A 141,459-nucleotide genomic window follows, 5' to 3' on the forward strand; every position below is an offset into this window, starting at 1 on the left:
AAACAACACAAACATCATTTCTTTTTCACGAGCTATATCAAGACTATATTTTCAGCAACTAAATGAAAATATGTTGTCAATTTCTTTTGTTTTCCTATAATCTCTTTTTTGTTTATTTTCTGTTTCTCAAGACAGGGTTTCTCTGTGTAGCCTTGGCTGTCCTGGACCTGCTTGGTAGACCAGGCTGGCCTCGTACCCACAGGGATGGCCTGCCTCTGCCTCCCAGAGTGCTGAGATTATAGGTGTGCGCCATCACGCCCCGCTGTGTTTTTCTATAATTTTATTATCATCAAGTTAACAAAATTGACCACAATGACGAGAGGACGTAGAACAAATCTGTCTCTCATAGGGAAGCAGGCCGTAGTCAAAAAGACTCTTATAACTGTTACCAAAATCAGGGCCGGTGAGATGGCTCAGTGGATTATACAGGTGTTTGCAGCCAAGCCCAGGTATGATCCTCAGACCCACATGGTGGAAAAAAGAACCTCCAAGGCACATGTAGCCCTCCCACACACAATAACACATAATCAATAAATAACCAATAAATCAACACATAAATAATAAATAGTAATACATAAATCAATAAACATAATTTTTTAAAATTAGGTTTAGGCACTTTTTTTCACATCGTAGGCAAATGTTCTGCGACTGAGTTTTATCCCCCCAGCCCTAACACTGTGTATAAAATCATTATGGTTATGTCAACCTGCACAATTGAATTGAATGTAAGGAAGGTACCAGGTATTGTTTGCTCTAGATTTTTGAGACAGGGCATCTCTACACAGCCCTGATTGTCCTGGAATTCACTGTGTAGGCCAGGGTGGCCCAGAACTCACAGAGATTCATCTGCCTCTGCTTCCCAAGTTTGAGTTCATCGAGTTTCATTTTCCTTTACAATTAGGAGTCATCGGTCGTTTGTGATGTAGGCGTGTTTTACCTAAGTTAAGGCTCTGTTCTATAGGAAATGTAGGCTTGTTATTCCGTGGCAGTGATCCGAACTGTTTTGCTATTTTCATGACTTTGTTATAGCATGCAAGACGACAGCATAGAAGCGTCGACTTCCATCTCTCAGCTTCTGAGAGAAAGCTATCTCGCTGAAACCAGACATCGCGGGGACAACGAGCGGAGTCGAGCAGAGCCCTCCTCCAACCCTTTCCATTTCGGCGGTCCTGGGGCTGCAGAAGGGGGAGGCCCCGAGGACCTTCCGGATCTTTCCGCCTTTCTGAGCCAAGAGGAGTTGGATGAAAGCGTCAACCTGGCAAGGCTGGCCATCAACCACGACCCTTTGGAGAGAGTGGATGAAGCTCAAGCTAGGAAACGTCTGTCTTCCGACCAGACGAAGCATTCGCCCAAACCAAGTTTCGAACCCACCTTCTGCCAGGACAGCCCGCGAGGCCCTAGCAGCTCTAAAGACAGCTCCACGGAGCCCAAGAGGCCACAGTACAGCTCTGAAGCCCAGTCCAAGAAGGTGTTCCTAAACAAGGCTGCCGACTTCATCGAAGAGCTGTCCTCCCTCTTCAAGGCTCACAGCTCCAAGAGGATCAGGCCTCGGGCCTGCAAAACCCACAAGGGCAAGCCGGAATCTCAAAACCAAGCCCTGCAGGAGAACCGCCCCACTTTCTCAGATCTGACGGAAAGGCGAGAAAGGGCGTCGGTCCCCATCCCCATCCCCGCAGACAGCAGGGACAACGAGCTGAACCACGCGATTGAACAGCGGGAGGCCAAGAGGCGGGAAGCCGAGCTGGCTGCGGGCGACGCGGCCACCGGAGACAGCACCCCAGGGTCTTCGCCTTCCTCCCTGTACTACGAAGAGCCTCTGGGGCAGCCTCCCCGCTTCACGCAAAAGTTACGGAGCAGGGAAGTCCCGGAAGGAAGCCGAGTCCAGTTGGACTGCGTAGTGGTAGGAATTCCACCGCCCCAAGTAAGGTAAAAGCAGTGTTCAGCGATGCTGTCTGTCTGCCGTGGTTGTCGCTCCAGAAAATCCACACCTCCTTTGAGAAAAGGAGCTAGGGTGAAAGGCAGGAACGTTAACACTAGGACGTGTGTAACTCGAATCGTGCTAGGGTGGAGGCTGTACCGGTTAGAGCGCTTGCCCTGCGTGCACGCGTGAGGGCCTGAGTTCAGCCCCTCAGCACTGCAGTAAATAACATTCCTAGGGCTGGTAGAGTGTTGGTCGGGCTGGCACACCGCAAGTCCTAGATTTCCCTCAGCAACACAGAAAACCAAATATGGTGGCGCCAGGCTGTACTCTAGCACTCCGGAAGCAGAGGCAAGCGGATCGGAAGTTCAAGGTCATCTTTGGCAAATGGAGTTCAAGGCAGTCTGGGCTATGTAAGACCCTGTCTCAAATATGTTTTTTTTTTTCTAAAAGACGTATATTTTTAACATTTAAAAAATTATGTGTGTGCATTCGGGTAAGGAGGCTGGTGGTGGCCAAATTGAAGTTCTAGGTCGTTCTTAGTTATCTAGTGAGCTCAGGGCAGCTTGGACCTTGGCTTAAATAACTTAAAACAAATGGGGCGGCAAGTAATAAGATAATGGCTGATAGCTTTTAAAACAGAATAACACACACCTGTAATCTCAGGACCTGGGGAGGCAGAGGCTGGCAGATCTCTGTGAGTTCAAGGCCAGCCTGGTCTACAAAGCTACAAAGCCAAGGCTACACAAGAGAAGCCCTGTCTTTCCAAAAAAAAAAAAAAAAAAAGAATAACGCTGTGGGTAAGGTCAGTTTTTTGTTTGTTTGTTTGTTGCAAATTCATTCTATGTATATAAAACACTAATCTCCCTAATTCCCAAATCTCTCCCTAATATATCTGATGAGTAGAGGGGATGTTTTGTGAGTGAGTGCCTGTGTGTGTGTGTATGTGTGTGCGCATGTGCTAATATTCATAGTATAAAGCAATTGTATTAATATGAATAATTGTATTTCATATATGCATTCTAATTGAAGGTATTCCAGCCCAAAGACATATTCATATATCACATTCTGCTTTCAAGGGCTGGGTGGTGGTGGTGCACGCCTTTAATCCTAGCCCTAAAAAGGCAGAGGCAGATGGATCTCTGTGAGTTCAAGGACAGCCTAGTCTATAGAGCAAGTTCCAGGACAGCCGGGGCTACACAGAGAAACCCTGTTCGAAAGACCCACCTCCAAAAATATATATATATATATATATATTTATAAATTTTTATAATATATTATATTATAATATAATATATATATATTTTTTCTTTCAAGGGTAACATAAAGCATGCTCACTATTATTTTCACAATGGTGTAGACAGTTTCCTGTCAGGTGACCCAGGCGACCTTCACAGCCCTGCTGGTCACTCAGGACTGTTGAATGATTCAATGACTAAATAAGGGGTGGGGATGACTGTGCCCTCGGGGACATTCACAGTTAGTTCCTGGAGAAGTCCCTTGGATTATGGGGAGCCCCGAGAACCATGAGGGGGAAATGCAGACTGAAGCCGGCTCCTAGTGTGGCTTTTCTGCACCTGTCATGTACAATTGATACTGTTCCTGTCATTTGGGCGAGTGAGGCAGAGGACACCACTGAGTGCTAAAAACAAACAAAGGGAAGCAGGAAAGCGAGAGATTGACCTTACGTTTAAATCGTGAGTTAGACGGTTGGCCGAAGATGTGGGAAAGGGTGAGAACGGCGGTGTCTGACCTTCTCCTTTAAATATGACTGATGACACTGCCTGGGCCTCTGCTCAGTAAAGCCTGTGAGGTGTCACCCCAGCAGCATGACCCATGCCTCTCCATGGCTTCTGCTCAGTCTATGGAAGTTGTGAGCCCTCAGATTACAGCGTACACACGCCTGAAAGTGTCCAGTCCAGCTCACTGGCTTCTGGACACAGACTTTTTATTTTATTTTTTTAAGTAAAAAAACAATCACTCAAAGATTCATTCTTCCTTTGTCTCAGTGATGACAGTCTCAGCTATAAGAACCAATTCAGTACCCCACCAAAACAAAACAAAACAAAACAAAACAAAACAAAAAAACCCCACCCAACCACAATTATAAAGTCCCATTTCCCCAATCAAAATAACCCAATAGCCACCCAAAACTGGTTAATCAGCCAGGCAAAATAAATAAAAAATGAATGAATGAATGAATGAATGAATGAATGAATAAATAAATAAATAAATAAATGTACAAATGTATAGATTTTCAAGCTAGAGAGATGGATCAGTGGATTAAAGTGCAAATATAAGGACCAGGTATGCTGACTAGGTAGCTGGGCGGAATGGGCTCGCAGTTCAGAAGAGACCTTGCCTTGGTAAATAACACAGAGAGCAATCAAGGAAGACCCCTGATGTGACCTCAGCCCCCTCACCCCAATGCATGAATATGAACATACACAAACTACATACATACATGGTCACACACAAAAAATGTATATACACACACACAGTGAAAGTACATCCACACACAGTGAAAATCATGGATGCCACTTCTATGCAGCAGTGCTAATTTTACCTGAGAAGAATTGCTCTGCTGATAAAGTTCATGTTGATATCAACAGTTGGTCTGAGACCAGGGTTTATTACATTCATTTCTGAATGAACTTGTACTGAGTTTCCTGACTACAATTGTATGAAGAAAACTATAATTTTTCCATTTGGCTATCAACTGTCACTGTTTTCCTAAGCACAAAGCTTTTACAAGTCTACTCAGAAAGCAATATTTGTTTGGTTTTCAATTTGCTCAGCACCACTGTCAATGCAACTGCACAAATAATATAAATATTTCTTTCTTTCTGTCTTTCACAGAGTTTTTCTGAGTAGACCAGGCTAGCCTATATCTTACAGAGATCTGCCTGTCTCTGCCTCCCTGGGATTAGAGGTGTGTACCACTATGCCTGGCTTCATCCTAATTTTTATAGTAATACCCATGTGCGCTCAGGCTGAGAAGGAGGAAGATAGAAGGAGGCTGAGGAGATGTAGAGGCATTCTAATTGAACCCGGAAGCCTAAACAGGAGCTAGTTATAAATGGACTCATCTGTTATTCAACAAACACCTATTGAGCCACTAATGCTGTTCAGAGCAAGAGTTGAAAGGAGCTATTCGAGGTCTGTGACCTTGTTTTAAAACCACATCTAAACCTTTCTGAGAGGGCAACTCATACTCTGGCACAGAAATCAGATGTGTAATCAGAATGCTGCAGTATTGTATAATGAAGGGTGTACAAGGAATGGGGCTGGGGATGCCTGTGTTTGGTCCTCAACTCCACATAAAACCAGGCATGGTGACACAAGCCTATAAACAGCACTTGAACGGTAGAGGTAGGAGGGTCAGAAGTTCAAAGTCATCCTTAGCTGCATAGCAAATTTGAGGCTAAACTAGGCTCTATGAGACCCACTGGACCTGGGAGTGGGAACAGGGTAGACCAAAGGTCCGGAGGCAGCTGCTCTCAAAGAGTCACAAGTCCCTGTCTCCTGGAGAACAGAACAGAAGGCAGAAGGCACTAATGAAGAGGTGGGCGGAAACAATGGCTCCTGTCCAGCCAAGGAGTCCTCCTTACAGACTGCCACAGAGCTGTGCACTGTAATGGAGCTTATGTGACAGAGAAGAAGCTCATCTACCCAGAAAGGAGAGTGGGGCCAAAGGCTTTTTTGTTTTTTGCTTGTTTGTTTTTGTTTTTTAGTTTTTTTCTTTTCTTTTTTGAGACAGGGTTTCTCTGTGTAGCCTTGACCGTCCTGGATTCGCTTCAAAGACCAGGCTGGCCTTGAACTCACAGATCTGCCTTTCTGATGCTTTTGAATAGTAAAGTCTAGAACAATCTGAAAACTGTCTAAGGTTGTGTAAGCAAGGTGAAATGAAACATTTTGGGAGCGTGCTTCTGGAAGGAATGGGTTAGATCAGAAAAGGACGAAGTGCGGAGGCTTCTGGGGAAGGTGTCCTCGGCATCAGAGAGTCCAGTAGGGTGGGATGCATGCCCTGAGGAAGAGAAGGAAGCGACTGGGTAGGAAGAGGGATTTAAGACACTGCTCCCTGTGGAAAGGCTGAGCATCCTGCTGGGGAGGCAGTGAGCAGATCCTTGGGGCTCGCTGGTTCCAGGGCGGGGAAAGACCCTGGTGGATACTAGGGTGCTTATGCTCCAGTAAACGGCCCTGCACACAGAAAGGCAGCACTGATTGGACCGCGGAGGGATGTGAAAATTAGAAGGGGGATGTGGCGGAGAGGGTGGTCTGGAAGGAGTTTGATGGGGAATGGAGGGCTTGATCTGATCAAAACACATTGTATACATGTGTGACATTCTTAAAGAATGAATTGCTGGGGGGTAGGGCGGGGCTGGAGAGATGGCTCAGAGGTTAAGAGCACTGTGAGGTCCTGAGTTCAACTCCCAGCAACCACATAGTGGCTCACAATCATCTGTACTGGGATCTGGTGCCCTTTTCTGGTGTGCAGGTGTACATGCGGCTAGAGCACTCATATACATAAAATAAATAAATAAATATTAAAAAAAATGAATTGGAAAAAAGAGATAGACAGTAACTGAGGAATGACACCTGATGTCAACCTCTGGCCAGCTCAAGCATGTGTATGCACACACGCGCGCGCACACACACACACACACACACACACACAATTATTCCACAAATTCGAAGTTGGGTACCAGGTGGTTGGGGGAGGGTGGAAAAGGCATCATGGGCCAGGAGTGGCCAAATGGAGGATGCGTATGAGCTTTGAGGCTGAGGGTCTGGAAAGATTACAATTCTCAGTCAGAAATACAGCCAGAACCAGGAGTTGTGGTGAACCCCTATTTAAGTACTCCAAAGGTGGAGACAGAAGGATCAAGACTTCAAAGTTACTTTGAAGCCAACCTGAGACCCTGTCTCAAAGGAATTAGGACATCGGAAGAGTTAGCCTGGACACCGGGAAGAGCCTGCCTCAGTGTCCTTATATAAAGCTGAGTTGATCTAAAAGGGCAGAGGGAGTGTTTATGTTTCCCTGGTGTTTACAAACAGACTGGCCACACAGAGGACAGTGAAGAGAAACTTCTGACTCAGTCCAGTGCTAGAATGGAAAATATTTTCCAACTTTTCTCAGTAACTCTCCCAGAAAAAAAAAAAAATACCCCCCAACACACTTTGAAGATATGCTCAGGCTTAAAGGAGCTGCGGCAGAGAGAGCCGGAAACCTTGTCAGACAGCAAAGCTCCCAGAACGTCATGTAGGACCCAGCAACACAGTTTTCTGATCCATAAGATTCTTCTAACAGTCAAAGCTGAGCGAGCTAGGGCTGAAATCAGCTGGTTCAATCCTTGCCTAGCATTCGTGAGTCCCCAGGTTCAATCCATAGCAAAGCATAAATCAGGCATGGTGGTGCAGACCTGTAATCCTAGAACTTTAGCGGTGGAGGCAAGAAGGATCAAACGTTCATCATTCTGGTCAAAGTAATGAGTTCCAGAGCCACCTGAGATTTTGTCTCAAAAAAACAAAACACAAACAAACAAACAATAGTAAAACAATGAGTCATTTCAGCTTGTCATTAGAAGTATCATGGTCAAGAAGAAAATGAAGTTTTCTACTTCTAAGAAACTCTAAGTGAGTTAGGCAGCTGTCTCAGGGCTCCTGTATGTCACTGATATTTTACCCGTGTTCATTTAACTTCAGTTTAACTGAGAATACATTTGTGCTTATACTCTTGGTTAATTGTGTTGCAATCTCTCAGTAGACGTGAGATTCTAGCTCACTGATATTAGCATTTCTGAAAGCTGGTTAAGCTCGGGCAGAGTTTCATTTTCGAGTCTTAGAAAATGATATCCACTGGTGCGGTAGCGACAGATGAAAGAGTCTGTAGGAATCCACAGCAAATGGCCCTGATCCCTTTCTGGGTCCCGACTCCAAATTCTTTGCTCAGGAATGTGCAGCTGGGTCACTGTGTTTGCTTGTACACAGACTTCTAAGGCAGAGCAAGTTTACCTTTTTATAGTATCAGTGCCTGTTATGGTTGTTATGTTTCCTTATTGCTACTTTCTGGACATTTGCTTCAAAGTATCATGCCAAGGAAATAAAAGGGAAATGTGATCGTTGCTTTAAAAGCAGAAGAGAGGGTATCGTGGGGCCATGGTGGCTCATGCATTTAATCCCTGCATTTGGGAGGTAGAGCTAGGAGGGTTAGAAGTTTGAGGTCCTTCTTGGCTACTTAGCAAGTCAGAGGCTATCCTGGGCTGCATGAGACTTGGTCTAAAAATAGAATAAAGAAAGGCTACATCAACCCAGGTGGTGTGGTGGTGCATACCCTTAATCCTGGCACTTGGGAGGCAGAGACAGGCATATATCTGAGTTCCAGGCCCTCCTAGTCTACAGAGCAAGTTCTAGGACAGTCAGGTCTACTTAGCAAGACCCATTAGTGGTGAGAGTGTGGGGGGGAGGGCAGAGGAAAAGGAAGGAAGGAAAGAAATCTTAAATATTACAGAAGCAATTCCTATTTTGTTATTTCAGGGCTTTTTCTTTTACCTTTTGGGTAACTCCACATCCACTCATTTATCCAATGAGTATTTAACACATTTATATGTCTTGTATCTAAGGTTAAAACATCAAGCAAGACTCACAAATTCTGTCTTCAGAATGCTTAGAGCAGTGGTTCTTAACTTTCCTAATGCTACACTCCATAAAATTATTTTCGCTGCTACTTCATTACTGTAATTTTGTTATGAATCATAATGTAAATATCTGACATGGAAGACATCTGATGTGTGACTCCCGGGAAAGGGTGGTTCGTAATGCAAAGGGGTCACTATCCATGGACTGAGAAACAATGGCTTGGAGACTATCAGGGAATCAGATAATTAAAATTCTACAAATTTTAATAGTGGTGGACTTTATAAAAAAGGGAACACACAGTAGGGGACAAACCTAATGACTGGTTGGGAATTTTTTCTCTAAAAAGTGGTACTAGAGTCAATGCCTGAAGGATGACTGGGAGTAGCCTACCCACGTAGAGGGTGGGGAAAGTATTGCAAGGTGAAGGAACAGAAAACGTAAAGCCCTCGGGGCAAACAGCAAGGCAATTGCTGAGTATAAAGAACTGAAAGAACTGATGTTCCCAGACCATGAGGCTTGAGGAAGAGACGGTTTCCAAGTAAGAGAGGGCAGCTCCAGAAAGCTTCCAAAGCAGGCAGAGTGGCTTGCTGGCCTGGCAGCATGAGGGACCTAAAGAGGCTGGCAACTTCACAGGCCATGCCCAGGAGCCCCTGCATCAGAGTCCCAGCCATGTCCCGATCCCTCATTCCCTCCCAGTCCCTCCCTCCCTCCCTCCCTCATCTCCACCATGCCCCTTTCCAAGTCCACTGATAGGGGGGACCTCCTCCCCATTCATCATCAGAGTCTTAAGATGAGGCCAGACACTGTGTTTCAACAGGCGGCTGGCAACTTGTTGCTTACAGATGGCCCGTAACAATGTGTGTGTCTCTACTTTGTCTATAATTTAAAAGTTAAAAAAAAAAAAAAAAGAATTTCGCAGCCAGCAAGTTGGCTTGGCAGGTTGAAGATGCTTGCCCGCAAGGCTGACAAGCAGAATCTGACCTGCAGGGCCCACGTGGTGGAGGGGGAGAGCTGACTCCTGCAGGCTGTCTCCAACCTCCACATGTGCGCCGTGGCAGGTGCACCCCGCCCCCAACACACGTGTATGTGGATTAGTAAGTCTGTCATGTACAAACGTCAGGTGAGCGGAAGGAGAATGCCTGTGCTCTTGTGCTATGCGACTCGGCTTCCTGAAGTAGACATCACGCTATTCACCCATTTTCATTGCTGTGTGGTGTATTACCATGCGGCTGAAGTGTTGCATGACCCGTGTATGATCTGCTTCAGTGTTTTGTTTTTTCCCCAAGTGTATGATGGTATGAACTTCCAATATATCCTGGATATATTCAATATATCCAATATATACGTGTTTTGTTAATTTGGATAGGTGTTGGAAGGACCCTGCGTTTGAGGTTGCTGTCCCGGGAGCCATTCTGAGCTAAGGTGCAGGACTCCCTCCCCCAGCGGGGCCTCCTGCTCTCTGCCTGACTTCACCTGGAGAGCGTCTCTAGACATAGATGCCCCTAACCACATTTGACACATGGCCTCTGACACAGCTCCCTGCTGGCTCTCCCTCCGCGCACCTATAGGAAGGATGATTAAGTACTGCGCTCCCAGTCATATAGTAGCTTGCTCTTTAATGCAAATCAAGCACCCTTGAAGTGCCTAGTTCCAACGATTATGCACACTTATCCTTGACGCTCCCACCGACTCTCCAAGGGAAGACAGCCTTTGTTCTGGAATTAAAGTTAAACTAGCTCCCTGAAGTGGTTCCCAGAGATCTCCATCGTGCTCACTGGCCTTTCAAGCTCTGCATTTCTGTCTTCTGCCCTTCCTGGGCTGGTGGGAAACAGCCCCTCAGGCAGGAGGAGAACCACAGATAAGAGTGGAATTGTAGGCATCACATGTGTAATTTCAACCTCATGATTGTGGCAAATTGTTTTCCCAAAAATTGTTCTAATTTATGTTCTCACCAAAATGGTGAACGGTTTTGGTTATTCTGCATTGTTGCCAATATCAAAATCACCAGTTTAACCAATATAATGGGTATGGAGTACTGTCTCATAGTATTTAGTGCTTTGTTTTAAACTTTTACTTATTGTTTATTTATTTATTTTACACACGTGCCATGGTGTGAACATGGAGGTCGGAGAGAAACTTGCAGGAGTCAATTCTCTTTCTCCTTCCACCATGTGGGCTCCTGGGATAAAACTTGAGCCATCAGGCTTGGCAGCAAGCGCTTTTATCCCTGAGCCATCTTGCTGGCCCTGCTTGGTCCTAGTTTTCTATTGAATTACTTGTTTGTTTCTTTCTTTCTTTTCTGTTTGTAAGACTTTTAAAATAGTCTGAACAGTAGCTGAGCTTGGTGGAACAGACCTGTAATCCCAGCTACATGGGGGGAGTGAAGCAGAAGGGTCATGAGTTCAAGACCCACCTGAGCTACAGAGTAATTCAAGGTCAGCCTGGGCTATTTAGTTAAACCTTTCATCAAAAAAAGGGGGCTTTAATATTCACAAACAGGGTTATCATTCCATTTCCTTAGGTATCCTTTAACAAATTTGTTTTGTTTAGTTATGGCTTTATGTTTTAGAAACAGGGTTTTGTAGTTCCTACTAGCCCAGAACTGCCAGGCTGGCCTTCCTCCTTTGACCCTCCACCCAGTCTCTTGACTGGGTTGTAATCTTCTGTGATCTCTTGCTGGGATTACAGGAGAGCCGTGCTGCTGGGACTGGAATCTAAGCCTTATATAAGGCAGTTGCTCTTATATAAGCTGCCTCTCAGGTCGGTTTAGTTACCTCATTAAAGATTTAAAAATCATTTCTTTAGCTTTTACCAAATTGTTGTTTTATTCATAGGTATTTCATTTTTTTATGCAACTATAAATGGTATCTTTTTTAGAAACGGCATGCTGTGTTTACCATATGTAGAAATATAATTGACTTTCACAACCTTGCTGAATTCACAAATCATTCTCATTTGAGATTTTTTTCCTCATTCCACACTGAGGACTTGATGAAAGTTTACTTGCAGATTTTGTTTGTATCGTCTCCCTTTCTTACTATTGATCAGAAGCGGCGGCCCTTTGTGCTCCAGTCTTATTTCTGACCTTAGCAACCCTTTAACGCTTTGTGAGATTTTTGTCCTCTTCTCTAGGAAGTTTGATATTTTAAACAGGCAGCCAGGTGTCATGGCACCTGCCTTTAATCCCTGTGCTTGGGAGATAACGGTCAGCACTGGGAATAAGAGAGCCTATATTTAAAAGGGAGAAAAAAATATTAATTTGTGTGCATGCGTAAGAGAGAGCTGTGTGTGTGTGCGTGTCTCAGAATGTATATGGAGGTCAGAGGACAAATGACAGGAGTAGATTCGGTCCTTTCTTCATGAGGTTGCTAGAGAACTAGACTCTGTTTCTCCAACTTTCATGGAAAGCATTTCATCCACTGAGTCATCTTCCAAGGCTATATTAAAAAAAATACATAGAATTTACAAACACATTTTTTTCTTCTATGAAGATCATCAATTTTGCCTATCACCCTGTTAATATATTAAAGAATATTAGCTTTAGACTGTTAAAATGAACTCCATTTTTAAAGATAAACACAACTTTGTCATAATCTATTATCTTTTTGCTTTTTTTTTTTTTGTCTAAGCATAAAATCAATATCAGTTTCCCCTCCCCTACTTCTGTCACAAAAGAATTGCCCCAAGACTTGGCAAAAGTGGCACACACCTTTAATCCCAGCACTCGGGAGGCAAAGGCAGGCAGAGCTCTGTGAGTTTGAGGCCAGCCTGGTCTACAGAGTGAGTTTCAGAACAGTCAGGACTACACAAAGAAACCCTGTCTTGAAAAGCCAAAATAAATAAGTAAATAAATAAAATAAAGTAAATAGTTCAAAAGAATTGCCCCAAACCCTGAGGATGGTGTGTAATCCAAGCCACTGGAGTCATTTGAAACCCTCCGTGGGTGGCCTCTTTATGACTGGTAGGGGCCTCCAATCTAAGTCAGCCGCTGTCTTCATCAGTGTTGTTATTGTATCACTCCTGTCTACTCAATGTTGTAAAGAAACGCCCAAATAAAAACTAAAAACTTTGGGTCAATAAGGAAACTGGCCCCTCAAAGAGGATGCTGGGAAGGTGCATCTCAAATGGTAACACAAAAACAGGGACAAATATGAAAAAGAAGAGGTGCCCTAAGAAGGAGCAGGTAGAGCTGGGCATGTCACTCTGGAGTCCGAGACAGGAAGATTTAGAGTTAGAAGGCAGCTTGGGCTACACAGACTCTGTCTCAAAATTGGTAAATAAAGCCCTTTTGTAAAGGAAGGAATATATTGTGAAATATACTGAGTGCCAATTCTAGGTAAACAAGATGAAAACCGAAGTTACCTAAGTTAAGTTAAATATAAAGTATCTAACTTAATAGTGTTGTGACCTCGGCGGTATTTAAGGGTAGTGGACACAGCAGGCACGTTAGAAGTGGAGGGGGGGTCATACTAAAATGGCAGGCTGAGCACATCTGCCTGTCTCTTCTTCAATCCCCACCCTGACCCAACTGAAAAACCGTACAGACTGCCATCTGTGTATCTGAGACAGGAAACCCTGTATCTCAAGACAGCCTCAAACTTAGCTGAAGATGAGCTTCTGTTCCTGCTGCCTCCACCTCCAGAGTTTGGGGCTACAACTGTGGACCTTTTAATCTGGTTTCTTTGGTGCTGGGGAGGACCAAAGAATGCATGCTAGGCAGGACTTTACCAATCACACTACATCACCAGCCTCAAACCTGAGACTTTCAGACGTCTACCCTAAGAGGTAGACATCCCGTAGAGAAGACAGATGCCAGCTGTGTGAGTCTTGATGCATGTACAAACTGGAGGCATCCTCTTTAAGATAAATAATGCAATAGTAATGTCTACCAACCGAATTTACAATAAAGGCCTTGGAAGGGTCCTGTAAACCTAGAGATTCACTGACATCTTAAACAGCGTGAACCCTGATTGAAGAGGAAACCCTAAATCCCAATAATATCCCAGAAAAGATGGAGTAGGTGCTGGGAACTCTTCTGGACATGCTCCAGACTCAGAGGGGAAAAGCCAATGGCCAGGAGAGGCCCCTGGCAGTCAGTGTGATCAATCTGGGGACTGCACTTAGACCAGCTGCGTGGGTCAGGGCTTCCCACTTTCTTTGCTTGGGCTGAGCACAAAGCACAGTCCTGACTGCAGGAGCCAATGCAGCAAGTGTGTTCTGGAGGGGCCGGGCAGTGGCCCAGATAGCTAACAATAGCCAGGAGGGTTGAGGCCCTTCTGGTACACAGTGTCCGCCTATCTGAAATCACGGCTGCCTCTCCCCAGCAAACACCAGAAACCATTGTCTCCTGTAATCAGAGCCGAAGGTCCCAAAAAGGCCTGGGTTTCAAACAGCTCAGGAAAAGCAACACTGAGACAGCTCCCAGCGGAGCTAACCGAAGAGCTTGTTCTAGAAGATGTAACTTAGCAGGGGGTGGCTCATTTGGTAAAATGCTTGTCGCACAAGCCTGAGTTTGGCTCCTCAGCATTGACGTGATGACATAGGCGTGGCAGCATGCTGTGGCCCCAGGGCTGGGGATGTGCGACACAGGGTGCCGCGCTGGTGCATGCTAGCCACCGAGAGCACCCAAATCAAACTGTGTGCTTCAGGCCAATGGGAAACCCTGTCCTGTGAATAAATAAAGACCTAGGTAGCAGTATCCAAATGTGCTCCCTGGTAAGGGGAACAGGGACTATTTCTGACAGGAACTCAATGGCGGACTCTTTGACCTCCCCCACTCCCCACCCCCAAGGGAGGAGTAGTCCTGCTAGGCCACAGAGGAGGACTTTGCAGCCAGTCCTGAAGATACCTGATAAACCAGGGTCAGATGGAAGGGGAGGAGAACCTCCCCTATCAGTGGACTTGGAAAGGGGCAGGGAGGAGATGAGGGAGGGAGGTTGGGATTGGGAGGGAATGAGGGAGCGGGATACAGCTGGGATACAGAGTTAACAAAATGTAACTAATAATAAAAATAAATAAATTAAAAAATGGAAAAAAAAAAGACCTAGGTAGGTGGCGGGTAACTGAGGAAGACACCAATATTGACCTCTGGCCTTCACCTGTGCAAGCACATAAGTGCCCACACACGCACCCTCCCCAACTTAGTGGACAAAATGAAGGAATAAGTTATACTTTTAAACACAGTACATCAAATTGATGTCAATGAAGCCTGAAACCCTGTCTGCTCATTCAGTAACAACTCAAGTCACTTGCTGGGTATTAGGAATCTTTAGGGACACAGGAGTCCTGTAAGGAAAGTGAAGTTCCCTGAAATACTTCATTCTGGGAAGCAGAACAGACAATAAAGGATAACTTTAATAAATAAGCAAATTGTGTAGTAATTTAAACATCAAATGCAACACTTTGAAAGAAAAAGTTTCTAGGAAAACTCAAAGTCTTGGACATGTAAGCCTTGACCAAAGGAACTTAGTCTTTAAAACATATTATAGGGGATGAAATTCAGCTGTAGGCACAAAGGCCTGGTTTGATCCCCAATAACAGAAGAATTCAAGAGGACGGTCAGAAGTTCAAGATCATCCTCAGCTACAGAGTCTTTGAGGCCAGCCTGAGATAAAAAAAAAAAAAAAAATCTTGTCTCAAAAAAGAAAGAAAGAAAGAAAGAAAGGAAAGAAAGAAAGAAAGAAAGAAAGAAAGAAAGAAAGAAAGAAAGAAAGAAAGAAAGAATGCTGGGAGCTAGCTGTGGTGGGTTCATAATGCCAGCACCTGGGAGGAAAAAGGGGAATCATGAGGCCAAGGTCAGCCCAGGCATAGGAATTCCTTTCCTCTTCTTTCTTATTCCATCACCTTTGCTCTCCATGAATTTGGCTGAGTGGTAAGGGGTGTGTGGTCTCAGTGCCATCAGATGAGACAGCTGCTTACCTGTGCTTCTCTTAGGTTACCAACTAGCTCTCAACAGAAAGAACTCACACATTTCCCCCTTTGTTTTTTTGAGACAAGATCTCTCTGTATAGCCCTACCTGTCCTGGAACTCACTCTGAAGACCTGGCTGGCCTAAAACTCAGAGATCCACCTGCCTCTGCCTCCCAATTGCTAGCATCAAATGTGCGTGCCACCACTGCCCAGCACACATATATATCTCTAAGAGGAGAGTGTAAGTTGTTTTAAAATACAACATAGCTTTGAGTCCTTGATGGCTCTTGTGGTTTTCACAACCAGTTAGGGAAAGAGACATTAAACACCCGAACCTACAAATAATACAGCATCTGTAGGTTCTAGGAAGGAAAGGGGGCAGGAGGCTGACAGAATAATAGAGATGCCTTGGGGACTTTGGAAGGACTGGGCGAGGTTAAAAGAGGGCTCTGAGTAATCGCTCTCTTAAAGAGCACTATTACTGGTGAGTCAGAACAGCACATTCAAATTATACTTAGAACCTGGCTAACGTGCTAAAATGCCAAGTCACAATATTTACCCAAGTCATGTTTTAGATGTGCTAGTAATCTAACAGTAGAATGGTAATGACAGGCAGCCAAAAAGGAAAAAAAAAAAAAAAAAAGACCAGTTAAATCTGGAAAACATATTTCTTGAGTGTCTTCCTTCCATGGCTTGATAGCTGGCCAAGCCAGCAGGCTTGGAGGGTGACTCCAGCATGTAGAAGGTAGATTTGGATCTGCCCTGTTTCCCCAACCCAGTGACTCATTTCTTCTGAGCCCTTAATCATGCTGGGCACCTCCTGCCATTGTACGAGTGTCACAGGGATGGGCATTCTGGAAACCTGGAATGAGTGAGGTCATCTCCATGAAACCACTCCCTGACAGAGGTAGCTCTGTGGTCACATGTCCCTCTCCGATCCTCAGATGTCTTCGGGGTGGCTGGCGAGGTTTAGCAGCCTTTCAAAAGGCAGCCTGAGCACTCCGGTTTCTGAATGGATGGCAATTTCAAAGTCAGAGATAAAGGGGCTGTGCCTCAGCCTAGCTGAAGCCACAGTGATCCGCTGAGTAAGGGTGAAAATACCGCTGACAAAGGGCTCAGGCATGAGAATCCACCCCACAGAGTTCCCTCTGGCTACGATTACGGGGGATGATTGCTCTTTTATTGGTCAGGAGGAGCAATCTTAACTATAATATTTCTATAAAGGAAGGCCTTTATTTGTTTAATGACAACTATTTATATTTGTTTTGGGAAAAAAACAAAACAAAACAATACATTGCTTAAAAATTCAAATGCAGCCGCTGGAGAGAAGGCTAAATGGCTAAGAGCACCACAGAATTACTCCTCTAGAAGACCCTCGCTAAATTCCCACAAAGCAGCTCACAACCCTGTAGAACCCCAGCTCCACCCTCTGTGAATACCAGGCACACATACCTACACAGACATACATGCAACGAAAACACCAATACACACAAAACTTAAACAGGAAAGTGAAAGTGCTGATCAGGGTGTGGTGGCAATACTCCAGAGGCGGGAGGTTTTCTGTGAGTCCGAGGCCAGCCTGGTTTACAAATTGAGTTCCCTGCTAGCCAGGGCCACAGAGTGAGGAACTATAAAGAAAGAAAGAAAAGCAGCAAATATAGCACAGACTACTTTCAGTTCCCCTCATAGCTTCCTGTTTGTTTTCCTCTGGGTCTCTCACAGTACACCACTGCTTCTCAATTTTTTTTTAGTTACCCTTTTGCTTTGTTTTTGGGTTTTTTTGTTTTGTTTTTTGTTGTTGTTTTTGAGACAGGGTTTCTCTGTGTAGCACTGGCTGTCCTGGAGCTCTCTTTGTAGACCAGGCTGGACTTGAACTCACAGAGATCTGCCTGCTTCTGCCTCCAGAGTGCTAGGCTCAAAGGCATGAGCCAGCACCTCCAGCCCCCTTTACAATCTTAAAGACCACTGAGGTCTTTAAGGTCCCCTTCCTTTCTCTCCTTCCTCCCCCTCCCCTTTTCCACCTTCCCTCCCCCTTCCTGGGAAGGAACTGAGCTCCTGTTATCAAACACTAACTAAACAAGCACTCTGTCACCGAGCCTCTTCTCCTGCCTAGCAATTTTGTTTACATGTGTTATAATTACAGATTGTGTTAGACATGAAAACTGCAGAATGTTCCAAATATTCATTCATTTAAAAAATAATAAAACATGTCACTAAATAATCTGATGAAGATTATTTTCTGATTCAAAAAAGTTTAGCCAGAAGAATGGCATTGCTTTAGTGTTTGTATGTATGATATGTGTGTGTGATCTATGTGTATGTGCATGTGTGTGAGAGCTTGAGCATGGAGGCCAGAGGTTGACACCTGTTATCTTCCTCACTGGATTCTCCACTTTATTTCCTGAGACAGGCTCCCTCAGTGAAACTGGAGCTCACACCCTGGCTGGCTAGTGAGCTCCAGGGATCCACTTCCATAATTCCCCTTGGGGGGCTGTTGCAGGCGCACCCCCAAACCCTCATGTTTGCACAATAGGCACTTTAACAACCAGGACGACTACCCAGCCATGTTGCACATGTTTTTTGCAGTTCTCTTCGCTGTCTCGCTTAAAGGAAGACAGCTGGCTCTTTTGTCTGCTTCTGCGCTCAGCTTATCATAACGCGCTGTTAGGGCTGAAGTCATAGTGTTCCGTGCACACTGGCTTGGGTCTCAGTATCGACAGAGGCTTGGAAACAGAAGGCCTTTTCTGTGTTCAAGGCCTTTTCGGATCACATCTTCTTAAAAGTTAGCTGCAGCGGGGAACCTGAACCCTACCAAAGAACCTTTGTCCTCTGTTGTGCTAAAACCCATTTTTTGAACTCTGCACAAACAGCACTTCCATCTGTCACTTGGAAAATGAATAACACAGATCTTGCAAAAGTAACACATTTCTTCTATGAAATAATAATAATAATTTTAAAACCCATCATTTGTTAAATCATTGATTTCATTAAAAAAAAAAAAAAAAACCAAACCACCAAAACTTTAAGATAGTAATAAACCTAAACCCACTGTGGGAGACACAAAAGTTTCCTAATTTCACCTGGAAAAAATTTACTTACTACTTACTTACTTACTTATTTGTTTGTTTTTGTTTTTTGAGACAGGGTTTCAATAGTTCTGGCAGTCAATAGTCCTGGACTCGCTTTGTAGACCAGGCTGGCCTTGAACTTATGGCAATCTGCCTGCCTGTGCCTCCCTGAGTGCTGGGATGACGCCAGCATGCCTGGCTAGAAAAGACATTTTTTAATCCATCAGCAACAAATGCTCTCTCTCTCTCTCTCTTTTTTTTTTTTTTTTTTTTTTTTTTACTTGAGAGGACAAGTTGCTTCCGTGGGTCTGTGAGAAACCAGTCGGCCTTTCAGGTTAAAAATACGTCATGCATTACGCAGTCAGTTTAGCCTTCAGTTCGAGCATGGCACAAGGACGCTCCCACAGGAGGCAGAAATGCCTTACACCACACCCCTCTGCACCACCCAGAATATTGGAAAACGTAGACTCAAGGCTAAGATCCACGTAAAAGTTACTGGATGTATGCACCGTTCATTCCAGCACCTGGGAGGCAGAGGGCAACCTGGTCGACATAGGCCAGCCCAGGCTACATAGTGAGACCCTGCCTCCAAAGGGAGGAAAAACATTGGGAGAAACTAATGATTTTTGTTGCTTTGTCAAAGCCTGCTCGTTGTGGGTGTGGTGGGCTTGGTACCACCGCCAGCTCTGAGACAGGCTTCAGTCCATGTGGCCGAAGCTCACCAGGCCTCTTTACCTACCACGGCTTTGGCCCCCTCAGTGTAAATGGGAACACAAAGGGCAAATAATCTTGCTTTTGTTCTCACAGAGACGTTAGTTCAGCAAGATGCTTCTTCGTATGCTAGCGTAGGCTATTTTCTGTTGACCTCCGTCTGTTGGTGGCAGCTCAGCGTCCCTACGTTAAACTAGCACCCTGATTTTTTTTCTTATTATGTTGCCTCAATACATTGTCACGTTTTAATATCGAAAAGTATTTAGTCTCAACGAAACAAAACAAAACAAAAAATTTATCCCTGGAGCTCCTCATGATGAAAAGACCCAACTCCCCCCAGATTGTCTCCTGACCTCCACACATGCTAGGGGTCCCACACACAAATAAATAGATGTATAAAAAGCTGAATATGTAAATAAGGAAATCCTTACTGTAATAAATGCTATACTAATAGTTGTTATTGGTGTTGTTGGGAAAACTTTAGCCCCGAAATTCTGTGCCTCTCAATGCAGCTCCGGCACCCCCCACTGCTTCCTGCAGTGCTCAGGTGTGTAAACTGCAGCTGCTGAAAGACAGACGTTCTGATCATTTTGACCTAATTTATTGTTGACTTGGCTCTTGCTGGTGGTTTCTTTTTGCGAGGGGTGGGGTTTAACACAGGGTTTCCTCTGTGTAGCCTTGCCTGTCCCAGAACTCACTTTGTAGACCAGGCTGGCCTCAAACTCACAGAGATCCGCCTGCCTCTGCCTCCCAAGTGCTGGGATTACAGGCATGAGCCGCCACTGCCAGGCTATTGGTGGTGTTTTCTTTGTATTTGGATGTGAAACAATCAATTTTACCATCCGTTTGTGAAACTTCAGGATGGCCTGGCCTGTGAGGTTAAGGCCTTCAGAGAGCTCCCTCCTGAAGGCCTTCTTTCCCTTGCTCCGTCTGAGACGGCTGTTGTTCAGCCTTCCTGGGACAATGACTGCTCAGCTGAGGGGCAATGACCTGGGTTGGACTCTCGTTTCACAAACTTGTAACCTTTCCCCCCGTTTTCTACTCCACGTCCTCTCCCCTGCTGTCAGCAATCTCACGTCTCCAGGTCCCAGATTTCTGGGATTTGGCCGTATCAGTGAATCTTTGACTGACAGCCCTGAGGAAATACTTGATTTGCAACTCCCCTCTGTCCTGCTCTATGTCCATCTTCCCACCGCGCCTGAAGGCTAGCGTCTGCTCTCAAGTTCCTTCTCATTCTTTGAGTTTTTGTGGCTTTGTGCTTTAAAGAGTTTTTATTATTATTATTATTATTATTATTATTATTAATATTCTGTAATCTCGGCATTCAGGATGTGAGGTCAGAAGGATGGGAAATTCAGGATCATCCTTGTCCACTCAACCAGTTTTAAAACCTGTCTTGGCTACAAGAGACTCTATTGCAACACCCTCATGCAGGAACAACAACAACAAAAAATCTTTTCAATTTATGGGTATTTCAAGTGGAAAGTAATGACGACGAATGTGCTCAATGCACAGCGTTTAGTTGAAAGCCCAGTGGTTACACCTGTTCAGGCTCTTTCACAGCTGTGTGCTCTGGGAGAACCTGTCTTGGCAGCCGCAGGTCCTGTGTCTGCAGTTCAGAGACAGGCAGTGAATCTGATGAGGCAAATAAACACAAACATTAACTATGAATGTTTCCCGTCGCTTGGTCATTCATCAAGTCCATCAACACTTTTTTCTGAGTACCTACTATGAACCAGGGCACTGCTGTAGGTGATGGGGTTGTGGTGAAGTCGCTCGTGAGCCTTCTAATGAGGGGGGCAAACAGTGACAAAGTAAGCTTATAGAACTTCAAATAGTAAGGATGCCGAGAGGGTGACAAATGAAGGTTCTGTGGTTTGGATACAAATGTCCCCATGTGACCATTCAGTGCATAAATGGTCATCTGGCTCCTGATGCCAAGGTTGGAAGATTGGATTAGGGAGTAGGCCCAGTCGGAGGGGGTAGGTCATTGGGAATGGCTTTGAAGGCGACTCACTACCTTGCTCTCTCTGCATCCTGTCCACATAAAGTGAAAGGCCTCTTCTTCTTCTTTTCTTTTTTCTTTTTTCGAGACAAGGTTTCTCTGTGTAGACTTGGCTGTCCTGGACTCACTTTGTAGACCAGGCTGGCCTTGAACTCACAGAGATCTCCCTGCCTCTGCCTTCCTGAGTTCTGAGATCATAAGCATTCACCACCAGGCCCAACTTAACTTAATTTATTCACTTTACATCACAATCATAGTCCCTTCCCTCCTTTCTTCCTGTCACACCCTTCCTTCTTCTTCCTGAAAGGCCTGTTCTTATTTTATAATAATAATGATAATTATTATTAATTTTAGATAGGGTTTCTCTGTGTAACAGCCCTGGTTGCCCTGGAGCTAGGCTGGCTTCAAACTCACAGAGATCCACCTGCCTCTGCCTCCTCAGTGCTGGCATTAAAGATGTGCACCACCACCACCACCCAGCTAAAAGGCCTCTTCTTTTTTTAAAAAAAGATTTATTTATTTATTATAGATACAGTGTTTCATCAGCATGTGTGCCTACAGGCCAGAAGAAGGCACCAGATCTTATTACAGATGGCTGTGAGCCACCATGTGGTTGAACTCAGGACCTCTGAAAGAATAGCCAGTGCCCTTAACCTCTGAGCCATCTCTCCAGCCCAAAAGGCCTCTTCTTAATAGTGTTCTTGTTTCCACGGGTTCTGCCCAAGTGCATTGGGTCAAATAACCAAGGACTAAACTCCCTGAAACTGTGAGCTAAGAAAAATCTTCCTCCATTATGTTCTTATCTAAGGTGTTTTGGTCATGCCAGGGAAAAGTAGCCAATGTCTGGGTTAGCATGATAGAATGAATATAAAGTGGCCTTACCTGAGTAGGTGAGCTGGGGTGTCTGGGTAAGGGGGTGCCTCCCCTATTCTGAGAAATAGGGGAGAGGGGATGCAGGAGGGAGGGTGGAACTGGAAGCAGAGAAGGGAAGGGCTTATGACCGAGATGTAAATTAAATTAATTAATTAAAAAAGAGGCTATACTGGGAAAAAGGTCTGTGAAGCCTCTCCCAGAAAGTGATACGTGATCAGCAGGCTCACTTAGCAAGACTTACCTTTATGATGATCTGGGCAGATGATTTTAGGGATCACAAAAATACCACAGTGGATGCCAGGTGTGGGCATGCATATCTGTAATCCCAGCACTCAGAGGGTGGAGGTAGGAGCAAATGTGCAAGGTCAGCCTGGCCTACAAAACAACTTTCAGGCCAATCTGGGAGGCCGTAACCAGGCTTTTGAGATCTGGCTCAGAAAGTACTGTATTTCTCAGCCAATGTACTGACATTTTGAGTTCTGAGGCTTCCAGCAATTTCCTTGTCAATGGCCAAATTTGCCGCAATTTGGTAAATTGCACAGGGCATTCTGATATCTGAGACCTTCAGCTAGCTATAGCTTGTCCTATGATATTGGTTGGTATGATGCCGTGAGAGCCACTATCAGTCATGTCCACTTATCTGTTGGCACTGCTGGTGCCTGTAATGGTCTAACAACTCTCTTACATTCAGTATTCGTATGCTCAAATGCAAGGGTCGCTGTCAACCATTGCCTCTCGTCAGGGTCTGATACAGCTCTGTTCACAGCTGAGACCATTCTTTGCAAGAAATCTGTGAAGGCTTCTCTAGAGCCTTGTACAATCTTAGGAAAAGAGGTGGACCTTTTCCTGGGCTCCTCAACTTTGTTTCAAGCTCTTTTTTTTTTTTTTTTTTTGTCTTTCTGTTTGTTTGTTTTTTGAGACAGGGTTGCTCTGAGTAGCCCTGGCTGTCCTTGACTCCCTTTGTAGATCAGGCTGGCCTTGAACTCACAGAGAACCACCTGCCTCTGCCTTCCCTAGTGCTGGGATTACAGCAGCCTCTTTAGAATGCCTTAGAGTCATCGTTTCTATAGGATGACACATTATCTCATCATGATCGTGATCAGCACGTAAGAGACTCAGTGAAGGTCACATACAATCAAAACTTCCGTGACACCGGGTGAAGTTAGAAAACATACTAACCATTGGCGGCAAGTGCAGCCTTGTGTGGGAGGTGACAGCGAGCCACAGTCGGTGGATGAGTTATGTTAATAGTTGCAGAAAAGCAGACGGAGAGAGAACCTGGGCAGAGGCTTGAACACCGGGGTGACTGTGATGTGTTTGTGGAAGAGTAGAGAGCAGCTTGCTGCAGAAAGTAGGTAAACAGGTGTGGTTTCTAGAGTGTGCCTCAGAATCCGGCTTTACCATGTGGTGGGGGAGGGGGAGTTAAGCCAGGCGGGCTTAAGTATACCTCAGGAACCCATCTGTGTCGATACTCTGTCAATACATCTGTGTCTGTGCTCCTTCTCACCTTTATCGTGGAGCTGCCGTGTTCTGGCTGAACCTTGGCTTGGAAACAGTGACCTTATGATGGACAGTTAGCTTGTTTCCAATCACTTGCTATATTCTGGGAGAAACCTGTATGTTTCTCATCTTGTATGTTTGTCAAATCTCTCTGTACACAGATTCCAATGCGATAGTTGGTTCTAAAAATAAAGTCTGTCTATAATTTTAACATCACCGCCACAGTTCTTTCACAGGAATGATACTATTTTTTTTTCCTTTAGTTTCTTTGGGGGTGGCTGTTTATTTTTTATTTTTCAAGGAAGAATTTCTCTGCATAGTCTTGGCTGTCCTGGAAATTACTCTGTAGACCAGGCTGTCCTCGAACTCAGGAATTCACCGGCCCCTGCCTCCCAAGTGCTGGGATTAATGGCGTGCACCACCACTACCCAGCTTGAGTGATAAACTATTTTTCATTGTCATTAAAATATATGAGAGCAATCAAAAGATTTTTCCAGAACTGTTATGTGAGAAATTGTATCTGTTTAATTTCAATGTTCATTTTTCTTATCATGCACTTCCACATTTTGTTTTTTCTCTTTTAAAAGATACATGTTTGTTTTTTTTTTTTAATTATGTGTATGTGTCTCTGCATGAGAATGCAGGTGCTCATGGATGCCAGAAAGGGTGTTGGATCCCCTGAGTTGGGGTAGTGAGAAGCAGATATGGACCACCTGAAATGGATGCTGGGCTCTATCTGCAGTCCTGGGCAAGATATGCATTCTTAACCACTGAGCCATCTCTCCAGCCCATATATTATTTTGTATAAGCTTTTGGCCAGCAAAAAGACTCCGATATGTTATATATAGTAAAAGGTTCTAATTAAATATATAGAATTAAAATAAAAGACCAATCAGGCGTGTAGCCCACACCTTTGATCCTAGTACTTGGGAGGCAGAGGCAGGTAGATCTCTGAGTCTGAAGCCAACCTGGTCTTAGGGAGTTCCAGGCCATGCAGGCCTACACAGTGAGACCCTGTCTCAAACAAACAAACAAACAAACAAACAAACAATCCATAGAAACATTTAGGATGAGCTATTTACTAGAGCTAGGTCAGTCCTGGGAGAAGTAGTAACAGAATAAATTAATTTTCTCATAGGATCAGACAGAACATAAGTGCATCCAATATCATAGACACTTATTGCCTCTTTGATGCTATTTGGATGAGATAAACAGCACTTGGTGCATGCTACAAAAAACTGGAAAGAAATGAACATCCGTACCACAGACCCAGCTTTGTGAATGGTAGTGTTTGCTTCCTCAACATCTCTCAGTTGTATGATTCTTTAAAAAAAAAAAAATGTGTGTATATGTGTGAGTTTGTATGCAGGCATGCAGTGCCTGTGGAGGCCAGAAGAGCATCAGATCCCCTGGAGCCTGGATCCCAGGTGGTTGTGAGCTCCCTGACCAGCATGCTTGGACCCAAACCCAGGCATCCCCGCAGGCAGTGATAACTCGAACCCCGAGCCAGCTTGCCAGTGTGATTTTCAGTAGGAGTCGCGTAGGGGTGTTTAATTGGTTCCTTATATCTATCACCCTTCTCCACCCCAATCCCTTCTAACCCCTCAACACCGGGTAGGTGAGAAAGGAGGTTGGAGGGGAAATGGGGTGAAGACATCTTTAGACTACTTCCTGCTGAAGGGACATCGGGTTCCTTGGGACAAGTTTGACCTTTGCGGCCATGATAGTCAATTTCTTCTCTGCGGGTGACTACTTGACAAACTGCAACCATTTGCAACAAACTGCAACCGGCCAACATAGCAACAGCAAAAACAGCCACAGCAATAGAGGGGGCAGCACTCTTCTGAGCACCTTGGCTCCTCTTGGGGCTCTGGCATTCATGCCCTCGCCAGACGGTGCTCTTAACTGTTGAGCCATCTCTCCAGCCCTTATAACTAAGTTTTTAAAGAAACCAAAAGTTCCCATCACAGAATCACTTTTCGAGTTTCACGGTAAAATATTAGTGCGGTTTGAATATTGCCAACCCTTCCCACTGTTACAATGAAAGAATACCATAACAACGGATGCCTTAATGTTCTGATTCTAAATTGGTCAGTTTCCTTCTCAGGGAATATCTGGAGCCATCTCTGCTGTTGAGCCTTTGATATCACTTAGCTGTGTTCCTTTGTGTTGGTTTGGTGTTTGCTGCAGATGTTTTGAGGCATGGTCTCCCATAGCTCAAGCTGATCTCTAGTTCACTATGTAGCCTAGGATGACCTCGAACCTCTGACTCTGCTGACACCACCTCCAGAGTGTTGGGATTTCAGGTAAACTCTAGCATACCTGACAACTCTCCTGTTTTCCTTGTATCTGATGGCGATATTCTCGTCCTTGCAGGTGGTATTGTGAAGGCAAAGAGCTTGAAAATTCTCCAGATATCCACATTGTACAGGCGGGAAACCTGCACTCGCTGACCATTGCCGAAGCCTTTGAGGAGGACACAGGACGGTACTCATGCTTTGCTTCCAACATCTATGGGACAGACTCAACTTCTGCTGAGATTTACATAGAAGGTAAAGCTAAATATTTTTGGAGCATGGCATGTACTATCAAAATATAATTATCTGTAATTAAAAACATTCACCTGTTGTACTCATCTGGACACTGGGGATAGATAATAGCTATGAACAAGTAGACAAAAGTCTTCAGTTGACATGAAATTACGTTATAGTGGGAGAAACCACAACTGAATGAGATAAACGATGATAAATACACAACATTATAGAAGAAATAGAAAAGAATGAAAAGGAATTGTGTGTGTTGGCTGTAATTTAAATTAGGCGACTGATACAGACCTCACTAGTCCGATGGCATTTGAGGGAAGGCCTGAAAGAAATAAAGTGGTGGTCACAGGAAAGTCAAGGGAAAGCCACCTTGGCAGAGAGATCAGAACGTGAAGGATCCCAGCCGTGAGAGAGCACCAGTCTTGTGGTGGAAATGAGCCAGTAGTAGTCCACAAGATGCCAGGTGAATAAAAGCCTGGTTTACCCCTGGTTCCCATAGTGAAGGAGAGAATCAGTTCCAAAAAGTTGTCATCCGACCTCTATGTATGCCTATACACACACACACACACACACACACACACACCACAAGTAATAATAATAATAAACAAAAACAATTTAAATAAAATAGGAAGAGTTAAACCAATATGGTCAGAATGGATCGGGCAAGGATGAAGGCTTCAGAAAATGAAGCCTGAAGTTCAAGGTGGAGGGAGGCAGGTGAGCAGAACCAAGTCCTTCTCAGTCATTGCGAGACTTTGCTTCTGGAAGGTTCTGAGGACAGATGTGGTATGACATGAATTTCCTGAGCTGCTGGTTGAGGTACACACTGTGAGGGGCCAGGCGTAGAAGTTTGGTGACCACTTGAGGCATTCCAAACAGGAATCGTTTTAAAGGAGAAATCAATTTGTTGTCCTTGGGTATCTGTTAGGCATTTGTTCCTATTTGCTTCATCCCCTGTGTTTCAGCTGGGACACTGTTCTCTAGTACTTTTTCCTGCCTGTACAACACCTTAGTATATGCCTTGCCTCGGGCACTTACATGATATATGATCATGGAGTAAACTCTCATTTGCCAAGAAGATTGCAAGACCAAAGTGGTCACATTCCTCTTTATTTCCCTCTGTCGGTGATTTCCACAGGACTAAGCACATATTGAATATTTGACGGACGTTCAGTTGGCAAGCACATGGGTGGGAATGTGTTCCGTGTTTTCAGCCTCAAGTGTTTGGAGCACAGTAAATACCTCCTGGTTTAGCTCTACTGTGCATTCCTGGAGTGTAGAAGTAAATCTAGGACCAGGCATCCGGTAGGAGAACTGAGATTGTGTTCCTGTTTGTCCATTCTGGCATCTGGACATCGAATGCTCCCACTCCCAACAAGAAGGACCATTTGCTAATATTAGGACAGGACGGAAGAGCCCCCGCCTACACCTGCAATGTTTGGAGTCCAGAATAATACCCTTTCACCCACTCGGTGGGAATTTATGAACGCCAGGGAATGCCTGCAAAGACTGTTAGTCCACTGACCTTAGCAGGTGCTTGACACTCTGGAATTGAGACCATGGCCTGGTTCGTTTGCCCTACACCACTCACTGGTATGTGCCCTTGATGGGATCCTTCACTTCTTAGGGTCCCTTCCTCCTTTGCCAGATTGTTCACGTGAGGAACCACTAGGTTGTTCCTAAGTCTGAGACTCCTTTTTAGGTCTTCAGATGCTTAAGAGTTTGTTTAATAAATGATCGTTTAAAAAAAATCCCATCTCTTGTTTTCATTTCTCCAGGAGTCTCTTCCTCTGACTCAGAAGGCGACCCTAACAAAGAAGAGATGAATCGGTAATCCTGATAGTTAAATATCCTCAGACTGCAAGAGAACCCTAACTAATGTCTAGCACTTGAAGGAGGTGGTTTCATGGTAGAGCGTTCCATTTCAAGAAAACGTGTGTGTGTGTGTGTGTGTGTGTGTGTGTGTGTGTGTGTGTGTATGTGTGTGCATGTGTGCTGTCTAGTTGTTATGTTTTACAGCCCTCTACTATGGCCCCAAGACTGCACTAGTCAGTGGAAACCAAGCAACGTCACAGGCTTCCTGGATATATAAGATTTAAGGTCTTGTAGAGAGACATGTACAAGAATTAGGGTAAGAAATGTACAAGAAAGCCAGACCCCTATAATCCCAGCATCCAGGAAGGATTTTGCAGGCAGCCCTCTATGAGTGAGAGGTCAGTTTAGTCTACAAAGCAAGTCTGGGACAGCCAGAGCTACACAGAGAAAACCTGTCTCAAAAAAAAAAAAAAAAAAAATGGACAAGAGTAATAAAGTGCAGTGGAACAGGACCATGTATAGGCTGAACGAGAAGGATCTCGGTCTCTCCATAGACCAAGAGAGAGGTCAGGAAGCTCAGGAAGGGAAGAAATCACACTTTATTCCTCACACTTCCTATGTATCTACCTTTGCAGTAGCTTGCTCTTAGCTTTTGTATGCACTAGTAAATCTAGGATTTCTCTTTCACTGCTTCCTGCCATCATTGGCAAGACCATTGTCCCATTCATTCCTCTGTCTGTATCTGTACGCCATCGCCTCCATCAAGGTCTTCCTCCCTACCCAGCCCTCTGCTCTTCTGAAGACTTTGAGGAGTACCAGCTGCTCTCAGACAGACCATTCTGGTCTCGTCACTTTCCTGACCTAGAAGAGATTATCTGTAGAAAACCAAAACCAAACATAAAACGAGTAACATTGAAAAAGAATCTTCAAGTGCCCTCCACGCAAAGCCCTGTTCAGGGGACTGTCAATCAGGCTGCTCTCGTCTCCGCTGCCTCAGGCGCTCTGGGCGGCTGGCCTCTCACTCAAGCAGCACAGAGCCGTTTCCAGCTTTTCCCTCATCCTGTGCCCCTTGTGGAATTTCCTGTTGTGAAAACTCTTACTCATTGTTCACACCCAGTCTAAACGTCCTCTCTCTGGGTTCCCCAATAGACTCCTGCTCAGCTACACACTTACCAGGCCTCTCTCCGGGCCCCGAGATCCTGCTGCAAAGGCTAATGGGTATGAGTTTTGGCCTACACGTTTCAATAAGTGAGAGAGCTCTTACCTTAAATCTTGCCTTAAATTTACTTGTTACAGCAAAGATTTTTAGCTTCAGCTGTATATAGCAGAGACCAAACTAACTGAGACTTAAACAATGGAGATGTCTATTTCTCATTTACATACAAATCAGCATTTGCGTGGTAAACAGGATTCTCAGTCTATTAGGTACCAGCATGGGACACTGTGGGTCACTGGTAGCCAGATCTAGCTTTCTGCTCACCTCATGCTAACACGTGGCCCCCATCTCTTTAGTGTGAGAGGAAGAAATGAAGGTCGCACCAACCCTGCTTTTGAGCCATCTCACTGAAGCTGCATGCATCATTCTCCCTCATGACTCACATCCAGAAAGTCATCACAGGGGCACACCCCGCTCTGTGAAGGTTAGGAAACAGTCTTTCTGTGGAGAAGCCATGAGAAAAAATAAATGATTGTCCTAGTGTAGAGGGAAACAAGTGCTACGAAGTCAAAGATAGGTCGTGTAATTTGGCTTTTTAGGACACATGCTGCCTGTCTGGGAGAAAAAGTAATTCTGTGTCCTTACGTCCTTCTTGGTTGTACAGAGATCCCGCAAGCATCCATACTGACTGTGGTGAAAGTGGGGATTTGCTAAGCATCTGATGGGAGTCGTCTCTTTTAACCCTTCTAAAAGCCTTGTGGGCTGTGCATGATTATTGACCCATTTTAGAGATGAAGAGGCTGAGAGGCAACATTCCGACCAAAGAAAGGGTAGTCCACTGTTGGTGGTCAGGGGTCATATGCCCCCATGGGACATAGGTGAGAGGCCCATGTTCAAGATCATGAGGACCCTGAGAGCCCAGTGTTTCCTGTTTCCCAGAATCTTTCACCCAGAGGGCAGCCTTCCACTCTGCCTTAGGCTCTTTCTCTTGTGGGTTCTCTGGCCAGATCCACAGACCTCTATCTTTCTCACAAAACTCATTTTCCTTCTGCGTTCTTCTCAAGAGTACTTCCTGGTTCAAATCTCTTTAAGTTAAACTGTATAACTTTAAAGAACTTATCGGCTTTAGGATATTTCTATTTTCTTTTGCCAGGGCAAATTGCAGAGATAAAGCTTTTTAAAGCCTAGCCTCTTTTTTGAATTTTTTTCTTTTCTTGCTTGAGATGGGAAGAGAAGGAGCCATTGATGAGGTACTTGCCAAGTGTGCACAAAGCCCTGAATTTGATTCCCATATAGAACAGGTGTGCCTATAAACTGAGTACTCAGAAAGTAAAGGTAGAAGGATCAGAAGTTCAAGGTCCCCTCAGCAACAAAGCCAGTTCAAGGCCAGCAGAAAGAAAGACAGAACAAGAGAGAAACAGACACAGAGAGACAGACACAGAGATAGAGAAGCCAAATTTAGTGGTGTAGACCTTTAATCCCAGCACTTGAGAGGCAGAGGCAAATGGATCTATCTCTGTGGCTTCAAGGCCAACCTGGCCTACACAGTGAAAACCTGTCTTTAAAAAAGAAAAAGAAAAGGAAAAAAGAAAGAATGAAGAGAGAGAAGGGAAAGATTTAAAAAAGAAAGAAAAAAGACAGGAGGTGTAAAATAGACAGTGACAGCAAAACAGATCTTTAGGAATGACCTCCAGCCCGTGCTCCAGCCTGTCAGGTGTGAATCTCAGACGACTGTTGATGTATCTGACTTCCCGGCTGTACCCCAAGCAAGGAATCCAAGGCTAAGGATATTGTCTTCACGTGTGTATTGCCCAACAGAGTGTACCGCAATGAAATGTTGGTGAATCCTTACTTGTGGAATATTGCCAAAGACTTAACTATACCCAACTCTAAGCAGTGCTGACATTACTTTTTGTAAGCAGTTATCTGTTTATAATCTCTATTTCAATAATTTCTCAGAATCCAGAAGCCAAATGAGGTGTCCTCACCTCCCACTACCTCTGCAGCCATTCCTCCAGCAGCACAAGCCCAGCCTTCAGCGACCCAGCCCAGGGTGTCCACCATCCAGCAGGTACACCTTGAGGGCAGGGCCAAGCTCCCCTGCCGTAATCACTGCGATAATCATTTTGTCTGCATGAGCTCATTGCTTCCGAAGGCTTTGGGAACCAACGCCTCGGGAAAACATCATAGGAGAAGTTAGTTTCCGGCACCCCCCGTTTTATGAAGAGTTTTATAGAAAGTGCCAATCGCATGTGAACCGATGGGTGTGCATCCTAACTGTATTTCATGGTACTTGGAATGATTTCTACTTACTAAGACAAGCAAGAGGTCGGCGGCTTCGATGTTGTTGTTTTAGAAAAATAATGAAGACTCAAATTTTTCACGTTGATGATAATGTTTATTATAAAGCATCCAATGTACAGAAGCATATTAAGTAAAAAAACTCGAATAGGAGCCGGAGAGGTGACTCAGTGGTTAAGGCCAAGGGTTGCTCTTGCGGAGGGCCTGACTTCAATCCCTGGCATTTGCGTTGGGTGGCTCACAACCAAACATAATCCTGGGGAATCCAGCTGCCTCTTCTGGCTTCCGTGGACACCTGCAGGCACGTGCACAAACAGAGTACATGCCTTACACATAAATAAACCTAAAATAAAATCTTAAAACAAAACCCACCAACATTAGTCAAGGTTCAAGCTCTACATCCCTATCCCTCAGACAAATCTCCAGCCAATAGTCATAATTGCTAGGAGGGACCTCCAGACATTTTCTATTCATATATAGAAAATATTTGCGTAGGCATGCGCTTTAAAACATAAATGATGCTTTCCAAATGTATGTGCTGCATGTTAATGATGATCTAAATAAATATTTTTTAATGTACTGATCTAGAACTTCAAAAATTATTCAGGATCACTTATCTAACCTTTTCAGTAATGGGGAAGGTCAACTTTGACTCCAAATACGTTGGTCTTTAAACTGTGATTTGTGTAATCGCTGCACAATGATGAGCCCTTTTCAGCCTAGGACTAGTTACCTGGACCCAAGTGGGGTTGGAGAAGTTTGTTTTACAGCCAGTCTGACCTAGGAAGAAATGCAATCGATTCAATCTACAAGCTCAAGTCTGTGAGTCATGAATTTAGAAATCACTAGGGTTTTGACTTGAGATTAATTTTATACAACAAAGTCTGTAGATCTGTTATCTTTAGGTCTATCTGTGCGGTAGCCATGGTGACGATGGACCTGTTGTTGATTCCTCCTCACAGTGTCAGAGTCCTACCAACTACTTGCAAGGACTGGATGGAAAGCCTATCATTGCCGCTCCAGTGTTTACAAAGGTAACCAAATACGACTTCTTTCTTTCTGCCTGGGCTTTAAACACCGTGGAACCCAAAGGACCTCCGATCCCATGAGCTTATCTCCGGATTTGTCCTTTGGAAGTAAATGTAGGAAGTACAGTGTAAGGGGGTTTTGTGTGTTTTGGTAGTTTCTATGGTATCACATCTAGTCCTAGGCTTATTTACTTTATTTTACTTTTTTGAGATAAAATCTCATATATCCCAGGCTGACCTTGAACTTGCTGTGTAGTTTAAGATAACCTTGGACTTCTGATCCTTTTTACCTGGGACTCTTTAGTTCTAGGATTACAGATGAAGACTGCTACACCAATTTATTCATTGCTAAGAACTGAACCTTGTGTGTGCTAGGCAAGCACTGTGTCAGTTAAGCTATATTCCCATTTCCAAGGCTCACATCTTTCCTGCCTTATCTTCTTTCTTCTCCTTCTTCTTTTTCTTCTTTTACTAAAACAGCTGACAATTTTATTTTCACATTTCACAGTACAAAAAAACTGCACTTTTTTGTTTGTTTTTGTTTTTTCAAGATAGTGTTCCTCTGTTGTAGCCTCAGATGTCCTGGATGAGCTTTGTAGATAAGGCTGGCCTCAAACTCACAAAGATCCACCTGCCTTTGCTGGGATTACAGGGGTGTGCCACTGAGCCCGGCTAAACGCGATTTTTAAAATCCTACTTCTCCTCTCCAAAAGTCTTCCTTGTGGTGCAGGTAGAAAACACTCGGGCTCTGCCTGGTGATCTCCTGGAGAAACAGAGCAAGAAAAACAAAACTGATAAAGAGCCTTCTGCTCTTTCCTGTCTGGTGGAGTGGGCACCATCACAGGGTGAGCCTCCCATGGGTGGCTGCATTCCAGGAACAGGCTCCATGGGCATCATCCCAGGAAGAGAAGGGCTCCCCCCTGGCATCATGGGAGGGTGCAGGCGTCATACCAGGTCAAGGAGGAGACTGGGAAGGGGGAGGGGATCGTGGCCCCTACAGGAGGAGGATGAGCAGAGAATGGAGCTGGGGGTGTCTTCCCTTGTTGAAATGCAGCCGTTGTTTTGTCAGTCAGGCTCTGGACCTGGTAATATTCTTTCACATTCTCTCTGCGTTTCCTACCCTCGCAGTCTCACAGACTGAGAATCATCGGGAAGATGCCTGTCACAGCAGGGACACTAAAACGTAGGCATGCTGCTCATCAGGCCGTAGGCCACCAAGCTTTGTGGCCTCAAGTCTCAGATTTCTAATGACACTTTTTGTCAGGAGGGAAATGGACTCACTGCTAACCGTACTGACCTTTATGCCGTTCTAGAGGCTGTTAATCAGTCACTGCTGGACATCAGGTGACAGGACTCTGGCCACTTGTCGTTCTAGAGATGGATCCTGACTTTCAGGAGAATCCAGTTGAGGGGCTTGCCTTTGGTGCTCCGGGAAACAGAGCTCAGTGAGCGTCTTAGGAGGCTTAACATAAAGCCTAGATAGGACAGGTCGCTCACTCCTCTGCTCTGTGGCATTCGTGGCTGTGGAATCATCGAATTCCAAGTCACTGTCTTTGTATTCTGAACTTGGGAATTCAGTCAGAGGTTTTCATTTACAAAGGGAAAAACCAAGGGAGGGTCGGAGGGACTAACCTAAAATTCCACCTGTGTCGAAGAGCTGGCTAACGGTGGGGTTAGGAGTAGGAACAAGTTTTCCCACTTTGAAGACTGAGATCCTTTCCATATGCAGCATGCACTGTGGCCCAAGGCAACAAGTTCAAAGGCAAACAAATAAATCACATTGGATTTTTGTTTTTATTTTTCGAGAAAAGGTTTCTCTGTGTAGCCCTGGCTGCCTTGAAACTCACTCTGTAGACCAGTCCGGCCTTGAACTCAGAGGTCTGCCTGCCTCTGCCTCCTGAGTGCTGAAATTAAAGGCGTGCACCACCATGCCCGGCTCACATTGGATTTTTTTAATATTATGAAACCCAAATGTGTCTTCATGATATTCTTCTTACTATGAACAGCACATGAAGACTCAAAGAGATTTTTACTGTAAAAGAAATGTGGCTTGAGCCATGGATATTAATGGGGGTCAATTTTGTTCTACCAGGGATCGGTGGATAATGCCTGGAAACACTTTTGGGTTGTATTGAGAGGGCTGTGCTGGTGGCATGGGGAGATATGGTTAAGCACGGGGTGCCAGCTCCTCCCCCCAGTAAAGAATTATCTAGCCCCAAACCTCTACAGTGCCCAAAATGAAGAACCCTGGTTTCAAGAGAGATGGCAACTGTGGTCTTTTCTAGCACTCTTGCTAGATCCACAGCTGGCCCAGGAGGGGAGTTCCACCATACTGCAGGAGATCACCTAAGGTGGCTTCCCGAAGCCAATCATGGAGTCTAGAGTGATCCCTGCCTACCATTTCCGTGTCAGTCAGACACATTTCCTCATGTGAGTGAGAGAGCTCTTTATTTTTTAGATTCATTTAATAATCTAAGTTATATGATCTAATATAATTTATTAAAATTAGATTGCTTATAATAATATTCATAGTAATAATAATAAATGATGTTTCAGCCCCACTATCATGAAATATCGTTATGATTTAGTAGATATCTGTTTTTGTCTCTTGTTGGCACTGCTAAGTCATCTAGTCTTAAGATGTAACATAAAAGTGACATAGAAAGAAGGCAGTTTGTCGTGTCTGCTTGTCACAGGTGAGAGACAGCGCCGACTCTCCAGAAGTAGCTAGCCCCCCAAATACTCAGCATCTGGTCCCAATAAAGTCTCCGTCTCTCCATTCTCAGCACCTACCACCCCTCCGTCAAAGCTGGGGTGTGCTGGGGTTCAGATCTCCTAGAGTGCACAGCTGGTACATTCAGCACACACAGATAAAGCTGTTTCCGTTTTAGCTTTTCTCCCAATCACCCTGAAAACTATGCAGATACAAGTTTACAAAGGTGCAGTCTGGCACATGGATGCTTGCCTATAATCCTAGCAGTCAGGATGCTGAGACAGAGAGGGGATGTTCAAGGTCCAGCCTCGTTTACACAGAAAGACCCTCTCTCAGAAAAACCAGTAAGTTCAAAAAGCTTTTTTGTTTTGTTTTGTTTTCTTTAAAAATATCTGGGTTCCTTGCGTAGTTCAGTGGTTAGGTACTTAGCAAGCACAGAGCCCTGGGTTTAATCCTCAGAGAGAGAGACAGAGAGAGAAAGAGAGTGAGAGAGAGAGAGAAAATGAATCAGGACCTTTTAATATTAATTCTTCATAGTTAATTTCCAAGGTCAACCAGAGCATCCATTTTTAGCTGTTTTTACTGAGGTGGCACTCTTCCTCATTAGGTGTTCTGGTTGGCAGACACAAATGCCTTTGACAAATAAAAATGGAGAAGTAAATTAGATACAGTGAAGTCTATAAAAATATTAGCTTGCTGGTGGGAAATCAGCTCTTGGTACACAGACTCAAGCTCTGAGGCGGCTTCTCCTACCCACTGTATTTGGGCTTTGGCCTCCATAAATGGGATCAGAATTGACCAGGGACATGGGACACTAGGATAGGCTGGGGTTCAAATTCCAGAGAGACTTATCAGCTGCAGTGTGCTTGCGTTAGTCAGTGAGGACAGGACTGAGGTCACAGTCACTGCCGGTGTCATTGGCGAACTCCTGAGTCACAGCCACCAAGGACTGTATTACGCCACCAAGCCACGGCAGCAGCTGATTTGCATGCGTCTGTCCGGGTTATTCAGTCTCTCTTATCTCTTCAGGGACTTCTGGCAGCTCAGCTCATGTGACTCACTTTCTATACAGCCCGACAGAGCATTTCTTTGCCAGTTATGGCAAGACGTCATTTTGTTTTTAAAGCACTGATTAGAGGGTGGAGTTTTCTTTAACTGTTCTTTCCTCCTTTGATGATGGAAAATGCTTATCTTCATTGTTTTCATTTTCTTTTGTTTCTTTTTTTTGGGGGGGGAGAGCGGGGGCTTCAAAGCCGGGTAGACCTGGCTGTCCTAGAACTTGCTGTGTACACTAGGCTGGCCTCCACACACCTCTGCCTCCCGAGTGCTGGGATTAGTGATGTGGACCACTACCATCCGGCTCGTACGGTCCCTTCATAGGAGGCTTAAGTGAAAAGAAGTGCCTGGCTGAACAGAGGCAGAGTTAGTAGTAAACTGGCTTCGGTAGGTGTTTACTCACAGAGAGCGCCTGGGCTTGACACGTTCTTATGAACGCTAGGCAAGTGCCTGCCACCGAGCTACAACCCCAGCCCAGCCTCACGCAGCCCAGACTGACCTCAGATTCTCTAAGTAGCAGTGGAGGATTTCTAACTCGTCCTCTTGCCTGCGACTCCCGAGGGCCAAGGGTTACAATGTATTGTTTGTGATTATGCTTGCTTTACTTGGTGCTGGGAAGCAGACCCAGGGTTTCGGGACTGCAAGGCAATCTGTCTACCAACTGTCTACCTCCTCAGCTCACGTCATGTGCTTTGTTTCTTTTAATTTTACAGGTATCCGTTTATTTGGGGTGGGGTGGGCACAAGGCATGCATAAGAGTAGAGGCACCATGCATGGGTCAGTTCTGTCCCTCCACCGTGTGTGTTCCAGGGATGGAACTTGGGGTTGTCAGTCTTGGTGACAAGTGTCGTCCCTTTGAGCCATCTCGCCACCCTGCCTGTGTTTTTAAACACTCCGAGCACGGAGCTAGACCACCCTTCCTCCCCTTTGCAGCATCAAAAACACTTTGCTCTGCTTAAGAAGAGAACAGCACTCAGACTTCTTGAGCAGGGAGGGAGATGACCAAATTAGAATCTTGCTCCTGTCGCCTCCCACTCAGCGGCAGCTGCCCTGGCGGGCTCTCAGGGCTGCAGCAGCCCTGGCGCTGGCTGCTTCAGTGGTAATTTGAAGAGCGTAAGGGGGCAGGGGAAGCGAGAATTTGAAGAGCACTACATTATGTAACAGCAGAGGCAGGAAACCCTGAAATAACTGGGCCAGTGGCCAGATCCAGATTTCTGAAGACTTCCCAACCCACCAATTCCAGAGACTTTTCTGCATCAACTTTTGTCTGGGGCACCTGTGACAACCAAACAGTAAAGGAAAATTCTGCCTGTATTTTTGTAGCTGTTAACATTTTTTTTCTGTGTGTGTGTGTGTGTGTGTGTGTCTTGCATGACCACATGTCAAAGTCCAAGTGTGGAGGTCAGAGGACAACTTGTAGGAATCTGTTTTCTCCTTCTACTAGTAGGTCCTGGGATCAAACTCACATCCTCAGGCTTGATGGCAAGCACCTTTACCCCCTGAGCCATCTCATCAGCTCCTATTGGTCTATGTCAGTAAACCTTTTCGGGCCAACTCTGCACATTCACTTGCTTCATGCCCAAAAGTGCTGAAACATCTGGATTTAAAAAGAAATAACAAGCTGGGTGTGATGGCTCATGCCTTTAATCCCGGCCCTCTGAGAGGCTGAGGCAGGCTGATCTCTATGAGTTTGAAGCCAGCCTGGTATACACAAAGAGTTCCAAGACAGCCAGGGCTACACAGAGAAATCCTGTCTCAAAGAAGAGAGAGAGAGAGATAACAAAATAGACCGTGAGCTAGTCTTAAAAATATTCATTTGTTTATTTTTATGTAGATAAGTGTTTTGCCTGCATATATGTATATGTACCCTGTGAATGCCCTGTGTCCAGGGAGACCAAAAAAGACCCCAGACCCCCTAGAACTGGAGTACAGACAGTTGTGAGCCACCATGTGGATACTAGAAATCAAACTTTGGTCCTCTGCAAGAACAAGTGCTCTTAACTGATATATATTTTTTTCAAGACAGGATTTTTGGCTGGTCTGGACTTGCTTTGCAGACCAGGCTGACCTTGAACTCACAGAGACCCACCTGTCTCTGCCTCCCCGATTGCTGGGATTACAGGCGTGTTTCTGGTTGTTGTTTTTGTTGGTTTGGTTTGGTGTGGTGTGGTGTGGTTTGGTTTGGTTTGGTTTGGTTTGGTGGTGGTGGTGGTGGTGGTGGTGGTGGTGGTAGTGGTGGTGGTAGTGGTAATAGTAGTTTTTTTTTTTGAGACCAGGTCTCACTATGTACTAGTACTATGTACTAGAACTCACTATGTAGACCAGGCTGGCTTCAAACTCACAGAGATCCACCTGCCTCTGCTTCCAGAGTGCCGGGATTGAGGGTGTGTGCCACTGTGCCCGGCTGAGATGCTGTTTCTGAAGGTATCCTTGCACTGTGTCTGCCAGCCGAGGCCCACTAAGCAGTAACCCACATCTATGGCACCTGGCACTTAGGGTGGGGACAAGCCAGGTTCGTGGTCACCTTTATTCTGTAGTAATACTTCTATTTCTGGATCTTCAGGAAAAGTGGAAACAATGGGTGCAGGGCTGACTGGTCATGGAGTCTTTCCAGACTGTGTCAGGTCTGCAGTGAAAGAACTCGAACATGATCTCGGTGACGACAAATGAGGCCAATGTGTACTTTGGCTACTGTTTACCTCAGGAGGCTGTGGACTTTTGACTATTGTGACTTTCGTTCAGATCCATAATTTTAGTAAAGATTAACTCAGTCTTAGTTGAGGACTGTCCAGTTTATCCTGTTCACCCTTAGTGAAGGTAGGAGAATGTGAAAGTCTGTCCACCTTATGTGCACTTGCTGTGTTTGGTTACTGTGATGAAATACCAAAGACTGGGTCCTTTATTCGGGAGAGAGGGTTACGTACCTTACAGTTTTGGAGTTTTAAGGGTGTAACAATGGTATTGGCTTAGCTCTGTTCAAGATCTCATGGAGGATGTGACACAATGGTGGGAAAGAGAGAGAAGGGATAGGTTCAGGCAGTGAGACAGGAAGCAGGATTAAAAAGAAAGAAAGAAGGGGCTGGAGAGATAGCTTGGTGGTTAAGAGCACTGGCTGCTCTTCCGGAGGACCTGGATTCAATTCCCAGCTCCCACATGGCAGCTCACAATCATTCATAGCTCCAGTTCCAGGAGATCCAGAACGCCTCTGGCCTTCCTGAGCTTTGGGCATATACAGGTGGGTCTCCAGACATCCAGGCAGGCAAACACCATTCATAAAAACTGTTCTGAAAAAGAAATAAAGAGTACCTGGCATGGTGGCGCACGCCTTTAATCCCAGCAGAGGCAGGTAGATCTCTGTGAGTTCAAGGCCAGCCTGGTCTACAAAGAGAGCTCTAGGACAGCCAGGGCTGTTACACAGAGAAACCCTGTCTAGAGAAACCAAACAAAAAAGAAAGGAAAGAAATAAATTAGAACTAAGGAGCCAGTAACAACTCCTCACCAGACTTTGCCTCTCGGAGGCCCTGCTGCCTCTTAGCACAGCCGCACTGGATTGCAAGCTTCTAACGGGGAACCTTTAGGGAGACACATTTTAATCTGAATCAGCCCCACCCCGTGAGAAGACACCCAAGGTCGACCACTGTGGCAGATGCCACCTGCACCGTGTCCTCGGGGCTTGACTAATTTGTATGCCTGTGTAGCCACAAGCGCCGTTCCCCTATGAGACGTTGGCCACAGATTCTCCAGGCCTAGCCGTGCAGGCCTCTAATTCCAGCCCTCAGTAGATGGAAGCAGGAGCATCCAGAGCTCAAGGCTGACCTTAGCTACATAACAAGTCTCAGGCCCCTTTATCTAAAAAAACAAAAACAGCTCTAGCAAGATGGCACAGTTGTGGAATTAAAGGAAAGCCGAGGCATTAAAGAGTGTGTGCGGCTCTTCCGAGGACCTGAGTTCAGAGGATTATTTCAGGTACCCCACTACAGCGTGTGAGGGGCTCTGGTACCTCTTTATTTTTTTTTTTTTGGCCTCAGGAGCCACTTCTACCCACATACACATAATGTGAGGCCCTTGTGACCCCATTTCTGAAAAAGAAACTCTGTCTTGAGGGTAAACGACCTGGGCTTGAACTCCAGTTTCAAAAAAGGAGAAAAACCCACAAAAATGTGCTTTGACCACTCACCCCTGGTAGTGATCAGCCGTCACCCCTGGCAACGGCTGATCAGTGAAGACCTGGAGTTTACCCAGGTCTTCTTTACAGTTTGGCCCTCCAGACAAACAATTTCCTTCGGACACCTGATGTTTGTACATGTCAACCAATCAAATAACTGCTAAGCTGCAAGTTCCCAAACCTTGCTGAAACCCTAAATAAAAACCCTCTCTCCCTGAGCTCGGAGCTCTACACTTGAGAACCACTGTGTAGGTGACTTTGTGGGCCTGAGTTCGAGTTTGTAATAAAGACCCTACTGTGTTTGCATTGGACTCGACTCCTTGGTGGTCTTTGGGGTCCGAGAGACTTGGGCATAACAATATACACGTAATTAAAAAGAAAAAATAATGCCAGGTGATGAGGTACATTCCTTCAATCCTACTACTCGGGAGGCAGAGGCAGGTAGATCTCTGAGTTCAAGGCCATCCTTGTCTACAGAGGGAGTTCCAGGATGGCCAGGGCTACACAGAGAAACCCTGACCTGAAAAAAACCAAAATAATTAAATTCAATTTAAAAAAGAAATGGAGAGATGCCTCATCAGGTAAAGGCACTGTCTCCAAGCCTGATGACCTATGTATGCATGATCCTTAGGTCCAACGTGATAAAAGGAGAGATCCAACACCTCCAAGGGTTCCTCTGACATCCACATATGTGCCATCACACTCATGAGCCTCTAAACACACAATAAATAAAAATGCAATAAACTTTAAGGAAAAAAGAAAACCCACAGTTTGTGACAGTGATGGCTTTGAGTCTCAGCACCTTTTTCTAAGTGGCTGGTAAGAGCACCCTTGAACTCTTCTCTGCTGAGTACTGACTCCAACTGAGGTGAACTTCCGTCTCCTCCCTGCACACTAGCAAGTCTGCCCTGTGCACAGCAGCTGTGCAGGGACTCAGCTGACCTCTCAACAGAACACACTTCTCCACTGTTACTGTCAAGCGAGACAGTGCGTTCTTGAGGCTGTGACACACCTCTCAGAAGGGTCCCTGTGCGTGAGGGCACCGCAGACCCCCTGCTGAGAGCTAGCTTAGCGATCAAACTGAGCCACGAGCCACCTTAGAACATGTATGTTGACCTCCTCCTCTTATAGCGTTTACACAATCTCTTCTGTCGCTACCATTTTTATCGAGACTGGGATTTTTCTAGCGTGTTTACTTCAGAAGTAATGAAAATTTCATTACATATTAATTTAGTGACAGATCTTTGACTGCCACTACAGGTTACAGTAGGCCCCAATGTTGACCTTTTAGCAGATTTTCCCCCACCCAGAGGTCAAGGAAGAACATACCACATAACAGTGCGTGGGTGTTACCTGTTTTCTAGCTTGTCATTATGTGTTGGGGAAAATGAGGGATGACTAGATTTTTCAATCCAATAGCGGTTTTTTGTTTTTTTTTTTTTTTTTTTTTTTTTTTTTTTAGCCACTCTGTGTTATTCAGGCCATGAATGGTTTCAGTAAACTAATTTGGGACTACACAAAGAACTGAGCAGTGACATTGAACTGCAGTACCCCCTGGCTGTCACGACGCCAATTCACAGACACGTCTGAATTAAAAGTCAACTGCTGTGGGCATTCAGGCCAAAGTTCAACCTTGTGGCACTGGGACAAGACAATGTCATCTACAACACTTGTACTGGAAAACTGTGCAGTTGACCAAAACTACCCCACTGTATAATATTTTTAAGTAGGTTTATGGCTTCTTTGTTAGGCATTGCTCACAGCTGCTGGAGGGGCGTGTGTGTGGTGTGTGTGTGTGTGTGTGTGTGTGTGTCTGTGCAACCCACATCACTAGACAAGGGTTATAAATGTGTCAAGGCAATGCACAAAATACAGTAAGTTTTGTTTAGACAAGAACTATTAAAAAGATCATAAATAATAAGAGTGAATGACAAAAGAAAAAAAGAAAGAAAACTAACAAATAAAAACAAGAATTACTAAAAAATGATCTCCGTTTACTCAAAATAGCTTACCTAATATTGAATAAATGTGGTCAGCACTGAAATGGAGGTAAAGGCAAGAACTATTGAGGAAAGAGCCTTGGAAGGGTTGGATGGCGCTATCTTCAAAACTGGACTCGGCGTTCGCCCACTGGATTGAGGCTGCCGGAGACGTAGGAGATTTGGAGAGAGTCCAGGGTGGAGACGGTGTCCCTAAATCCAGGAGTATGGTCCCCAAGTGGATAGGTTATAACGTGCTTCTCTTGTCCCAGATGCTACAGAACTTGTCCGCCTCTGAGGGCCAGCTGGTTGTCTTTGAGTGCAGAGTGAAAGGCGCCCCATCCCCGAAAGTCGAGTGGTACAGAGAAGGGACTCTAATAGAAGACTCTCCAGACTTCCGGATCTTACAGAAAAGTGAGTCCATGCTTCTCCCATAACACTTACTTTTTAAAGAAAGTGTTTCATCTAGGTTTGTTTTTACGTCTTTAACAAATCAAATATACAGTGAAAAGCTAACATAATGGGGCTAAAGAGATGGCTCAGCAGTTAAGAGCAGGGCTGCTACTCCCGAGGACCGAGGTTCAATTCCAGCTCCCACCTGGAGAGCCACAGCTGTCTGTAACTCCCGTTCCAGGAGATCTGATCCCCCCTCTGTTTCTGTGGGCACTGTGCAGACATTGTACACAGACACAGACAGACAGAAACACCCATACATGTAGAAGATCTTTTCAAATTTTTTTTTTTAACTACCATAAAAATGACTTGTAAGAATGTCTCCTAAGGCTGGGTAGTGGCACACTCCTTTAATCCCTGCACTCAGGAGGCAGAGGCAGGTGAATCTCTGAATTTGAGGCCTATAAAGTAAGTTACAGGACAACCAGGGCTACACAGAGAAACCAGTTCTCAAAAATAAAACCAAAGAATGTCTCCTAAGAATTAATTGTATTACTATTTTAGCAGGTGTTCTCTCTCCACAATTTCTCCATACGTCTTTTTTTGAATTGCTTCTTTTTTCTTATTTTATTTTTAATTTTTTTTTTTACTTATTGTATGTACATTAGTGTTTGACTGCGTGTATGTCTGTGTGAGCCTGTCAGATCCCCTCCAACAAGAGTTACAGACAGTTGTGAGCTGCCGTGTGGGTGCTGGGAAGACAGGATCTCACTGTGTAGCTCTGGAATTATGTTGACCAGGCTGGGCTTGAACTTACAGCGATTTCCCTGAGTCTCCCTCCCAAGTATTGGGACTAAAAGCATGTTCCACAATACCCACATATAATTGATTTTTTTTTACACAAAATTTCATAGACATCTTCCCATTTTAACATGGCTTTCTTCGTGATTTAAGTTATTAGTTGCATTCGTTTGTCATATATGTGTCTGTATGTGTGGATACATGCTCCACAGCGCACCTGTGAGGTCAGAGGACAGCTGGCAGAAGTAGGCTTTCCACCTTCACCTGTGGGTCCTGCAGATTAAAGTCAGGTGATCAGCCTTGCTGACAAGTGCCTTTACCCACTGAGCCATTTTGCCAGCCATAATTATAGTTTTGTTTTTTTTTTCTGTCTTGTAGTACTAGGGGTTGAACTCAGGCAAGCACTCTAAGCTGCTTACAAGTTTCGTTGCTTTTAAAACTAGTATAAGTCATGGGCCAGCCAGGTGGCTCAGTGGGCACGTCCTATATCCCCAGACTCATGTACACTGCATGAAGAATGCCCTGAAGGTTAGTCTTCTGACCTCCACATGCATGGCAGCAGCCACAGCAATAATTCTAATGCTGTTTAACCGAGAAAGAAAAATCAGTACAAGTTTTGTATTGTGTAGAAGATAGGCAGGAGACAGCAACTCACTGAATGCCTGCAATTAGACAAATGCATGTGGAACACCTATATTTTGAGGTAGGTACTCTGAAGAAAACCAAACAATTTTGAGATAATGAACCTGCCTTCAAGGAATCTTTTGCATGTCCTGAACCTCTTAAGCTTACAAACTTACAGAAGGAGGAAGCTACATTGCATAGACATTAAGAGTCCAGAGCTGAGAAATATTTCTCAAACATCACACACTTTCTTCCAGGTAAAGCAAGTCATGGCCCAGTGAAATGGCTCAGCAGGTACAGGCACTTGCCTTCAAGCCCTAAGACCTGAGTTTGATTCCGGACAGCGGTAGCACACACCTTTAATTCCAGCACTCAGGAGACAGAGTCAGAATCTCTGTGAGTTCAAGACCATCCTGGTCTACAGAGTAAATTCCAGGACAGCCAAAGATACACAGAGAAATCCTGTCTCAGGAAAAAAAAAAAAAAAGACCTGAGTTTGGTCCAGGATCCACATGAGTGCTGTGGAGTTTACACGATAGATAGATAGATAGATAGATAGATAGATAGATAGATAGATAGATAGATAGATGGATAGATAGATAGACAGACAGACAGATAGATAGACAGATAGATAGATGGATGATAGATAGATGATAGATGGATAGATGGATTGATGATTGGTAGTTAGATATAGATAGATGGATATAGATGATGATAGATGGGCAGACAGACAGATGATTATAAATGATAGATGATACATAGATAAATAATTTAGAGATCGATGTTGAGATAGATAGAAGATAATAAGTGAAATATACATAGATAAATGACAGATGATAGACAATATAGATAAATGATTTCTAGACAGATGACAGAGATAGATGATAATGATATATAATGATTGCTAGATGATAGATTAGACAGACAGATAGACAGATAGGTAGACAGACAGACAGACAGGCAGGTAGACAGATAGGTAGACAGACAGGCAGACAGACAGACAGATAGATTGATAGATAAATAGATAGATAGACAGGGCTAGTCCTTCTGACTCCCAGCTCCCTCTGGCATTCTTCCTTGCCTGGGGGCCTGTAGCTTGTGTTCACTGTGTGAACCTAGGTATGCTTCATGATAAAGCACTGTTTAGCTACTCTCCAGCTGCCCCTCTGTTGCCTTCTTGGGCTCATTGGTACCTGGGTCATTACTTGACCTTGGCAGATTGTCCTTTTCACTTCACCCCCAAGAAAGCAAGGCCTCGGATCCTACAGGGAGCTTCAGGAAGTGCAGATTCTCAGTCAAGTAAATGCTCACAACCTTTTGTTTCTTTCTTCTCCTAGAACCTCGCTCCATGGCAGAACCAGGTAAAGATCACCTCGGCTTTAACTTATTAATAAGTGTGAGTGGTTTGAGATACATGCCCATGGAAATATGTTGCAATTACTCCAGAGTGAAAAAAAAATTTTTCTAGAAAGATCAAAACAAATGGCAGCTGTTATTGTAGAAGAGGGAAGGAGGGGGCATGTTCGAATTTTCGTATCAATTCAACACCTGATATGATTATAGTTTTTTTTTACGTTTTCCTGGGGATCTTTTTCCTCTGACCATTACTTCCACTCATTTCATGCCCTCCTCAAAACTGGGCTTGGAATTTCCTTGATGCCAGGTCAAGTCCCATCCCACAGCCTTTGTGTCTCAACCTTAATGAATGAAGCTGGCACTGTCGAGAAGTGAGAACACTTGGCTAGCTTACCCAAAGCCATGGGCTTGATCCCCAGTACCGGTCCAGAGAAAATAAAGAGACAATTCATAGATCAGACTCAGAAACTTACAGAGGCTGAGTAAAGTGTGTATGCTGTTCCTTGATTTGGTTTTGGAGCATACTGAAATAGAAGTGAGGGCCAGGAAGCATTCGCCAGGAAGCATTCGCCTGTGGGCAATGTGAGCCTTTTACAAATCAGAGCACTCAGGCTGCCTCTGTAACCGCATCTGTGAGGAGATTGCTGGCAGTTCCATTACAATTCTCTTCTCACAACAAAGGCATTCCAGAAGTAAGCTCGGAACAGATCTACTGCAGACCTACACTAGACCGCAGGGCATATAAGACAAGGATTCTTTCTCCCAAGGAGTACCCAGTGTTGTCTGCCGTAAGCTCCTGGGAAATTCTTCCAGATCAGTGGTTTTCAGCCTTCCTCGTGCTTGGACTCTTTAATACAGTTCCTCACGTTGTGTTGACCCGCCCCAACAACATAAAACTATTTTTCTTGCTACTTTATAACTGTAGTTCTGCTACTGTTATGAATTGTAATAAAAATATCTGATCTGCAGGATCTGGTATGTGACCCCGTGAAAGGGTCATTAGACCCCCAAAGGGGTCGTGACCACAGGTTTAGAACCACGTTCTAGAGGGATCAGTCATCACAGAGTCCTGAGAAGCCAAGCTTCCCCGACTGCCACTGCTTCTGTGATTTCGTCCTACTGACCCTGCTCCTCTTTAGTTGTCAAAGAATATCTGCCTGTACTGATTTTAGGCTCCAGTCATGTGTGAGGACTCCCTGGACTGCGTGTTATGGCTCCACAGGAGTGACTTTGGCTTACAAAGGGAGGCGCCCTTAGCTCTCTCACCTGGGATTTCTGTTCTCCATCAGCCAACTGCTACTACTTAAACAAAGCATTTATTGACAATCAATAGCGATCCAATTTTTGTGCTGCTGGGAATCAAACCCAGCACCTCCCGCATGTTAGGTACGAACTCTTCCACTGAGATATACCCCAGCGCTTCTGCCCAATTTTAAAGTTTGGCCTGTGTTTAAGATTATCTCCCGGTGAAATTTCCCCACGAAAATAATGAGAGACTGGGGTTTGGAAAACTGTCTCATGAGTTTTCCCATTTCACACACACTTCCTTTCCCTTCGATCTTGCTTCCCCCTGGCTGGCCAAGGTTGTGGTGGGTAAGGTAAGGAGAGCAGGGCAAGCCCGAGCTGGACCTTTTGGGGATGTAGCTCAGTCGCTAGAGGGCCGCCTGAGTGTGCTGTGTGACCCATTATCACAAACCCTTCCTGTCCTGCCGGCAGAGGAGATCTGCACCCTGGTCATCGCCGAGGTGTTTTCCGAAGACTCCGGGTGCTTCACGTGCACCGCGAGCAACAAGTACGGCACGGTGTCCAGCATCGCACGGCTGGACGTGAGAGGTGAGTGCTCCTTGGCACTGAGTGCTCCTTGGCACTGAGTGCTCCCCAGCGAGGAGCCCGACAGTGTGAACTTCAGCCACCTTTCCTTCCCGCTTCACCCGTGAAGCATAAAGATTTAAATCAGGCCCTAGAGAAATGACTCGGCCATTAAGAGTCCTGGCTACTCTCCCAGAGGACCAACATCCAACACTCACAAGGCGGCCTCACCACCGTCTGTGACCACCGAGCCTGCGGTGCACACCTTTAACTCCACCACTCGGGTGGCAGAGGCAGGTGGATCTCTGTGAGTTCAAGGCCAGCCAGGGCTGGTGAGAAAATGGATAAGCAGATAAAGGTACCTCCCACCAAGGCTGACTAGCTGAATTCAGTCCCCAAGACCCATGCGGTGGAACAATACTGGTTCCTGCAACTTGACCTCTGACCTCCCCTTGTGCCTCGGCGCACCTGCATGAGTGTATGTACTCATGCACAAAAATAAAATAATAATAACAACAACAATAAGAAGAAAATGTTCCTGGGGCTGGAGATCAGAGTTCAGTTGGTAAAGTGCTCTCCTAGCACGAATGAGCCCTGGGTCCCCTTCTCCAGCACTGCATAAACCAGGCATAGTGGCACATACGGATAATCCCAGCACTGGGCACACGAAGGCAGGAGCCTCAGGAGTTCAAGGTCACCAGCCACAGAGGGAGTTCAAGGCCAGCTTAGGATAAAGGAGACCCTATCTTAAAAAAAAAAAAAAGTTGATGAGCAATGTCCAGTTTTCAAGTTCTTATTTCACTTACAACCACAATCTATTCAGTGACCCTGCTGTGACATCATACTTTCCGAGAAAGCATCTCCTTGGCCTTACATAAACTTCTCAAATTCTCTCTCTCTCTTTGTTGTTGTTTCTGGTTTTTCCAGACAGGGTTTCTCTATGTAGCCATGGCTGTCCTGGACTCACTTTGTATGCCAGGCTGGCCTCAAACTCACAGAAACCTGCCTGCTTCTGACTCCCTGAGTGCTGGGACTACAGGCGATGGCCACCACACCCAGCTCAACTCTCAAATTCTTAAGAGCACTTCAGGGAGCTGGAAGATAGTTCAGGAGGTGCAATGCTTCCTTCACAGACTCCGGTATCCTGGAGTTCAGTGCCCTGAATCTATGTACAAAAGGCAGGCACGGTAGCCTGTGCTTGTAATCTCTGCGCTCGGGCCAAAAAGATGGATCCTTGGAACTCTCCACAAGCACACACCGCGCGCGCACACCCCCCACAGAACGCTTAGATTTTAGAGGTAGGCAGTCAGGGAATCAAGCTCACATCCAGTAAACCAAGCTCGTGTCGCACACGGCCACACACAGAGCACAGATCAGACGTTCAATTCAGTTCTGCCCCCTCACATCCTCCCTGTTCTTGAATGCTCCAGATTTGGGCTGTTTTTAGCAAGCATCTTCCTGTGTGTGCGTTTACCTGGCCCAAAACTTTCCCACTTGCAATCAGGTGCCAGTGCCTGACCAGTCCTGTCGGTGGCCTCCAGCTCATGTTCCCTAATTGTCCTTTCAGGAAACGAAGACATCAGTGATAACGGAGCTCTTCACTCAGCCAACTCCACCCCTAACCCAGCTGTGGCTGAACAACAACCCTCCCCGCCCAACCCACAGCCTCCTTCCGAGGAACAGCCCCCAAAACCCAAACTGGAAGGGGTCCTGGTGAACCATAATGAGCCCCGGTCCAGCTCCAGGATTGGGCTACGGGTGCATTTCAACCTACCTGAAGATGACAAAGAGAGTGAGGCATCTTCCTGCGGGAGTGGAGTGGCCGGTACCAGCCACACGAGGCCGAATTCCTTCCCTGAGAGGTTCAATGGACAGGAAGCCCGAATCCCAGAGCCTTCCTCCCCTGTCAAAGAGCCGCCTCCAGTCCTGGCCAAACCCAAACTGTAAGTCAAAAACAGAACGAATAACTGTGAGTGCCTGTGAGTCTGACCTTAAGAATTATGGAGATGAGGGCTGGTAGGATGGCTCAGCTGGGAAAAGGAGCTTGCCACACAAGCCCAGTCTCTGGGAGAAGCTCTCACAAGCATCTTCTGACCTCCACCTACACACACGCGCGCGTGCGCGCGCACACACACACACACACACACACACACGAAATTTAAAAATTTGAATAGTAGAGTTGTAGCTCAGTTGTCAGAGTGCTTGCCTAGGAGGCATGAGGTCCAGGGTTTGATCCCAGCACTACAGTAGGTGAAGTAGGGCATACCTGTGATCCCAACATGATGGGCAACATGATATCTTACCTCAGACCAAACCAAATCAAAGACAGAGCTGAAAAACATAATTCCAAGTGAGAAAATATACATCGAACGCAATGAAGAGCGTCCATCTTTGCATCTCCATGAATGTGCTTCCACTGTCATCCTCATTGTAAACATTCTACTCCCACCAACGTGGCACCTAGATTCAGAAAGCACCTGTCGAATGTTAGCGTTCTCCACGTAATGCATTTCTGGACTCTTCTCACAGTAGAATACTCTTTCTTGTTTCTAATAACCTTGACAGTTTGTCCTTGTGTGTCTCTGCATCAACCTGAGCTTGTGTAGTCATTAAGAGACTCTTCAGTTTACTTAAATGGTTCTTTGCTAATGACTATGATGGGATGCAAGAAGCCTTGCTCTTTTGGCTCAGCCCAGGAGCTTGATTCTCTGGAGAGCCCAAGTCAGAGCCTCACCCCGTGTTCAGTGCTCCTGCAGCCATGGAAGTACACAGCACGCTTAGCATGTTTCTCCACATGTATTAATGTTGGTGATAACGTGTATTACAGATAGTGATAGAAATTATAATTATCAAGTTCACGTAAGGTCATCAGAGAGAAAGGAACCTCAGTTGAGGAAAGGCCTCCAGGAGACCCAGCTGTGAGGCATTTTTTCAATTAGTCATCAGTGGGGGAGGGCCCAGCCCATTGTGGGTGGAGCCATCCCTGGGCTGGTGGTCCTGGGTTCTGTAAGACAGCAGGCTGAGCAAACCATGGGGAGCAAGCCAGGAAGCAGCACCCCTCCATGGCCTCTGCATCAGCTCCTGCCTCCAGGTTCCTCCCCTGGCTGAGTTCCTGTCCTGACTTCCTTCATTGATGAACAGTGATATGGAAGTGTGAGCCAAATAAACCCTTTCCTCCCCAGCTTGCTTTTTGGTCATAGCATTTTGTTGCAGCAACAGAAACCCTGACTAAGACAGTCAGCAAGCAGCTTACAGCATCGGGCACTGCACTCTGTCCTTCGGTGCTGATGGGGAGATGATCACTGGGTGCCAGTCATGTTATTTCCTTCGCTCATCAAACCCTTTGCTCATCGATATGATGAGTTTACAAAAGAGAAAGAGTTTATTCAGGAGGCAACCACAAGTGGAGGTGGAGGACAGTTCCCAAAGGCACATTCTCAGGGTGGGGCTTGGGAAGACTCCTAGGCAAGGCGAGGGGACCGGATTTCAGCTGTTGTCTCTCTGGGGAGATGTTAGTGGTAGGTAAGCAGAGATGAGAACCAGAGGTTGATGTCATTCTTTTTTTTTAAAGCTTTTAAAATATATTACATTTATTTACTTGTGGAGAGGGTCGTGTGCTCCAGCACCCAGGCAGAAGTCTCACTTGGAATCTTGTTTTCCACTCTGTTTCTTGTTTTATGGTGTGGGTGTGGTTCTCAGAGAAGGGAGTTGGGGGGTGGGTAAACCAAACAGCTTCCTTAGGCTCTGCCCTCTCTGTAGGTGTTTTCCTATCCAGGCACTAAGTCGGGAGGGGGGGGGCGTGTTCACAATAGAGTGTTGTGTTGCCGGAAACATAAGGTTGAAGACATAAGAATTTATTTATGTTAAGAATGCTAGTCACCAGCACATGTTCCCTCCCTGGGACCTCTGATCGTCAGGACATCCAATGGTCCAGCCATTACACGGTCATTTCAAGAACAGGAAGAGCAAATGGCCAGAAGTCACAGTCTTGATGTTAGAAGCCTCTTTAGGATGCCTTTTTAGAGGTCTTACCCAGATTCTTCTGATCTCATCTCTTCGACCAGAATTGAGTCCCCTGAATGCTAGCTGCAAAGGGAACTGTCGTCTTTAGTTACACATGTTGCAATCATGGAAAAAAAAAATCAAAACAAAACAAAACAAAAAAAACCTGTTTTTAGGCAGGTACAGTAGCACAGAGCTGTGATCTTAGCACATGAGAGGTAGAGGCAGGAGGATCAGGAGCTCAAGGTGGTTCTCAGCTACATAGCAAGCTCAGGCTAGGCTCCATGAGACTCTGTGACAAGAATGACAAGAATGACAAGAATCGGGTTCCTCAGGAAGCAAAGAACGAAAGTAGACAGTGCCATCCATCAAATGAGACTTCCAATCAATAAAACAATTTTTTTTTTGCAACGGGTGACACCCTCTAAAAATCCAATACTCATCACTATATGTTTAATATTCCTTGCCTGTTTTCCTTTTTAAGTTTCCTCTTCATTGTGTTTATGTTTATATCAGTATACATATTAACATACATGTACACACACACCCTCTGTGAACCCTCATACCTACAACTTTTACTTACTAGTTAAAAATAAAGGATTTATTTCATGTGTATGTGTATTTTGCCTGCATGTATGTATCTGAACTATGTGTGTGTGATGCCCACATTGGCCAGAAGCAGGAGTTGGATTCCCTCAGTTGTGAGCCACCCTGTGAGTGCTGGGAATCACGCCTGCGGAAGAGCAGCCAGTGCTCTTAACTGCTGAGCCATTTCTCCAGCTCCCTACTGCTGCTGCTGCTGCTGCTGCTGCTGCTGCTGCTTTTTTTTTAATTGTCACATAACAGTTGTACAGTTTGGGGTACCATGTGGTATTTCAGCGCAGTCATCACTCTGTGTAATAACCAATCAGTGTAATCCGAAAGGCCAGTACCTCAGCTGTCACTTGTGTGTGGGGCTTTCTCATACTAGTTTTAATCTGTTTGGTTTTCACTGCATAAGCTTTGCCCTGAAATGCAGGCTCATCTTTCCAGACGCAGGTGTGTTTGTTTCTTTCCTATTCCTTCAGTCAGCCATTCATGTGGAAAATAGAGATAATGTTAACTTTTAAGATGCTGCAGAAAAAAGGGCTGTCATTCTTCACTGTACAGTCAAGGTCGTGATTCTTCTTCTTCTTCATTTTTGTTGTTTGTTTGTTTGTTTGTTTAGACAGAGTTTCTTGTAGCCCTGGCTGTCCTGAAACTCGCTCTGTATAGATCAGGCTGGTCTTGAATTCACCAAGATTCACCCACCTCTGCCTATGGGACTAACGGTGCATGCCACCACCATCTGGCCAAGAGAATTCTTTGAAAATTTCAGCTCAATTGTCAAGCTGTCTGAAGCTTCCGAATTTAAGGCCTGCCTCAACGCCCTCCGATTTGATTGACTCAGAGGCTCCACAAATCAGTTTAATATACAGCCAGTTTGGGAGCCACTGATCTACAATTAGAGACATAACCCAAGTTGCCACTTTTCCTACCCTTCACCCCTTCATGTCCAGAAAAAAAAAAAAAAATCCAAAATGAACATTGGAAAATGAGCAAACTGTTAGATGAAAATTAGGATAAACTAGAAAGCCTATGCTTTGGAGATAAATGTGTGCGGTTTTGTTGTTGTTTGTTAGAAACTATTTTGAAACAGGGTCCCATGTAGCCAAGGCTGCCTTTAAATTTACTGTGTAGCTCAGGATGACCTTCTTCTGATTCTTCTGATTCCTTCGCGCTGGGATTGCAGGTGTGCACAACTACGCAGGGTTTTTAACGGGGAGCTGGGGATTGAACCGAGGCCATCCTGAATGCCAGGCAAGCATTCTACATCTCCAGACCCCAGACACAATTATCTTTAGTGCAGCGGCGTGCATGTGAGAGTCACCCGGGCTGTGGTACGGGGAGAGGGTTGCTCTCAGCCTCCAACCTTGACCCATGGAATCAGAACCTCTGGGCAACCTGGAAGTCTGGATCTTAGCCACATTCTGAGGCTAGCTAAAGGTGAAGACCAGCTGACCTGTATTTAAAACCCACGGGGCTTAGCCTCCCCCTTTCCTAGCTCAGTTAGCTCTCTGAGCATCGGTGCCTCCATCCGCCAGGACTGTTCGCTGTGGAGTCTCCAGGTGACCGTAGTGGACAGCCTACACCAGGAGGACTGGTAAAGCCAGTGCACCTATGCTCAGAACGTGTTGTCCCGATCAGCTGGGGAAACGGTTAACAACAGACAGGGGCAAGACAGCCCTAACAGTTAGCGTTCGCCAACTTCCCCCACATGATTTTAGGCTACTGAGTGGATTGCTGAGTCCGGGTGCATATCAGCTGTCCTTCAGAGCCAGAGGGAGTTAGTTCTGGCACACAGTATCCACATTGTTGCTAAAGCCACCTTCAAACTTGATACCTAGGCTTGTGTTTTGACTGTCTAATACTTTAATCTCAAAAATTCAAAATCCACAGGATGTGTGGCCAGTGCACTTCTAATCGCAGCACTCAGGGGACTGAAGCGCAGAGACTGAGAGCCCAGGTTAGCTGGGAATGCCAGGGAGACCCTGTCTCAGAAAAGCTACAAAGCTGACATTTTTCCATATTCCTTCCTTCCTTCCTTCCTTCCTTCCTTCCTTCCTTCCTTCCCTCCCTCCCTCCCTCCCTCCCTCCCTCCCTCCCTCCCTCTCTCTCTCTCTCTCTCTTTCTTTCTTTCTTGTCTTTTTTTAAAGTTGTTTTTGTGTTTTGTTTTGTTGAGACACGGTTTCTCTGTGTAGCCCTGGCTGTCCTGGAACTTGCTCTGTAGACCAGGCTGGCCTTGAACTTAGAGATCTGCCTGCGTCTGCCTCCTGAGTGCTGCCACTGCCACCACTACCACTCTTTGACATTTAATTGCTCAGTTACTTTTTTGTTTGTTTGTTTGTTTGGTTGGTTGGTTTGTTTTTCGAGACAGGGTTTCTGTGTGTAGCCTTGGCTGTCCTAGACTTGCTTTGTAGACCAGAACTGACCTGGAACTCACATAAATTTGCCTGTCTTTGCCTGCTGAGTGCTGGGGTCATAGGTGTGTGCCCCTGGCCCTGGCTTTGTTCAATTACATTTTAACTGAACTTATTCTTTCACTTTTAAAGCAGGGTTGAGGATGAGGGAGGCAGTCACCAAAAATACTGACTTACCAGTTAAACTCCAGACAACAGCTTTTCCACAGCTTTGGAGGGCTAGAGGCAGAAAGGGGTTTTCACTTCGTGAAATTGCCTCATCTCCATATAATGTGTTAGAAATGTCAGTGAAGAGAAGGGAAAAAAAGCCTTGAACTCCAAGAATTAGGAAAACCCAACCAGGCATGGCAGCCCACATCTGTAATCCCAGCAATCAGGAAGCTGAGGAAGGCAGGTGGAGAGCCCCAGGCCAGCCTGGGCTTTATATAGTTCTCTTTTCAAATAAAATAAAGTTAATCAAACGTCTGGGGGTGTATCAGTGGTAGATTACATACTTAGCATTTGTGAAACACTGGATTGGAGCTCTCAACACCCCAAAAGGTGCAAGATTTTAAAGAAACTTCTGGTTTAACATTATGTTGATCTTCTTTTTTAAAAATGTTTTTTATATTTGTGTGTGTGTGTGTGTGTGTGTGTGTGTGTGTGTGAGATGACCCCTGTGTGGAGGTCAGAGGACAACTTGAGGAATCTACTGTGTGGGTTCCAGGGGTTGAATTCTGGCCCTCAGGTTTCACCAGCTGAGCCAGCTCACCGTCTCTCCCCTTTCCTAATGATTCTAAAACCGTTTTCTTCAGTTTCAAGGCTCTCACGCTTATCTGCTCACCCTCCGTGCCCCAGATCCAGCACGCATTTACAAAGAACATAAGCCCAGCGGTCGTGAATGTCACCATCTCCTGTTTCCCCTCCAGGTCACTCTTTCCGGAGTAAACCCTCCTAAACACCACAGATTAAGTCACCTGTGAAGAGAAACAGGCTTGTGAGAAGACATGTCCTGTGGAACCTCTGTGACCTGGGCTTGTACAGTGACACTCCCTCCATCTTCCTCCTCCTTTCCTCTCTCTCTCTCTCTCTCTAATGTCTTTATTTATTTTGTGTGTGTGCGCCTGAGTGGTATGTACAACACATGAGTGCAGATGCACGTGGAGGCCAGAAGAGGGCGCTGGATCTCACAGAACTGGAGTTACAGGCAGGTGTTGGCGTCCATGTGGGTGCTGGGAATTGAACCTGGATCCTTTGCAAGAGTCGCTGTTTTCTTTCTTGTGCCATGTGTGCACATGATGTATACCGTGTGGTGTCTGTGTCTGTGGTGTGTTCATATGTCTGTATGGATTCCTATGCTTATTCCCTTGGCACACAGTCTCTCTCTCTCAATTTGGATCTAGACAGGCAGCCACAAAGCCCAACTGAGCCCGTTGCCTTTCCCCCCAGTGCCAGGATTACAGGCTAGCGCCACCATCTCAGCCTTTTTCACAGAGGTGATGAGGATTTGAACTCAGGTCTTCAGACTTGCTCACTGACCCTCCTCCCTAGCCTCCTTTTTCTTTGTAAGAACAGGAACAGTCAAGGGCGATGTTTATAAGCAAGGTAAGCATGGGCTTTATCAGGATACTTCCTTTGTCGGTTTGAAAACCAAACCGAAACAACAATGTCTCGTGTAGCCTGGACCGGCAGGAAATGACACATAGCTGAGGCTAGCCTTGAACTCCTGATCCTCCTTCCTCCAACACTCAAATGCTGGGGTTAAGGCGTGCCCCACCACAGGCAGCGCCACAGCAGGACATTTTGGAGAGTGAAAATCAACATCTGTGATAATTATGATGCTTACAAAAGGGTTAAAGCAAGAGTGCTTGGAGCAAATAGGAGCATAGGGTCATCCTAGCCACAAAGCCTTGCTTGGAACCATTCAGACACACTCAGTTCCTTCCGGAGGGCTGACTTTGGAGGCGGGCTGCAAGGATAGCCTAGTGGTAGAGCACCACGTGCCAGGTTCCATCCCTGTCACACGTGGAGAGGGAGCTATTCTCTTAGAAGACACAGTAACTCCTACCTGTGTGGGGCAAGACCCAAGCTGAGGTAAGGAAGAGTCAAGGCCCTGGAAACTTTATGAACAGTACCGAGAAGCCTAACACTGTCTCCATTTTTTTTTTTTTTTCAATTTATAAACATTCACTGTTGCACAACTGAAGTGTCATAGCTCAAAGAATTCCCTCCGGGAGAGGGAAAGAGCTCACTAGCCATTGTTAGGGGATGTCTTGCCACTTCAGCCCCCCCCTCTCTGTTTCTACATCTCTCTGTCACTCCTTCTGTGTTCCTGCCCTCATATAAAATAGCCACCTGTAGCTCAGGCTGACCACAAACTCACTTTGTAGCTGAGGACGGCCTTGAACTTCTCACCCTGGTGCCTCCGACACTTGAGTGCTGGGGTTATAGGTGTGTGCCACGGTGCCTGGTTCATTCCTTGTTGGGCACTGAACCCAGGGTTCCGCAGTCTCCCAACTACACCCCCGGGTCTTCTGACAGGCGAGGCTGATGGTGACGTGTCCCTCCTCTCTCCGTGCAGCGACTCCAGTCAGTTACAACAGCTTCATAACCAAGTGTTGCTGGAGCAGCAGCAGAGCGCCTCCCCTTCGTCACCCACGGAGTCTCCTTTCAACACCAGCGCCTTGAACTCGGCTCCCCCGGCAGTGACCATTTCCAGCAAGCAGGTGAAGGGTCCTGTACCGCAGGCGTTCAACTTGGCCCGGCCAAAGCATTTCTTCCCTGCCTCGAGCGCCTCCGCGGCAGCCGCCTCCCCCTCCAGCTCCCCCGTGTTCACCCTGAGTAATACTCCTCAAACCATTCAGAGGACGGTGAGCAAAGAGAGCCTCCTGCTGTCTGCCCCCGCCACCCAAGGCAGATCTCCCGGCAGGCTCTCCATCCAGAGCGAGCCGGCTCCTCCAGGCCCAGCCGAGCCGGCGGCGCCGTCGCCAGCCTCATATCCCAGCCCCAGCGGAAACCAGTTTCAGCCTCACTGCGTGTCCCCAACTCCTGTCTCTCCTACCGGTCGGATTCAGAACCCAGTGGCTTTCCTCAGCTCTGTCCTGCCTTCTCTCCCATCCATTCCGCCCACCAATGCCATGGGGCTGCCTAAAAGTGCACCATCCGTGTAAGTGTCTTCAAAGTTTGGAGATGCCAGTTGGGAGGGGCCTAGGCATAGACTAGCATGCTCTGGGCCCGGGTCTCTCCGTGAGGGGATTCTGAGATAACCTAATCAAAATAGATACCAAATGGATATTGAACGCCTCAGGACAAGGGACGTGCTTTTTGTTGTTGTTGATTTTGGGGTTGTGAGGCAGCATTTCTCCATATAGCCCTGGCTGTCCTTGAACTCAGAGCTCTGGAGTACTGGGACTAAAAGCATGTGCTACCGTGGCTGGCAATTTAAAATAAAAATTTCATTTGGTAGAGCACTCGCCTAGCGTCAATGAACCCTGGGTTCTGTGCCCAGCAGCTTATAACCTGGGTGTGGTCTGCACAACCGTAATTCTAACACTGAGAGCCAAAGGCAGGAGGATCAGAAGTTCAAACTCATCCTGGACTGCATAGCTAGTTTAAGGCCAGCCTGGGCTATGTGAAGTCTCAAATCATAAAATTAAGTAATCAAATAAAATGCCTCTTTGTGCAGTGGTTAATCCCCTGACTGCTGAGGCCAGGTTGTCATTTTACCCACTCTGACCCGTGGACCCTCGTACGGTGACCAGTCATTTCACAGGTGTGGGGTGTTTGTTTTACAGGCCGCCCCAGGGTCTGATGAAGAAAACCGCAAAGGCTCAAGCTGTGAGTGACGATTACATCCGGGAGACTAAGAATTCGGTGATCCTAGACTTGGGGAAGAAAGTGAATTTCGGTGACATCAGATCACACCAGCAGGTGAGGCTGTTGGATTCAGATGGCCTGACGGGCCTCCGTTCTGAGAATGTGACTCTGTCTTTGGGTACCGAGGGTACCTGCCCTCACGAGGTCAATCACAGCAACCAGAGCACAGACTGAGCCAGCAAGGCGGCTTGTCGATGGACCACCCCCTCAGCTAGTCCAGGTTGCTCGTTTATAGGTGTTTCCCTAGGATAGACTATCGGGCATTCCCCCCCCCAGCCCTCCCTCCCGCTACCTCGGGGGAAGCGTTCCAAGACTCCCTGTACATGCTCGAGCTCCGCAGATGGTATCTCTACAGGAGACATGATGAGGCTGTAGCTCAGTGGGGGAATGCAATGAGGCAAGCGTTCAGCGCCCCTGTACAAGAAAGAAAGGGGAAGGAGAAGGGGGACAGAGGAGACAGTGAAGAAAAACAGAGTGTGGGTGGGCCGTGGAGCAATGAGAAAGTACCCGCTGAGCGTGTGTGAAGCCTTGGTTTGATCCCCCGGGATTTAGGCACTAGCAGGATGGGGTGTGTGTCGTAAGAGATTAAAAACTGCGATAGAGTGGTTAATAGTACACGATTTGCAAAAACCATTTAAAATTTGTGAATTGTTTATTTCTGAAATTTTCTGTTTACTGTCTTTGAACCTGTCTTTGGCCACTGGTAATGGAAAGCAAAATCATAGGCTGGGGGTGTTGCTAGTTTTACATCAACTTGACACAAGCGGAACTCATGTGAGAGGAGGGAACCTCAGCTGAGGAGTTGCCTTCATCAGATTGGGCTGTAGACAAGCTTATAATTAGCGATCGATGGGGGAGGGCCCAGCCCATTGTGTGGAGCCATCCCTGGGCTGGTGGTCCTGGGTTCTGTAAGACAGCAGGCTGAGCAAACCATGGGGAGCAAGCCAGGAAGCAGCACCCCTCCATGGCCTCTGTATCAGCTCCTGCCTCCAGGATCCTGCCCTGTTTGAGTTCCTGTCCTAACTTCCTTTGATGGTGAGCTGTGATGTTGAAGAACAAGTTGAACCCTTTCCTCTCCACGTTGCTTTGGTCATGGTGTTTCATCACAGCACTAGCAATCCCAACTAAGACACCAGGAGAACACCCGTGTTAGAGAAGTAGAGTCTGTCCTCTGCGGCAGACCCGAAGCTGGAACTATCCCATTGCTGAGGCATTTCCATATCTGACCTTAAGATAACCTGTCCTCTAAGACCTATCTTAGTCACTTTACGATTGCTGTGACAAAACATGGGCCAAGGCAACTTAAAACAGAAAGCATTTAACTTGGGACCCACAGTTCCCGAGGGGCAGACCGTCATGTGGGGAGCATGGAAGCAGGTAGGCGTGGAACTGGAAAGGCAGCCTAGAGCTTACATCTTAATCCCTGAGGGGGAGGGAGAGAGGAGAAAGAGACAGACTGAAAATGGCCTGGGCTCTCGAAACCTCAAAACCCACCGCCTCCAACAAGGCTGCACCTCCTAACCCTTCCCAAACAGTTTCACCAACTGGGGCAAAGCATTCAAATGGATGTGCCTAGGAGAGCCATTTTTATTTGAACTACCACGGAGTCTCTGGGGTTCTAATCTGTACTAAAATAATATCCTCCAACCTCAGGCCACCCCAGTTTATTTTAATCTTTCCCTCATAACATCCCCCAAAGTACAAACACGGATTTTGTTTTAGATAGGGTCTTGATATGTATCTCAAATTGGCTTCTATTGATCTTCCTGCCTCCAGAGGGCTGGGATTATAAGTATGTCCCTTTGCAGTTATCACATCTGTTTCCCCTCTTCCCTGACTTTCTGACACAGGGTCTTGCTTTGTAGCCCAGGTTATCCTGGTGTGTGTGTGTGTGTGTGTGTGTGTGTGTGTGTGTGTGTGTGCGCGCGCGCGCGCGTGCGTATCATACAATGCTGGTCTCAAACCTTCAGCAGTCTTTTTACCTCGCCTCAGCTCACAAGTTCTGGGGCTACAGGCGGGCACCAGCATGTCCGGCTTCTCGGTCTCTACATTACATTGAGTTCTGTGGAATGGCCACCAGACAACATCCTGCTTTCCACCCTGCATGGCTCCTTGCCCCCCAGTAAGTTTTTGTGCTGGAAGGGACAGGATAGCCATCTGTGAGCATGATGCAAACTAACAGACAGACAGAGCTGGAGAGGTAGCTCAGCAAGCGTGCTTGCCGAGCGCACCCAGAATCCTGGGTTCCAGCTCCAGCAGGAAATAAAGCGGGCATGGTGGTTCACACCTGTAATCCCAGCACTTGGCAGGCACAGGCAGGAGGGTCAGGAGTTCAAGGCCATCTTTAGCAACATAGCAAGTTCAAGGCCAGCCTGAGCTGCATAAAACCATATGATATATACATGTATGTATATATGTATATATGTATGTATGTATGTATGATAGACCATTTGCTTATTTGAAACACTTAATTGGTCTTTGTTGTTGTTGTTATTGTTATTACTCTTGGGGGGGGATTGGTTATTCAAGACATGGTTTCTCTGTGTAGCCCTAGCTGTCCTTGACTCGAATTGTAGAGCAGGCTGGCCTCTAACTCACAGAGATCCACCTGCCTTTGCTTCCTAAGTGCTGAGATTAAAGGCATGTGTCATCATACCTGGCTTTGAGACACTTATTTGTACTGTTGATATTCAAGGTTCTCTTTTTTAAAGGCAGATTTACATTTACTATTCTAACATAGTTTATTTCTCCAATATGGGAGCTGGTCAGCCTATTTTGCAGACCTTGTCTCATAGGTACTCCCAAAAGAAAGTTCTAGATGCTGTTTTCCTTGATGTTCTGTGTTCTTAAGTAGCCATGTACAATCTTTTGTTGTTCAGTTAAACACTGGGCAACTTCCTTTTCATCCCCCTACACCTTCTTGCTCCAGGTCATAGGTCACCTAGTGAGTTTGAGGGCAGCCTGGAATATGTAAGACACTGTCTCTGAGAAAAGGGATGGATGGATGGATAGATAGATAGATAGATAGATAGTAGATAGATAGATAGACAGGATCTTCTCTTAATGCACAGCATACCCACAGTTCACTGGGAACACTTTGACAAGACTTTCTTAAGGCTTCATCTGTTTCGTTATCAACCCCTGAAGCCAGACTGGGAACCCAGAGCTAATGAACCCTCCAGGGAGCTCAGAGTCAGGCGCCAGTGCTGTTACAGATACGTCTGATTAGGGGCCATCCTTAGACTGCGGTTCTCAACAGACAAGAAGGCTGTCTCCACTCTACAATCTGAGGGTACTTTCGCAGACACACTCTCAAAGTCCAGCATTTCCAGCTGTCGAGTTCCCGCCTGTCTTAGTCACTGTTCTATTGCTGTGAAGAAACACTGAGGAAGCTCTCAGAAAGGAAAGCATTTACCTGGGGCTTGCCGACAGTGTCAGAGGGTTTGTCTTGATCAAATTGGGAACAGACAAGCATGGTATATAGCTGAGAGCTTTACATCCTGATCCTCAGGCAGCAGGAAGAAAGTGGGAGAGACGATGGGCCTGGCTTGAGCTTCTGAAACAACTCCAGAGCCCACCCCAAGTGGCACACTTCTTCCAACAAGGCCATACTTCCTTCCACAAGGCCACAACTTCCAGTCCTTCCCAAACAGTTCCACTAACTGGGAGGACAAGCGTTTAAATATGTTCGCCTAATGGGGGCCTTTCTCACTCAAAGTACCGCATCTGCCCTCAGAGCACGATATCAAAGAAGAAGTTATGGTTTCAAATAGCATCTTCTCCTGAAATTTTTATTTTTAGATTTTCATTTTCTTCGGTGCACAGCTGTTGTAATTCTGTGGAACCAGGAACCTAGAAAGCACAGGTCACTTTTCATTTGTTTGAGTCCTATACTGATCATATTGCACAGAAAAGGTGTGTGTGTGTGTGTGTGTGTGTGTGTGCACGTGCCTGTGTGCACATGCATGTGTTTATGTGTGTATCGTGCTCTTCTTTGTTTACAGCCATCACGAAAGGCCGCTGATACCGAAACTTACATTTTTATTCTGAAAGTAGGTAAGGTAGAGAAGAGGGACACATGACCTAAGTCCAGCACGGGAAATCAGAAACCTGCATCCCACAACGGCGGGTCATCAGTGCCATTTTTAGAAGCAACCGCGCAGCTGGACCCATGGGTTTAGTTTAGACACGCAGCTTGCATTTGCACAATCGTAACTTTACAGCTGGATCTGTGTGTGTCAGACACATTTGACCTTGAGATCAAGGAAAGTGTTACCCAAACTGCCCATCAGCTCAGGGATTTAGTCTTGGGCAATGCAGCATCCTCAGCCACAGTGTCCTTGTTCCTGAGGCTCAACCTGCCAAATGGTTCATCTGTCACAGAAGCAGCTAGACCTTTCTATTCTTATTTTAGCACTCCTCTTCAGTTCATACAATTTATTACATGGTTGGTACATGGATCAGACATGTCTGTTTATTTTATATTTTTTAATTTTATCAACCTTATTATAAAAAAGCTTGCGACTAGACTTCACCACACAGCAAAGTGAACCAGACCCAAACTATACACACATGTCAGTGACATTCTCTACAGTTCAAACAGCCCTTTGGAAGCTGGACTTTACACTTCCTGTCGGGCAGATGTGCTTCCCCTCCACAAACCTGACAAACCCACAGCCAGGCAGAAGGAGGGAGGGCTGTGCTGGTTGGTTTTTCTCAACTGGACACAAACCCAGACGTGCCTGGGAGGAGAGAATCTTAATTGAGTAAATGCCACCATCAGGTTGGCCTACAGGCAAGTCTGTGTGGTGCTGTCTTGATTAGTGATGGCTGGGAGTGGGCCCACAGTGGTGCCACCCTGGGGCAGGTGGTTTTGGTCACAGTCTTCATCCTTCACAGTGATAGAAACCTCATCTAAGGGACCAGAAGGATGGCTCAGTGGTTAAGAGTATTGTATGTCCTTCCAGAAGACTTGGGTTCAATGCCAGACATCCACATGGTGGCTCACAGGCATGTGTGCGAGCAAAACATCCAGACACATAAAAGCAAAATAGATGTGTGTGTGTGTGTGTGTGTGTGTGTGTGTATTTTTTTTTAAGAAACCTTAACTAACCTGAGAATCCTAGCACACCTTTAATCCTAGCGTTCAGGAGGCAAAGGCAAGCAGATCTCTGTGACTTTAAGGCCAGCCTGGTCTACAAAGAGAGTCCAGGATAGCCAAGGCTACACAGAGAAACTCTGTCTATAAAAACCAAAATAATAAGAAAGAAAGAAAGAAAGAAAGAAAGAAAGAAAGAAAGGAAGGAAGGAAGGAAGGAAGGAAGGAAGGAAGGAAGGAAGGAAGAAGCCCTAACAAAGACAAGAACCATCTCACGGGAGCTGTTTGGGACATTGGCATGGTGCCATAGCATGCGTACACAGACCCTTACACAACAACAATGTGTATTTTACATAGAAATTCAACATCCCCTTCTTTTTTGACAGGAATATAAAATTTCGAGCTTTGAGCAGAGGCTGATGAACGAGATAGAGTTCCGCCTGGAGCGCACTCCTGTTGACGAATCGGATGATGAGATACAGCACGACGAAATCCCCACGGGCAAGTGCATCGCACCCATCTTTGACAAAAGACTCAAGCACTTCCGGGTGACCGAAGGCTCCCCAGTCACCTTCACCTGCAAAATTGTCGGGATTCCTGTTCCAAAGGTAGGGAGGCTAGCCTGGCAGCCGATGAGCAGCAGCGCGGGACTGAATGCAACACCTTCAAGAAAGCGCCATGGGGCGGGGATGTAACTCAGCGGCAGACAAGGCTGCTGTGCATGGACAAGGCTCCAGCATGTGTCCCCCACACCAAGAGCAAAAAAGATCAGAGGCCTGGAGAGATGGCTTCGCCCCCAAGAGCATTGGCTGTTTTTACAAAATGGGAGTTCAGTTCCCAACACCTACTTAGGGTGTCTGGCAACCACCTGTAACTCCAGCTCCAGGGCATCTGATGCCCTCTTCTGGCCTCTTACTGCATCCCCACTCACCAGAGGTGTGTTAGAAAGACAAGTCTCAGACTTAGGGTATAGCTCACTATGTAGTAAGTATGAAGCCCTGGGTTCAAACCCCCAGACCATAAAAACAAAAACCTGGACATGATGATACATGCCTGTAATCCTAAGGAGAATCAGAAGCTTAAGATCACTCTTGGCTACACAGTGTGTTTGAGGCCAGACTATGATACATGATACCCTATCTTAGGGGATAAAACAACTGAAACCAAAACAAAACAAATAACCCAACTTAACATACTGTAGTGAAACATCTTCAGAATAAAAATAAAAAGTGAAAAACAACTCTCAAAAACCAGCAAAGCCTAGATGATTTAGCTAAAAAGCACCAGGAACAGGATTAGGCCAAAAAGAGGGATTTTTGTTTGTTTTTTAGACAGTCTCATTATATAGTCTTGACTGGCCTGGGGCTCACTCTGTGACCAAGATGGTGTCACAGAGATCCACCTGCTCTGCCTCTGGAGGGCTGGGGTTAAAGGCAAGTGCCACCACATCAAACTTTCTCTGAATTTTAATAAGCGTTTAAAACAAATTTCTTAATCATGAACGCCTTATTTGGGATTCTTGGCTCTCTTAGCCATTGAACTCATCCAGTTAGCATTTTCTGTGGTGTTTAGTTTCTATTGAATACCCACGAGGTATTTTGTTGTACAAAGAGGGCTATATCAGTGTCCTTACTGTTGGGTTAGTAAATGCCAAGAATGTCCCATGCTTGTCCCTGGCTCTGAGTCACCACATTCCCTGGCAGTCAGGGAAGGATCTGCACCCAGTGTGGCTGTGGCAGGGGACCCGCTTTCACAAACCTGAGTGTGCTGGTGTCACACACCGTTAGGTAACCAAGGAGAACCAGCCCCTTGAGTTGCTCAGCCGCTCACTGGCAGGCCTGACCGCAGGGCCTGATGGCAGATCTGTATGTTTCAGTCTGCGAGTTTGGATTCCGGCCGGAGGGGACCTCCAGCAGCCTTTCTCTTCTTCGTCCACTAAACCGTGCTAGCCTTTTAAGCAAGCGAGCCAGCCCAGCTGCTCAGACCTGCGTCTGCTTTATGGCTGGGGCTTACAGAGGACAATGGGGGAATGATCCAGGCTCCTTGTGCTCATTCCTTTGCCTGTGAAGACGTTATTCGATCCTTAGAGTTTCCTTAAGCTAATTATGAGCTACAGTAAAGACAGTCAAAAACTTCACCACCATAACGTGTTTTTTACCTAAGTACCGTGTTGGTACAGGGGGAGGTAGACTGTCGTTTTTGAACACGGTTCACGATTTTTTCCTAAGTATTTGCAGAAGTGTCTTGTAGGTGTTCAGCTTCTGTCTCATGGTTCTGACTGTCTTTCCCCTCTGGCGATACTCAGGGCAGTATGTCTTCACCAACAGCTGGTTCCCTGCTTATCTTTCGCTCCAGGTTTACTGGTTCAAAGACGGGAAGCAGATTTCTAAGAGAAACGAGCACTGCAGAATGAGGCGAGAGGGCGACGGGACCTGCTCTCTGCACATCGAGTCCACCGCCAGTGACGACGACGGCAACTACACCATCATGGCGGCCAACCCCCAGGTTGGTTGCCGCAGGCTCCTGGACACCAGAAAGCATGACCATTGTCACCGTGCAGAGGAGAACACATGAGAAGCATTGGGATTGCACCCACCGAGGACACGGACTCCAGCGTAGACTAGCCTTCTACTTGCTGCTCCTGTCAGAAGACGTTGGTGGGGCTGAGGGGTACAGCTCAGTTCTTAGAGTGCTTGCCCGAGCATGCTTGAGGCCCTGTCTTTGATCCTCAATGTCATGTAAAAACAAGCAAGCACAGTGGCCACTCAGGAAGCAACAGCAAGGAGGGCTAGTTCATGGTCACAGTGTATTGAGCTTGAAGGCAGAAAACAAATCAAAACAAAAACGAGGGGCTGGAGAAATGGCTTAGGAGTTAAGAGCGCTTGCTGCTCTTCCGGAAGACCCGCCTCGCCCAAGTCAGGCGGCTCACAACTCTCTGTAACTCCAGCTCCGTGGGCTCCGAGGCCCTCTTCTGGCCTTTGAAGCGCACACAGCTCGCAAACGCAGACATATACACATAGATACAAATTAAATAAACAAATGAGGGCTACAGCGGTGGATCAGTGTCAAGAGGGCTTGATGCTCTTGCAGAGTTCCGGGCTCAATTCGCAGCACCTACAGGGCCGTTGACAACTGTCTGTACCTTTGGTTCCTCTTCCGATTTCCAGGGGAACCAGACACACATGTGGTGCACAGATACATACTCCAGTGAAATACTCAAACACAACTCTAAAAGAGCTTAGATAAACCTAAAGAATAAGTTACTTCAAAAAGGCTTTATGTATTTCCCAAACTCATATCAGATTTTTCCTTTTTTTTTTTCTTTATGGATAAAATTTGGAGAGCTTTAATCTCCTGCTTTTCTTTTCTTTTCTTTTCTGAATGAGGCCAAGTTTTAAAATTCTCCTAAAAGGGGCTGGAGAGATGGCTCAGTGGTTAAGAGCACTGTCTGCTCTTCCAAATGGACCCGGGTTCAATTCCCAGCACCCACATGGCAGCTCACAACTGTCTGTACCACCAATTCCAAGGAATCTGATACCTTCACACATAAAATAAAATAAATTATTTAAAAAAAATTCTCCTAAAAGATAGGACAGCATATTTTCAATTGCCATTCAAGTAGAAAATACACAGCCACGATTTCTATTCTCATGCACTTCCCCCCTAAAATGTTAGTGTTGATGAATTTCTGTTGAGGAAAGCATAAAAATATCTGGCCATGCACTTTGCATTATTGCTGCAAATGATATTAAATTTAGGAAAAAATGGCATTTTAAAAATATTTTTTTTCATTTCTTGGGTTAAAGTGGAAATTATTGTAATACTCCTAAAATTCTCTCATCCTGAAGTATTAACAGTGACTTGAGAAGCCATTTTGGGCCTGAAAAGATGGGTCGGTAAGTAAAGACATTGGTCACATGAGCCCAGTGGCATGAGTCTGATCCCAGAAGCCATGTAAAACTAGAAGAAGAGAATGGCTCCACAGAGCTGCCCTCTGACCTTTGCTGAGAACATTGCATGGCATGTGACCTGGTAATAATAACTTTTATAAGAAGTCACATCTATGTATATTTTAAAGATTGTGTGTGGAGATCAGAAGAGGGTGTCACATCCCATTGAACTGAAATTGTGTGGTTTTATGGATGCTGGGAACAGTTCTGGCCATCTGAAGAGCGACAAGCGCTCTGAATCTCTGAGCCATCCCTCGAACCCCCGGAGGCCAGGTTTTCAAAGCTCTGGCTGTACAAGGGTGAGGATCGGAGCTGGTAGGAAGGCTGACCAGCTGGGATTCCAGCCCGGGAAGGCAGAGGTAGGGGAAACCGCAGAGCAAGCTGCCAGCCCTACCAGTCATATCTGCAAGCTCCGGGTTCAACTGAGGGATCCTGCCTCAGCGACCAAGGCAGAGAGCCATGTGGAACGACACCCAACCCCAGGGCTCAGCACACACACTAAAAGTTGCATTGTGTTTACTGAGTAGTGGTAGCTAATACCTTTAATCTTAGCACTCAGGAGGCAGGAGCAGGCAGATCTCTGGGTTTGAGGCCAGCCTGGTCTACAAAGCAAGTTCTAGGACAGCAGGGGCCACCCGGAGAAACCCTGTGTCAAAATTCAAAATGAAACAAATATTGCACTATTTTCACTAGTTTTAAACACAGAAAATCTCTTCGTTTTTAGGAAAAAAAAATGTACATTGTTTTGGTGAAGAATACATTAATATAAGTTGAAAAAATATGGATTTCTCCTTATTTTAATCTTTCTGTTTTCTGCTTCTCAGGGGAGGATCAGCTGTTCTGGCCACTTGATGGTACAGAGTTTGCCCCTTCGAAATCGACTCAGCCCGGCCGGCCAGTCTCACAGGTAAAGACAGGAGAGCCCTCTCTTCTGGAGCCCTTCCATGTCTCCACGCTGCACAGTGAACAAGTCTACAAATCACTGCTAAAATGGACCACATTGCAGTCCCACCACCAGGGGGCGCCTTGAAAACCGGCCTCCAAGCCGGATCCAGAGCGTCCAAGTCAGAAACCGCCCTGTAACAAAACCCCGGGGAGACGCGTAGGCACAGATATGTTTGAGAAGCTCCAGGCTTGGGCACTTTTTTTCTTTTTTGGACAGGCTCCCATGTAGCCCAGGTTAGCCTCAAACTCCCTATATAGCAGAGGATGACCTTAAACTGATACTTAGGTGTTGGGATTATAGGCACGCACCATCACACAGTTTCTGTGGTGCTGGGGAAAGAACCCTGAGCCTCACGCATGCTAAGCACGCGCTAGATCAACTGAGCTACAGCCTCAGCCCCTCTGGCACAACTGTAATAGTTCAAACCATCAGTAACGCCTGTGCACACCCAGTGAAAGGACTGACTTCTATCACCAGACAGAAACTCAGGGCTGAATGTCTCCACGTAGTTTCCATTATAAGCGGTTTTCTGCTCGGATTTTATAGACCAGTGATGAGAAAGAGCCTGGCTTCCTCCTTGAGGCTCAGGGTGCCACAAAGCCTTAGCAAAGCTTCCCATAGCCGCTGAGCCTGGGGAACTAGATGTCTTACCAAAGAAACAAAAATAGAGACCCGTGTTTCATGCACAGCGTTTCACACCAGGGTGGAGATGCCTCTCCACCCCCCTCCCTTATTATCTCCTTTGCTCTGCTTTGTTTTCAAGAACAGCTGTTCCTGTTAGTCATTCTTACTGAGTCCAGGTTCGTTTTCATCTTTAATTATCAGCCATAATTTATCACCAGGCTGAATTTTATGGCGGTCATGGCCATCCTTTTCTGGGCGATGAGCAAGCCTTCTCTTTGGACAGTCAGACTGACTTATTTGTTTATTTTGATGACTTTTCAACAAGTGTCAAAGCCCACAGAGAGGGGAGCTAAGCCGGATAACACTGGCTAACACTGGATAACTTCAGAGAGACCGAAGCTAAGGCCTGCTTATTTGATTTGTTTTCTTTTTAATTACACACATGGCCGGGCGTGTGCGCATGGGTGGGCCTCTGAAGCTGAGCTTTAAGGTGGCTGTGAGCCCGGCGCAGGTGCTGGGAACTGAACTTGGGTACTCTAGAAGCACCCGGCCTGGGCCTGTTTACGTAATTTCAGAGTTGAGAAATGATACCGCAATGTATGGGATACTTGCCATAGAAGCATTGGAGAGAGAGAGAGAGAGAACATTTATATCAGTTCTAGGCTATGGCTGATTGATTGTCCAGGAACTTCTTTATACTCTTTAGTGTATAGAGTGCTTACCTCACGGGTACCGAGTCCCACGTTTCATCCCCAGTACCACATAAACTGACCATAAGGATGCATGCCTGTAATGCCAGCAAACAGAGACGGGATTCTTCAAGGTCGTCCTTAATTACTTACTGAGCTCGAGGCTAGCCTCAGCTATAGGATACTGCCTCGTTCTAGCCTTGTAGCCATGTCTAAACCCACACGGTTATTGTCACACGTTTGTAAATGCTTCTTGCAGGGGAAGGTCCAGAATGCAGGAAAGAGACAAAGAGCCTCTACAGGAACGCTTTTTCCGACCACATTTCCTGCAGGCCCCAGGGGATATGGTGGCTCATGAGGGCCGCCTCTGTCGGCTGGACTGTAAGGTACTTCCAAACACCCATCCTTAGCTCCAGGTCTGTCCAGAATTTGCATCTAGCTATTTGTTTACACTCGTTTCTGTTTGTATTTGTTTTGTGGGGTTTTTCTCCCAGATGAAGGGGTCTTAGGGAAGGGAGGGAAACTATCCTTTCCATAGGCTCTATTTGAGTATTTAATCTTTTTAATACCATACACAAATATTTCATTAAAATCTTAAATCACCATATCTTAATAAAAAATTATGTAAGCATAAAAATTGTAAAGCAGGCCGGCATGGTGGTGCACGCCTTTAATCCTAGCACTGGGGAGGCAGAGGCAGGTGGATCTCTGTGAGTTCAAGACCAGCCTGGTTTACAAAATGAGCCCAGAACTGCCAGGGTGACACAGAGAAACCCTGTCTTTAAAAAAAAAAAAAAAGCTTTTATTTTTAAGAAGTAAAAACAGTGTCCTGTTGGCATTATTAAGTCGATTCTTCATTTTGAGAGGATAACCAAAGAAGGGATAATGTGTGGACTTTTCCATGTGCTCCCCGGAACCCTTTATGACTATGAAGCCAGAAGCTTGAATTTTGCCTGTTTGGTTGTAGGGAATGAGAGAGACTTGGAAAGATCATAGGTGTGAGAAGACAGAGCCTAAGCCCTTTTTGCGGACAGAGGACGTTTTCTCGCTCTAAGCCGCCTCTGTCACCTTTTCTGATTCTGCATTCTAGTTTCCCAACCTGAGACGAAGCTTCATTTCACAGGCAGGGCAGTGGCCACCACTAATACTCCAGCCCGCCAGTGGCTGCCTAAGTAACGTCCAGGTTGTATCCTCTCCTGTCTCTCCTGCCTGGCTCCCATCCCCAGAGATTCTGGCTCCCATCCCCTGAGATTTAGGCATCTAGATTATTTTTAGATAGTCCGTGAGAACATTTTGAGAACCTTTGATTTAATATCTGGATTTTCTCTGACTCTGGTATCTAAGCTGAAGTCATCTCTCGTACTGATGCCACAAGCCTATTTTGGTTTTTTTTTTTTTTTTCCATTTGTTATCTTCGATCATTATTTCCAGTCTAGGATATAATCACATGGATTAATCATGGCTGAAACGGGCCCAAGATTCCACACAGTTCAAACCCACAGCACCATTCATTCAGCCCCGCTCCCCCCTTCCAAGGCTGCAGCGCCCCCACCCCTCTGTTTTCCTTTACTGTGTGTTTGGTGCCAGTGAGCAGTGACTCCACCTGTCCTCAGTGTGTCTTCGGCATCAGCTGTTCTGTCCTTTGGTAGGTGAGCGGCCTGCCGCCGCCAGAGCTGACGTGGCTGCTCAACGGGCAGCCAGTGCTACCAGACGCCTCCCACAAGATGCTGGTCAGGGAGACGGGAGTCCACTCTCTGCTCATCGACCCGCTCACGCAACGCGATGCAGGGACCTACACGTGCGTGGCGACCAACAAAACTGGGCAGAATTCCTTTAGCCTGGAGCTCACTGTAGTAGGTAAGGTTTGCTGTGGGCTCCTGAGCGGAGCCGCCTTCCCGTGCAAGGGCTTATCAGCTCACCGGTAGAGTGCCCGAGAGCCCACAGCTCACCCCAGGTGTGGGTGGCACACACGTGCTCTAGGGAGTGGAGTTGAGAGCAGCCCGGTCACCTGAGGTCTCCTCTCAGATATAAACCAGGAACGAATAAGCTATAAAAGCTTGAGTGCAGTGTCACCGCCAGGGCCCGGTGGGTTTGCCGGGCAGCCCTTCAAAACCTCCTGTTTCAATGGCACGAGCACAGATTTACACACAGATGCACATGTGTGGGCTATGGTGTGATTGTTGGCTGCTTCGCCTCCCTGGGGGCTCTGAGCCTTTGAGGCCAGAGGCTCTGGTTTGCTGTGTTGTTTTTACTTATGGAGAAGGGAGTATGCCATGGCCTGTGTGTGGTCTCAGAGTATAGCTCTCAGGAGTAGGCTGGCTCCTTCCACGCCGTGGGCCTGGGGAATCAAACTCAGGTCTTCAGGCTTAACGGTAAGCACCTTTACGCATTTCCCAAGACCCTGGTTTTATGTATTTCTCTGATATTTGCCTCAGTAGAAGGTGATTATCAAATGCTGAACCAACAAACAAGTGAGTTTTACCTCATCAGATAATGTAAATAAAATACAGCACTACAGAAAAGGGATTTAAGACATCATCAGCTCCAGGACATTGGTCCAATCAGAATTTAATTTCAGGACATAGGAATTATAGTGCCAGGCTTCCTCCCACTGTGAATGGCTCATTAAAAAAAAAAAAGAAAAAGAAAAAAAAAAAACAACCAAAAACAAAAAAAACCTGAACTAGGCAATGGTAGCTCATGCCTTTAGTTCCAGCACTGGGGAGGCAGAGGCAGGTGAATCTCTGGGTTCAAGTCCAGCATGCTCTACATAGTGAGTCCCAGGTTAGCCAGGGCTACATAGAGAAATCCGCTCTCAAGACAGAGAGAAACATTGTTCCAAATCAGGACAGCTGCTCCTTCCTCTGGGCCAGTGGCTATTCCCCTGTGAATCCTTCTCCTTTGCTCTTAATTTAGTTTAACCAACAGAACAAAAAACACTCATTTTTCATGGGCTGTGGACTTTTACCTTTTCCCCATATTTCTAAAACAATGACTTTAAGATATGAGGCTACCTCCTTGGAATGCATAATTTTATGATTTTGGTTATTTTGTCTTAGTTTTAGTTTTTGGTTTTTTGAGGCAGGGTTTCTCTGTAGCCTTGGCTGTCCTGGAACTCAGAGATCCGCCTGCCTCTGCCTCCCAAGTGCTAGGATTAAAGGCGTGCACCACCACCACCTTTGTAAAGATTTTTGTTCCAAATAAATTTATGAGAGAGAACATGCAAAGTAGAAAAATGACAATGTGACCAAAAAAAGTTGATTGGGGGCTGGAGAGATCGATCAGTGGTTAGAGCACGTGCTGCTCATGCAGAGGACCTGCCCAGCACCCACAGGACAGTTTATAGCAACCTCTGATTTCTGTTCTAGGGATATGAAGTCCTCTCCTAGCCCTCTGTGGCTCCTGAATGTGCGTGGTGCACAGGTACATATACACATATAATAAACAAAAGTTTAAGTTGGGAAAATTTAGCTCCTACGAAATAAATTCCTCAAAAAAAAAAATCAGTTGTAGTACGTGAAACATCTTCTCAAAACTATTGCGATAGCTCAGTGGGTAAAGGCGTCTGCCACCAGCATGCCCACCTGGATTCAATCCTTGAGTTTCACAAGATGGAATAGGAGAACTGACTCCTTAAAAAAAAAAAAAAAAAAAAAAACAAACAACCAAAACTGTACACACACACACACACACACACAGAGAGAGAGAGGGGTGGGGGGAGAAATAAAATTTTGACAAAACTGTTTTGAAGTCACTATTTTGGGCTGAGTATGGTGGTGCACGCCTTTAATCCCAGCATTTGGGAGGCAGAAGCAGAGTTCAAAGCCAGCCTGGTCTACAAAGCAAGTTCCAACACAGCCAAGGCTACACAGTAGGACCCTGTCTCAAAAATTAACGTAAGAGAAAAAGAATGTAATGAGTTTGAGGCATGAACCTCAAGGCACTTGCTACCAATCCAATAGAAAAGTCTTTTCTCTTGTTTAGCCAAAGAGGTGAAGAAGGCACCAGTGATCCTGGAGAAGCTCCAAAACAGTGGCGTCCCCGAGGGCCACCCGGTGAGACTGGAGTGCCGAGTCATAGGCATGCCCCCGCCTGTGTTCTACTGGAAGAAAGACAACGAGACCATCCCTTTCACTAGAGAGAGGATCAGGTACGGCGGTCACCACCTCCTCCGAGCCTTCCATGCTCAGAAGGGCCTGTGGGATCCAAGCAAGCCTACAGCCTTCCGTGCTGGCTTCTTTGGTGTACTGCTTTTATATTTAGAATAGTGCTCCTGAGTTTCAGGCATGCTGTATATGTTCGGGGCCAGCCTGAGCTGCACAGTGAAACTCAGTCTCAAAAGGGGGCGAGTGTGTGGGTGGGATGGAGCAGGGAAGGAATTCTTCCCTTTAGCTCCTCCCACTCTCAGAAGTTTTCTTTTTCTTTTTTTTTCACTTTGCCTTAAGCATGTTCACTGGAGGGAGAAAGACTGACTGAAATTGTGCAAGGTGTGGACCATACCTGCACTCAGGAGGAACGCAGAGGAAGGAGCAGGAGTTTAGTTACCAACTTGGCTACATAGCGAGTTGGAGGCTATCCTGGGCTACATGAGACCCTGCCTCCAAAATGAAAATAAGGTTTTAAAAACATACAAGGAGGGGCTAGAAAGATGGCTCCCCAGTTAAGAGGACCCAAGTCCAGTTCCCAGCATCCACATTGGGTGACTGGCAGCTGCCTGTAACTCCAGTTCTGGGGGATCCAACACCCACTTACGGCTTCCGCAGGCTCCTGCGTCTTCATGGAGAACATGAACATGCAAAGGGACACATACGATCACATCAACAAAAATAATAAACGTTTAAGATTAGGAACACATAAGATCTTGAATATTTTTGTCATATTCTTTATCTGAAAAATTTTTTTGTTTGTTTGTTTGTTTGTTTGTTTTAGCAAGTAAAAAGCTGTGTTAGGGGGCTGGGTATGCCGGGTATGATGGCATAGCCCAGCGTTTGGGAGGCAGAGGCAGAAGGAGCAAGAGTTCAAGTTCTCAGCTTCATAGTGAGCTCAGGGTCTCTCAGAGTTACATGGAGAGATGGCTCAGCAGCTAAGAGTGTTTGCTGAGGCCCCAGGGGCCCCAGGGTTGGTTCTCAGCACCCACATGGCTCACACCCATCTGCAGCTCACTTCCAGAGAGTCTGATGCCCTCTTCCAGGTGTCAGTAAACATGTATGCATACATACATACTCAAATAAATAAATCTTTAGGAGCGGGAGAAGAGGGCTGGGTGTGGCAGCAAGAGGCGTCAGGAGCATCTCCGTGCCGCAGCTAGAGTGGTCTACCCAGCAAGTTCCAGACCAGCCAGGAGGCTCTGCCTCAAAGAGAGGGAGGGGGATGGCAAAGGGAGGGAGGGGAAGAAAGCCGGAGAGGGTTAAGAAGCTCAGTTTCCCCTGTCCCTCCTGGAAGAGTTTCTCCAAGCCTAAGATTGACGGAGACGCTTCTGCTCCGGAGTTAAAGGGGAGTATACTCTTTCTCTTTCCCAGCATGCACCAGGACACGACGGGCTACGTCTGCCTCCTCATCCAGCCAGCCAAGAAATCTGACGCCGGGTGGTATACACTGTCAGCCAAGAACGAAGCTGGCATCGTGTCCTGCACGGCTAGGTTGGATATATATGGTAAGTATGATATCATCCAAGGAACATCTGTGCGTGAACAACAGTCTTAAAGATTACTGTAGACTGTTCCACGCAGAAATTAGACAGTCCACATTATATTTTAGTGCTGGAAGGCGGGCTCTCCCCACCGTTTGTTTTTTTGGTTTTTTTGAGAATCAAGTGGTCAGACTTGGCATCAAGTGCCTTTACTAACTCAGCCACCTTCCTGCGCCTCCTTTTTCTAGGAATTCCGACCAAAACTCCATTTACAAGGAAAGGACGCGTATTAAATGCCCTGCCCAACCTGAGTGGCTCACAAATCTACCTTATCAGATTACAATTCTGCTGAAGCCATCTCCGGGGCCATTCTGTAATCTCACTTAACAAGAAGAGGGGAAAGATGGGTAGAAATTTTTTTAAAAAGATTTACTTCTATGTGTATCTGTGGGAGTATGTGGCAAGTGAGTGCAGATACCTGTGGAGGCCAGAGGAGGAAGTCAGGAGGTTAAAATAATGAGTAATATGCCACACCAACATATTTGGTATAAAGGAGGTTTATTGTGGGAAAGGGGGAGAGAGAGGAGGACACCCAAGACAGAGAGAGAAAGAAAGAGGCTGAGAGAGTCAGAGAGAGACAAGAGAGAGAATAAGAGAAAGACCTAGGGAGGCCGCCAGGGTCCTCGTATCAGGCACACATCTGGTGTGCCCGTGGTGGTGGTAGGTGATGTCAGAGGTGGCTAGGGCCTGACAGGCAGGCTAGTGGGACCGCCTGTACACTGACAGATGGCTGAAACGGAAAGTTACAGACTTCCAGCTGGGAAGGGGTAAAGCCAATAGGAAGTTGTTAATTGTGCTAATTTTGTTGTTTGTTTGTCCAGAGGGGAAGTCTCACTATGCAACCTTGCTGGCCTGGAACTATTTAGGTAGACCAGGCCGACCTAAAGATCTACCCGCCTCTGCTCTGGGTGCTGGGATTAAAGATGTGCTCTGCCATACCTGGCTTTACGCTGGAATTTTTGCTTCCCAGCTGGTGAGAGGCTTCATTCGAGGATGAGGGCTCCTTTCTCTTGTAAAGTCTCCATAATTTCTCCTATCTCTCTGTACTTCCTCAGTTTTAGACAGGGTCGCACGAAGCCCAGACTGACCTCTAAATTACTATGTAGCCAAGGCTGGATTTGAACTCCTGATCTTCCCATATCACCAACCCGGAAGCAGGAAGATTTTAATGCTCTTTTTACAAATGGGCTCTCTCAGACTCCAATATGCTTAAATGATTTACCAAGAATCCACAGGGAATATTGACACAAGGGTAAAATGTGTTCAGAATGTTTCTCCCATTGATTCCTTTGATCATAGCATTTTAAAGATTTATTTATTATTTATGTATACAGTATTCTGCCTGCAGGCCAGAAGAGGGCACCAGACCTCATTATAGATGGTTGTGAGCCACCATGGGGTTGCTGGGAATTGAACTCAGGACCTCTGGAAGAACAGCCAGTGCTCTTAACCTCTGAGCCACCTCTCCAGCCCCGATGATAACATCTTATTTGGTCCATTTTCCAGCTCAGTGGCACCAGCAGATCCCACCTCCCATGTCCATCCGGCCCAGTGGCAGCCGCTACGGATCTCTCACCAGCAAAGGACTGGACATCTTCTCTGCCTTCTCCTCCATGGAGAGCACGATGGTGTACTCCTGCGCTTCCCGGAGTGTGGTGGAGAGCGACGAACTCTAACGCTGTCTGGGAGCCTGCTGTGTAAGGGGGTGGGCTGCGGAGGGCGAGGAAGACCGAGTGTATGAGGTGGTTTCCGAACAGCTGGATCTGAGTGAGTGCCCGTGCTGCTGGACCCGTGGCGAGAGGTGTTTTAAGTTAAGTTGGCTGGGGCTCTTTCTGAGCCTTGGCTGAGGGAGAGAGATAGGGCTGTGCGTCTTAAAGATGTGCATAGACGATACACACAAACCGAAGATACCATGCCACTGTCACCACGGCTGGGGCAAAAGGCAGGGGCAAGCATGCTCTCCCACCCGTGCATTAGGGACGTTAGGCCCAACTAGAAGCAATTAGGAGCCATAGTCAGGCCTGAGAGAAACTAGCAACCTTTCATGGGCTGCAGCCACATCAGTCGTCCTGGTGAACTCGTTACACGAGCTCCCATTTAACAGTAGAGGATCTTGCCAAACACCCTTCCCTCAAAGTGACAAAACACTTAGGCTGCATATCCTGCCTACGGAATCACATAAGAAGAAGCCAAAGTGTCTGAGATGTAAAAAGAAAACAAACAAAACAAAACAAAAGCCCATTAGGACACTCAAGACCTCACAGTGCACCTGTTACCTGGTCAAGACAAGGTTCCCAGCAGCCTGTCAGAAAGTCACATCTGTCCCTAGTGCCTAGATGGGGACTGAGCACAATTGAGACCTTCAAAGCACGTCCACTCTGGACCAGCTCTAACACTGACCTCAGGTCTAACACTGACCTCGGGTTCCCGCCATTCTGCGGCCGCTCCACACACGACCCTGGGAATGGGTCTCATAGCAGTTTGCCTCAGGCAAGCCAGGGGTATTAAACTGGAGGCGTCTGCTGTTAATCCCCTCCACTCTCGGATGGTCTCTGTGCCAGGTCCCCTCAGCTGGCACCCTACCCCAGTGATTTTAGCTGAAGATAGAACTTGCTTAGAAAGGCTTGAAACTTCCTTTGCTTCAAGGCAAGGATTTCCAGTATAAAAATAAATTCATTTGCTCAAAAAAAAAAAAATAAAATTGTGTGTCTGCTCTGTGTAAGATGCTGTGCTAGGTACCGTGGGAGACACAACACTATGGAGTAAGAGGGCAGGAGAGTGTTCAGCAGGTAAAGGTCCTTGCTGTCAAGCACAAGGGCCTGAGTTCGATTCCTGGAGCCCAGTGAAAGAGAGGACTGACTCCTGCAAGTTTCCCTCTAGCCTACACACACACACACACACACACACACACACAATACATACATGCTCTGCCCTCCCAGATTTTACGATGTAATAAACAGGGAGATAATATTCAAGGCCTCTGCAATACTGCTTCTTGAGTCAAAGATCTGGTCTTGGGGAAATGGAAGCTCACAGTGTTCTTCATCCTGTTTTTTCATAATCTTGCCAAGCCAGGCATTGAGGTATGTGCCCATCACTGGAGCACTTGAGGAGTTGAGACAGGAGGATCAAGAGGGCAGATCAGCCTCTGCTCTACAGGGAGTTTGAAACCAGCCTGGGTTACACAAGGCCAGCCAGGTACAGTGGTACATAGAACGAAGGAAGCAGAGGCAGGCGGGTCTCTGTGAGCTCCAGGCTAGCCTGGTCTACACAGTGAATCCTGGGTCAGCCAGGACTACACAAGAGAGACCCTGTTTTAAAAAAAGAAACAAGCAAAAAATAAAAGACTGGGTAGATGGCTCAGTTGGTGAAACACTTGCCCTGTCAGCATGAGGATGTGAGTTTCATCCTCCAGAATGCACAAATACAAACAGACTGTGGCAGCGAGGCCATATAATCCCAGCTCCAGGAAGGGACAAACTGACAGGAGAGGCCCTACAGCCTGCTAGCCAGCCAGTCTAGTCCAGTCATCAAACTCTGGGTTCAGTGAGAGACTTTGTTTCCCCCACCCCAAAAAAAGCAATTGAAGATTTCATTAGTGTCTGTAGTGTCACCTCTGCCTCCCACACAGCTGCACAAACACAGCACATGGGTAGACACACAACACACTTAAGCACACTCAAAAATCTTTTCGTCCTTGTGGTGGTTTGGATAGGCATGGCCCCCATACTCATATGTCTGAATGCTTGGCCCATGAGGCAGGGCACTATTAGGAAGTATGACCTCGGTGGACTAGGTGTGGCCTTGTTGGAGGAAGTGCGTCTCTGTGGGGGCGGGCTCTGAAGTCCCCTGTGTTCAAGCTCTGCCTAGCACGTCACAGTCTCCTTCTGCCGCCTGTGTAGATGAAGAACCGGCAGCTCCTCCTCCAGCACCGTGTCTGCCTGCGCGCTGCCATGCTTCCCGCCACGATGACGACACACTAAGCCCCTGAAACTTTAAGTCCAGCCTGGAAGAAATGTTTTCCTCTGTAAGAATTGCTTTAGAGGCTGGGCGTGGTGTTGTATAGCTTTAATTCCAGCAGAGGCCAGGACAACCAGGGCTTATTACACAGAGAAACCCTGTCTTGAAAAACAAAAACAAAACGAGAGAGAGAGAGAGAGAGTTGCCTTGGTCATGGTGCCTCTTCACAGTAATAAGACCCTAACTAAGACTCTCTTTCCAGTTTTGAGTCACCTGTTTCTATAAAAGGTTGCATTAGGAGATAAAGCTTTCTGTCAATGGCTCAACATAGTCATTGGGTCTTGTTTCTCTTTTATATATGGCGAGACATGCCACAGCATGCATGTACATATCAGGGATCAGTTCTCCCCTTCAATAACACGGGGCCCAGGGATCAAACCCAGGTCCTTAGGCTTGGCAGCAAGTGTCCTCGTCAGCTGAGCCTCTTTCCAGCCCCAGAGGCAGCATCAGTCTTACACAGAATGTAGTAATGTGTTTTCCACAGCGGCGTTTGTTATGAAATCCCTTACAACCAAGAATCGCTTTCTAAATTCTGAGACCACCCCTGCAATATGCCTGGCTCTAGTCCTATTTATTCCAATTCTTACTTCAAACCTGGAACATATATCCAAGTGTGTAATGTACGTAATACCATCGTTCTGACAGCTTCTGTCAAGTGTGGCCTGCTAGCCCATGCACATCCTTCATCTCCAATACAGTATTTGTTTCATCTTGTTTTTTGCCATTAGGTGGTGCTGTCTCACTCCAAATAGAACAAGCCTCGCCACTCCAGCGCCTGCTGCAGGGTTGTTTTAAATCAGGCTTTCTGAATCTCAGCAGTGCTGACCGCCGAAGACTGGGTAATCATTTGTTTCAGGGGCTGTCCTGGGCGATATTTGTGTTATATTTGGCAGCACTCCTGTCCTGTTTTCCTCCCCCAAACTGTGGTGACCCCAATCTCATATATAACTGGCAATTTGCTGAGAGGCAGAATTTCCCATTGTTGAGAACTATGCTATGAAAAAAAAAAATCAGTGTCTGCTTCAACAGTTCTAGTAGAATTCTACTGTTTTTTGTTGTTGTAGTGGTTTTTTTTTGTTTTGTTTTGTATGTTTCTTTTGTTTTTGAGACAGGGTTTCTCTGTGTAGTTCTAGCTGTCCTGGAACTTGCTCTGTAGACCAGGCTGTCCTCGAACTCAGAGACCTGTCTGTTTCTGCCTCTGGAGTACTAGGATTAAAGGCATGCACCACCACTGCCCAGCCAATTCTATCGTAATAGAGAATGTTTGGGTAAAAGGTCTCGGTTCCTCTGGATGGGTGTGTTTTCAGCACAGCAGTAATCATATCCACCACCTTCCTTTTTTTTTCTATTTGTTTTATTTTTGGTGACAGAGTTGCTCTGTGTAGCCCTGGCTGTCCTGGACTCCCTTTGTAGACCAGGCTGGCCTTGAACTCACAGAGATCCTCCTGCCTCTGCCTCCCTGAGTGCTGGGGTTACAGGTGTGTACCAATGTGCCCGGCCATCATCTTCCATTTTGTAAGCCTGGCCTAATGATGTAGAGTGATATACACAGTCCTCATTACCCAGCAAGAAACAGCCAAACCACTTATAAATCCATATAATTTGTGAGTCCTTTTTTTGTCTTAAAAGATTTTTTTTTAACGTGTGTGTCTGTGTGCGTGCACATTTGTGTGTGCGTGCCTGGGAAGGTCAGAAGAGGGCATGGGATGACCTGCAGCTGAAGCCGCAGGCTGTGGTAAGCTGCCTGATGTGGTCACTGGGACCTAAAAGAACAGCAAGAGCTCTCAACCGCTGAGCCACCACTCTAGCCCCTTGTTTTGTGTTTGGAGACAAAGTCTCACTCTGTAGAGTGGGCTGTCCTCTAGGAAAACACTTTCGCCTCAGCCCCAGGCGAGGGCTAGGATGACAGCCATGAGCTGCCGTGCCTGGCTGGAGTCCGAACTCTTCGCTCAGCCCTTCCTCTCCATCCCTCCGGGGTCTGCTTTATGCATGGCTTTTTGTATGGTTCACAGATTTTAGGCTCTGGCCTGCCACCCTCACTGAGCCCTCTCAACTCAGCTTCCTACTTGTTGACAAGGACTGTGTTAGGCATTTCCTTTTGTGGCTTATCCTGAGATGGCATCAACAAATATTTACTGACTTAAAATTAATCTAAAATTTAATGTGTTTCTTTCTCCACGTTCCCCTTCTTGGTTTTGTTGTTGTTGTTTGTTTGTTTTGTTTTTTGTGGGTGTTTTGTTTTGTTTTGAGATAGGAAACTAGTCCTGGAACTTGCACTGTAGAACAGGCTGGCCTCGAACTCAGAAATCTGTCTGCCTCTCCCTCTTTAGCACTGGGATCAAAGGCGTGCACCACCACCTCCTTTAACCATAGTGTGTTTCTGTGGGAAGTGAATCGTGCTCAAGCAGACATCCTTACAATTGGCTGCACATTAGAACCTCCTGAAAAAACCCTTTAAAAATCCCAGCACCTCTTTAGTCTTTAATCTCACCATCTGGAAGCAAAGGCAGGTGGATCTCTGTCAGTTCAAGGTCAGTCTTGTCCACACACTGAGCTCTAGACAGCCAAGGCTACCCAGTAAAACCTTGTCTTAAAAATATATTTCAAAAAATTGCCAACACTCAGTCCATACTTCAGATCAATTAAGTAACTAAGTGCCAGGGTTGTGATACAGGTGTTCTTGGTTTGGGTTTTGTTCTTTGTTGTTTTTAAACAAAATTCCAAACTTGATTATACCAATAAGGACTCAGGAGCCAGATGCTGGGGTGAAAGCCTGCTAGCTCAGAGAAGCAAAGAAAACATTCAGCTGGCCTTCCTACTCATCTGACCTCCCGGAAGGAAAAACAAAACAAATTCTCTTCCTCCACGCTTTCTTAAAAACCTTCAAACTGAACAACCCTTCTTTCTACTTCCTGTGTGTCTTTCTATCCATCCCCCAAACTTCCACTGTTTGTTGTTGTTTTTTTCTTATGTTAACTGGTTGCTTGCTCCACCTCTTGACCTATGGTTGACTTTAATCCTGTTTATAGAAAGCTCTCGAATTAAAGGTGTGTGCTAGGACTGAGCCACACCACAATGAGAAGCAGGTTTTTCTGGGAAACAATCTCTGGCTTCACAATGTGAGCAAATATGCTGCACCAAGTTTTCATTTGCTTGTTTGAGACAGAGTCTTGGGTAACCTCTGACGTCCTGATCTTTCTCCCTCCGCCTCTCACATGATGCTCTACTGTTCTCCATTTGGCATCCAGAGTTTTTAGGGTTTCTCAGGTGATTTCAATGAGCAGCTAAGAATGAGAAAACAATGCTTCCTTTTGTTTTGTTTTTACCATGCTCTGATCCCAAAACTTACCACAAGAGGTCCAAAAGGATACAGGTGCCTCACAGCTGGCGGGTTGGCTCCATGCAGAACGCACCCCTGATTACACATCGGGCATGTACCTGGAAAGCTGGAAAGGGGGTGCATCCATTTGTCTGTACTATGGTCCTCAGACCAGCAGCACTCGTGGAACCCCCAGAGGAAGCCCAGAGACTTGTGAAAATGAGCACGAGGTCTTTTTCAGAAAGTCTCCATTGAGAACTCCACATTGCCCACAAATTCCCTTCTCTTCAAAAGGTGGAAGGGTTCTGCATAGCCTGGATAATCTGGAAATGGAGACCAGAGGTGTGCTGGATGGTGTTTTTGTCAACTTGACAGAGCTGGTCATTCGGGAAGAGGGAACCTCAAGTGAGAAAATGCCTCCTTCAGCTTGGCCTGTGGGGAAGTCTGTGGGACATCATGACGTTTGTTAATAACTGGTGTGGGAGGGCCCAGCCCTCCTGAAGTGGTTCCACCTCTAGGCAGGTGGTCCTGGATGGTTTAAGAAAGCAGGCTGAGCAAGCCACAGGAACAGATTAGTCATCAGTGTTCTTCCACGGCCTCTGCCTCAGTTCCTGCACCCATGTTTCTGCCCTGACTTCCCTCTTCGTCATGGCCTACCAGCTACCAGGAAATAAACCGTTTCTACCCCAAGTTGCTTTAGCTTGAGGTGTTTGTTAGAGCAATAGAAAGCAAAGTAGAGCTGGGCATGGTGGCACACACCTTGAATCCCAGCACTCAGGAGACAGAGGCAGGCAGATCTGAGTTAGAGGCCAGCATGGTCTACAAAATGAGTCCAGGACAGCCAAGGCTACACAGAGAAACCCTGTCTCGAAAAACAAAACATAAAGAAAGAAAGAAAAGAAGGAAAGAAGGAAAGAAGGAAGGAAGGAAGGAAGGAAGGAAGGAAGGAAGGAAGGAAGGAAGGGAAAACTAGAAACGAGGAAAACAAGCAGAATTTCTCACTATACGAGCTGGCTTACACCAACTTTATCTTTCTAGTCATTACTCAGTGTTCACAGGTGTTCAGTGAGGCAAGCAGTGAGGAGAGGCAGGGCTCTGGATGACACCCGTGATGGAGAATTGTTCCGCTAGGAGAAAGCTGGCTTTTGTAGGGATGGGTTCTTTGAAGACTCCTCAAATGATTCATGTTTGTTCTGCAAATGTGTACTTACCATGGCTTGTTTTAGCCTCAAAGAAGGATAGGGCATTAGGTCAGTGATGGAGCACTGAAAGTGATCAGGTCCACCAGGCCCTTCCTTCCCAAGACCAAACAAACAATGCAGTCTGCTGAGAGTCAACTGACAGCAGACCAGCTGTCCGGGAGAGGTTTAGACCAACTGAGGCACCTGGACAGGACTCCCTCCATCCTGATGAGCTGCCTCCAGGCTGTGCAGTGTGCTCCAGGTTCCCAGCTTCTGTGAATCGGCTGTCCCTCATGTTGGGTGGGTCACTCATGCCTTGGTGTCACTTATGCCTTGTGAGTCACTTCTGCTCCTATAAGTGACCTCTCACCCACGTTCCCATCAGTAACTTTGGTGAGTCTATCCGTCCTGAGTCTGTCGTGGGCTCCCTATCTAGGGTGAATAAATGTGTATGTTGTATCTCCCAGGAAATGCAATAAATAAGACTGGCACCATGGTTCAAAGAGTAAAGGCTTTTGCCATCAAGACTGAAAGACCCGAGTTTGATCCCTGAGACTCACAGGGGAGGAAGGAAAGAACCAATTGCTGCAAGCTGTCACGTGCATGCACACTCACAAAGTAAATATCTTTTGTTTATTTTTAGTTTAAAAATGAAGTAACAACAAACCACGGAATACACTGACTTGCACACTTATCACCTAATACTAGATTTTCAAGAGAATCCAGAACAGCCCATCAAATCCACAACTGAATTCTAATGTCTCTGTCTCTCCAGACTGAGTCAGAGTCGGGCAGTGGGAGCCAGGGAAAGCGATGAAAGAGATGAGAAGAGGAAGTCCTCTTCATCCTTTTTTTGTGTCTATGATACATCAGCGCTAAAGCCTCTGCATCTGCCCGGCTCCATTCTGCATTTCTCTCCCCACGTCCCTGCACCCAGTGCTCTGTGAGCGCTCACTGCCGTCACTGGTCTCATTCTGCCCCTTCCCAAAGCCTGTCCCCCTGCTTCGTGCTCACAACCATCAAAGGCCAGCTCCAGGAGTCCTGGCCCGGCATTCCAGTGAAGCCCTCCAGTGACCACCACAGAATGAACAGTTGTGAGGCTTCCTTAAAGTTACTTTTAAAAATCACTTATCGGAGAGGGATGCGATGCCACCGCTTAAATACGGAGGTCAGAGGCTGGAGATGAATTTGCAGGAATCAGTTCCCTCCTACCACGGGGTTCCCAGGGACTGGACTCATGTCATTAGGACTGATCAGCCTTTACCCCCTGGCTGGTGGTTCTCAACCTCCCTGAGGCTGTGACCCTTTAACACAGTTCTTCATGTTGTGGTGACCGCCGCCCCCCCCCCCACAACCATAAAATTCTTTTCTTTACTTCAAAACTGTAACGTCTCCACTGTTATGGATCATGACGTGAATATCTGTGTTTTCTGATCTCAGGCACTCGTTATGACAGACGGTTGTGAAAGGGTCACCAGGCCCGCCTGAAAGTCCTCTAAGGTGTCAGTGGGCTGCACTTTAAAAAATCAATTGCTTTCTAACGCCATTCGTCTCTAATGAGTAGGTGAGTGTAGAGATCTGTGTACTCGCCACTCGTGAGAGGCCAGAGACCCTCACTGGGCATCCTCCCAGCTGCCCTCCACCTCATCTTCTGACTCAGGGCCTTTCACTAAACCAGGAGTGCACTGACTTGGCTAGACTCATTGTCTAGCCAGCCCCCTGGCTCCCTCCTAGTGTAAGGATGTGCCTCTGTGTTGGGAGTACTTTTTAAGAACTCTTTTATTTACATTTTTAATATCTCTTTCTCTCTCCTCCACCCCAATCCCTTCCAACACCCCAACACCAGGTAGGAGAGAAAAAGACTTAGTGGGAGAGGGGGTGCAGTTCTCTTAGCTTCTTCCTGCTGGTCAGTGTTGTCCGGTTCCATGGAGCCAGTCTAATCCCCTTGTCTCAGGAGATCTCCAACTTCTTGTGTCACTGCATCAACAGCAACAGAAGAAGCAAGGGGGTAGCGACTGAGCTGAAAGGTGATGAGCCTTCCCAGTGGGGTGACCAGTCGCTGGGCTCCAGCGCAATCTATGGAAGCCCTTCCCGCCACAGGTTGCCTTTTCTTGTTTGAATCGGATCGGTGTTTCAGAGAGTTAATGACCGAAGCATCCTACAAACTTGACAATTCAGTGCTCATCAGTATGCTTAAAAAGTTGCTAATATCATGGTTTCCTTTAAAAATCTGTACAGTGCAAAAAAATTGCATATTAGTTAAAAATATGTTCACCTCTGATTTCTGCCTAATTATATTAGTTAGCATGCTTGACGCTAGGGAACTGCAGACACACTGCCTTTTGTTAATATGGAAGTAAGAGCTGCTTCAGACTCTCAAGAGCAATAGCCCCAAAACTGCAACAAACAGACGAAGAGCGCAGGCTTCAAATCTCTGAGGACTGTGCCGTAAATGCTGAGGGTGGGCATTCAGGAACGGCTGTGTGCCTTTAAACAGTGGTTTGCTAAAAGAGTGCCAACACACGAGTGAAGGGAGAAATTAAAGTGGCAGAGGGTCATCTGACAATAAATAATTTAAAGCTGGATACATGTATGTTTTATTTTTGAGACAGTCTTGCTCTGTAGCCCAGGCTGACTCAGTTCTCACTAAATAGTACAAGCTAGCTTCAAACTCTGAATCCTTATGTTTCAGCCTAGCCTTCCAAGTGCTGGGATTATAGGCTACCATGCCTGGCTCTGTGTGTGTATGTGTGTGTGTGTGTGCACGCATGTGCACACACACACATGGGTTACTTTTGAGAAGTGGGTCTAGCAGAGGATGACCTTGAACAAATTTTCCTGTCTCCCCTTCCCAAGTGGTAGGATTACAAGAATGTGCCTCCAGGCCCCGCTTCTGCAGGTTTTTTGTTTGTTTGGGGTTTTTGTTTTGCATTTATTATTATTCTCAGTGTGTGGTGTGGGAGAGGGACATGGAAAACGCCTTGGCACAATTCAGAAGGCATTTCATTCTCTCTTTAAGAGGCCCTAACTCAGGTCCCCAGGCTTAAGCAGCAAGCACTCCACCCCGGAACCATTAGCCTTGGCTATCCTGGACTTGAATTGTAGACCAGGCTGGCCTGGAACTTACAGCGAGCTGCCTGCCTCTGCGCCACCACGCCCAGCTGCAATTACAACGTTGGTAAGATGAGGTTTGCACCTTACCCTCTTTCATTTAGTTTTTATAAAGGTTAGCATTACATTTCCTCAGGACTGGGGAGAGGACTCAGCAGTTAAGAGCACTGCTCTCCCAGGAGACCCAGGTTCAAGTCCTGGCACCCACTGGGTAGCTCAACTGTCGATAACTCCAGTTCCAGAGGATCTGACTCCCTCACACAGACGTGGTGAGGGCCGAATACTAAATGCACATTTAAAAACAAAAAAAAAAGCCCTGGCCTACTTTCTCCTTTCATTTCCAATATAAAGATCTACATTAAAGGAAGCCTTATTTCTATGGATTATTAGTTAAATATAGGGGGATTTTAATAAGTTGCATGAATTTCACACAAATCCTCTCACTTTTCTATAGCTATGGGTCTCTCTCTCTCTCTAACTTTCCTGGGACACGAGCAAGGATAAGCAAGTATTATTTATGGGGGGTTGCTTAGAGGTGACACCTCCACCTGTGGCTGTTTGCACCGCCCAGCGCCCCTCAGGAGCTCTGTGGTTTTCCATGGCTCTCTGACCTTCACTACCAGAGGGTTCAGGGGCCCGCAGCCCCGCCAGCCTTCCACCTATGCAACCCGTCCGGCTGCGCAGGCTGGGGGACGACGGACGAGCTCCCCAAGCCTTTGTAAAAACAGGGGCTTTTAATACTGACTCTTTGCTGAGGAAAGGCAGCCCTTATGCTGTGCTGCCATGTATAAAATCAACAGATTTATTTTTAAAAGAAAGAAAAGTACTTTCAAATGTGAGCAGTAGAAAAAGCTGCCGTAGGTGACCTGCAGGGCTTCAAAAGCAATGACGTGAAAAGAATCCCAATGACGGTTGATACAGGAATACTGACTTCACAGGGGGCAGAGGTCACCGTCAGGAGTCCTCCCATCACCTTGTTTTTGGTTTGTTTGTGTGTTTGTTTCTGTTTTTTTGGTTGTTGGGTTTGTTTTGTTGTTACAGCATTTTCTAAGAGTTGTGGAGTCAAGAGCATTTTGCTCAGTAACCTGCAGTGAAAAATCAAAGTCCTGAACCATCACTGTTGTCTTACTAATGAGCAGCAGATGAAAGGGAGATCCACCAACCATCTTCCAGTGAGGCCCACAACAACCAGGCCTTTTCTTTCTTTCTTTTTTTTTTTTTCTTTTTGAGATAGACATATTCCCTCATTACAAACCAATGTTGTTGGTTTTTGTTTGTTTGTTTAAGACAGTGTCTCGTGTAGCCCAAGTTGGGAACTTCTGCCCCTCCTGCCCCCACCACTGCTGGGTTTGTGAAGCACTTCATACTGAACTGAGACCCGAACTCAGGTCCAGGCTAGGCGAGCCCTCCACCACTGAGCCACGTCCCCAGCCCACACTAAGCCAAGACAATCATTTTGATGGCAATGCCCTATAGATTTATCTGACACGCAGGCTGTGTTGGTAGATTTGGGGGCTTGTGTCGGCTTGTGGCAAACTTGGAATGCACAGACAGAGCCAGCATTCCACCTTTCCCACCTCTGAACAGGTGAGCCCACACACACACACACACACTGCTGTTGGCCACAGCCACTCGAGATGGTGGGGTCTGCCCATGGTTAACCAAACTCGGTAAAGCAGTTCAAATCCACTCCACAAGTGCCGCTGGCTCTCTTTTGAGTGGCCACGGTGGCAAGGAAGCCTTCATTGCTCAAACTGTACTGATTATAAGGCAAGCCCTTCAACAAGCAACATTAACTTCTCTGTTGCTATAGAAACAGGAATATTCTTCAGTGTATGTGGATGTGTGTGGCTGTTCCTGCCCATATGTTGAAATGAATGTATCAGAGTACTTGTAAGAAAATTCATTGTAACCGTCTTAGCAAGGAAACTAGAATGTTGAAGAGTAGATGGCTTAGTACATGAAAGCTACATGTTATTTTAATTTTGCTTATTATCGCCCATGCTGGCTTCCGGGAGAGCTGGGATCGTCAGGTGAGCGACCACCCCGGGTTTGGCGAGACAAAACACTCCCCGTCAATACCCAGGAAGCACTCAGAACCGCCCTTCACCCCCCGACAGATCTTGAGTGTCGCCAGAAAACGGTACACTATATAAATCCAAAACACACACAGGCTGTATTTTTACAAAATCTATATTTTAATGTGTACACAGTTAAAAAAATACAGAGCGCCCATGCCCAAGTACTCTACAAACCCCTCTACAAACCAGGAAAAAAAAGTCTGGCTCTACCTGATGCATGCACACACACTATATACCGGGCATAAATGCATTCCCACCACACGGGAGCTGCTCGGGACAGAAGCGGGTCACATAATACAAGGTCTCCCAGTCAGAACGAGCTTGCAAAGATAGAAGGCAGCTATCTGTGGGATGGCTCCGTGCCAGTCTTAGCCAAGCCTTCCTTCCTTCGTTTATGTATTTTCTGAGACAGCGTCTCGTAGGTATTCCTCCACTCCCCGAGGACTCTAGGGTCACAGCTGTACCTCGCCGTGCTCTGTCTACGCGGCAGCTGGAGCTCGGGCCACGGCTTCGTGCACGCGAGGCAAGCATTCTACCAACCCAGCTGGGCCCCAGGCCCACGTCTGAAGCTAAAGGGGGCAGAGCATTCTTTCCACAGCGGTCCAAAGTCATTCACAAAGTCCGGTCATGAAACCTACAAAACACAAGCCGGGGGAGGAGGGAGGGCAATGACATTATCTCATCCTCGGGTCTGAAGGGGGAAGGAAATTAACCTGAAAGGTGACTGATCGTTCTCCACCCAAGTGGCCCTGCGGCTTAGCTGGCCATGGGGAAGGGCTCGGGCTGGAAGCCGAAGAGCCTCTGCCCGTAGGGCTCCGACTCCGCCGGGAGCCTAGCCCCGGGGAAGGGCAGGTAGGGGTGGTCGCGGCCCAGCTGCTCGCAGCGCAGCCCCACCCAGTCCCGCTCCGCCTCGGCCAGGATGCGCGTGAGCGCCACGATGTAGCTGAGCGCCATCTGCAGCGTCTCGTACTTGGACAGCTTCTTGTCCTGGCCCCACTGCGGCACCACCCTGCGCAGCCGGTCGAACGCCGTGTTCAGCCCCTGCATGCGGCGCCGCTCGCGCGCGTTGGCCGCCAGGCGCCTGCGCGCCGCGCTCTCCAGCCGCCCGGGCCCCGCGCACGGCGCCGCGCGCTCGGCGGCGCCCGGGCCCGGAGGCGCGCCGCGCGCTCCCGCCGGGGGCCCGCGGGCCTGGCAGGCCGACTTCATCCGCGCGGCCGCTCGGCGTGGCTCCCGGGGCGGCGCGGCTCGCGCGCACTCGGTGTGCCGTGGGCAGCGCGGGACCCGGGCTCCCCGCCCGCCGGGGCGCCAGGCTGGGTCGCCCAGATGCAGTGGAAGTGATGCTCAGGGAAAAGTCATTTCTCCCCGCCAGAAACGTGAAGCCGAAAGAGGCGGAAACTTTCTGGCGGTCGCTGTGGGTCGGAGGGAGGCGGCCCTGCCGGTTCTCTGGGAAGCCTGGGGCTGGTTTTCGGGGTGATCAAATCTGCGCGGAAGCTGGGCTAGGGCAGTAGATGCGAGGAGCGCTGGGCCGAGCGGTGAGGGAGGAGAATTTATAGGCCGCGGCTCAAGCGGGGAACAGGTGGTGGCAGGTGGGCGGGCGTCCCTCCGCTCCCATCTCAGCACCTTCCTACCCTGGGAACTGCAGGGGGGAGGGCGGACGACGCACAGCAAAACCCTGACAGCGCTGCCTTCGTCTGTTGAAGTTTCTCCAAAGCTATGTCCAACACTAACACACCATCTGGAGCGGCCTGGCCTGGCTGTCCCCAATAGAATAACAAGGTGGGGGTGGAGGGCGAGCGTGGTCCGGCTTTTCCCATACCAGCGGGCAGCTTACCTATCAAAAACAAAGACGGGATGGTTTTTAAATGGTTACGTAGAAATCATTTACACGAACGTGTTGATTTTGACATTGCTAGGTGTATCTGAAGTCTAGCAAGATTTTTGCTTTGTTAAGAAGTGGCAATTTCACATTCTAACATGTTAACATTTTCATTTAATTTATTAAATACATTCAGACAAATTAGAAAGTTCAAATGCAGGCCTGGAATGCGACTCTGCAAACACTTTTCGTGAAACGACTTAGCCGACGATACGAGTGTGCATATTTTCAACTTGATCCTAGTTTCTAATTATGTGACTGGGTTTTGTGGGGCCCAAGGCCTTGGCAAATTATTTCAGCATCTCTACTTCATTTCCTTGTTCATTAGTGCTGGTAGGCCCCACACTGAAATGATAATCACGTCATTATTTAGCACTTCAACTTAATAAAAATATCTTCATGCACATGCGTGTGCAAAATGGGGACGTCTAAATAACTGAAAGAATCCTTGACAGATTTCATTTTTGCCCATCTCTTACACCACTAAAAATACTTCATGCAACTCAGTGTTCTAGTATGTCATCAGTCCTTGAGAACAATAACAAAACATGATTTATTTCCACCGCTGAAAATTATTAGATTTACACAAAGAAACCTTTAATTTTCCCTCTCTCATCTCAGCTTGTTTCTTGTTTCTCAAGAGGAATCAAGAAGCAAAGAAACAGGCTCCAAATAGTTTCAGTCCAGCAGTCCCTCTGGACATCTCAGGAAGGGCCGAGTGAGCGACTCCGTCCTCTTAAAATATGGGTATGTCAGCAATAGCCTCAGATATTTTTGTTTATTAAATCATCTACATGTTCAAACAAATCAAGAGCCTTTTAGTTTGGACACGTTTCCCCGCCAGTACCTCGGACTACAACCCCAACACCATCACCCTGACTTCAAGCCCATAAATAGTTTATTAATCCCCAGCTAGAGCACTGACAGCGAAATGAAGTTGAATAACTTGAAGACAATGGGATGCAATGGGACATTAATGGCCTTCAGCGTGACAGATGTTGGACACAGACTTTTGCACAGAGCCATTCAGCTCTGTCACTCTTGAGTCCTAACTGCTGTTGGGAACAGCAGTTCTGTGATGGGAAGGATTGTGTTATTTCGTCATGAAGATGTCTTGAACGTATGCTTTTTAAAGTTTTCTAAGAGTCTTTTTTTAGAGCTATTGTCCCTCCTATGCATTTAGCTCACCCTTCTCCCCTAAAGGGTCCCCTCTGTGATGCATTGTGGGTCAACTCCGTGTAGAACAGCACATATGCTCTTTCTGCCCATGGTTGCCGAAAGTATTAAGATGTGTGGTTTTGCAAATTGTGTATCCAGGTTAGGTAAGATTTTGACCCACCTCCCAGAGAATCAAAAGCATATCAGAGAGAGAGAGACTGGGACACATGTGACGTGAAAAGATTCAAAGTTAGCAGGCTTTTACTAAAATGAAGGGCACAGGGATGTGCATCCAATGATATACTTTCCAAATGCATCTTGGAAGACACTGAGAGGACTGCTCTCCCACACCTGGGCAGTCCTGTGACACTTGTAACGACAACAACCACAAAACACAAAGAAAAAGGCACAGGAAAGTTTCTGAGACTCCCAGGAGAAAAGAAATCTGTTGAGTTCAGCATTGTATAGACCTGCTTGAACACAGAATTCTCTTCTGTGTAGCTATTAGCATTCTTTGTATATTTTTCCCCAAGGTATGCCAGCTCTAGCACCTTCCATATGACACTGATTGACTGATTGATTGATTGACAAGATCTTCTATATTACAGGCTGGCCATGAACTTGGTACGTAGCTGAGAATGACCTTGTCATCTAGAGTTCTGGAATAGTTGTACTGAATGCTGGGAAGCAAACCCAGAGGTTCTGGCTTTTCAGGTAAACAATGGCTCTGTTACACCCCTAGCTCAGCCTTCCATTTATCTTACAGAGGAGAAAACATCAGTGCAGGGACTGAGCACCGACTGGAAAAGTGCACGGCCAGATTAAGAGAGGAAGCCAAGTCTCCCAAGTCCCTTTATCCTGGAGGCTTTGAAACGATGCGATTTCAGCCGACCAGGCTGTCATGGTGCACACCTTTAATCTCAGCACTCAGGAGGCAGTGGCAGTTAGATCTCTGAGTTTGAGGCCAGCCTGGTCTACAAAGAAAGTTCTAAGACAGCCAGGGCTACACAGAGAAACCCTGTCTCGGAGGAAAACAAAACAAACAAAAATTATAAGAGTTCTTAATTATGCCCCTCAATTGACAATGGGGCAAGAGAGATTCACCAGTGACTTTCAGAAGTCAGAGAAAGCCCAGAAAATACTAAGTACTCAGTAACTGACCCAGATGGAGCAACTGTGACAAAAAAAAATTAGATTAACTGATCTAATAATAAGTACATTTCTAGTGAATAACTCATAGTAATGATTTGCAATCCTCCTCCCCAACAGAGAGAGGTGACAGGCACAGAAGAGACAGACAGACACCCCTACACACACACACACACACACACACACACACACACACACACGCCTGCGGGGAACACAAACTATCTCTGAATTTTGTAATTTGTCTGTTTGCAGTATTATTTATTTATTTTTGGTTTTTCAAGACAGCGTTTCTCTGTGTAGCCCTGGCTGTCCTGGGAGCTCACTGTGTAGACCAGGTTGGCTTCAAACTCACAAAGATCTGCCTGCCTCTGCCTCCAGCTGAATTTTGTACTTTGTAAACAGGATTTTTTTCTGTGCGACAGGGTCTCTTTCGGTTCTTGCTGGCCTCTCAATCTGCAGCCTAAGAATAAACCTGAGCCTCTGATCCTCCTGCCCCACCGTCTGAAGGCTGGGGTCATGTGCCATCATCACACCTATCTATGTGGCGTTCCCTGCATGATAGGCAAGCACTCTACAACTGAGCTACACCCAAGTCCTGGGCCGGTTCTTATTTCTAAAATGTCAAGAGCTATTTGGAGCAGGAGAACACGTGCATCAGGCTAACCTCCACAGCCTTTGTACTGACAGCATGAGGCAGCCAGTGAACCGGTGGTTTCTGTTTAATGGAGTTTGATTTGTACTCAGTTCCCCTGTTCTGAGCCCAGCAGACCAAAGCAAGATGGAGCCATTCATGCTAAATGAAATGAACTGTGGGAGGAGTCTAACCATGAAATGAATGTCAGTACAGCATCTAAACTCTGGCCAATTGATGCAGACAGCTGATTCAAACTAGGCTAACCTGTGGTCATCACATGTATATACACATATATCTATATAAATTTATATCCATAGCTTGCCTCACTTCTGTTTTCTAGCCATACAAACCACCTGAAGTGGCTGCTGGCACAATGCTTTGAACCTGTTGTAGTTCAAAAGGCTGATTTGTTGCCTCAATGCTTCAGGTGATGAATGCTTTCAATCCCAGCACCTAGGAAGCAAACTGGACCTCTGTGAGTTTGAGGCCAGCCTAGTCTACATAGAGTGTTCCCAGCCAGCCAGGATTACCTAGTGAGACCCTGCCCTGATTTTGCTGTTGTTGTTATTTTTTTTATTACTGTGTGTGTGTGTGTGTGTGTGTGTGTGTGTGTGTGTGTGTGTGTGTAAATGTCCATGTCCGCTGAGAAGCTGGGGGAGGACAGCTGGTGTCCTGCTTTGTGCAGGTCTATCCTCGGAGCCTCCATCTTCAGGATGAGCCTGCTGGACAAAGATCATTACAGCTGGGCTTACTGACAACTGATGTTCCCTCTCAGAAGGAGGGGCTGAGTGGGTCATGAGACCCTTACCTGAGTATCTAATTACCCCTCCCAAACATACATGCAGTTCTGTTCTTATCGAAGGAGACCTCAGGGCCTCTGAAGGATCTTGAATATAGGTAGGGAAGGACTAGGAAAGGGGCTCCACCTACACAGCCATGGAGGGTCATCAACCCTGCTGGGCACCTTCCAGTGTGGCGGCTCTAAGGTCATCCACAGTCCTGCCCAAATGCTCACCATTGCTCTGTTAGTAAGTCTAAAAAAGTCATTGGTTATCCAGGGTGAGTTTTGGTGGAATCCTACCTCGGTTTGTCTTTAGGACCATAGAGGAGGAGGAGAGGAAGAAGAAAGGTAGATGATGCTTACATCTCCCCCAGGCATAAACTATAACAACCCCTGCTGTTACCTTACTCCTTTGGGGCTGGGTCTCTCACTGATCCCTGAGCTGGGCTGACAGCCAGCAAGCCCCACACAATGCCCCTGTCTCTGCCCACAGCAGCCCTGGAGCTACAAACACATGCAGCCAGACCATCTGGGGGCTGGGGATTTGAACTCAGGTCCTCGGTGTTGGTACTGTGTGTGCCCTTAAGCACTGAACCATCTCCCCAGAGAGCTGTGCCATGTAATAACTCGCTGTCCTTCCCAGTACCAGCTCCTTCAAACTAAATCACACCACCGTGTAAAAACCCCAGCCACCCTCTGGAAGAATATAAAAGCCAAGGTTTCCTCTGTTTAGCAGACCTGTGTGACTCCTGAACCTCCTACTTCCTGCCATCATTCTGTCCATGACTGCTCTCTCTCTAATTTTTAAGCTGTTTTTTTTTCTTTTTTAAATAAAGTGTTACTCCAGGTTTGTTTGTTTTGTTTTTATTTTTATGTGTGTGAGGGTTGGTGTTGTTGGGAGGTTGGGTTTGGTTTTTTGGAGACAGGGTTTTTCTGTGTTGCCCTGGCTGTCCTGGAACTAGTGCTGTAGACCAGGCTAGCCTCAAACTCACATGAGATCTGTTAGCCTCTGACTCTTGAGTACTGGGATCAAGGTGTGTGCCGCTGCTGGATTTCCTGCTCGGATGGGAGGTATCCTGGGTCTTGGGGGCTCAGGAACCACACAGCTCTGAGAGGAAGGCTGAGGTGTTGTAGCTCCGGGGAGGGCTTCCTGAGCTCGGGAGCCTCAGACCCCGCTTCACTTCTTCACTTCTCTTCATTGCTTCTTGGCTTCTTGTGATGAGAGTCACAGCGGGCAGCAAGTCTCTTAAGAGATTTACAGGGTTGGCTGCCCCTGCTCCTGGGAGAAGACAGCAGCAAATTGAACAAAGGGCAGTGCTTCCATAGGCTTTCTTAGGGGGCGGAGCTTTTCATGGCAGAGACTTCCAGAGTGAAGACTGGTGGGATTTCAAGTCCTGAGCTTGAGGAGCTCAAGGATCAGTGGGTTTTCCTGTTCAGGGATTGGTGGCTTTTTCCACCCCCTTTTCCCTGCATGTGCTCATGGGTTAGGATGGGAAGACTTTCCCAGCCTCAGGTGGCTTTGGCTGAAGCATCACCGCTGCAGAGCTGCCTGGGGAGGCTGGAGATGCTGCCACCGTGGACAGCTCCTGCAGAGGTATCTCACTATGGCCTCAGGCTGAGGCAGGAAAGAAGCAGACACCATGGACAACTCCTGTGTTGGTACCTCACAACAGCAGCTGGTTGAGGTGTCACTGTCTTGACAGGTGCCACCATTTTGACAGCTCCTGTGGCAGCACTTTTCTGTGTCACAGGCTGGGGCGGGAGGGAGGGGCCGCCGCTTTGACAGCTCTTAAGGCACTCAGGGACTATACAGCCACCGCCTGCCCGCCTACTTCAGGTTTTGAAGGGAAGTTTCTCCATTTCTGATATGTTGCACTTTTTTTCTCATGTTCTCCTTCCTCAAGGTCTCGTGGTCTTGAGGCCATCTTCCTTAATACAGCTCATTTCCTGAAGGGGAATTTCATGTCACCTCCTTTCCTAAGCCAACCCCCGTACTGCCTTTATCACCTTATCTAATGTAAATAGCAGCGCCTCCAACACATTCCTGCCGCCTTCCTGCTCCCCCAAAAGTCTGCTCACACCCCTCTGCCGCCGCAAGGCTTGCCTTTAGCTTGCCTGTCCGCCAGACTAGTTGGTCCTGCAGCTTTAAATCCAGTTTCCCCGATTCCCCAGCTCCCCCCCCCCCCAGCTTGGTCTGATCTCCTGTCTCCTTCTTTCTGTGTTTGGAAACTCCTGAGATTCAGGGACTTCCTCTGTATGGCTCCTAACTACACCTCAGCACCCAGACTTGTGCCTAGGGTGAAGTGGAGGCACAAGAAGTCTTGTTAGAAGCTGGACACCGTGTGCCATTCTGCAGTCCCAACACTTGGAGGCCTGAGACAGCAGGATCTTGACTTGAGGGTAGCCTGGGATACTGAGTTGACCGTGTTTCACAAAAACCAAATGAACAGAAGACTACAACAAATAAGACCAGGGAGAGGGCTCCGCAGGTCAGGCGCCTGCCAGCAAGCTTGAGGGCTTGACTGCAGCCACGTGGTGGCAGGAGCTAACCAGCTCCCACAGGCTGTCCTCTGACCACCACACCCACACGAATAAACAAACAAGGGAGTGCAAGAATAGCAGTAAGTACTAAATGGAAAGGGGGAATGGAAGGAAGCTAGGAAATGGGAGGCCCAGAGAGCGGTCCCTGTTCTCATAGTGACCAGTTCTTTCCCTTCTGGTGTGTGTGTGGGGGGGGGGGGTGGAAACTGTGTCCTCCCAAAGCCATGGACACAAGCCTGCAGCTCTTGTTCCTGCTCTGAAAAGGTGACATCCGCTGTTTTTCAGTGAGCAGGTGGCTCCCTTCCCCAAAGGGTGCTCTCATACCAGCCAGGTTTGAGGAGGCTCCTGAGTCAGCTAATACCAACCGCCTAACACCTCAGGCCAGGCCAGCCAGTGATGTCCGCTCCCAGGCTGCGGGAGAGGGGTGTCTATTCGCATTAGTGTTCCTTTTTTGTTGTTGTTCCATCAGCAGTTTAAGCACCTTGGCTGAAGTTATCCCAAATGTCTAGACACTCTGGTCTCTGGAGTCTGAAGCTGAGCTTCATCCTTGCCATCCTGGGTGGCTCTTGCCTAGCTCTGCGTCAGTCCCCTTCAGCGAGGAGAAATTAAAACAGTATGTACTGTACGCAAGGCTAAGCAGAACCCCAAGTTAGGAGATGCATGAGCGTCTTTCCTTTTCTAGTCACTTGGCAACAGCATGCCAGCCTGTTTGATTGCTTTGCGTGGATTTTCTCTCATCCAGTCATGATTTATCAACTTTCTATGTGCCGCGGGTTGCTCTAGGAGCTAGAAATGGAAAGGAATAATCTAAAATTGGTGTCACTGGTACATTTCTATGGACGTATCTCCATTTCTATTGTAAGTTCTCTGAGGGAAGGGACAGAGTTTATACAGAGTGGTCTTGCTTGAGCATCCCAAGTCAACCCACACAGGCTGCTGGGCTGGCCGCAATTCTTGCTCGAAGCTAAGGAGACTGACCTTGTCCTCATAAATACCTTCAGGGTATGTATTCCACGTGGCCAAGCCACTGCCATAACTGCAGCCAGTTCAAAGAGCCAGCAATTGACAGGAAGCGCTTTCAAAACATTAGCCAATTCACGCCAGGGTAAATCAAAATCTTCCATGACAGTTGGGGGCTTCATTTCTCCAATTTAAAAAGAACAAGAAAGGCAAATGAAGACGTTAAAGAATAATGCCAGATTCTAATTTGTTTTAAACTGTCTTTAAAAGGTGTTATTTTTATTTTATATGCACGAGTGTTTGTCTGTATGCTTGCACATCCCGTTGTGGCTGGTGTTTGAGGTAGCCAGGCGAGGGCATTGGAACTGGAGCTATGGGCGGTTGTGAGCCACCATGTGGTGCCCGGTATTCTGCAAGAGCAGGAACTGCTATGGACTGCTGAGCTGTCTCCCCCGTCCCTAAAACCCAACGTTTCCAAAATACATTTATTGCCGGGTGCGGTGGTGCAAGCCTGTAATCCCCACACTCGGGGCCAGCAGGCTTGGTGTCAAGTACCTTAATTCACTGAGCCAGGCTGAAGCCTCCCCAAGCTGTTTTGGGATCACAGGCGTGCGCTGCTACACCCAGCTTAAGATTTACTAGTTTAAGAATCAGACTCTTCAAGTCTTCTCTTCCTGAACATTTACAAAACATGCCTGCCCTGCTTCTGCATAGTTGGAGGAAAAGTTTCTCTTGAGACCGGGGCTCATGTAAAGGGTAGCCAAGGATGACCTTGATCCTCCTTGATTTCACCTCCTGGGTGCTGAGGGTATATGGGTTTCTGCTGGACGTTGTAAAATCCCAATTTGATGGTGTCACTTTTATGCTCACTTGATCTGTGTGTGTGTGTGTGTGTGTGTGTGTGTGCGCGCGCGCGCGGGCGCTCGTCTCCTTTTCTCTCTCTCAATTAGGATTGTAAGCACCTGATTTGGTGGCATCTTGCATCTGCTCTTTCTGTCTGTCTGCTACTTGTTATTTGTTCTTTTACTTTTGGTTACACATAAACCCTCTCGTTTGAAACAAAGTATACATCAATCACAGATCATTCTCCAGACTATACAGACCAGTGGGCAAGCTTTTCACCAACAGAGCTATATCCCAGCCCTTGCTGGATTTAGTTTTATTTTCGGTGTGAGCCTGTGTGCTCACTGAGCAGCCCAGAGGAAAACTGGAGTCCTGCTCTGCCACTCTCTCCCTTATTCCTTAGAGACGAGGTCTTTCACGGAACCTGGAACTGGTCTGGTGGCCAGCAAGCCCACGGAGCCCCCTTAGCATCACAGCTAGGCTCCAACACTAACCTCCAACAGCCTCAACTTCAGCTAGTCCATTGACCACCAGGACGGCACACTCACAGAACAATGAAAGGATGCCTCCAGCTACTCCCTACCCATTAGGAGAAGTAAGTTTGTGCAAATGACCATAAAATTAGACCCACCCAGGGAGGGCCATTGATTCACAATTGGCATAGCTTGCCAGATGCTATCTGGTCTAAGAGCTACCCTGGCCTCTCCTGGAAAGGCTGTTTGCCCTTGGCTTTGCAGCGTGTGCCCCAGCAGGGAAGGCTCCTCCGCTAATGGCTGCTGCTGGCCTTAAGCTGAAGGCCTGGCAGCTTTCCCATATGTTGCGGGAGAGAGGCCCGCCATGCCCCTGGTGCTGGAGTCACCATCTTATCTAATTCTGGGGCCTGAAGCCACCCCCAGGAGATTAGAGACGCTCCCACCATCAACTAATTAACAAGGTGGCCTCCTGCTGCAGAAAGGGAATGAGGGCGGAAAAAAACAGAATGCCTGATTAAACTGGGACCCCCCGCCCCAAGCAGACTCAGAAATCACTGATGCATGGGTAAGACATCCCTAATGGGTCGGCGGTTCTATGCCTGAGACCCAGAGTTCTGATTCTTCTCAGCCCCTTTGTACTGCACATTGGCACTCTACACACAATTTAAAATGCTACGCACTGAGGAGCATATCTGAACAACTAACTATTCCTACTGATGATCCTTTTTCCCCCCTCGTGGGACAACATAAAAAGGATTAGAGAGACTCCTAACCCTTCACATGCAAGCTTGTAGATGACGAGCAGGGTGCTTGCTTCTGGTATCAGCTGTGAATTTAAATATTTGTGCTACTGTCAGTTTACATAGAAACAGTCCTAACTTTGAGGGAGGACCTGCCCAAGCCCAGCCTCTCTAATTACCAGTAGCCCCCCTGTTTGGGCAAAGGTCCCCGAGTTAGAAGAGAGACAGTTGTAATCGTGGGAAATTGAATGAAATTAAAATGATCGGAAGTCAGACCTCAACAACACCTCTGAGCCACCAACTTTTGACATTCTAATTAGGATACATGCTTATGCAAATCAGGCCTGTCACTTTTCCCCAAAGCAGCCCAGCGCCTACAATTGTTCCTGAGATCGTCCAGCGAGGCTGGCTAGTGACATGATTAAAACTCTCCCAGGATCTGAGGGCAAACTGGAAGGTTGTCTCCAGAGATGCCCTAGTTTGTGGGCAGCCCGGCACAGCTGGGCTTTTGTCCTGCTAGCCACCAGGACGCCTGAGTTTCTCCCATCAAGCAAAATAGAATGTGACACTGAAGTGTTCTCAAGCTTCAGTCCTCAAGAGGAGTGGGAGGCAGCCAGGAGTCTGCCACAGCCTCAGGAAGGGGCTGTGTGGGGTTAGCCCACTCGAGGAGCACAGGACACTTCGCTTTGGAAACATAGACGGCAAAGCTGGTTGCTGGTTGGTAACTATGGACACAGCATGGTGGACACATGTTGGGGGGAGGCACGTTACCAAAGGTCAACTTAAAATTGTTTTATGATTTCTTTGTATTTTACATGCACTGGTGTTTTGCCTGCCTGTGTGTCTGTGTGAGGGTGCTGAATCCTCTAAAGCTGGAATCCCAGACACTGGGAAGCTGCTGTGTGGGTGCTGGGAGTTGAACCCAGGTCCTCCAGAAAAGTAGACCATGCTCCTAACCATTGAGCCACCTCCCCAGCCCCCCAAAATCAATTTTTATTTGTTTGGCTTGGTTTCTGGAGAGACAGGGTTTCTCTGTGCAGCCCTGGCTGTCCCGAAACTCACTCTGTAGACCAGGCTGGCCTCAAACTCAGAGATCCGCCTGCCTTGCTTCCCAAGTGCTGGGATTAAAGGCGTGTGCCACCATCACCCCGCTCAAAAGTTAGTTTCTAAGATGTCACCATGAGAAAAAGCACAGCTCTCACGTCAAAGATAATAAGGGATATTACGGCCCAGAAACACAGATTCGGGTTCCCTCAAATTCCAACCTGGTTAACAACTTCATGAAGGCTTTCTGTTCCCGTAGTGCTCTACATATTTTTTATTTTATTTTGTTTTGTTTTATTTTATTTTATTTTATTTTATTTTATTTTATTTTATTTTATGTGTGTGAGTGTTTTGACTGAGTATGAGCAGCCTGGGTGCTGTCTCTGCAGAGGACATAAGGCACCCGATTCTCTGGAACTGGAGATATGAATGGTGTGAGTCAGCAAGTGGGTGATGGAAACCTGAAAAGAGCAGCAAATGCTCTTTTTTTGCTGTTTGTTTTTGTTTTTCAAGACAGAGTTTCTCTGTGTAGCCCTGGCTGTCCTGTAGGTAAGCTGGCCTCGAACTCAGAGATCTATCTACTTCTGCCTCCCGAGTGCTGGGATCAAAGGTGTGTGCCATGACACCCATCAAGAACAGCAAGTGTTCTTAAGTACTGAGCCATCCTCTCCAACAGCTTTCATGACGTTTTTTTTTTATAGTAACAGGACAAAGCGACTCATACATAGGTCAAGACATCTTTAAAATACACTGGCAGCAACATCAGGTGGGCTACAGCCACTCAAGGAAAGCTGTGCCGTAGCCTCACTTTTGGTTGGTGGATTTTCCCTCTCTGTTTACGTATTCTTAAAAGACTACCTCAGAGTCCCAAGGGTGTTGGGCCAGGCATGGAGACCGCAGCTTGGCTCTGGGTCACCTTTTCAAGTGCGGTTAACACAGCATCTTATTTTGTTTGTTTTCCAGTTTATTTCTTTTCTGGGAACTTCAGTGCACAGGGTTGGTTGGTTGGTTGGTTGGTTGGTTGGTTGGTTTGTTGGTTGGTTCTGCTGTTGTTGCTTGCTGTTTTGGGTTTATTTAGGCCAGGATGGACTCAAACTTGAACTCTGCATTTCTCTCCTGAGTACTGAGGCTATGGTATGTGCCATCATGTCCAACTCCTTTGGTTTTCTTGTCTCTGATAAGTGCTCTTCCACCCAAGTGAGCCAATTCAAGCCAGATTAGAGTTTATTGGGGGCAGCCAGCACTTGGCAGTCAGAAAGAGATGAGAGAGGGAAAGCAGAGAGAAAGAGAAGGGGAGAAAAGGGAACCAAAATGGTCTATATTATATAGGGCATCCTGGCCCCTGGGGCTGGAAAGTTCAGGGTAGAGGGTAGGGTATGCCAGCCATGCCCTGTAACAGGCTGGGAGTGAAGGATGCTGGGAGAACCTAGGCACCAGGTCTGCTTTGGTATGAAAGTTGTTATTAAAAAAGCATGAGGCTGGTCAACCGATAGTCTATGCAGGAAGTTTATTAGGAGGGTATGGAGGGAGTGGGAAACAGGGCATGTTGGGGAGTGAGAAAGAAAGGGAAAGGGGAGTGCCCCAAGAGAGAGAGGGAGAGGGAAAGAGGAGAGTAATAGTGTAAGAGACCTCGTGTCAGGTTGGCCCTGTCAGGGGCAAGGTAACCACGCCTTCCAGGTGTGGTCACCTGGCTGGCGACACATGATGACATCATAAGTTGCTGGGTAACCCAGGAGCAGGTTGTGTTCCAAAAGTAGGCACCTCAGCTGCTTTTTCCGGGTCTGAATCCCAAAGGTCCCCACCCAACCTCCCGCCGGTACCATCCATTGTATCGAGGCTATTTTCTCCATGAGAAGCTGGCAGCCATGGCTGGGGAGGGGATGGGGGCCGTGGCTGGTAAGCCCAGCGGTTTGTATGGAAGTTTTTAAATGTAGGGAGCCTACGGCAGTCAGCATAGGAGAGCTACCTGCAGGCCTTGAAGATCACCTGTCCTCCATGGCGCCGAAGGATGCTTCCTCCTCCATCTTCCTGGAGCACCCGTGTCTGCTCTGACAGTAATTAATGAGCTTGTATAAAGCTGCCCCAGGCAGGCTGAGCACACTGCTTCCCCACTCTGTTAGGAAAACAGAACAGAATTGGTATGGGCTAATTAATTGGTCTTCAGATAGTAACTACATCAAAGATAGCTTGGGTACCCTGGGAAGCCTGGGAGAGTCAACCAGCTCAAGATTGATGAAGGGCTGCTGAGGTCAGACTTCGAAACACAAAACCATCTGCCGACTCTCTGGGGCTCGTACCTGCAGAAAAGCAATTTTAGAAGAACAGGTGCTGGCTTTTAACTTAGCCCTTCTTTTCTTTTATGCTGAAATCATGACTTTAGCTGGGAAGAGCCTCCAGTTGGCTGAGGAGATTCACAAACTGTCTATTGTACCTTAAAATAACCCGGCCCAACGGTATTACAATAACCTCAACTGGCTGCTGCCCAAAGTCACCAACCACATGTGCCTAGCCACAGCCACGCCAGCCTCCCCGGAGTGTTAAACAGCCCCAGGACACAGCGACTCCTAGGCCTCATTCCAGAACACTAAGCTAAGAAGCACCATCGCCCTCCAAATGGTGCCCAGCTGAGAACAGAGCATGTGGCCCATCTCCGAGAAGCGTGGGTGAGAGCCCACACAGTCCTTGGAAGCTGACATATATGTGTTTCCGGTCCCTTGTAAGTTTCTCCTGGCTCAGAGTGTTTTCAGTTCTCTGTGATGATGATCCATGTGTTTGGAGAAAATGGTTCAAAAACATCTTTGCTCCATTAAAACAAACAAGCAAAAAAAGGAGAAGGAGCCGGCGATGGTGGCACACCCCTTTCATCCCAGCACTCCGGAGGCAGAGGCAGGTGGATCTCTTTGAGTTTGAGGCCAGCCTGGTCTCCAGAGCTAGATCCAGAACAGCCAGGGCCACACAGAGAAGCCCTGTCTAGAAAAAAAACCAACACAATAACAAAACCAACCAAACAAGGGGCCTTGGAGACAGCTCAACCCCCACCCCCCCCACCCCAAATGGCATACCTTCTCCAACAAGGCTGTTTCTTCTAATCCTTCCCAGAACTAGGATTCGCATCTACAAGCCTGCAGGCTCCATTCTCATTCTAACCACCCCACACCTTACACACACACAGGCACCGGCACACACATTCACAAATAAAATGGAACAAGTTGAAAGAGAGACCCTTGAGAAGAGAGACCCTCGTGTGTCCTGCTGACACAGACCACCCTAGAAGCTGCTTCTCTGGGATTTGCTCATCTGTACTCAGTACCCAGCACTTGGAGGCTGCTACCGCCCCCACATAAGGCGCTCAGCTAGTGGTGGACCCCGTCGCTGCCCACATGGCTTTGCAGGCATGGAGTGCCGGGGTTGTGACGGGTTCCACCAGGATTTCTAAAGAAAGCCTGGCAAGCCCTCGAGGGTGACAGGTCAGGGTCCCTGAAGGCAGCCCCTGGGGGGTGGTGATCATGAGAAGTGGTGACAGAAACCCCAGGAAGCGGGATGTGTCAGTGACGCTGCAGTCGCTGAGTGGAGCGGCCCAGCAGAGTGGCCACCTGGGCACACAGCAAAGCCGTAGAGGCGGAGCTGCCCAAGCTCCATCATGCTACTGTGAACACCTACGTCAGAGGCTGGACATGGGGCCACAGGATTTGCTTTTCGCTCAGCTGTGTCTCAGCCTTGCTTTGGCTCCTATTTGGGGGCCAGGTTTTGGGGATGTCTATACAAACAGGCCCTGACGTGCTATGTTTCCACGTAATACTTTCTTGCCTTTATGGTGCTGTGAAAATGAGACACAGCTGGCGGAAAATGTACTTCGGATTCTGAATTTAGACCTTTCCCCCAAGAATAGAAACGTGTAGTTCTACCCTCACTCGAGGCTGTCAGCCTGGCCAGTCACTCGCTCTCGCTAGACAACGGACACGCTATGGTGCACTGGGTTCCCAATGTGATGTTGCAGAAGGCGTTAGTGGCTTTTCTGTCGCTGTGATAAAACCCCATGACCACAAAGGACTCATGGAAGAAAAGGGATTTGGGGACTTATAATCTTAAAGAGTCCCCCAGGGTGGGGAGGCAAGGCAGCCCCCAGCAGGCACGGCACAGGAGCAGGAAGCAGAGAGCCAACAGGAAGAGGGGTGAGCGCCGCCCTCGCTGAGCATCTGCCTGTGCTTGCTTCCGAGCACGGATGTCAGGCAGCTCACAAAACTGCACTCGTGTGCACAGGTCCCTACACACACCCTCAAAACACACCTGATTTTTATCATTTATTTATTCGGTGTTTGTGTCTCTGGACCAGAATGCCCATGTCAAGTCAGAGAAGACTGGGAGTCAGTCTGTCCTTCTGCCAGGTGGGTCCTAGGGATCACACTCAGGCAGCCAAGTTTGGTGGCAAGTGCCGTTGTCTGCTGAGCCACCTCACCCTCACTGGTCCTTACATTTATTTTATCTAGTTTTTGTGAGATGAGGTCTCATGTACCAAAAGCTGGCCTCAGGCTTATTACGTTGACAAAGACGACCTTGACCCTCTGTTCCTCCTGCTTCTGCCTCTTGAGTGCTAGGATACAGGCTGTGCCACCAAGCCTGCTTTCCTGGGTGGTAGAGCTTGAACTCAGCGCCCTGCACACGTTGTGCATTCTACCAAAGGAGCTTCCTTCCCTAGCTAAATAATGTTTAGTATAACCTTTAAAAACCATAAACCTGTCATGGCACTCGCCTTTAATCCCAGGGCTGGGGAGGCAGAGCCAAGAGGATCTGGATGAGTTCACGACCAGGCCGGCCTACAGAGTGAGTTCCAGGACAGCCGGAGCCACAGAGTAAGACCCTATCTCAGATAAAGAAATAAATTAAAAACAAACCATAAACCTGAAAAATGTCATAAACCCGGGAATAATTCTAATGAAAGTTATGTAAGACTTTTATACTGAAAATTGTAAAAATGTTGCTAAATGGAAAAAGCAAACAAACAGTGGCAACAGGAGCCACTGTTTTGAGTCAGGTTTGTGTCAACTCTGGCTATCCCAGAACTCTCTATGTAGACCGGGCTGGCCTGGAACTCACAGAGCTCCACCTGCCTCTGCCTCCAGAGTGCTGGGACTAAAGGTGTGTGTCACCGCTGCCTGGCTTCTCCCATAAGCTCCACAGCGGACTGTATCTCCTAACAAAAGTGCCCCTGTCTGCTGAGCCTTGTCACCAGCCTGTACACGTATGCACCTTAATAAATGTACTTGGTTTATAAATGACTTTATAGATAATTCAACCTATGGGTTTATTACTTTACTTATGTATCTGCATCCTACCTCAGAGTGGGTACGCTGTAGAGTTACAGTGACTTTACAGCGTGCTGCTGCAAGGGGAGGAAACGGGTGGGTGGAAGGGAGTGGGAAGTCCGGGAGAGACTCCCCGGGCCAGCGCTGACTAAAGAGGCCGGCTCCCCAGCCAGTTACTGGGCAGGCAGTGCTTTCCAGCACGTGGAGCCCGAGCAACCGCTTATTTATGTTAAAAAAAAAATGTACCTGGCAGTGAGAATTCCCTCCCACATCACACCACACAGAAACATTCCTTCGAGGTAAATAGTTTTGGTTTTTTTTTTTAAATCAAGTGTTTAAAAGAAAACCAGAAAGTCTTCATATTTACGTGTGTCTCTGCTCATGTGCCTATGCTGTTGTGTGTGCAGGGGTGTGTAGAGGCATGTATGCACCTCTGTGTAGATTGTCCTCATTTTTTTTCTACTAGGGATTGAGCTCCTTCCTGTGGCTCTCCTGGACTCGCTTTGTAGACCAGGCTGGCCTTGAACTCACAGCGGTCTGCGTGCCTCTACCTCCCAAGTGCAGGGACTAAAGCATGCGCCACCACGTCCGGCCCCTTAGCCTTTTTATTTTACTATTATGATCATTTTTTTGAGACAGGGCCTTACACACCGTACAGTGACGTGGGTTTAGATTTTTCACTAAACCTACTTTATTTAGAGTTCTTAAGCACCTTTGCCTCCCTTCCACCCTCCCCCAACTTTAAGTAGGAGATTAGTAGGAAAAGGGCTGTAGTCCTCTTTTATCTATTTTCTGCTAATTAGGGTTAATGGGCTTTTAGGGGATTACCAAACTCAGCCATCAGGATACCAGCAGTCCAGTCCAAAAGCCAACACCAAGCTGCAACATCAAGTCAGCGAAAGCCACAAGACTCAGTTGGATTGCCCGAGGAGTTCTCTGGAAAGGTTCTCTTTGAGATCAAATGTCAGGAAGATCAGCAGGAAGATCAGCACAGCGATGCAGATCCAGAAAGTGACACCTCACTGAGTGTAGGCCTCTACATAGCTCCTCTCCTCAGAGTCCACCGGGAGATGTTCTCAGCCGGCCAAAGTCACTGCCCTCTCACGAGAGAGCTCACAGCAGCACATCACTGCCCTCTCACAAGCCAACCTTCAGCAAAACATCACATGACAAAACTGAATCTTCAAAGAAGCCAGAAATTTCCACTTCACGCTGACCTCCCACTCACTGCATAGACAAGGATGAGCTTGCTCTCCTGATCCTCCTGCCTCGGCTGGGATAACAGGCGTGCACCACAGTTTTCATGTGGTCTAGGGAGACAACACAGGGCGTCATGCATGCTAGGCAGGTGCTCTACCAACCAAGCCACATAGTCGCGCACAGCAGGCGGCCACTTGCACTGTTTAACGCGTTAAACCTTTGCTTGTAACTGCGCTCTAAGGTGCAGCGCCACAGTAGAGAGTGTGGGAGTCCAGAAAAGACAGGCGTAGTCGCACCAGCTTCTTCAGGGTCTGTTTTGGTTTAGTTATGGGTCTGTGTGAGCATACACATTCACGTGGGGTCACACGCACCTGCTCGGGCAGAGGCCAGAAGACGTCGGCTCCCTCAGAGCTGAAGTTACAAGTATCTGTGGGGTTCCCAGCTTGTTCCATGGTTGCTGGGACCCCAATTCCATTCCTCACCATTGCACTGGAACACTCTTAACCTCTGAGCCATCTCACCAGCCCCCTGTTCATACCAATTTTATACGCAGCCCCAAACGGGAAGCCAGGGAGGTCATCACAAACAGAGGAGAGTGTAACCAAATTACAGCACAGGACCAAAGGCGGTGCCCCTCCCAGAGCCTCCCAGAGCACTGTACATGCATCCGTGTGTGGAGTCAACTCCTGCAGGAAAGCATTACCGAGACTAATTAACGTAGCCCGGGGAACTCCTTAATAGTGCGTAAGATAAAGTTTGTTTTGGTTTCCCTTCAAAAAATGATGGTTTTTTGTGGCCTCAGCAGCCCCAAATGTCCTTCGTACAGTTTGCACATTTAATTAGTGCTCCTTCTGTGTCTGCAATTAGCACCAGGACCATTAACAAGATGGGTCCTCTAAAGCTCCACTTAGCTAGCAGAAGTGTGCAACCAGGTACAGTTAATTCATCATGAATAAGTCATGGCTGGCCAGCTAATCTGTTTGTTACTGACACAGTGCCGAGTGGCTCCCGCCTGAGCACAGCTAATTCTCCAGGCCGGACAAAGCTGGAAGCTGACAAAGCCAGCTCCTGGAAAGGGCACTCTTAAGTAGCAACTACACTGGTGCGTTCGGGAGCTTCCGAGTCGCAGCACTGAAGTGCCATCGAGCCGCAGAGGCGATTGTCCAGAGAGGGATGGAAATGGCCGCTGCATCTGGAAGCCAGAGCGCAGGGCGGGTCTCAAACTAACCCATCACCTAGAGGCCTTGTTAAAACTCAAATGACTGGCCCCGGACTGCGGGGCTCCGGACACAGGCCACCCGGAATAGGACCTGTGAGTTTGCTTTTCTAGCAAGTTCCTGCGGTGCTGATGACGATGATGGAGAGATTTCTCTCAGGGAGCCCCCTCCCCTTTCTCTTATACTAGGGGTGACTCACAATTGCTGTGATACCCAATTCCTTTCTGTAGACTCTAACAGGTTTGTTGGAGTTTATTGGCATTTGAAGCAGGGTCTCGGGGAGTCCCTGCTGGCTTCAAGTTCACTGGCTAGACAGCTGCAACTGGCTCTGAAGTTCTGATCCTCCCGCCTCTCTCTCACTGGTGCTGGGATGTCAGGGTGTGTGCCGTTGTGCCTGGCAGTCCGCTGGTGAATCTCCACCATCCTTGCTCTCACTTTCCACCGCATCCGAGGCAGAGCCGCTCTAGGCTGTTTGCCGCTGTGTTGTATAGGCTGAGCCAGCTGGCCTGGGAGTTTTAAGGTAGGGAGTGGGGATGGACGGGTTGGGGGATGGATTCTCTCATCTTGACCAAGATATGCTGAGATCGCAGCCACTCGTCACTGCATCAGTTTTTACGTGGACTACAGGGATCCAGACTTGAGTGGTAAGGCTCGCCTGGCCCACCGAGCCATCCCCCACGCCACCTAACCCGTCCCTTCTTCCATTCATTTTCTGAGTTTGCCCTAAGTTTTTAGTGCATACATAAAGGCAAAATTTATTTTCATCACGTTTACTTGTTTGTTTTGGGTATAGCATGTATATGTGTGGGTGTGCATGCCACAGCACCTGTGTGTATGTAGGTCCGAGGACAACGTTCAGCAGTTGGTTCTCATGCTTCCACAGTGTGGTCCCAGGAATCGAACTCAGGTTGTCAGCCTTGATGGCACCCTACTCATCTCTGTTTCTCAGTATTATTACACTGTGGGATGTTTTCCTGCATTTGCTCGGACAATACTCTGAGCCAAGCAACTGCCATCTTCAGGAGTGGCTATGCCCACTTGCCAAAGATCATCCCGGCTGGGCTTGATGGCTGCTTCTTCTCCTCACAGAGGGCAGAGTGGGGTAGCTGAGGAGCCTCATCTGAGCACCCAGCCTGAGCACCCAGCCACTCCCTATCTCCTGAGGCCCTAATTGTACATGGTCTCAGCAAGAGGCTAGAGAAAAGCAAAGACTAAGGGGCTCCGTCAATGCCTCTGTAGGAAAGTCATCATCGCTGCTGGATAAAAGCCTTTCTGGCCACAGTTTAGGGGGCACACCGGCACTTCTCTAAGTAACCCTCCCCCAAGCTCAATAACTCATTGGTGGCCTGCGGGAACTTTGGTGGCATTATACCTAGGTCAGTCTTTGGAACCTCAGGGGGCAGGGAAGAAATGTTTCTGGCAGGGATTTGGCATCACAGCATTTCCACAAAGCTATTCAAACTTCTAAATGGCTGTGAAATAAATACCCTAAGGTGCCCACGCCTAATCAGTGGATCTCTCGCTGTGATTGGCAGTCACAATCAAAAAGAAGTGGCCGCATCACTCTCTGCTGCGGGTTACTGAAGATACACAGCCCGGCAGAGGTGAGAGCTCACCATCAGGCAAGGAGTCAGGAGACGCTAACGCACTTCCATTGAACGTCCTCCCTTCTGGCTCTTCATGAGAGGACGGAGGGCGCTGCTGGGCATGAAAGAAGCTCGGCGCATTTGTTGTTTGGTTTGGTTTTTTGATATAGAGAAAACACAGTGTTGAGCAGCGGCCACCGCCCAGCATAAGCGTCTCTAGGCCGTCAGCGTGCCCTCTAAGACAATAGCCGCACCACCCTTCATGTCAACTCGTCCATCAGCTCGCAGGGAAATGTCCAGTTCCCCTCCTCGGCGGGAACACTGAAAGGCTGAGAGAAAACAAGTGGTGCCAATTAAGAGCATTTTCCCTGTGCTTTACCACACACTGGAGCACTTACTGTTACAAACCCAGAACTCCTCCCAGGCCAGTTTCCAGAGTAAATTCCTCCACGTGTCCATAGCGCCTCCCACCTCTCCCTCATTTTCCTGCAGCCACGGAGGGCCGCACAATTGATGTACACGCACTGCCCAGCCCTCTCCTTCCGGGGCCACTGGAAAAAGAACCCACCTTCTGCTCTGAATTAAACAGAGCGAGCTTGTTTCGTCACAACATGTTAAAGCAGCCATATGTGCCAGGCCCACAGAAGAAACACAGTGCCAGTCTTCCAGGTCCTCGGGAAGTCATTACACTCACCCAGGGCAGAGAAAAGGGCTCATTCCTCTCGGAAGTTACCTGGCAGGCTAATTATAGTCACCCAGCATTTATTAAGTACTTACTGTATCAGAAATATCTGTGTTTGAGAAGTAGGGTGGAGAGAGTTGGGAGTGGGGGTCATTGAAGGGGAGATGTTTCCGGGGCATTTCACAGGAATGATAACATAAGATCTTAATACTTTCTGTTTTGTTTCTGTTTTTGTTTTTTGAGACAGGGTTTCTTTGGGTAACCCTCGTTGTCCTAGAATTCACTCTGTAGACCAGGCTAGCCTCAAACTCAAACTGCCTCTGCCTCCTGAGTGCTACCACTACCCAGCTCAACTCTTAATACATTTTTAAGGCGCTAATGCATATGAAAATAGATACAAATGAGGCAAATAAGAAAGTTGATCTGGGCATAGTATTGGGCAGTCCCAGCCCTCAGGAAGTATATGCAAACTGGGGGTCAGCCTGGTCTACTTAGCAAGGCCTTGTCCCAAGAAGTTAAGGGATGGGCTATGCCTCTGTCCATGTTTGAGCATTTGCAAACCCAAGCACCCACAGAGTTGGAGAGAGAGGGAAGGACGCATCCTACCTCGCATCTCTTTCTTCCCGAGCTGCTGGGACCAGTAGCTGCTGAGAATGGTGTGTGCAGATCCTGAAAAGGAAGATGCCATGAACACAAGCAGAGAAGCGGAAGTGGTGTGTCCCTAGCTGTGTGAGCGATGAGTCGCTGAACCAGCCTGACTGGACGTTAGATGATCTAGTCCTACTTCAATCAGGCCACAGGAGAGTATGGCGTAAAGAAGTGAACTCAGGGGTTTATGAATCAGCTATCTCAAATTGTCAACTATGCCTTACTGTTTCTGAAGGATTAGACTGAAGGGATTTGCTTGCTTGTTTTTTAAGACAGGGGTCCATGGATCTCAGGCTGACTTGAATTCTTTAGGTAGCTGAGGCTGGCTTTGAACTTCTGATCCTCCTGCTTCTACCTCCTGAGTGCTGGGATAATAGGCTTGTACCTCCATACCTGGCTTTGGGCTTAATTTGGGTCATCCATTTATTGTTAGCTCTTTTTTTAATTATTTATTTTATTATTTTTAATAATGTGTGAGTCTGTGTGTGCCTCTGTGCACCAGCGTGCTGAGCCTGTGGCAGCCAGAAATTCAGCAGATGCTCCTGAGAGCCGCTTGACGTGAGCTCCGGGAACTGAACCCAGGTCCTCGGAGAGAGCACTGTTTACTCTTAACCACGGAGCCATTTCTCCAGCCTGCACAGTCAGCTCTTGATAGGAAATTCGAGGCCTTCGCGTAAATCTTTCTAGGGAACATGTCTCCTTCCTTCTAGGGCACATATGCAAGAAAAAGAACTCAGACACATGGTTAACCTTGTGGGGCTTTGTGGGCAAAAAGAACATCCCTTTCAGCCAGGGGTTTGGTATTGTGGGTTCAGTGTGCTGAAATATAAAGTCATGTCAGGCATGGTGGTGCACACCTGAAACCCTACATAGGGAGCTTGAGGCCAGACTGGGCTACATGAAAATCTGTCTTAAAAAAAGAAAAAAGAAGAAAAAAAAGCCAAGCAGTGAGGGCACATGACTTTAAACCCAGCACTTGGGAGGCAGAGGCAGGTGGATCTCTGTGAGATCTAGGACAACCTGGTCTACAGAGCTAGTTCCAGGACAGCCAAAGCTATACACAGAGAAACCCTGTCTTGAACCCCCCCAAAAAAAAAAGGAGGAGAAGAAGAAAGCTTAAGATCTGTAACTTTATAACTTCCTGAAAAGTCTTTGGAGTGGGGGTAAGGAAATTGAGGAAGTGTGCTTTTCTCACCCATCAGACAAGCTTACTGAGCATTATGGGGTGTCTGAGTATGGTAACCAACACTCTGGTTTGCCAAAGACTAAAAGTTCCTCGTCTCAGGACCCCTCAGCCCCACTCTGCCCTCTCCACCCTAGCTCATCCAAAGACATTTTCCATGTAGAAAACATTACACACAAAAGCATCCTGCTTCTTAGTTACGGTCTTGGAAAGCAGCTATGTGTATGCACACCATCCAGACCCCTCCGCCATGGTGCGCTGGCTAGGTTTATGTCAACCTGACCTAAGCTGGCGTCTCTGGAAAGAAGAGAACCATGACTGAGAAAATGTTTCATAAGATCCAGCTGTAAGGCATTTCCTTAACTAGTGATTGATGGGGAAGGGCCCAGCCCACTGTGGCTGGTGGTCCTGGGTTCTATGAGAAAGCAGGCTGAGCAGGCCATGAGGAGCAAGCCAGTGAGCAGCAGCCCTCCGCGGCCTCTGCATCAGCTCCTGCCTCCAGGTTCCTGCCCTGTTTGAGGACAGAAGTGGAGGGAGCGGCATGGCTGCCCCTCTTTGATGTCTGTCCTCTGCATCCGGCTGGTACAGGCCTGCAAGCGTTGGCTCAGGAATCTAAGTGCACTGAGAGTTAAGTACGCATGTCTGTGGCTCTGTGGTGCAATGCAGCCTGGCAAGCAGGGCGGCCCTAGGTCCAATCCCCAATTGGAGGAGGAGGAGGAGAAGGAGGAGGCAGCAGCAGCAGCAGAGACTGAGCACAGCTAGTGCTTACTGGGCATTTACCGTGTTCCAGGCGTTGTCTTTTGTCCTGAGCATGTGCTGTGCTGACCTAACCCACTGAGGTATTATTTGGAAAGACTAAGGTTTTCAGCGGTTGTCACCTGTCCAGGTGATAAGAACGAGGAAGGCAGGGCTGCAGAGCCAGGCTGTCAGCCACCGGTTTCAACCTGCTATAATGCCCTCTTTGTTGTTGTTATTTATTTATTTTTTATTTTTTCACACATAACATACCAACCAGTTTCCTGTCCTCCCAGCCCTGCCCCCAATCTCCCTTCTCCCCCAGATCCACTCCTGTGTTTCCCTTCAGAAAGGAGCAGGCCTCCAGGGATATCCACCAAACCTGGCATAACACGTTACAATAAGACCAGGCACGAACTGGATGAGGCAACCCAGTAAGAAGAAATTGGTTCCAAAAGCAGACAGAAAAAAAAAAAAGTCATAGACAAAAGTTGAACTCCCACTGTTAGTTCTACAAGAACACCAAGCTACACAACCCTCACATACATGCAGAAGACCTGCATAACCCTAACATACATGCAGAAGACCCGCATACCCTAACATATATGCAGAGGACCCAGCTCAGACTCATGCAAGGCTCCGTGATTGCCGCGTCAGTCTCCGTGAGCCCCTATGAACCCTGCTTAGTTGATTCTATAGGCTGTGTTCTTAGGTGTTTTCGACTCCTCTGGCTCCTACAATCCTTCCTTCCCCTCTTAAGCATCTTTTCACAGAAGAAATTCAGTGAAGGAGAAGAGGGAGAGAAAGAAGAAAGGCAGTCAAATCCACAGAGCCAGCATGACAGCACACAATCTGAAATCCCAGCACCAGACAGCAGAGGCAGGAAGAGCAGGAAGCCGGAGCCACTGTCCTTACACCCTTACATGCCAAGTTAGAGGCCTGCCCAGCTACATGAAGTCTGTTTCAGAAAATGAAACAAAGCCAGGAGCTGAACTGTCACATGAGGCCTGTCTGTTTCAGTTTCTTCCCGCTGCTGGATAAAACACTGTGACAAAAACAGCTGAAGGAGAAAACGTGAAGGTTTGTTTTCACTCACATTTCAAGGTGCATCCCTTCGTGGCTGGGAGGTCTGGGCAGCAGAGGCAGCTACTCATGTCACATCCAACAGTCAGAGAGAGCCATGAATACAGCTGCCGCTTGACCCCTCTCCCTAGTCACACAGGCCAGGATCCCAGTTAGGGACCCTCTCGCCCACAATTGAGATAGGCCACTTGAATTAGCATAATCAAGGCAATCCCTCAGTCTTGCTCAGAGGCCCACCTCCCAGCTGGTTCTGGACTCTGTCACATTGACAACACAAAGCACCCACGTGTGAAATCAGCTGTTTGTATTCCTCCTCTCCCCTGGTTAGTCCCCCCCCCACTCCCCGCCCATCTTAAGAAAAGAGTACCTGTTACTGGGTCTTCAGGCAAACCAACCCATGGTGCAAAGTATCTGGAGTAGAAGTCATAGGGGGCCGCCTGCCCCCCAGGCTCTCCTTTGAGAGTGAGAATGAGTCCTTTCACCCTCCCTGTCTTTTCAATCTGAGGCAGAGGCTCCGTGTTCACCTTCAGGGTCTCTAGAAAGGACCTGGAGCACAAACGGGAGGGGTCAGGAATAAGCATTTGCCAACGGCCTCCTACGCATGGGAAGGAGGCTGGGCTGTGCCCAGATGGCTCAGCACAGGGAGGGAGAGCCTGCCCTGACATCTACCCATGGGAAAGGAAGTGGTCGGGTCAAGCCCCTAATCCTAGCACTTTGGTGGAAGAGACAGGTGGACCTCTGAGCTTGAAGCCAGACTATTCTACAGAGTCTCAGCCAGCAAGAGCTATATAGGGAAACCCTCTCTCAAAAGAGAAGGAAAAAGAAACACCAACAACAAAAAAGTCATGCTTTGGAGATAGTACGGCCTGACTGAAGCAGAGCTGGAAATCTGGGTGCTGGCATGTAAATGGTTAAACATGATGTTTACCTGTCATAAGAATCGCTGAGCCGGACCAGGAGTTTCCGGGTATCCGGAGAGTACCTGATGTCCTGGACCAGGGTGTCACCTATGGCTGCCTGTGAAACAGACCAAAAATACCTCAGAGTGCCAACAAATAGGCTTGCTGAGTGAGGACTGCCCAGCTCCATAACCTGAATTCAGCCACCCAGACCCAAATAGCAAGAGAGAACCCACTCCTGCAAGTTGTCCTCTGACCTCCAGCCCTGCAACGTGGCTTGCCTAGCATGAATGAAACCAAAGCACCACATAAACCAGGAAAAAAGGACGAGATTATGGCCAAGCTGGAGAGATGGCTCAGTTGGTAAAGTGCCTGCTTTGTGAACATGTGGGCCTGAGTTCAATTCCCAGAATCCATATTTTCAAAGTCAGGCATGGTGACCAACAGTTGTTATGTCCCTGTTGGGGAGACAGAGACAGGAGGCTCCCTGGGTCTTGCTAGCTTAATCAGCGAGCTCCAGAACAATGAAAGACCGCGGTTAATAGGTTGGGGCTAAAGAGATGAGTAAGAATGAGGACCAGGGGCTGGAGAGGTGATGGCTCAGCTGCTAAAGGACCTGAGTTCAATTTCCAGCAACCACATGGTGGCTCACAACCATCAATAATATGATCTGATGGCCTCTTCTGGCATGCAGGTGTACATGCAGCTAAAGCACTCAGATACATTAAATAAATAAATAAACAAATAAGCTTTGTTTAAAAAAAAAAATGAGGATCTGAGTTCAGATCCCCAGCACCTACCTAAAAAGCCAGGCATGACCACACGCTCATACCCATAAACCCTGGTGAAGGGGGAAGGTGACACAGGAGACTTTCTGTGGTTTAAAAAAAATCTATTTATACGTGTGTATGTATGTATATGTATGTGGGGAGGGGCCTCAAGTGTGGAGGTCAGAGGACACGTCCCAGGAGCTCTCTGCTTTGGTACCAGGCCCAGCCTCTGGGTAGAGTCATGATGCAGGCACTAGTTTACGGCTTCACCTCTAAGGAAGCTCCAGTTCCCACGGCCGAGGCCCCTCTGTCTTGCTGTGTAGCTGTTTCCTCCCACCTGAAATATTCCATCCTGGGGAGTGGAGGAAGGCTGCTCAGACCCAGGAAGCTAACGAAACCTACACTTAGAAAGTTACAAGACTCACTAAGCTCATCCCCAAGGCTGTGCGGCGGCAGCAGCTCTTCTGGTGGAAGCGCCCACAGGTTCTACCGGGAGCTTCAGGGGCGCAGCCTTGTGAGCTGCCTCCCATGCTGGAAAGAGCCTATCAGTGACTCGGCTCCTTCTGAGTCACCCACACTGGTGGGAGGGACCACACAAAAGTCATTGGCTCACCAAGCTAGACTCTATGGAATCCTTTGGTCTGTTCTGTGTGTCCCTTGAGGAAAACACATGTTCACATCTCCCCAACTAAAGTCAGCCCCTCAACAGTGGGCAGAAAAGGAACAGCCATGCACCACCCTAGAGTGAACAGGGGACTCAGCAGACTCCCAAACATGCTTTCCTCGTGACCTCCCTTGCTCTGTCATGGTCCCTTCCTTCGTCACCTATGCACCAGGCGTTCTAGAACCTCCACGGAACAACTGCAGCACTTACCTCACTGGGTGACATAGAGGAAAAAAGGAGACAGTGTGGGTAAAAAACACTTAGTATGTGGCACCGCCCAGAACAGACGCTCACAGCCACGGTGAGACCAGGCTATATTTCTTATCTTCACCGGGAAGTACCCACGCTTTCTTTGCCACCCTCTTCACTCTCCTTGTCCACCACTCGGATTGGTGACAGCGACATCTACCGGCACTTTCCACCCTTTTTCTCCACCTTCTTTCTGTGGATTTTATTGAATGGTCTTTCCTAGAGAAAATCCCAGTGCTCGTGCAATAGTGGCATGACTGTTACAGAGGTAACCAATCACCCTCCCATTAAGCTAGAGGACTGTTTCACACCTCATACTGTGCACCTGATTAGGTGCCCGTGGCTGGGGAAGGCCACGGACCCTAAGACGGGACTTACTGCTGTAGTTTTGTAAATGGACATGTGTTGTCACACCACCCTCTTAATGCTTTTATTTATATCTATAGGTTATTGCCATCCTTAGCCTTTGTCAGAGATGCTTAGTTTTGAAGTAAGTACTGGTCAATTGCAGGGACTCATCACTAGTCAAAATCTGAGATTCAGTGGCTTTTGAGGGTTTGACCCTAACTGGGACATCTATTATTCATCTATTCCCAAAGCTCAAAGACCAAAAGAAAAGAGGTTAGAAGAGCATAAAAGCCAAAGGATGGGAAGAGTGCCGCAGAAAAGCATCTTTTAGACATGGCATGACCACTGCACTCATGAGCTCATGAACATCACAGCAGCTGTGGCTATCTGCAAAACATCAGACCTGTCAACATTTCATCATGGGTGAAGGAGGAGCTCATGAGGCCCTGAGCTTCCCTGATAGACTACTGGCAACTGGAGAAAGGGTGTCATTTTATCAGTGATATGACCACCAATTGCCCACATTCCAGTAACTGCTGCCCAGCACCACCCAGTGCTCATGCAAGCAACTCTGTTTAAATTCAGTGAAACATACAGAGAAGAGAAAGAGAGAGAGAGGGGAGTGTGAAGTAGGGAAATTGCTGGGGATAAGGGTTTTGGGAGGTGGCCTGGGGAGTAAAAAGGACCAAAATTTGTTGCATACATGTAGAAACTTGTAAAGGAATTTTTTAAGACAAGGAAGAAAATTCCCAGCTCCCCTACCTGAACTTGCATGGTCACACCGTCACATCACAGACTGATTTCTCCTCCAGCAGGAAAGAATAGAAACCCGACCTTTAAATGTTCAAGGGCCTGAGGATGTCTGGTATTATCTTCCTCTCCACCTCCTCACACACACTCACTCCGCCCCAAACACTCTGTCTTACTCCCATCCCACTAGAGAGGTTATATTGGTTATAGTTAAACCAAAGGAGTTGGTGTGATGGCACGAACCTCTAATCCTAGTACTTGATAGGCAAGAGAACTGCAAGTTCAAGGCTAGCCTGGGCTACACAGTATGGAGAGAAAGGTTACAACTCAACGGAAGTGATCAACCTTACTAACAGATACACTACTAACATGCTACTCTAAAATTGCCTAGGCTTTCAACGCAGCAGGCCGCCCCTTTTTATGGGATCATATCATGTCAGCTCACGGTCTAAGAACGGAGTCGGGTGAGAGAAATCGTGAGAGCTTATGAGACAACTCCAGGAGAGCGAGTCTTGTGACCTCGGTTTCTTCAAAAGCACAGTTGTTCTTGGAACGTGCTCCCGTGCCCCTTGCATGAATAGTGAATAGGAGCTCGCCTCAGATTATCCATGACAACTGGCTCTTGGTTACATGTCTCTGTGGGAAAACAGGACTTTGGCCACGTGCAGCTTGTCCTTGTCATTATAGACTAATCATGTGACTCTTCCTAACCCTCGGAGTATAAATTGTCTGATGCCCTGAATGCAGTTGGCTGTTGCATGGGCCTCATTTTTAGCGCCCCCCCCCCCCGCTTCCCAGGTTCATGCCACCAGTTAGAGTGGATGACAACATCAAACCAGAGCTTTCTGTTCAAACAGGGACAACTGAGCACATCACACCGGCTTTTCACCAACCTTTATCAAGTCTCCTACTTCATGGAAGTCCTAGGAGGAGAAAAGAGATGAAGTCATTGCTGAGCAGGAGAGCTGTGGGCTGACCTCAGCTTGTAGCTATAATCACTCATGTCACAATTAGACGTAAATACAGTAAGGGCTAACCTGGGGGAAGGTTGGGTAGAGAGGAAAGTCCAAGACAATCCCATCTTCTGCCTTTCTGGCCTTCAGCTCCCCACTCAGAGTGACAAACGTTAGAGTGCTGTTCGTGTTCTCTGGGCAGAGCAGGAATCAAGGATGAGGAAAACAACCTGGGTACAGGGAACCTGCCACCACCTTCTCCAGTATTAGGGATCAACTCTAGCACCACTAGAGCAACTTAACTAACACTGAACTATAGTCCCAGCCCATTTTAAATGCTTTTTTTAAAATTTTCTATTTTAATTCATTTTTCAAGACAAGATCTTAACTATGAAGTTCCCACTAGCCTTAAACTCTCGTAGGCCAGGCTGCTTTTGAACTCATAAAAATCCTCTGGCTTCTATCTCCAAAGTGCTAGTGTTGCATACATGGAATCTAGTAGGGGAAAGGCTGAGGCAGGAGGGTCAGGAGCACTGGATCTTCCACAGCTACGTAATCCAGGGCAAGCCTGGGTTACAGAAATACTGTTTTAGAGAACATCATTCAGAAGCCAGGTGTGGTAGTACCTTTAATCCCTTTAATCCCAGCATCAGGGAGGTAGAGGCAGGAGGAGCTCTGTTAGAGGCTAGCCTGGTCTACAGAGTGAGTTCCAACACAGCCAGGGCTACCTGGCTCAAAAACAAACAAACACACAAAAACCATATACATACATGCATGCCTGTAAGCATATAAAAAAATCACATTACTTATTTTGTGAAAGAGCACCGCCGCGGAGGCCAGGGTGGCATGACCGCACAGCGGGACCTCACTCACGGGCGTAAACCACCTTAGTCCAAAACAGGAACCTTCAGAGGAGGAAAAGCCAAAGAGAAGCAAGTCAGACCCAGGAAGGCACGCCTGAAGCTTTCCAGCATCTTCCTCCCTAAACCTCTAACTGCCGTGGTTAACAGTGAACTGTTGCCAAAGGGCAGATGCAGACTAGACAGACATCCACCGGCTCCCGGCGGGCAGGTCTGGAGCAGAAGCTGTAGGCTCACCAGCATCCGAGGTCCATTTGGGATGCTGCAGCAGAAGGCCGTGGATTGGTTGACCCTTCAAGAAAGGAATATCCCCGAAGGTAGACTGGTGGCTTAGAGGTTTGTGGCCTAGGAGCTGGCACCTGCTGAGAGCCTTCTCAGTGCATCAGCCCAGGGCAGGAAGCACGGGCACAAGAGGAAGCCAAACACCCGTGTCAAAGAAGCCCACTCCTGAGATGCCAAACCCATCCTCTGATATGCTCTCACTGCCATTAGGCCCCACCTACCCACATGCAGCTCTGGGGCCGCTCTCCAATGCTCGAACTTAGGAGGTGGGAGACAACTACAAGCTCAGACTCACCTTCCACATGCTTCCCCCAGATGAACTAACACACACACACACACACACACACACACACACACATGCTGTCTGCATGCACATGACATGAACATCTCCCTTAAACGCCCTCGCCACCACCCAGGAAAATACGGAAAATGTGCATTTACTCTGTATGAAGTTGTCAGTCGGCTGCAGTTTCCTGATGAAAGCTGTTTCAGAAAGGTTCATTTCCCTGGCAATTTGCTGATGGCTGTCTTCCTCCAGTATCTTAATTAGGAACAAATGGTCATTGAGACTTTGGAAACGCAAATCAGATGTCCTGGCATGGTAACTACTGTTAGTTAACATAACTCAAGGCAAGTTTATAAAGGCAATTTTTCAGACACCCAGGCCTATAGCACCTAAGGGAGAATCAGAAATGTGCAAAGCTACTCAAGTGAAAACCCACAGCATCGGGCCAGGTTCCTATTTATGTCAGCTTATTATCAAGTAAAAAATCTTGCACTCCTTTTTATTCTCTTTTTTCAAGTGTAGGGAGTCAACCAAAGGGTTTCAGACATGCCAGGCAAGCTCTGTCACTGGGCTATGACCCCAGGCATTTAAAAAACCTATTTATTTATGTATTTATTTATTTATTTATTCATTTTCCTTTGTAGACAAGTTCTAAGATGCCCCAGGTAGGTCAACTTGTGTTGCCACTGCTTCTCCTCCTCCTCCACCTCCTCCTCCTGCTCTTTTTTCTGCTTCTCTTTCTCCTTTTATGGAGGCATTCTCTCCCTATCTCTTTTTATTTAATTTTTATGTGCATTGGTGTCAGATCCCTTGGAACTGGAGTTACAGACAGCTGTAAGCTGCCATGTAGAATTGAACCCTGGTCCTTTGGAAGAACAGATAGTGCTCTTAACCACTGAGCCATCTCTCCAGCCCCTCCCCCCTTGATATCTATTTTTATTTTATGCGCACTGGTATTTTGCTTGCATGTATGTCTGTGTGAGGGTGTTGGATCCCTTTGAACTGTGGAGTTTCAGGCAGGTGTGAGGGGCCATGTGGGTGCTGGGAACTGAATCAGATACTCGGGAAGAGCAGGCCGTGTTCTGCTGAGCCATCTGTCCAGTCCACTCAGCTGGAGATTCTTCTGCCTCTTGGAGGGCACCTACTACTCAACACGGAAGCTCAGGGAGGAGGGGTCAGCTAGCATCGGCCCATCATGGTGGGGGACAGTCTCAGGATGTGACCAAACCAGGGGAGGAGGCTGCAGTCCCAAGCTTCTGGACAGTCTGTCAGGGTCTGTACCCAGACCTGGGAAAGCTCTGCCACTTCCCTGAGCCCCGCCTAGGCACTGCTTGATGGTTCCCATGGCTCCGAGCACTGCGGTCACTGACACAGCTGTGCTCATTCCACACAATGCACGCCCACCCACAGCGCTGTCCACGGTGAGGGCGGGTCTTCCCAGTACAAGTGACCTCATCTGAGGAGTCCCTCACAAGGGTCAAGAGACGTGTCTTCAAGGCCACTCGAGAGCCTGTGAAGGTGACCATCAACATAAAGTGACACAGGACGCTGCCTGCCTCCTACCACCCAGGAAACAATACAGCATTCACCAGAAGGCCAAGGAATATTTAACTATCCCATTAGCAATTATTTTTTACATTTTTTTTTAAATTTAAATTCAACTACTTCACTTATTTGGGGAGGCACTTGTCTAGCATAGCCACTCAGATGTCAGAGGGTGACCTGCCAGGAGGAGGCTTTCTTCTCATACTATGTGCCTCCCAGGGACTGAACTCTGGTCTTCAGACTCGGTGCCAAAGACCTTTACCTGCTAAGCCGGGAGCTGCAGAAGAGCTATTTATAAAAGGAAGGGGGGTTGGCAAATTAAGTTTTTCATATTCTAGAGATCAGCTCCTTGTCTCTACTTAATTCCTTGCAGGTGTCTTATTTCCTTGATGCCAAAGAGATTTTTAAAAAATATTTTGATGATTATTTATAAGAGAGAGAGAGAGAATGAGAATGAGAGAGAGAGAATGTGAATGTGTTTTTCTCTAAGTACACCTGAGTGTAGAGCCTTTGGAGGTCTGAGAGAGAGCACACGTGTGTGTGTGTGTGTGTGTGTGTGTGTGTGTGTGTGCACATGTGTACATGCATGGGGGGAGACTTGTACATGAGTGCAGTACCCTTGGAGGTCAGAAGAGCGTGTCAGCGCTCCTGGAGCTGGGGTTACAGGAAGCTGTAAGCACACCACACAGGTGTTAGGATAGGAACTAAAGTCCTCTGCAAGAACAGTACACACTTTTTATTTTTTCAAGACAGGGTTTCTCTGTGTAGCCTTGACTGTCCTGGACTCACTTTGTAGACTCACAGAGACCCACCTGCTTCTGCCTCCCCGAGTGCTGGGATCACAGGCATGTGCCACTGAGCCTGAGGCAGTATGTACTTTTAACCAATGAGCCTTCAGCCCCCTAAAAGGAATTTCTAAATGTCTGGAGTATGGGGAAGGTTAAAGCCAGGGCTGATGGCATACACCTGCAACCCTAGCACCAAGGAGGCTGAGACAGTTTGAAGGTAGCTCTGGCTACACAGGGAGGTTAGGGCCAGCCGGGACTGCAAATCTTGACCTTGCTTCAACCCTTCCCCCAAGCCTGTGGAAGAGCCCCTAAAATAAGACCCAAATGTAGTTTCAGTCATATCCAGTCATAAAACTAAACTGAGGGCTAGTTTTCCTCTACTTTTTTATATTTGTTTGCTTATCTATTTATTTTTTTTATTTTGTAAGATGAGTCTCTTTACGTAGCCCAGGCAAGCCTAGGATCTGCTATGTAGCCCAGGCTGACCCCAGACTCATGAACCTCCTGGCTTTTCCTTTGGAACACCAGAGTTTCAAGCGAGCCCCCACTCCCACCTGCTGCCAGGTCCTCTGCCTGGGAGTCTCTGTGGTGGTTCTGACTCAGTCTAGGTACACCCATCCCCTCATGACCATCACTGAGGTGACAGAATGCAGCCAAAGCAGCCAACACTCACGAAGGTTGTCTCACTTCTCCACCAAAGGTCACAGGCTCTGCACACATCTAGAATTTCAGGCGCGGCCCTTGAGAACTGAGTACTCACGTTTTCCAGGAGGCAGACAGCGGCAGGATTGCCCCGGAAAGCTGTCGCCGTGAACGCATCTGCTATGAAAATCGGGAGCTTCATTTTCCTCCCTGGCTCTGTCTGCGAGGTCCCTGCCTTGCTGGGAGCCTGCCTCACTTCCTGTTGCTGAAGAGAAGAAAAAAAACCAAACAACCGGAAAGTTAATGTTTCACTAGTGTACACATGCAGTTAATGGTTCCCAGATAGAAAGCCAAACAATTACTCCAGCATCACCTTTAAGGTCCCCAAGCCTCTGATGTTTTCAGCCTTTGCTGTGAACGACCTAGCAGCCGGTCCCTGAGGGCTGGGCAAGTGAGCGCTTGACTGGGATGCAGAGTCCTGGATGTAATCCCCAGCAGCCCTTCCACGGGGCAGGACGGCAGGATGGCACAGAGCTGTCAGCCTAGCACAAGGAAACTGCTACAAGGAGACAGAGGCAGGAGAAACAGAGGTGCAAAGCCATCCTCAGCTATACAGGGAGCTCCAGGCCAAACTGGATACATGAAACCCTGTCTCACAACAACAGAAGAGTTTACCAACTTACACAGTATCTGAAAGTTCACTGTCTTTATTAGTTAGACGGAAAAAAAGCAAACATTGGGTTTCTATCAGCAGGAAGCAACATCAAGGCGCCCTCTTCCTGGCTGTTATTTTTAAGGCTGTGTCTTACAGTGCAGCTTGTGCTAGCCTGGCTCTTAAAGCACCCTTGAACTTAGAGGTCTGCTGCCTCTGGCTTCTACGTGCTGGGATTAAAGTCCTGTGCCTCCACACCCAACCTCCCTTTCTCCCTTGAACTCACTTTGCTGGTGGAGGGGTGCCTGGCACACGATGAGTATCTGCGGAATGACTGAAGAGGTGGCATACCGAGGACACATCATAACTGAGGGTTAGAGCATGGGACACAAACAGGAGGATTTGTCCTGGAGCGGCACCTGCCAGGACATGTCTCCATCAGTAGCATTAGGTCACTGCCTTTCAGGCTGTTTATGCGATTGCCTTCATGATATCAGACAGCGTGAGTCAAAGGCACAAAGCTCATGTATGACCCGTGGTTTCCTTCAGCGCGGCTGGCATGGAGCTAGCTCAGGCCTCGCGCGTGGCTCCTACTGCCCTAGCACTGAGCTTGTTTGCCTGTTAGGTGAGGCCGGGATCTTGCCATGTTGTCCACGTTAGCCTTGAACTTTCTATGGGGCCTAGGAAGGCCTTCAGTTTGTAATCCTCCAGCCCCAGCCTCCGGAACAGCTGGGATCGAAGGCTTCTATCTCCAGACTTGCAGTAGTTCTCACAAATTCAATATGGCAGTTTGTGAGCCAGGCTCAGTGACCCAGGCCTGTGATACCAGGAACCAGGAGACTACAGCAGGGGGACTGCCTCTCAAATCAAAACAAACACTATGTTTGGGGCTTCAGCCATTTTTAGTTCCATCCTCAGTTCTTGCTAAATGATCCCCAGCAGAGAAAATACATGAACTCCAGTATTCAGGAGTTACAACTCCAAAGTTTTGAAATGTTAGTTAAACAGTCTTGTGTGTGTGTGTGTGTGTGTGTGTGTGTGTGTGTCAAGGTTTCAGCTCAGGGACTCAGGCATGCTAAGCATATTTTATAACACAGAGACATCCCCTCCCCAGGCCCCTGAATCCTGTTTTTAAGAGATGAGGAGAGGGCTTAAGTGATCCCTGTGCCTCAGCCTTTCTGTTAGCTGAGGCTACAGTCCAGCCCTGGCATTGTCTCTGCATATTACAAAAGTTAATTCAGAGAACAGTGAGAGGTCTCAACAGGTGAAGTCACTTAGCATACACGCCTGGACCAGGCCCACACAAAGGTGGGAGGAGAGATAACTCCACCACGTTGTCACCTGACCTTCATCCCCAGTGAAGTCTGCGGACTTACAGTCTAGCCCTGGGCAAGTGACTGTTTGTAGAGTGTTTGCCTCATAGGCACAAGTCTGCTTATTTCCCCAGCTCCACTTAAAACAAAGTGACAACCGAGTGATAAACTGAAGCTGCCCTAAGAAACTCTGATTGGTCTGTAGATGGGAGCAGGGCTGTTTGCTTTGTTTCGTGAGTCCATCTGACTTTAAATTCCAGACTGTCAATTCAGTTCACAACCCTCCTGCCTCAACCCAGTGCTGGGTTTACAGATGGTGGAACCAAGCCAGGCTAACTTGCAGCTTTTGAAATGGTTAAGAATTAACATCAGTGAAAACATTCCATTTGTTTGTTTGCTGAGTCAGGGACTCAAGTAGCCCAGGCTAGCTGATGATTTGCCCCGCTGAAGCTAGTCCTGAACTTGGGGCTTGACTGAACTTTAGCCTTTTTGGTTCCATCCATCTGTTCTTGGTAAATGATTCCTGGGAGAAAAACTACATGAACGCCAGTAATTAGGAGTTACAACTCCATGATTTTGAAATGTTAAACAGCCTTCTGAAATTATGTGTGTGTGATTTCCTGAGAGCTGGGCGTCCAGGTATGTGCCGCCATACCAGGCTTATCTTGTCAACCTGAGGGGGAAATCCTCCTGGGAGTCACCCACTGGCAGTCCGTGTCACAGATTGCACCAAATTCCAAGTCATGTTAAGTCTCGCTTTATTAAACAAGAGGAAGCTTTGGCATTGCCACTCTTGGGACACACAGGAGAAAGATCTCACAGCCCACCCTGCTCCTGGAGAGTATGTGTATCTCCACACAATCTACTCAAATGCAGTTTGTTTTAATTTCCTGGGTTTTGTCCTGGTGGTGGCTTATAGGCAATTTTAAAACACAAAGGATTTGTTTCCTTAACATGAAGACTACTCTGCATCTTCCCACACGAGCTGTCTCTGTGCTCCCTTCACGGCCGTGTGAGTCCCCACACAGCACACTTCAGCATTAGGTCTGCATCCCAGAGTTATTGGGTCTATGGGAAGGTTATGAGTCTGTGCGTGATGGTGCACACCATTAACCCAGAGGCGGGCAGATGTCGGAGGTTAGCCTGGTCTACATAGAGAGTTCCTTCCCAGCCAGGGCTACACAGTATGACTCTGTCTTTAAATTAAAATTACATATATATGTATACATACATACATACATACATATATATATGGAAAACCTTCTATCAGGTACCCACACCTAAATCTAAATTTCATCTCCTAATCAATGGATCTCTCACTTTGATTGGCATTCATAATCAAAAGAAGTGGCACACCACTCTCTGCTGTGGTTACTAAACAGCCACACCCAGGCAGAGGTCAGACCTCAGAGCTCACCATCAGGAAGGAGTCTGGAGACAGTACCGAGCCTCCATCTAATGTTCTCTCTTCCTGCTCCTCACGAGAGGACTGACAGCAGTGCTTGGAAGTCTTGCTGGAGCAAGCTCAGCGCATTTGTTCTTTGGTTTGGTTTTTTGATATAGAGAAAACACCGTGTTGAGCAGCAGCCACAGCCCAGCATAAGTGTCTCAGCGTGTCCTCTAAGATGCCAGCGTGTCCTCTAGGCCGTCAGCGTGCCCTCTAAGACAATAGCCGCACCACCTTTCATGTCAACTCGTCCATCAGCTCGCAGGGAAATGTCCAGTTCCCCTCCTCGGCGGGAACACTGAAAGGCTGAGAGAAAACAAGTGGTGCCAATTAAGAGCATTTTCCCTGTGATTTACCACACACTGGAGCACTTACTGCTACAAACCCAGAACTCCTCCCAGGCCAGTTTCCAGAGTAAATTCCTCCATGTGTCCATAGCGCCTCCCACCTCTACCTCATTTTCCTGCAGCCACGGAGGGCCGCACAATTGATGAGCACACACTGCCCAGCCCTCTCCTTCTGGGGCCTCTTCTGCTACTCACTGCCACACCCAGCTGTGTCCAACCTAAATCTTCCTCTAGGAGTGCTCAAGGATTTGTGAAGAGATGGAGGTGGGGAAGGGAAGTCCAAGAAGATGAGAGAGGGGGTCCTGGCCCACCTTCCCTACCCAATGCCCCTTCTCAGCCCAAAAGAGTCAGGTTGAGTTTGTTTCCCTGTAAGGCAACCACGAGGCTGGTGCACAGAGAGGCACAGCCCCAGCCTTCAGGAGCTCCATGCTCAGCTAGCCATGAGACTCAGCCAGGACAGGGGAGAAACACCCGTTCTCCCCTCAAGGCCACACAGACTTCCCTTCGGTAAGATCCATCCTTGGGGATCAGAGCTCTACTTTGATGTGTGCTAATGTGCGTACCTTTTCTGTGCACCTGAGTCTTAGAGTCATTCCTGGCCTGGTTCTTCAGGAGGCAGAGGCACACACTGGCCATCCCTAACTCCACAGCAGAGCTCTGTCTCAAAAAGCCAAGAGCTGGAGCCATGACTCCATGGCATTGCATTTGCTGAGCATCTGAAGGCCCCGAGTTCACCACCTAAGCACCCAAAGAGAAGGAGAGGAAAGGCTGGCAAGAGCTATCCTACCTCGCATTTCTTTCTTCCCCAGCTCCTCAGACCAGTAGGGGCCAAGAATAGTGTGGGTGGACCCTGAAAAGAAATGACAATCCATGAGAGCCATAGAGTGACATTTCTCTAAATGTATCAACAATTACAATCAATCATCCAGGATGACTAAACCTTAGGTCGTCAATCCTATGTCAAGGTGGCCACAGCAAAGTGTGGAGTGAGGAAAGGGAGAGAGGATTTATAAAGAAGTGCTTCTGAACGACCTGTCAAATCTGTCTTGTCTCTCCAAAGATGCATTCAGCTACAGGGTTAGTATTTTGTTTATTTCTTGGTGTTTTCTTTTTTGAGATAGTCTTGTGTAGCCCAGGCTACCCTGCAACTAACTGAGGCTAATCTTGAACAACTCCTTCTGCCCTAACCTCCCAAGTGCTACCTTGACATCTGTACCGTCATGCCGGACCGTAGGCGTTAATGCTTGTCTGTCAGTTGTCAGCTCATTGTCAAATCAAGGCCTTCCCATGACTCTTTCCCCAGCTTTCAGGGAATGGAACTTGACCCTCCTGCTGTGTAGATGCCAGGGAAGGAGGAAACTCAGACAACAGACAACCTTTCAGAGCTTTGGGGACTCAATGCTCATTCTTTTTAATTGGAATTTTTGTTGTTGTTGTTGTTGTGTGTGTGTGTGTGTGTGTGTTTTGGTTTGGGCAGTACTGGACCCCCATATGGCATACAGCCCTCTACCAACTAGATCTCCTTATTTTTGTTTTGTTTAATTTAGCCTAGAACTAGATCAGAGATTATGTATGAAAATGAAGAAACAAAGTGAGGGGTGGTGGCACACCTTTAATCCCAGCCCTCGGGAGGCAGAGTCAGGGGGATTAGAGGCTGCTGTGTGTTCACGCATGCTGCCCAGAATCCTCTGCCAGTCAGAGAAGCTCCCTGGACTACGTGGATGCTGAAGGCGTGTTCCCGAGTCTTCAGCTGTGCTTCTGTGCTGCGTTGCGAGTTCCTGTTTTGTTCCTCACCGAGGACTCAGTGAAGGCCCGGAACCATTCTGGCTCTTGGCATCTGGAGCCTCTGCCCGCTTCCTTTCAGCCCTGCCCCTGCTTCCCCCAGCAGCCTCCTTCCATCAATCACTCTGGCTGTATAGACCACTGTCCTCAACGAGAATGGCAGTAGGAGACACCACATTTCTTCCCTCTGCTCCCGGCTGGTATAAGATGTGCAAACGTTGGCTTGGGGATCTAGGTGCACTGTTAGGAAAGGTCACTTGAAGGGAACTATGTGGCCTTGTCTCGTGTGCGGAGAGTCTAGGGAATAGTTTAGCAGCCTAGGACTTTGAGCTGTGTACACACCTCTCTCTGAACAACGTACACGCTGTTAACAGATTAGGACCCCCTCCTCAGAGCTGTAAGTACACCTGCTATCAACAATGAGAAAAAGTTAAATAAACTACCCACTTTAGCATCCCCTGAATATCATCCTGTTTCTACCCAAATACATCACGGAACACAGTCTGAGAACTATGCCATAGCCAATGGGCCAATCCAGCCTAGACTAGTTTGGGGTACATGCACAATAAGGCAAACTATCCTCAAAGTGAACTTTTATGCAGAATCCCCTATTTACCACCTTATGACTGCATAATTGGATGTGTATATGATTAAAATCAGATGCCCATGAAGAAAGGGCTTCCATAGCCTATACTGTCAATCCAGAGAGAATCTCTCAAATTGTGTCATTAGTAACCAAACTCCTCCTTCTCTTGAGTACCACATAAGAAGATGTTGGGGACTGGAGAGACAGCTCATCAGTTCAGAGCACTTGGTGCTCTCCTGGAGCTGAGTTTCATTCCCAGCACCCATACTGAACAGCTCACAGCCCCCCGACACTCCAACTCCAAGTGTTACCCAAACCTCTAGGGGTACTGCACATACAAGAGCACAGATAAGATACATGCACACACACACACACACACACATACACACACATACACACATACGTACACACACATACAGACATACATACGCACATGCTCCAAACCCCTCGGTAGGTGTTTGCTCACATACTCCTCTATCAACCTTGAGAGTGTGTCCTTTCCTGACCTGTGCTGACGCTTTGAATAAACCTCCCTCACTACTTTGTAATCCCTCTGGGCTTTTATTTCAATTCTTTGGTAAGACTACGTGCATCTGGCTGTACCCAGCCCAGACCCTGACCACATGTAACACCGAGGAAAGCGTACCTGTTACCGGGTCTTCAGCCACACCAACCCATGGTGCAAAGTATCTGGAGTAGAAGTCATAGGGGGCCGCCTGCCCCCCTGGCTCTCCTTTGAGAGTGAGAATGAGTCCTTTCACCCTCCCTGTCTTTTCAATCTGAGGCAGAGGCTCCGTGTTCACCTTCAGGGTCTCTAGAAAGGACCTGGAGCACAAACGGGAGGGGTCAGGAATAAGCATTTGCCGACGGCCTCCTACGCATGGGAAGGAGGCTGGGCTGAGACCAGATGGCTCAGCACAGGGAGGGAGAGCCTGCCCTGACATCCACGTACGGGTTAAAAAAAAAAAAGGGTTAGGCCAGGCAGGGCAGCAGACGCCTCTAATCCTAGCACTCTGGTGGCAAACTCTGTGAATTTAAGGCCAGCCTGTTTACAGAGTGAGCCTGTAGCAGCTCAGGCCAGCCAGAGCTACCATAGGGAAACCCGGTCTCAAAAGAAAAGAAAGGTTAAGTCATGCTTTGCAGAAAGCACAGCCTGACTGAAGCAGAGCTGGAAATCTGGGTGCTGGCATGCAAATGGTTAAACATGCTGTTTACCTGTCATAAGAATCGCTGAGCCGGACCAGGAGGTTTTTGGTATGTGGAGAGTACCTGATGTCCTGGACCAGGGTGTCACCTATGGCTGCCTGTGAAGCACATCAAGACTCCTCAGAAGGCGAACTCTTCCTCAGTTGTTGGATGTGCGTCTAGCATGCCAGCCAGCAGCCATGGTCAGTCAATCCCTGGCACCACATTAACTGGGTATGATATGTGCTTATACCCAAGAGAGAGAGGCAGAAAGGTCAGGAGTTCTGGGTCAGCCTCGGCTAGTCAGAAAATGTGAAGCCAGGCTAGGATGCCTGAGATTCTGCTTCAAAAATAAATAACAGAACAAAACAGCGAGGCACCCTCTTTTGACACAAGCATGTGGGAGGCAGAGGCTCTATAGTGAGATCAAAGTCGACCAGGCCTACAAAAGACAGCAACAAACCTCCTCAAAAGCAGGCCTTGGTTGCCATGTATGAAAAACAATCTCCCATGAAGCATGTGTTGTGAGCCAGGCCCCACATAGTCCCCAGGTCCCAGGAGACGCCTTCAGTTTCAGGGCTCAAAGTACTGCTCAAAGACAGCCATTTTCCTGGCCAACAGAAGGACCCTTCAGGAGCCAGTGAGCTTCCGCTCTGCCAGCCCAGAAACAGGTAGTGTCACCACGTGCTCAGTGCGTGTCCCAACACACAGCTCCACCAGGTGGGGCCCCACAGACCCAGGCCTCTCCCTCCCTTTTTTCCTCTTCTCCCTTCCCTCCCTCTCTCAAGTCTGAGTCACTCTAGAATCAAGTCTGAACCCCTGCGTCAACTGTCTTTCGAGGTGAGAGCCGCTAGCTCACCTCTTTAAGTTGGAAAGGCAATGAAATGGCTGTACATGCAGCCACACTAGGACACCCCACGGATGCTCTGTGTGCCAGGACTCAGGGCTGGCCTGAGTGAATAGAACACGTCTTAGAATGCTCTGCTCAGGAAGCACACCACCTCTATTTGACTGGAAATGCAACCCTTCGTGGTTCAAAGGGGCAGGGGATATGCCGTCTATCCTCTTCGCCACCCCTTCAGGCCTTCTCTGTCCTCACCAAACACTCTGTCTTAGTCCTGTCCCACTGTGGAGACTATATGGCTCATAGTGAAATCAACCAAGGCAGGTATGACTGTATGGCCTGTAATCTGAGCATTCAAAAAGCATGAGAATTTGCAAGGATAAGAGCAGGCTGGGCTACACAGCGAGGAAGAAAGATTACAACTCAGTGAAAGCGATTACCCTTACTAAATAAACACAATATTAACACTCTGACCTGAAATGGACTAGGCTTCCACAGAGGTGGGTACACCGGATGGGGCTTTATTATAGGATCACATCACACCCGAGCTTTCAAACACCAACACAAACAACCACACCACACAATCTCAAAGTGAATTCTTTTCACCAACCTTTATCAAGTCTCCTACTTCATGCAAGTCCTAGGAGGGGAAAAGAGAGGAAGTCATTGCTGAGCAGGAGAGCTGTGGGCTGACCAGTTTGTGGCGATAATCGCACATGTCACAATTAGATGTAAATACAGTAAGGGCTAACCTGGGGGAAGGTTGGGTAGAGAGGAAAGTCCAAGACAATCCCATCTTCTGCCTTTCTGGCCTTCAGCTCCCCACTCAGAGTGACAAACGTTAGAGTGCTGTTCGTGTTCTCTGGGAACCGAGAATAAGGAAAATAAATGTGATTGTGTTTTCTGGGGGTTCATCACTGTCTGTTTGTCTAGTGGTGGTGGTAGGTGTGTGTGTGTGTGTGCGCGCGCGCGTGTGTATGTGTGTTACTGTGGCATGAACCCAGGGGGTCACACAACGCAAGTACCTCTCACTAAGCGATCTCCCCAGTCCTCACTGGTCTTTTGTTTTTATGGCGGAGTCTCAGTCGTCTGGGCTGGCCTTGAGTCCATCTGCGACCCAGGATGTCTGTGAATTTTTACTCCTCTCTTCTCAGCCTCCTAAACAGCTGGGATTTCAAGACTACCTCACCCACCTAAACTTGTTCTGATTCTCTACCCACACAAGCAAAATCACCTTCTCATAATGATCAGATTTTATGACTTGAGGGTAGAGTGTCCACACCCTTGGTTCTCAGCTGGTGGTACAGTTTTGGGGAGAGGCATAGTTTGGGAGCTGGGTCATAGGTGAAAGGTCTCAGATGGCACACGAAGACAGGTTGTCGGGGAGTCGGGAGTTAACTAGAACAGTTGTTGACACTATGGGCAGACAGACAGCAACATGGTGAAGGCTCTGAGCAGAGTTAGGGCTCCAGCACCAGAGACAGGCAGCACAGTGGGGTTCTCCAGAGAGAAGTCAGTGCCCACGTGGCAGATCTGGGGGAGTGTCCTCTCAGACCTTCCTGAGCATGGGATGGGGCCTATTTCATAGCTCAAGCCTACAGCCAGGCTCTGATGCCCAGGCAGAGATTGGGGTGTGGAACAGATGTATGGCCACCAGGACCCACTTTCATATAAAACCCGTCGCCTGGGTGAGAGTTCCTGACACGAGGAGGCCGTTACTTAGACTCACAATGCTGGGTAGGGCGCCTGTCGGTGTCGTGAGAGAGGAAGGGCTTCTGCAGGGCACTGAGCTCTGAGCAGTGGCTGCATCCTAATACTCCATCCTTACAAAGGACCACAGGCCTGTGAGAGTCAAGGCTTGGCCAGCATCTGGGCGAGGTCACTGCTTCCTCAGTGTTACCAATGCAAACTCTTAAAAGCAGGGACCACACCACAGTGGCCACCACGATGGATGTATCCCCTAAACTGTGAACCCAAACAAGCCTCCCCTCTCTTAGGTCGCCTCTGTCAGGTACGTCATCACAGCAAGAGGGCAGAGCTGAGCATACGGGGTTATGTGGAAGAGGCCTTGGCTAACTTGCAACCTCACTCCTGAAGGGCACAGGCTCCCTTAAGCACCGGTTTCATCTTACCCTTCAGCACAAGGTCCCCGTCTTGTATCCACCGTGAGTCACAACCCCACTTGGGGTCATATAACTAGATGTGGATGTTAAAAACAAAGTGTCGATAGTATACAGCCAGGCTACTGTACACAGAACAACCAAACGTTAACTCAAAATTATAATATATATAAGTGTAGCCAGGCAGCGGTGCTGCGTGCGCTTGGGAGGCAGAGGCAGGCGGACTCTGTGAGTTCGAGGTCAGCCTGGGCTACAGAGCAAGTTCCAGGACAGCCAGTGCTACATAAAGAGAGCCTGTCTTGAAGCAAACAAACAAGCAAACATCTTATGTTAATGAACAGAATGTCTTTCTGGCTTGCTCACCCATGTTGCATGGGTGACGTCACTGCAGCCCTGAGACACGTGCACTTTGCATTTCCCTTGCCTTCTCACACCAATGAAACACGCAGCTCACATCTGAGACCATGGCATGTCATACGTTACACCAGCTCTACTGCACATAAGACGTGGGTCTCTCACAAAAACAGTATTTACTTACAGGAAGCAAGGGCATTTAATGTTTTTTGATCGTCATTTGTCAGTATAGAAGTGTTAAATCAATGTTGGGATTTGTATCACAATGTTATTTTTAGAAATAAAAAAACTAACATGTCTGAGTGTTTACCTGCACGTATGTCTGTGCACATGTGTGTGATTGCCCTCAGAGGCCATAGAGCCCCTGGACCTGGAGTTACAGAGGGTCTGTGAGCCACCGTGTGGGTGCGGGGAGTGGAACTTGGGTCCTCTAGAGGAGCAGCCGGTTCTACTAACCACTGCACCATCTCTCCAGTCCCTAAAATCTTTGGCTTTTAAAATTACTCTTTGAGTTTCAGCTAGATGGCTGAGAGCTGCCAAGACTAAGATCCTGCATTCGGTTCCCCAGCCGCACAGACAGGGAAAGTCCAGACCCCTGAAAATTGTCCTCCAATCTCTACATGTACACTGCGGCATTTGTTCGCGCACACACGAAAGTAACCAATTAATTAAAATGTAACAGAAACTGCTTGGGGGATCTAAAACCCTTTTCTGGCCTCCCCTGGAATGGCCCATCCATGGTACACAGATGCAGGCAAAACACTTACACATGTAGAAACAAAGGGGGAAAAAGTGACCTGGACCAGTGTATCACCCTTCAGTGGCACGGTCCTGAGAAGGAAGGTCTGGGGGATCAGAGATAAAGAAGATAGAACAGGTGGGCTCAGGAGGTCTTGCCTGAGCTGTGCTCGTGCCAAGCAAGCTTAATGAAGAGGTACATAACCTTCTATGGGAGTTCCGGGGGAGATGGAACAGAGTCAGCAGAAACTATCGTACGATGGGATGAAGTCAGCAGGGAGCTAGCAGACAATGTCGCACAAGGTGACCAGAGCGACACACACGGCAGCCTCAGGATTGACAGCTGTAGCCCCAGATGGTGGGAAGAGTTGGGTGCTCCAGACCTGAGGCCACAGTTCCCCAAGGCCCCGGCCCCAGGCTATTGTCAGCCCTGCCAAGCATGTTCTTGGTTTTAGAGAAGGAGCTGTGGATTCCTTACTTTAGAGGCCCCATAGATCACAGCCTCAGGGAAAGCCTGGGATCAGTCCAGCCTTCAACAACAAAAAAAGTAATTAAAATCAACTGCTGTTTGAGGAGCTGGGTATGGTGACTCAAAGTTGTAATCCCAGCACCAGCAGGCAGAGGTAGGAAGGCTGCAAGTTCAAGTCCTACCAGGCCCAAGTACCAAGTTCCAGTCCAAACAGAATTAGGTAGAAACTGTTCTTTATTTTTATTTATTTTGTTTGTTTGTTTTTGTTTTTTAAGACAGGGTTTTGCTGTGTAGCCTTGGCTGTCCTGGACTCAATTTATAGACCAGGCTAACCTCAAACTCACTGAGCTCTGCCTGCTTTTGCATCCCATATGCTGGAATTAAAGGTTGTGTGCCATCACTCCCAGCAAGGCAGGGGATATGGCTTAGTTGGTAGAGTGCTTGCCTAACATTCATTGAGCTGGGGGTTCGAATCCCCAGCACTGCATAAAAGATTTATTACAAGCAAAAGCCTGTAATACCACACTTGAGATTAAAGGCACAAAAAGCAGAATTTCAAGGGTATTTTGTGTGTATAAGGAGTTCAAGGCCAGCCTGGAATATAAGACCCAGTCCCAAAAAAAAAAAAAAAAAGTGTGAGTTTAAGATCAAAATGGACAGTGGTGATGCATGCCTTTAATCCCAGCACTCGGAGGCAGAGGTAGGTGGATGGATCTCTGTGAGTTCAAGACCAGCCTGGTTTACAAAGTGAGTTACAGGAAGTGAGTTACAGGACAGCCAGGGCTAAAACAGAGAAACCCTGTCTCAAAAAAAATCAGTAGGGCACCATGTGGAAAAGAGCATGCCGCTGTTTTCCACGTATCTCCTTGTGTGCTATGTCCATTTTGGCCATGCAGGTCTCTCTCCCACAGGTAAATAAAATAAGCCTTTTTTAAAAATTCACATTACTAAGCCATGGTGGTGCATGCCATAATTCTAATCCTTGGGAGGTGGAAACAGGAGGATCCAGAGTTTCAAGGCCACTATCATGTACAGAGGAAGGTCAAAGCCAGCCTCAGCTAAATGAGAGACCCTATCACAAAACGAACGAATAACAATAAATAAATAAATAAATAAATAAGTAAGTAAATAAATAAATAAGCAAAGTGCACATTACTTCTTTTGTGAAACAGAACAGCTGCAGAAGCCAGGGTGGCGTGGCCACAAAGCGGGAACTCACTCTCCGGGGTAAACCATCTTAGTCCAAAACGGGAACCTTCGGAGGAGAAAAGGTCAAAGGGAAGCAAGATCAAACCCACACGGTCAGCTTAACAACGCCTCCGCATCTTCTTCCCTTACTCACTGGCGCAGCTAAGAGGCAAGCCTTTCATAAAGGGTGAGCATGGGGCAGACAGATGGTCTATTCCCTCCCTGGGAAAGGTCCTGATGACGTGAGTTTGAGTCTCAGGATCGACATGGTAGAACAAGAGAACCAACTCCTACAAGCTGTTCTCCAACCTTACACACTCGCTGTGGCACATGCATAGGCACTTGTGCACACACATGTGCTCACACACACAAATAAATGTGAAAGAAAAAATGTGAATGTGTATTTACTCTCTGTGAAGTTGTCAGTTGGTTGCAGCTTTCGGATAAAAGCGGTTTCCGAGAGGTTCATCTCCCTTGCAATGTGTTGATGAGTGTCTTCATCCAGTGTCTTAAATAGAAATGAAAGGTTATTGAGAGACTGGAACACAGATCCAACTTGATGTAGCAGTTTATTGGTATCAAAAACCATAAGCTTAGACTTGGTATAGAGATGCTCATCTTTAATCCCAGCACGTGGGAGGCAGAAACAGGCAGATGTCTGTAAGCTGGAGGCCAGTCCGGTCTACAGAGTTCTGGGACAGGAAAGGCTACACAATGAGACCATGTGAGAAAGAAAAAGAGAGAGAGAGAGAGAGAGAGAGAGAGAGAAAGAGGGAGAAAGAAAGGAAGGAAAAAAGAAAGAAAGAAAGGAAGGAAGGAAGGAAGGAAGGAAGGAAGGAAGGAAGGAAGGAAGGGAAAAAAGGAATGAAGGAAGGGAAGAGAGAGAGAGAGTTGTGAGGAGGTGTGGCCTTGTTGGAGTAGGTGTGGCCTTGCTTAAGGAAGTGTGTCACTGTGGGAGCCAGCTTTGAGGTCTCATATGCTCAAGCTACATCCAATGTGACACACAGTCTCCTGCTGCTGCCTGTAGATCAAGATGTAGAACTCTCGGGCTGGAGAGATGGTTCAGTGGTTAAGAGCACTGGCTGCTCTTCCAGAGGTCCTGAGTTCAATTCCCAGCACCCACGTGGTGGCTCACAACCATCTCTATGATTTGATGCCCTCTTCTGGCATGCAGGTGTACATGTGGATAGAACACTCATCTACATAAAATAAATAAATAATAAGATGTAGAACTCTCAGCTCCTTCTCCAGCACCATGTCTGCCTGCACGCCACCATGTCCTACCGTGACTATAATGGACTGTAAGACAGCTAAAGTTAAATCTTTTCCTCATAAGAGTTGTTGTGGTTATGGTGTCTCTTTATGGCAATAGAAACCCTAACTAAGACATATACATGGCCTCTAAAATGCTTAAAAGAAAATTCAAGGCCAGGCATGGTGGCGCACGTCTTTATTCCCAGCACTCAGGAGGCAGAGGCAGGAGGATGTCTGTGAGTTCGAGACCAGCCTGGTCTACAAAAGGAGTTCAGGACAGCCAGGGCTACACAAAGAAACCCTGTCTTAACAACAACGAAATTCAAGTTACATATTAAAGAATTAAAGACTGTGTGTGTGTGTGTGTGTTATTGTTGGGGTTTTTTGTTTTTTGTTTTTGTTTTAGCTTTTTGTGGCTTCTTGTTATCAATGAGAGTCCCTGGGGCTGCCCACAGGAACACGTGTGGTGAGCAATTCAGCAGCTATACCACTGAAGAAAGCATCTCCCTCCCACTAACTGCCTATAACTCCGGGGAGAAGAGCAGGGCCTCATGAAGCTCTGGCGCTCATTCTTCGCCCCTTCTCTATTTCCTGAGCAAGGGGACTGCGTGTCTGAGAGTTCACTCTGTTTACAAGGTGCTGAGACCCAATTCCGGACTTTGTGCATGCTGGGCAAACACTGCCAACTGAGACACATTCTCGGCTCTATTTCCTTCATTCTAACATTTCCTTCATTTTTTAAGCTAGCCACATGGATACATGCCTATAATCCCAGGAAAATGAAGGCAGGAGGGTCATGAGTTCACAGTTATTCTCAGCCATATACAAGTTTAAGGTCGGCCTGGGCCTACACAAAACCTTGCCTCCAAAATTAAATGATTGATAGACGGATGATTGATAGATAGATAGTAGAACATAGATGATAGATGGTAGATAAATGATTGATAGATAGTAGACAGATCACAAGCTCTCGTTATCCCACCAACACTTTGCAGAAAGGAAAGCACCAGCAAGCAGAGAAACGTGGGCCATCGCGAGGCAACTAGGCGCAACAGTGAGTGCTGAGTGGCGACCACTGCTGAGGAATCTTAGTCCGTCCCCACCTGCTCAATCAGAGTGTCTTGTCTGGAGTCCTGGTGTGTAAGCCATGGCCCTGTGTGCAAGCAGCATGGAGACAGAAGCCAAGTCGCCTCCGGGAAACAACCCTGAGCAATGTTGGCGAGGGGAGCCCCGGAGGCACGCAGGGTCTGTTTGTTTGGGGGCTGGGGATGCTGGAGACTGAATCCAGGAGTCGGCCGTGTTCAGCGTGTGTTCTGCACTGAGCTTCATGAAGATTTCAACAAGGAGTTCTATAGCCTTAAAGAGGCTCACAGCCGGGAATGTAAACTGGTACAACCACTTTGGAAGTCTATCTGGCGCTTTCTCAGACAATTAGGAATAGTACTTCCTCAAGATCCCACTATACCACTCCTAGGCATATATCCAAAAGAGGCTCAAGTACACAACAAGGACATTTGCTCAACCATGTTTGTAGCAGCTTTATTAGTAATACCCAGAACCTGGAACAACCTAGATGTCCCTCAACAGAGGAATGGATACAGAAATTGTGGTATTTTTACACAATGGAATACTACTCAGCCATCAAAAACAAGGAAATCATGAAATTTGTGGGCAAATGGTGGGATCTAGAAAAGATCATTCTGAGTGAGTTATCCCAGAAGGAGAAAGACACACATGGTATATACTCACTTATATAGACATATAAGATATGATAAACATAATGAAATACATACACCTAAAGAAGATAAACAAGAAAGAAGACCCAGGGTAAGATGATCAGTCCTCACTTAGAAAGACAAATGGGATGCACATTGGACGTAGGAGAAAACAAGTAACAGGACAGGAGCCTACTGCAGAGGACCTCTGAAAGACTCTACCCAGCAGTGTATCAAAGCAGATACTAAGACTCATAATCAAACCTTCAGCAGAGTGCAGGGAATCATATGAAAGAAGGGGGAGTTAGTATGATGTGGAGAGTATAGGAGCTCCACAATGACCAAATATATCTGGGCACAGGGATCTTTTCTGAGACTGACATTCCACCAAGGACCATGTATGAATATAACCTAGAACCTCTGCTCGGATGTAGCCCATGGTAGCTCAGTAACCAATTGGTTTTCCCTAGTAAGGGGAACAGGGACTATTTCTGACAGGAACTCAATGGCAGGCTCTTTGGTCTCCCCACCCCCCAAGGGAGGAGCAGTCCTGCTAGGCCACAGAGGAGGACTTTGCAGCCAGTCCTGAAGAGACCTGATAAACCAGGGTCAGATGAAAGGGGAAGAGGTCCTCCCCAATCAGTGGACTTGGAAAGGGGCAGGGAGGAGATGGGGGGAGAGAGGGGATTGGGAGGGAATGAGGGAGCGGGCTACAGCTGGGATACAGAGTTAATAAAATGTAACTAAAAAAAAAAAAAAAAAAGATGCTCACCACCATTGTGCCAGTTGCAAGGGATCCAGTGCCCTCTTTTAGCCCATGCCAACATCAGGAATGCACATCGCACACATACATGCATGCAGGCAAACATTCAGACACATGAAAGGAAAATACGTCTTTGAAGACATGATTTTAATGATGCGGTCTTATGCTGGGCATGAGGTAGACAGGAAAATGGAAGCAGAGCCTTGCCCTGGGCGGGTTTCTGTCTCCTGAAATCAGAGAGCGAAGCACAACCTCTACGGTAGACTCCCGAGGTTCACCCATGGCATGCACGTTACTCAGTTTTCCATTTTCCTTTGCACGTCAGTGCAGCCCTGACCTGAGGGGGAGGGGCTCAGTGGCAGAACGCATGCTTGGTGTGTACAACCCTCCAAGCTGTTTGTTCTGTTCTGTTTAGGACAGGGTCTCCCGTGGTCTCAGCTGGCTGAGCTACGTGGCTAAGATGACCCTGAACTTCTGATCCTCCTACACCCACCTGCAAAGCTCCTGGATCACACACGCCACCTCACCCAGCAGCCCTCTGGCTTCAGCATCCACTTCCCTTTGGCATCCTCAAGGAGATCAAATTCCCAAGACCAAAATCAGAGTGAAGTTCACTGTTGGGAGTGCCAGCGCCCAACAGTGTGAGACAGTAAATTGCTAGCTGACATCCACGGGATTATTGGACTGGAAAACCAGGATGAAGTTTTACTTTATACTGCCATCTTGTGGCAATACAGAGACACGGCAGCCTGCATGGGACAGCTTGTCTTCTGGGTCTTTGTCCCTCTGTCGTGTTATCACCTTTTACAGGAAGCGCTAAAAACACCCAGGAAGGCTTTGGGGACCCCTTCCCTGCACCTGAACTCCTGGAGGAGGCACTTTCAACACCTCCATGTGTTCCTAA

General features: G+C 47.3%; 4 protein-coding genes and 1 long non-coding RNA gene across 11 annotated transcripts in view; 1 reads left to right on the forward strand and 4 right to left on the reverse strand.

Moving 5' to 3' along the window:
* The first annotated feature begins 1,029 nt into the window (after positions 1–1,029).
* Mypn (myopalladin) lies at positions 1,030–77,891 on the forward strand. The gene is made up of 19 exons (XM_060369429.1): positions 1,030–1,926; positions 26,000–26,175; positions 27,945–27,996; positions 31,097–31,208; positions 32,401–32,472; positions 42,652–42,793; positions 45,535–45,558; positions 47,270–47,386; positions 48,930–49,305; positions 56,924–57,508; positions 58,137–58,272; positions 63,703–63,924; positions 65,672–65,821; positions 68,091–68,173; positions 69,785–69,911; positions 71,175–71,382; positions 73,510–73,675; positions 75,045–75,178; positions 76,721–77,891. The coding sequence occupies exons 1-19, from the start codon at positions 1,031–1,033 to the stop codon at positions 76,888–76,890; spliced, it is 3,948 nt and encodes a 1,315-aa protein (XP_060225412.1). The 5' UTR covers position 1,030; the 3' UTR covers positions 76,891–77,891.
* Positions 31,514–34,951, reverse strand: LOC132648363 (uncharacterized). Its single transcript, XR_009586751.1, has 3 exons — positions 33,764–34,951; positions 32,061–33,229; positions 31,514–31,733 (listed from the first exon to the last, which is right to left on the reverse strand). It is a non-coding gene; the product is annotated as an uncharacterized LOC132648363 (long non-coding RNA).
* Positions 77,892–89,049: 11,158 nt separating the features above from the next.
* On the reverse strand, positions 89,050–109,462 carry Atoh7 (atonal bHLH transcription factor 7). Its single transcript, XM_060369434.1, has 2 exons — positions 103,092–109,462; positions 89,050–90,757 (listed from the first exon to the last, which is right to left on the reverse strand). The coding sequence occupies exon 2, from the start codon at positions 90,130–90,132 to the stop codon at positions 89,683–89,685; it is 450 nt and encodes a 149-aa protein (XP_060225417.1). The 5' UTR covers positions 90,133–90,757; positions 103,092–109,462; the 3' UTR covers positions 89,050–89,682.
* Positions 109,463–109,599: 137 nt separating this feature from the next.
* LOC110557218 (phenazine biosynthesis-like domain-containing protein) lies at positions 109,600–124,830 on the reverse strand. 3 transcript variants are annotated; one of them, XM_021651452.2, is made up of 10 exons: positions 124,172–124,320; positions 123,917–124,063; positions 120,979–121,078; positions 120,202–120,300; positions 119,480–119,589; positions 119,336–119,365; positions 115,691–115,779; positions 115,130–115,308; positions 111,720–111,782; positions 109,600–110,760 (listed from the first exon to the last, which is right to left on the reverse strand). In XM_021651452.2, the coding sequence occupies exons 2-10, from the start codon at positions 123,998–124,000 to the stop codon at positions 110,648–110,650; spliced, it is 867 nt and encodes a 288-aa protein (XP_021507127.1). In that variant the 5' UTR covers positions 124,001–124,063; positions 124,172–124,320; the 3' UTR covers positions 109,600–110,647. The 3 variants fall into 3 exon arrangements, with proteins under 3 accessions (XP_021507127.1, XP_021507128.1, XP_060225413.1); XM_021651453.2 differs by lacking the exon at positions 120,202–120,300 and having other exon boundaries at positions 124,172–124,323; XM_060369430.1 differs by lacking the exons at positions 120,202–120,300; positions 120,979–121,078; positions 124,172–124,320 and adding an exon at positions 124,737–124,830.
* Positions 124,831–126,504: 1,674 nt separating this feature from the next.
* The window catches only part of LOC110557214 (phenazine biosynthesis-like domain-containing protein 2), a 20,465-nt gene continuing 5,510 nt past the window's right edge, over positions 126,505–141,459 (reverse strand). The window contains exons 2-10 of one of the 5 annotated variants that reach the window (XR_009586752.1): positions 137,232–137,331; positions 136,792–136,890; positions 132,707–132,816; positions 132,565–132,594; positions 131,141–131,229; positions 130,572–130,750; positions 129,168–129,536; positions 128,345–128,407; positions 127,454–127,516 (exon numbers count right to left, since the gene is read on the reverse strand). Coding sequence is in view for 3 of the 5 variants with exons in the window: in XM_060369431.1 (XP_060225414.1) it covers positions 127,404–127,516; positions 128,345–128,407; positions 130,572–130,750; positions 131,141–131,229; positions 132,565–132,594; positions 132,707–132,816; positions 136,792–136,890; positions 137,232–137,331 (783 nt within the window). In the remaining 2 variants the exon portion in view is untranslated. Of the gene's footprint in view, positions 127,517–128,120; positions 128,296–128,344; positions 128,408–129,167; positions 129,537–130,571; positions 130,751–131,140; positions 131,230–132,564; positions 132,595–132,706; positions 132,817–136,791; positions 136,891–137,231; positions 137,332–141,459 lie in introns of those variants that run through there. The other 4 variants (XM_060369431.1, XM_060369432.1, XR_009586753.1 and 1 more) reach the window with 4 other exon arrangements.

This window comes from Meriones unguiculatus, chromosome 16 (assembly GCF_030254825.1).
Source record: "Meriones unguiculatus strain TT.TT164.6M chromosome 16, Bangor_MerUng_6.1, whole genome shotgun sequence".
Lineage (NCBI taxonomy): Eukaryota > Metazoa > Chordata > Mammalia > Rodentia > Muridae > Meriones > Meriones unguiculatus.

Coding starts and splice junctions, on each gene's coding strand:
- Mypn (XM_060369429.1), top strand. CDS start 1,031: ATGCAAGACGACAGCATAGAAGCGTCGACTTCCATCTCTCAGCTTCTG. Junction 58,273..63,702: donor ACATCAGATCACACCAGCAG/GTGAGGCTGTTG, acceptor CTTTTTTGACAG/GAATATAAAATTTCGAGCTT. Junction 63,925..65,671: donor TCGGGATTCCTGTTCCAAAG/GTAGGGAGGCTA, acceptor CTTTCGCTCCAG/GTTTACTGGTTCAAAGACGG.
- Atoh7 (XM_060369434.1), bottom strand. CDS start 90,132: ATGAAGTCGGCCTGCCAGGCCCGCGGGCCCCCGGCGGGAGCGCGCGGC.
- LOC110557218 (XM_021651452.2), bottom strand. CDS start 124,000: ATGAAGCTCCCGATTTTCATAGCAGATGCGTTCACGGCGACAGCTTTC. Junction 121,079..123,916: donor CTGTCTGCCTCCTGGAAAAC/GTGAGTACTCAG, acceptor TTCCTAATTAAG/ATACTGGAGGAAGACAGCCA. Junction 115,780..119,335: donor AAGTAGGAGACTTGATAAAG/GTTGGTGAAAAG, acceptor TCTGTTTCACAG/GCAGCCATAGGTGACACCCT.